This window comes from Bactrocera dorsalis, chromosome 4 (genome assembly GCF_023373825.1).
Source record: "Bactrocera dorsalis isolate Fly_Bdor chromosome 4, ASM2337382v1, whole genome shotgun sequence".
Classification (NCBI taxonomy): domain Eukaryota; kingdom Metazoa; phylum Arthropoda; class Insecta; order Diptera; family Tephritidae; genus Bactrocera; species Bactrocera dorsalis.
The window spans coordinates 26180660-26302555 of NC_064306.1; the positions used below are offsets into that span (position 1 = coordinate 26180660).

The following is a 121896-nucleotide window of genomic DNA, read 5'->3' on the forward strand; positions in this document are numbered from 1 at the left end:
TTGGAGCAATTGCGCGGCGAATACGATGCCAAATTGGCCGTCAAAACAACACAACTCGATGAACTTGAGAGTGAGCTGAGCGAGCAATTAGCGCAAATGAATAACGACAAGCGCGCCACCGCAGAAGCGCTGGAGCGTGCGCAGGATGAGTGTAATGCACAAAAAGATGAAATCGTTCGCTTGAAGGAGTCATTGAACGCCTTGGAACAGACTAAGCAGGAATTGGAGCGCGAGGCAACATGGCTGCGCTTGCAAAACGAGGGTAGCCAACAGGATCAGTACGAGTTGCAAGAGCTGCGCATGCAGGCGATGCAGGACAAAACGGAAATCGATAATTTGCGCCATCAAATCGAAACGCTAGCGGGCAATCACGAAGTGGAATTGCAGGCGTTGCGCACTCAAATCTCCGAATTGGATACGCTTCGCATGCAGGTGAGTGTTGACCGGAGCGTGAAGTGAAGTAAAAATGAAGGTTATGTTCTCCTTTCGCCTCTATACTTTTGCCAACATTATTCCGAGTTAGGCCAACTTCCAAGGTCCATTAACCATGAAAAATCATTACACACATTTTACACAGTTTCTCCAGGTCGAATCCCTACTGATCCTTGCATGAATGCGACAGTTTTCCTCAGCAGTGAATCCCTTTTGACATTAACAACTATTTTGCTTGACAGCCATATTTCAAAGGCTCGGTCCAATCCTTAGGTCTTTTCCTAAATGGCCTCGACGACTTTTAGTCTGCTGCAGCTGTTATTGTTGTTGTCGTTTTGGTTTAGCGGTTGTCTGGTCCAGCTTGGGTGGTGAGGTTCATTTTGGTTGATATCGAAGTCGTCTAAGGGTAAGCCCTGGAAACATGCTGTTTAGATGAGTGGGGTTCGCTGGGTATGTAAAGAAGTGGTTAGAGTCATGCGGGTGCTCGTTGCATGCTAGCTATATATTTAATATGTCGGAATTGATTCTGAATATGTAGGAGTTTAACCTGCTTCAGTATGCATAACTAAGTTGCCCAAGGATCACTCTCGATTTTCGCGCGACTCGAGCTCGCCGACTGCAATTGGTATACCATTCACTGAGAGTATCAAGTATCAAGAGGTCCTTGATACTTCTAGGAGGCGGTTCCGCTTCAGGTGACTCCTGGGATGGTTTCTACAAAACTGCTTGGAGAGGGCTCATTATGCCCCTTAACTGGGAGCATACGGGCCACACTGCATATGCACGGTGGGAGACATCAAGAGGCAGTGTTCTGACATGTCTGAAGCGTCTTCGTCTGCGTTTCACTGCATCCAGGCGAACATATTGGTGCGGCGTAGTTAAGGACCCTCCGGCCGATTGTCTTGTACGTTGCCAACAAAGTTTATTTCTCTTTCTCCCAAGTACTTTGACAATAATTGCGGTCGTGTGAGGAGTGAAGGAGCACAGGCTGCCGAGTGTTACACCTAAAATCTTGGGGTTATTGGCGGTCGGAGGTTTGACGCCATCGAAGCAATATTAAGGTCAAGTCTATTCACCTTCGTTCTCGCAATAATCGGTTGTTGCAAATGCTGTGTGGCACGTAGTCTCATTTCTTGGATCCTGATGTTGTCAAGATCAACTTCTTCCAGTTGCGGCCTTAAAAAGTTGGTTATCATCGATCTATACCGCTCTCCATTAACAGTAACGCTGTCACCAGCTTTATTTTGAAAGAAGTACGTACCGAAGATTCCACCAGACCAAAAACCACACCAAACTGTCAATTTAGCTGGATGTCAGTTTTGTTTAGTTACACCACCACTCAGATGGAAGTGAGCCTCATCGGAAAAGACGATTGTCTTAAAAAAATCGTTATCGTTTTCAAGTTGTTCCAAGCAAAATTAGCAAATTCACTAAGTTTATGGTGGTCCAATAGTTTCAGTTCTTAAAAGAGATAAATTGACAAATTGCGGTCTTCAGCAGAGCATGTCTGAACGGCAGCAGTATTGACTGACTTTTCCGGCATGTAAGATTTTTTTTTTTGCTAATCATTAATCTACTTTATGGCCCAATTCCATCAACAGAGCTTATTTTCTAAACCTACAACCTAAATCATCGACAAACTTATGATTTTGTAGCAATAAGAGCCAGAGTAAAGCTTCTGGTGTAGAAATTCGTGGAAAGACGTAATAGTATATCTAATTTTTATCAGATCCACCTAATTTGGATCTGGGATAAAGATACATATCCTGAAATGAGGTAGGGCGCGACCTAGACCGTTTAGCTATGGACTATAGGATCAGAACTCACTCTTAGTCGGCTTAAATAAAGAAAACTAGTCGGCCTTTGACAAGCAAACATTTTACTGGGGCGGCATACCTTGCAAAGGATAAATAAATGAAGAAATCCCTTTAGGGACAAACTTAGACTTACGTCTTTGTTCTACTCTAGAGGTATGTAAGACAAGTAGGACCTTTTGATGAGCATGACAACCGAAACATACTCCTTTCAAGCGTGAAAGTTCCTAAAGAGTTTAACACTCTGGAATGATGCAACTTTTCCTTATTAATTCATTTCAGGTTGGGCAAAACCAAACAGACGACCAGGTATTCATCGAAACGGAGAACAAACGTTTAACCGATTTACTTGCCGAAAAAGAAGCTATCATCGAGAACTATCAGCGTCAAAACTTACAGCTACAAATGGCAGCAGCTGCCGCCGCCCAACCACCAGCTGCCACACAGCACGATCCACTAGGACTTGCTTTCGGCGTGCCACCACTAGGACAATCATCCGCAAGTCACGCGGCGCCACAAGCCGATGAAAATGCGCGCTTGCAACGTGAATTGTTGGAAAAGAGTGAACAGCTTGCACGCCTTCAACATGAGCTAAATGCGCTACAGTCTGAGTTCCATAGTGCGCGCGATGGCAATCATGAGCTACAACGTCAGCTGGCAGCGAAACAACAAGAAATTGAAAGTCTACGAAACAACAGCTACAACAATACACCAACCGCAGCTGCGGTGTTTGGGCAACAACCCCAACAGGATGTCATACCGGCGCCACTTTTCTTCAGTACCGAACAGGCGACACCATCACCCTTCGACGAAATCGTGCAAGTGCGCACCATTGACAATCTAGGCAGCGGTGCACGCAGTCACAACGTGAACAACCCAGTAAACACTGCAATAGAGCAGCCCACAATTGAAGATCTCCAGCGCAACGTGTCCGATTTGGAGAAGCATGCACAAGAACTCGAAAACAAGTTGGCCACGCGTAATCAGCGCGAGTTGGAAATAGAAGAGCGCTTACGCGAGTCACAACAGTCGCTTAGCGAATGCGAACGCCAGCTGCGAGAACGCGCCGAAGAACTGAATGCAGCACGTGCTGAGCTACAGCAAGTCTTTGCGGCAAATGAAGCATTTAAAGCAGCGAACTCAGTAGCGCATCAAGAACTTGAACAGTTAAGAAGCACGTTAGCAGCCTCGCAAAGCGAATTGGCTCAGCGCGAACAGCAGCTGAAGCAGTTGGAAATGCGTTTGCAAGAGACGCGAGTGCACAGCGATAGTCAGGCGGCGACCGACTTGATGGGTCTTGGGCAGTTGCAAGGCAACTTAGAACAATTACAGACAATGCTGCAACAGCGCGACGACGAATTGAATCAGCTACGACGTGCGCTTGAAGACGAGAAAACACTGAAGGAGCGTACCTCGGCGCTTGAGAGTCAGATCATACCAGACACCCTAGCGAATTTGGGAATAGCAGACGCGCCGAATGCTGTGCCCACATTGGATATGTTCTTTGGCGGTGCTAACAGTGGTGCTAATGACTTTGAGAAACTCGTCATACCGCCGGTGTCAAACGTGCCCGTGGTGGAAGAAATGATTGTGCCCGAAAAGGCATACGTTTGTCACCCACAAGGCGGACCAACCGGGCAAAGCCAACAGGATGCGGTTGCATTTGATTTGGGTGATGACTTTGGTGACGTGTGGGGCGCACAGGAAGCTGCTGCCGAAGAAGAGCACTTCTCCAAGACAGCGGCAGGTAGGTTGGGTGCACCGGTGTCTCTGGTGCCGCGTGAGCAACAGTTGGAAATTCAATTGGCCGAACAGGCAGAACGCATTGCCGAGCTGCAGCTAACCGTAGAGCGTTGCGAACAGCAAAGGCAAGAGCTACAAGTAAAATCGGGCAAACTTATGAAGAAACTCAAGGAGTATAAGACAAAGATCGACGAATTGCAGAGCAGCGCAGGAAAGCCCGCCAAATCCGCAGATGCATCTGCGTCGTTCTTTGATCTAGACGCCGCTATACAAGATGAGCTTAAGGCACAAATTAAACAACTGGAAAACACTTTGCAGGAGGAGCGTAAGCAACACGAATTGCATGGAGCTGAGAAGGAGAAGTTGCTGAAACGCATCGATGTGCTAACCGCAGGCAGCGAGCGCATGACCGAAATGAAAGAGCGCCAAGATATGGAAGTGCAAATGTACCAAGCAAGAATAAAAGAATTGCAAACGAAGGTGAATCAGTTAGAAGATTGGGGACCGCATGCTGAGGCTGGTAAAGAAGCAACTTCAGAGGGACAACAGCTGCAGCAGCAGCATGAAGCGCAATCTACAGCAACTGTTGGTGAGTATTTTAGTTGTTTTCAAAACAGAGATTTCCGAGTAGTAACCACAAAAGTCGGTCAAACCATACATTGTCTATACGACGATCTGGACAGAAGCACGGTAAAGAAAATCAAAAGACAAAGTCATGTGCCAAACGGTAGATCGAAAAAACACGAAATCCCTATTGGTACTCGACAGAAGAGACTGTAAGAACATGACCGGAATACTAACTTGTCTCTGGAAGAGGTATCAATAGTGAGACCACGGAGTCTGTTAAATTCGCACCAGGCATCCTAAAGGATGACTACTCTTCATGGACCTAGTAACTGAACTCCATCTGAAATCGCAAAGGACCAAAACTGGTCTATGCGTGCCTAATTAGCCTACCATATTAACCTAACCTCAACTAACCTCTACGCCGGTCGCCGTCTATAGAAAAGAGATCCAAATTTCTTTTTCCTGAGATGTTGATGGACATTATATCGAGGTATTTATCGTAGCTCAAAGCTCTAAAACGCGCGAACTCTTAGCGTAGTGGCACACCGCATTCTAAAAGACTTTCATATAATACGAGAACCAGATGGTAGGTACTAGAAATTGGTTTCTGCAGCTCCGATATCTGCAGGTGGATGAACGCTTTCGAGGGAAAGCTGAAATGGAGAAATACTAATTTTTTCTAAAGTTGGGGAAAATAGTAGGTTAAATTTATTTGTACCTTTCTGCCAAACCAGTAGTTATTAATTAGGAAATCCTAGGTCTAGTGTTAATATCGGTCTGCCCAGATTATTTAGTTCCATGATAATGATCCATAACTGTTTCACACAGTAAGAGGCTGTTTGAAAGTTTTCACCATACCAGACAAAGTTAGTAAGCCTTGGTCAAATAAAACCGAGATTAATACTGGTATCTAGCCGAGGGTTACTCTTCCATGCTAGATGACGTGCTAGGGTAAATTATTATAAATTAACGTAAAATCTACGCTCCCTTCAACACTGAAGACGTGGACTACCTGAGTAGTCGATAATCATTCGTTTTGTTTCGAGGTAAAAACTCTAACTTGAAAAGAATTAAAAGCGGGTTCCGTAGAGTAATGTCACCTGTGCTTGCTGGGAGTATCAAGAGGGCATTCCTCAACTACGTCGACGGCATCAAACAATGCGCCGACCATACTTTGGACGGAACTAACTTCTGACAAGCACTCACTGCAATTCACAATGGAGCCATTAACCCCTTCACCGCCTTCCTCTCAGTGAATGGCATACTTGGAGTCAAACCACCGCCCATTGCAGGGGAAGAGCTCGAGTTGCCACGAGAAACGAACGTGACCCTTTCGAAGCTTCGCTCTGGATACTGTACCTAGCAGGTTAAACTCATACTTATCCAGAATATACCCTGGCATACAAGTATATGTCCAGCGTGCAATGAGGCTCTGCATAACACTAGCCACCTCTTTGCATGCCCTGCTAACCCTACTCATCTGACACTCTGCTCCCTCGTCGAAACAACACGTTTCCTGGGCCTACCGTTGGATGACAATTTATCTAAACTTGCAATCCTAACGGGGATTAGGTACCCGTTACAACAACCGCAACGGCAATATTCTGAAAATTCTCCTTTAAATCGTGAATAATTATAATACTATTCCACTCTCTCTTTTCCCACTACAGCCAGCACCCATGAGCATTACGCACCGCCCGCACCACCATCTACATGGGAAACAGAGAAGCAACAACTCAATCAACGCATTGCTGAGCTGACAGCCGAGATAGCGGACATCAATGTCGACCGACAAGAACTCCAAGCGGTGCTGGACGATGAAAAAGCAAATGTGCAACGCGCAGAGGACGCACAGAAACTATTACAACAACAACTAAGCGCACGTGACCTCGACTTTACAGCGAATGAGAGCGCAGAGAAGACGAAATACAATGAGCTGAAAGCGGAGCTCCATCAGCTACAAGAGAAGTACAATACGCTGCATGCGACGTGCGAAGAGCAAACTGGTGAATTGAATCGCTTGAAGGCATGCGAAGATCAGTTAAATGCGGCCTTACAGCAAGCTGAACAGAATTTGGCCGCAACTTCAGCGACCAGTGCGCAGGAGGAAACATTGAAAGCGGCGCTTTCGAAGGCCGAAGGCAACTTGGAGCAAGCGAATGCAGAGCTGGCGCGACTCGAGAGCGATTTGACAGAGGTACAGTCACAACTACTGGAGCTACAAACAAAGAATGCCGAGTTGTTGCAAGCGAATGAGGAACTGCGGCAGGCGAACACGTTGGCAGTGGCCACACAGCAAGCCGAAACATCGCAGTTAAGCACAGAGAATCAACAACTACGCGCGCAAAATGAAGCTTTGGAGCAGCGCGTACAAGTGTTGCAACAGGACTTCAGTAAACAAGCAAGCGCTGCAGTTTCGGTTGGCAGCTTGAGCGCCGCTGTCGATGTGGACGAGCTTAATGCGCAATTGCAAGAGAAGGAGTCGGAAATAATGCATTTGAAGCAGCGCATTGAGGATTTGATGCGCGAGGACCAAACGGAAAAGCTGGTGCTGGAAATACTAACCAAGAATCAAGAGATACATTTGCTGAAGATGCAAGTGAAAAACTTGGAAGACGACAAGCAAGAGCTGGAGCACAATCTCGCTGTGCAAATCACCAGCGAAATGCAGGCGAAGAAGAGCGACTTGGATGACGAAAGCGCGCAGCTGCGTGAGCGCACCACCCAACTGGAACAACAATTGCAAGCGCTGCAAAGCGAAAAGCACGACATGGAAGAAGAGCTGAAAGTGCTCAACAATCACGTCATGAGCAGCCTCGAAAACGAAGACAAGCTAAAAGCAGCCGCGCTGCAGCTCGACACGCAAAACATTGAAATCGCCGAGCTGCGACGCACAATCGAGGCGCTCAGAGCGAACGGTAGTGCTGCCGCCGGAGCGCCAGCTGCCACCACGCCGGCCGATTACGCCGCGTTGAATGCGCAATGGGAGGCGATTGTCGAGCAAAAATGCGGCGAAATCGCCAAGATGTGGCGCGAACATTTGGAACAGCGTGAAGCTGAGTTCAAAATGACCGAGGCGCGCCTGCGTGACGAAATCGCTGCCGCTGCACAGCGCCAAGCACAGTCGCACGAGCAAGGCGCACAGCCGGGCAACTCCGCTGAAACAACCGCAACGTCAACACCCGCCTCCGTATCGACCAGCCAATCGGGCACATCATCGGGCACCGCCTCCAAAGACGGCACGCCACTACGTCACCGTATCATCAACGAAGAGCATGAATCGGATGCTGACGCGATAATCGAGAAGATGCAAGCGGCGCTCGAGAGTCAAGAGATGGAAATCGTCACGCTGAAGGAGCAGCTGGCCATACGTTCGGCGGAGTATGCGCGCTTGGCGGCACAATATGATCCCTTCAAACTGCAAAACACCTCCTCACATAGCGGCATCAGTGGCGGCATGTCGTCCGAATCGCGACGCCCCGCCAATACGCCCACCGGCAACGACGCGACACTTGTGCCGAAATCGGAATTAGACTTCGCGCTCTATATGCTGCATCAGCGCGACATGCGCTGCGAGGAGATGACGGTGGAGCTGGTATCGCTGCTGGAGGAGCGTGACACACTGCAACTGAAACTGTCGAATACGCTGCGCCAAGTGGAGGCCATCAAAGCGGCAACGAATTACATCGAGCGTGAGTTTTATTTTTGTGTTTTTGTTTTCCGCTAACATTCCGTTAACCATATTTTTCGTTTAGCTCCCAACGCGCCCGCCGATAACGCCGCACTTGCGTCACCAACTGCAGCCGCGTCCAGTCAACCGCGCTCAGCTGCTGCCGCCGGTGACTCGGCCACTGAATTGAGCCAAAAGTAAGCGGATTATCAAGCCACACTAAACACAAGTCACATTGTATTATTAATTATTTCTATTCGCATAATCTCATTTAGATTGTCTCAGTTGCAAACTGTCAATCATTCCAAGGACAAGGTGATTAAAGAGGAACGCGATCAGCGCATACGGCAAATGGAAAAGATACAACAGGACGTGGCCAAAATGCCGCCGGCCGCTGTCTCCGAGCTAGTGGGCACCGATGCAGGTAACTGCAAGCTAATGCCAATCGCCTACGAGTGTCAATGTAATCAATTTATTTATTAATTTTTCTTTAATCAGCTCAAAGCGGCCAATCACCGTCATCTGTGCTGCTGAATTGGCTGTGGGGCAATAAGCCTGATGCTGGCGGTTCGGCGCCACATTAAAGCAATAAATATACAATTATAACAACAACACATACCAGTCGTGACAATATACGAATTTCAGCGAAAGCGTACCAAACACTGCTTCAAAACCGTTGTAATCATCACTCAGGCTGTATTGCGTTCAGCGGGTGTTCACCGCTATGCGCCGTTATGCATACAACAAGCGTACATCTGTTGTTGTTGCCTCCAATGTTATTCCACGATAATACGATAAAACGAAGTTTTATAAATGTACCTTATTTTCGTTCGATTTAATACATGTTTAACAAAACAGCAAAAAATTCTGTAAATAATGCAGCTGAATATATGAAAAAAGCTGTAGTTTTTTTTAAATATTTTGAAAGCTTATTTAATAACTGCGCAATTCAAAAAGTCAAGTATATACCTAAAACTAACTTTCATTCTGTAGTGTAAAATGTATGCATATGTAGTTGTAAAGAAGAATTAATTAAAAACTCTATTTAGAAAATTATTGGAATTATGTTGAATAATAGTGAAGAAATACAAATTGTAACCATAAGCTTTGTGTTTACTTAACTGTTTATTTTTTATTTACATAAGCTGGTTTTAACTAACATTTGTGTTGTTGATTAAAAATGGGACATTTACGTACATACATATGTATGTATATATACTTGTACTGTCTTACTTTCGAAAATGAAAAACTATTTAGGCTTAGGAAGTCGCGGGTAGCGCATTGTTCGCTTTTTTTGTTGTATATATGTATATATAGTCGCATATTCGCTGTTGGCTGCGAAACCCCTCATCCGACCCAAGCACCCCTGAACTAAGTATTGTGAAGTTCAAAAAATGTATTTTATTTTTTCATGGAGATCCCGGTGTTTACCGAATAAGGGATCTCAATTTGGAAATGCGGCGATTGGTAAACCAACATAAGCGGACGAGATGGATAGAGCACTTGAAGTCCTGCAACCTCTCCACCGGTGTGAGTAAGCTTTGGTCTACTGTCAAGGCTTGTCTAATCCGATGAGACATGATGACGGAGTTTAAGTTCAATTCAATGGCCATGCCTCTTCGAACCCGAAGAATTGCGCAATCTTTTTTTGCTGGTAATTTACACTGCACCCTTTGGCTGCCCGAAATGCCAAAAGACTGCGCACCACTTAATTTTACCGATGAGGAAGAATGTCATCAATAAGGCAAAATTATCTAAATTCATTGATCCTGATGGAATCAGCATGCTTATGCCAAAGTATCTAGGCTCGACGGGAGTAAGCTACCTCACCAAGGTCCTCAATCTGTCGTTGACCAATCTTCGAATACCCGATGTGTGGAAAGTCGAAAGAGTGGTCCCACTATTGAAACTTGCAAAATCCGCCAAAAAAGGTGAGTCATATCTTCCGATAACTCTCCTTTCCCCCCTAATGTGAGTGGCCTTGCTACTTTCGACTTTCACTCACCACCTGACCCAGCAAACCGACTATCTCTCCGACTTTTCTCGCTTCTCCTGTGTACGGAACTTAACACTCTCCCCACCAAATCCACAGAGCGACCATATTTACAAACTGGACGTTTTTTGTTGTTTTAATTTTATAGATTTTTTTCTTAATGTTATTGAATCTTTATACTCTTGCAACATGTCGCTACAGAGTATAATAGTTTTGTTCATCTAACGGTTGTACGTATCACCTAAAACTAATCGCGATAGATATAGGATTATTTATATAGAAATGATAAGGGGACCAGAAAAGAGGAAATCTAGTTAACTGTCTGTCTGTCTCTATGAAACTTGGTGTGCAGGTTTCTTAGTACAAAAAAAGTTTGAATTAGTATATGGCGTAATTGGACCACTGCCACTTCCAATTCTATATAGAGGGTCCAAGTAGCAAGGGGTATCTGTGTGCAAAATTTTCGAAAATGTTTGCGTGGCCACGCCCTCTAACAAGTTAAATATACTGACAAATTTGCTGGGTACAAGTATTAAAACTTCTACCGGGCAGTGTGAAATTCTTTAAGCACAATTTTAAATTCCACTTCATTCGTTCAGTTTCCAGTACACAATGAAAACTGTTCAAGCCTCTAGGTACCGAATATTTAGACCCCGGTACCTATAGTTGACTTTTAGTCGAAAACGTCGGCCAACGTGTTATATAACTGTCTTTACTTTAACTTTAAGGATAGTCTGATTTTATTGCCGCGCTTGTGGTAAACTTGTGACCTTGATTTGTGACCCTTTCTCATTTTCCGGCATCCCTCCTCTCTCCATTGATATATGCACCATCGCTCTAGCTTGTTTAGTTCGCCTGCTGCGTCAAGTTGAGTAGACGGGTGTTTGTAGTGTTCGTCACGAAAATGGAAAAACAAAATCAAGAGCTAGGCATCGCGATAAAATTTTGCACCAGATTGGGCGAAAATAAAATTGTAAGAGTGTATGATGATAGTGCTCTTAGTCGTGCCCAAAGCTCAATGGTTGTCTCCGCGCGCCCCCGCCCGAAAAAAGCTCGCATGAGCAAGTCGAAGGTGAAAACGATGATTATTGCTTTTGATAGCCGTGGATTCGTCCACAAAGAATTCGTTCCACCGGGGAAAACGGTAAATCAAGTCTACTATCGCCATGTACTCGAAAGTTTGCGAAAACGAGTCAACAGGGTGCGCCCAGACATCGCTTCTAACTGGATCCTTCATCACGACAACGCGCCGTGCCACACCGCCCTCAGCGTGTACCAGTATTTGGCCTCTAAAGCGATCGCCATGTTGCAACAGCCGCCTTATTCGCCCGACATGTCATCCTGTGGTTTTTTTTTTGTTTCCTAAAACAAAATCGGTGGTCAGAGTAATGCGACTTTTTTTTTTGAGATTTTGAGTCGATTACAGACATCCAGGCGGCCGTGACGAGGGTACTCGCGGACATCCCAGTCGAAGCGTTTCAGAAATGTTACGAAGCATGGAAAACGCGCTGGAATCGCTGTATAGCTGCCCAAGGGGACTACTTTGAAGGGGATGGCAGAGTTGTAGAATAATTTTCAAGTATACGGTTTTTATGGAATCAGTATCATTACTTAATTGTCATACCTCGTATAATGGTATGTCTGTATGTCAAAAATGGGCTGAATCGGGCCCTCCATATACTTAATACACAAATTTTCGAACTTTTGGGTGACTTTGTACCGCATACAGCTGTTGACAGCTAATTAAAACGCTCTCTTTTTGGTAGGTGGCTGATGAGTACATTGATACAAATTTTTGATATACCGTTATTTATATTCCTAAAAGTCTTGCATTGTTCGTGTCACTCTATTTATTACTAAATTCACTCTGTTTTGTAGTTGTAAATGCGTTTCGATATAGAAGGTGAATTAAGTGCTAGAGCTAATTAGAAACAGTTTTTTAAATAATTAAAATTCCTTCTGGTGCTAATTTTTATTAGCAATATTATTGATTTCTGGTAAGGATGTGTTTCAAAGTTGTGGTTTAAAGTATACTAAAATTTATTATTCAAGTTTTTTAATGAGGAAAAGCTGCAGCTGTACACCCACCCTTCCCAGCTACATTTTTGACCTTCGTCGGTCTGGAAAGAGGTGCAAAGAAATTTCGAATAAAGGAAACCACTTCTGACTAAAATTCATAGTAGAAAATGCGTAGACTTTTCCAACTTTTATTGATCTTTGAGAACAAGTAAATGGAAGTATGTTGTTTGGAGCGATGTAACCAAAATAAATCGCATAGACCCTGGTGGTCGAAGGTATGTTTGCCGACCAATCTATCAATATTTGATCCTTGTTATCCTTCACGCGTAGAATGGTGGAGGTTCAATCATAGTGTGGGATTTTTTTTCCTGGAATAGTGTAGGTCCGCTCCATATGATTGATGGAACTTTAAATAAGGAGAAATACGTCGACATCCAAAAAAATGTCATTCTGCCATGGACTAAGGACAATTTGCCTGTTATATGGAAATTCCAACAACATAACAATCCGAAGCACACGGCAAAGTCAACACAAAAAATTTGTGTTGAAAATTCCATGAATGTTTTGGAGTGATCTGAAGAGAACACATCTGGGTTGATGTCAAAAAAGGCTGTAGGTATCAATCCTTTTTGATGAAATTAGGACCGCATGGAAGCAACACTAGTGGTGCGCTGTCAGAGTCTTATAACGTCAATTTGCAGTGGATGTGAAGCAGTATTTAAGTGAAAGGGTTAAGCAACAAAATACTAACTGAAAGTAAGCAAGTTTTTGTAATATGATTATTTTTTGCCGATAAAAAATTTTCGTTTCTAATTAGTTGTCGTACTCAAATCGTTGATTCCACACATTTTTGTTAAAATCTCCAAAAAAAAAAACGGATTTTTAATTAAAATTTTTACTATTAGAGTTTAAGTTTAACGTAAGTTTCTATAAAATGAGTGAAAAAACCGTAAAAATAAGTAATTTATTCGAAAATAATTTCATTTACTTCAAAATAAGTCGCGTTTCTAATTCGCTGTCAACAGCTGTATATCGGCCAATATGTGATTTATCTCAATGGAAATAACCTAGCGTGCTTTATTCATAACAGTGTATCATTGTGCTTAAAATAAATAAATTTGAGCGAAAAATTGACGTGTAGTTATAACTAATATCAGGATATTTGAACATCCGGTTGACTTTGACTCTTGCAAGTTGCAAGAGTATAAAATGTTCGGTTGCTCTCGAACTTACGAACTTAGCTCTTCCTTACTTGTTTTTATTTTTGAAATTGAAAATCGTTCACCTTTCACACCGACTTCCGTAAAGCTCTCTCATACCATCCCACAGGTAAAATTTAATGTCTCTATTTAGCTATTTATTTATTGCGTTTTTAGCAGTTTTGAGCAGTACCGTTATATGGGGAGTGAGCGGGGTTATACTCCGATTTCATTCATTTCCAATGTAGGTAGAACTTTTGAAAATCGATTTTTTTTACATTATTACATTATCGGAATAATGTAATAATCATTCTCTCAAATTTTGAAATCGAAACTTATATATTAGGGTTGCTGCAGCCTTTCTTGTGGAAAGGGAAGAGAGTGGGAAACCTCCCACTCCAATCTTTAAGCGCGTTTTCCTCAGAATGGTGTTTTTCAAAACGGTTTCCATGCTCAAAGGAAGAGTTTTGATGATATCTAGTTATAATTTGGGGAGAACATTTTTAATGTTATAACATTTATCGCCCTATGGAAACTTTTTTTGAAATCTTCCTATTTTTTCTACGAAAAACTGTCGAAAAATGGCCAAATTTGCTACTTTTTGTTCAAACTGCTGCTATTTTGTCAAATTTCAAAAAAAAAACTTCCACAGTGCGATAACGACTTTTCTACAAATTAGTAATCTTTATGAAGCTTTTCTTTTAGATAAAAAAAATCATTTCGTATTATAAATTAATGTATTTATTTATAAAAAACCAGACTGATTAGTTAATTTCAATATTTAAAAAAAAAAAATTTGAAAATCAGTGAATTTTCACTTAATGGTGTTTTGTGGCCATTGCAGTGACCCGATTACGTCCATCTCGAACCTTTTTACTAAGGAATGCCCATACCAAGTTTCATCAAGATATCTAAATTTTTACTCAAGTAATAGCTTGTACCGACGGACAGACAAACAGTTACCCGAGTTTAAACTCGTCTCATTATCTTTATCAAAATTGACTCTTCAGAAATGAAAAGTGTCCCATTGCCGCATCATCTAATTTTGAAATAAAATCTATTAATAAAAAATAACTAAAGTATTTATGTGGAATATCGTTCCCAGCACCTCCTTGCCTACGACCTTTCATTTGCTTCGTTTTAATTGTTGAAAGCAAAAGTGGGGATTAAGAAATATTTTTTGCGAAATCGGTTTGGAGTTTATGAAGAACATATATGTAGTACATACATAATTTCTCTTTCTAATTAAATTCTATGTGAAAGTCGGTAAATCTACGACAGGGAGGTTTGATATGATTAAGCAGGCTTACCCATATATTTCTTTAGCAAGAAGTGGTGTGTTTCGGTGGCCCCAGACCATTTTGGAGAGCCGGGAAGAGGTCGCTGATGAAGATCATGCTGGGAGACCTGCGAGTTCGACAAACACCGACAATGTGACTAGTGTGCACAAAGTTTTGAATTCAGGCCGTTGACTAAGTATTCCGTTAATTGCCCAGATGTTAAATTTATCAAAATCTATGGTTCATGAGATTGTGATTATTAAGGTATGACACCACTCTCAATACAGTCCCGAATTGTGCATCGCAAGCGAACTTTGGTAATTTTTTGTTTGGCGAGCATCGACTACATGCTCCATCTTTTCAGTTTGGAAAAAAGGCTCAGAGTAAACATAGAAAAAAATGGTTGGTGTAAAGGTTTGTTTGCTGAGCGCAACACTCTAAACATTTATACGGATAGCGCGAAAGTGGAGGATGGAGTTGGTGCGAAGTTATACTGTTCGGAGTTAGGCACAAAGTAAACTTTTAAGTTGCCATAACACTGCAGTATATTTCAAGCTTAGGTCCTTGCTATTGCGAAAGCCGCGGAGCTGGTCTCTACAGCATCTACAATAACTTCACAGTCAACAGCTACGTAGACAGCCAGCAGCAATCAAGGCAGTAACCTTGGTTCGCATATCAGCTAAAAGCCACAAAGAAATGAATGGCAATGAAATAGTGGAGGAGATAGCCAAAAATGGTGTCATGCAATGTCTTTACGACGAGCTGGACAAGAGCATGAAAAGACAGGTTAAAATTCGATGGAATGATCTATCGGAATGTAAAACTGCAAAATTTATGTGCAAGCGGTAGAACAAAAACACACAAAGTTTTTTTTAATAGAAGAGACTGTAGAAACATGATTAGAATACTCACTGGTCACAGTTTAGTGGCGGCACACGCTTGCAGAATGAAGCTGGCAGATCGAGATAACTTCAGGAAACGTTAAGAGCAATGCATCAGGAAAGAATGGATCATCCCTTGTGCAAATGTCCTGCTATGAGAAACTGAAAGAGGCATCAATCTATCAAAATTCAAGTCAAGCGCAGGCATCCTCATGAATTAACTACTTAACGGTACTCCACCTATTACCACCACCAGAGCAACCTAATCTAACCTACGGTATAACACGGGTATTTTGTTGCTTGAACTTATTTTATTGTTCCAAGCTTTACCTTGTCATGTGAAAACATAAATATTATGATATGTTAAACCAGAATATCATTTCAAAATAATAATAACAGACTAACAATTAGAAGCACATAAACTATTTTTTTTTGGATATTCGTTTTTTATTAATTTTTCAAATCTTTAACTAAACACGTATGGTTTGTACTCGGCTCAGTTACGTCTTCTGTTGGGTCGTCTCCTAAATCGATTGCGCCTTCTATTTTGCTTATTTGAGGGCTTTCTAAGAGGTTTTGATTTTTTCGACTTCTTTTTGGAATTTGTTTTCTTATTTTTGTTGCCGCCTTTGTTCACTTTACGGTTAGTTTTAGGTGCGGATTTCTTTCGTTTGATTTGCACTTTTAACGGTTGTTTTTTTGGTTTGTTGTTGCGTTTTTTATTAGCGTTAACTTTATTGGCTTTGTTGTTGTTTTCTGACTTCTTCTTTTTGATATTCGCATTGACCTCTCCCTTGCCATTATTCGTACTTTGTTTGTTTTCCTTTCTGTTTTTCGTTCCTGACACTTCAGTGCCACTTTGCGCTGCTTCCGCGGGCTTTTCATTATCAACTTCCTGTTTTTTATTCTCTCTCAATTTAGCGGTCGATCCAGCGTGGTCCACAGCTGCTTCGCTCTTGTTGTTGTCGCTTACTGCAATGGTCACTTGCCGCTTCGGCGATTCGGTTGTGTTCTCAACTAATTCCAACTCATCATTATTTACAGTGTGCTGCGGCAAAACATTTGCATCCTCGGGCCTTTGCAAAAATTTACTATTCGCTCGAGTGCGTTGTTTTTCACCAAACCTGATTGGACTTTTTGTGGTGTGTGGTGGTTCCAATGTGGTTTCCAACGTATACGCAGCATTTACTTCACTCTTCAATGTTGCCACTAAAGCCTCAACCGGGTGTTCTTGCAAGTGTTTGTTGTTTCTATTGTTGTTGTTGTTTTGGTTTAATTGTGGGTGTTGCCGTTGCAGTGAGAGATCCTTTCGCACTGTGCGCGCATAAGCTGGTGCGGCGGTGAGGAGTAGGCCAACACCAGCCAAGCAGAATAGAATTAAGACTTTCATCTTGCACTTCTTGGCAATGAATGAAGAATACGGGATTGAGGAAAGCTCATTTAATTGCCGGATGTTTAGGCTATGCTTGTTAAATTGCTGTGTAAGCGCTTGCAGCGCACATGCAACAATATACATACGTACATATATGTATGTATGTATTGCTTTTGCTTCCGAGTTGCTGTTGGTGACACCAGTTGCTTTGATGTGGCATTTCATGCTCAAATAGTAATTAAGTCAATACAAATATTAAAGTGAACTTAGGAAAACAAATTTGAACTCAAATGCAGTGGCTTGGCGCAAAGCGTACAAAAGTTGCTTGTACACACATACATACATACATATGTATGTAAGTATGTATGCTTTTAATGCCAGCTTGCTTTATTATTAGTTTTCGTTTATGTGTTCTTCTGCCATATTTTATTTCATATTTTTTTTTGTGGGTCAGCTCTCATAGCCGCTGCAGTTCAATTTACTTTATACGAATTATTCCTAGAACTTCTTGTACTTTGGGCCCATGTAGAAAGATATTTATTTGACCGCAGTTTTGGCTTACGAAGTTTTCTCATGCCATTCGCTTGGTAGTATATGTGGCAGCATTATTATCAATAACAAGCTTACGTGTAGATAAATGGTTGTAAGTGAATATGCGCACATAGACATCTGCATAGACACACACACACAAACACGCTCACACACATGCACTTGCCTGCGCCAGTTAGTGTTTACTAACAAAGTTTGTGCTAAGCATACATTTAGAGACACTCTTTTAATATATTTTATCAGCGCACGCACACATGCACAAAACAGACACTTAGTATATATATAAACACATCTATTGACACATGAACTTGGGATACACTAAGTTTGCTAACTTACATACCCTCCTAGCTATATATTATAATTCAATATATTGCGCCATGTACACACACACCATTACATATTACAGCAGACCACATTTTTATTATGTATCTGCGCTTGTTTGCATGCTCTCATATGGAACATATGTAGCTGCAGTGAAAATATTTACATACAAGTGTATTCAAGATAAATTTGATACTTGCAGTTAAGACCCTGTAGGAAAAATGTTGCGCTATGAAAGTTGTTAAATGAAAAGGGAATATGGAGAGAGATAATACGGATAACTGTTAAAAATCTTACTGTTTCAGATCGATTTTGATCTCATCCTACATAGAGTCAATTCAACAGCGACCCTGTAGGAAAAAAATGATACTTTGTCGAAAAGATAATGTTAATAATGACATAGAGAGAAAGAGAGAGAGAAGCAAGAGGTAGATTCTTACATCAATATAATATTTACGTAGGAAAAGTAGGAAAATATGCTTCAGGATGGCAGTCCGTTGGAAAAATACTGTGAAAAGTGATATGGAGCGCAAGAATACAGATCTCTATAAGAAGTTTCTAATCAGGAAAAAGCAAGAAAGCATAGAAAATCGTCATGTTTTATGGTTAGAAAAGGTTATGGTTAGAAATCCCTACTTTGAACTGACCTCATATCTATATATTTTATAAGAACACCATTGCTAAGCGTTTTCGGGAAAAGACATTGTGTCGAATGGTATGGACAGTGATTCCAATATTTAGATGGTTATTTACAAATACGCATGTTTCTTTCCCAAAAATAAAACAGAGTAATAATAATGCTCCAGGAAAGATACAATTTTGATTTCAGAAAGAGGTATCATCGAGCGAATTGAAAACTTTCTGGTTTGACGTCTGTGCAACCAAGATATGTTCTACGAGTATTCCCATAAGGTGAAGTCTGAACCTGACGTCGCACATAGGTTTCTGCTAGTGCATACTGCGGCTAAAAATATAAGGAGTTGTCGCAGGATAATGACATTTGGTACATCATTGTTTTGGATTCCAATCAAGAAAAAAATGAAAAAATTTTTTTAAAAAATTTTATTTTACGCCCACCTCCCATATAAGGTGAAACTTAATTTTTGACCTACAGCACTGATTTTTGGTACATAGCATTTTTATGACTTTATATATGTTGGTGTTAAATTTCAATAATATTCGCCCACTTTTACGCCCACCTCCCATACAACTATATTCTCTTTTATTAAGTCTCTAATAGCAACTTTCTTACATCTTCGTGATATTCTGACATTGTTTTTTTCAAGGGAGGCAATTTGGGGCAGCTGAATTTTTTTTTATCGTTTAGCTGAGACTTCAGGCTTTAATTCGGTATATGTATGTCGACAGCGGTAGACAGCGCTAAAAAGATGCACCACTTTGAATTTGAAGAACATTGAAATTTTGACGTCCAAATTATGTTGTTCCACAAAATTTTTTATGCATTATTTTTTTCAATGGATTTTGATGCAAATTTTTTCTTTGATACATATTATAAATGAAAAATAATAACAAAGTTGAATTTCAATAGTTGTTTTATTGTATCAATGATTTGACTTTTGAGTAAATTTTTTGCTAATTTTGATGTTCTCTACATTCACCAACTTTGGGTATTTCTGAATAAAAAAACTAATGCAGATAGAATCCTAATACTTTGGGAAATAATGTATAGATAGTTGGTAACAAACTGTGAAATTTTCATTCAAATCAGACAACATGAAATTTTTGAATTTCGGCCACAGATATCCCAATGTGCGTCGCTGTATGAGCTCCCATACCTATATATTTTCGCCTGGCACCTTTGCAAAGTCATTAAGTCCCACATATGTGAATATATCTTGTTGTTATTCGACAAATAGGAACCTCCGAGCTCTAACCGTAAAACTGTAAATGCTTTTTAGGGGATTGTCGCATCCCTGATGGTGGGAGGCGGGAGCTTGATTGTGCTAATGAAAGCGCATAGTTTCCTGCAGCTCCCAAAATATATTTCTCTATAAAGTGTACGCTGTGTACCAACATCAAAAATTGGTGTTTGTATTATTGAGAGTCATATTTTCAGATATCCTTGAGTGCGGTTACTTGCTCTGTATCAGAACATTTTGTATCGTACAAACATATTTTAATTAAACGAATTTTGGAGGCCTTCTTTTTCTTTATTAGCATTGACAACGCTTACGCGGTTACGAGTATAGCCAAGTTTACAACATCGCGCCAGTCATTTCTCCTTTTCGTTGCTTGGCGAAAATTGGATTCTTCAAGTATAACTAGGTCCTTCTCCGCCTGGTCTTTCCAACGGAGTGCAGATTTTCCTCTTCCTCTGCTTTCCCAGGAGGGTACTGCGTCGCATACTTCCAGAGCTGGAGTATTTTCGTCCATTCGGACGATATGACCTAGTCTGTCTCTAAATTTGATGAACTATGTGAATGTCGTTGTATATCTCATACCGTTCTTCGTTCTATTCAATGCGATACTCGCCATTGCTTAAATCTTCCTCAGAACCTAGCTCTCGAAAACTCATAACATCGACTCATCAGATGTTATCATTGGCCGTGCCTCTACATCATATTGAAGGATGGGAATAATGAGTGACTTATAGAGTTTGGTTTTTGTTCGTTGAGAGAGGTCTTTACTTCTCAATTGCGTACTCAGTCGGAAGCAGCGTCTGTTGACAAGAGTTATTCTGCGTTGCATTTTTCATTTGTAGCTGTACGTAAGGAGCTTGAAATGCCGTACCACAGTTTTCTGCAAGTCGAGAAGAAAATTGTTCGGCTGTCTATTGTGCTTGCAGCTTCTCGACGTCGAATCTTCCTTGTGTTTGTTGCTGCACAGAGGCGTGTGCGTATCTTGGCTGCAACAAGATAGTGATCTGAGTCGCACGTCTAAAACAGTGGAGACGTGTCTTTCTTCTATCACAACATGATCGATATGATTGATGGCTTTTCGATCTGCAGACAGCCAGGTTGCTTGAGGAATTTCTTATGCTGGAATTTAGTACTACAGATAACCATATTTCGAGACTCGGCGAAGTCGATCAGCCTCAACTCATTTGGGGATGTTTTATCACGGAGGCTCTGCAATTATGGACCGTTGTTCCAAAGAAACATACTTTGCCCACTCTGTCGTTGACATCGTGGCGAAGGCAGCTCTCATAGGTGCGCTCCGAACGCTCATAGAAGATATCCATGGTGCGGATTGTGGATAGACGTTCATCCACAGGCGTGAATGTCGAATATCGGCGACAGAATCTCTCTCCCACCACGAATCCCATACCGAGGCTGTTGTTTCCTTTTTAAGGGGGGCAGTGCACAACCCCTTTTATAAAGACTTAATAATTTGAATTGTGTAGAATCATTCAGTGGGGATATTTTTGAATATCTAAACTATCGACAAAAGGAAAAAAAAAATCTTCTTTCTTTAAGTTTCCAGACTACAATACGTCCTAACAGAAGATAATTCTTTTAATCTAAAATTTAATAAATAAAGTCCCAACTGTCGGTCTTTCGAGTTAGAGACGCTACTATTATTTCCATACATACCCTATATCAGAAAATCACATTGTTAATCCTACAAGGCATCTCCACACTTGGAATCACAACAAATCTCACATCTAGAAATACTAACTCGCTTTTTCCCAGCACTTGTTTGTACTTAGGGTAAAATAAATAGAACAGAATCATTGGATCAGAATAGCGCCAGCGGTGGCGGTGTCAACATGTAAATATGTATATTTATATATAATATACATATATGTATATACGAATAAAATTTATTTAATAAAAATAATATAACATGGAGACAGATGTAGAGAAAGCACTCTTTCGTTTTTTATTTATTTTTTATTTATTGCAAAATGCTTTTATAGCTGTAAAGCTTTCGTGGAATTTGTAGTGAATGTTGTTCGACGAATTCCACCTCAAACTGAGCTTGAAAAAAAAAAAAAAAATACAAATAAAGCTAATGGCTGAATTTCCCTTTGTACGGCGTACAGATTTCAATATTGGACTTCTAGGAATATTGCACAATTTAAAATTCGTAAGAATTTCATTTTAATTGTTTGAAGGATACCACTTTAATTAGTTGAATGGCGACAACAGAGAGCAGAAGGTGATGGACCCAGACGAAATATTAATCTCGAAAACAAAAAGTAAGAAACGAAGAAAGCAAAATAGAATATCAATCAAGCTCTTAAGACTTGGAAGCCAGGTACTTGTACGAGGTGTACGGCTATTTAAGACTTTCAGATCTTTCTTAAAAGAAAGAGAATATATGAACAAAAATTAATGTCTGTAGTAGTAGTGATTAGAGGTTGCCTTCATAATTAGCCTTAATCTTACTGGAGAATATATAGGGACCACAAATGAAATCCACCGACGCCTTGTAATTAAATTAAGTTAAATTTAAAAAATCTTTGCATATGTTCCAGTAACGAAACATATTTGGATGGTAAGAAAAAGAGATACTTAGTATAGTAGAAGTAAGAAGTTCGTAGAAGTAAGAAGTCCGATCATGGATTATAATAGGTTATACAATGTACAACATAAAGTTAAATATAAATGACATGTAAGTTGGTTCCCCATGTGATAAAGTTAGGAACTTGAATTTGGAAAATATTTCTAAGGAATATATTTCAAAAAGTAATGGAACCTATTTGGTAGCTAATTGGAATTTGTTAAAACTACAAGATTATTCCACAAAAAGAGTTAGAAATCCGATTGAATTACAAAGGTTCTACAAGAAACAAAAACCCTTTAGAAATTTAGTAAAAATTTTAAGCTTATTCTAAATAATAAGAGTAAGAAATCCGTTCATGGAATAATATAGGTTGCACAAAGTGAAAAATTAGGTTCCACAATTCAATTAAGCTTAGCAAGATAAAGTTAAATTTAAGTGACTTGAAGTTCGCCAAATAAAAAAGTAAAATTTGGTAAATATTTCTACAGAATACGTTACACAAAGTAATGGAACCTATTTACATACTTAATAATTGGGTTTTGTCAAAAATGAAAAATGGAAATCCTCTAGAAATTTACATATGTAAATTGGACAACTGTATAAAATGCATGTTCACTTCCCACATAAAGTTAATAGGTTGAAAGCTACATAATTTCGATAATGTCTACTGCAAATGAGTTCCACAAAGCGATTGCACCCCACAGGAAAAAGCGAAGTTAGCGTAACATATACAATAGTAACGGGTGATTTTTTTGAGGTTAGGATTTTCATGCATTAGTATTTGACAGATCACGTGGGATTTCAGACATGGTGTCAAAGAGAAAGATGCTCAGTATGCTTTGACATTTCATCATGAATGGACTTACTAACGAGCAACGCTTGCAAATCATTGAATTTTATTACCAAAATCAGTGTTCGGTTCGAAATGTGTTTATCGACAAATTTTGTTCAGCGATGAGGCTCATTTCTGGTTGAATGGCTACGTAAATAAGCAAAATTGCCGCATTTGGGGTGAAGAGCAACCAGAAGCCGTTCAAGAACTGCCCATGCATCCCGAAAAATGCACTGTTTGGTGTGGTTTGTACGCTGGTGGAATCATTGGACCGTATTTTTTCAAAGATGCTGTTGGACGCAACGTTACGGTGAATGGCGATCGCTATCGTTCGATGCTAACAAACTTTTTGTTGCCAAAAATGGAAGAACTGAACTTGGTTGACATGTGGTTTCAACAAGATGGCGCTACATGCCACACAGCTCGCGATTCTATGGCCATTTTGAGGGAAAACTTCGGACAACAATTCATCTCAAGAAATGGACCCGTAAGTTGGCCACCAAGATCATGCGATTTAACGCCTTTAGACTATTTTTTGTGGGGCTACGTCAAGTCTAAAGTCTACAGAAATAAGCCAGCAACTATTCCAGCTTTGGAAGACAACATTTCCGAAGAAATTCGGGCTATTCCGGCCGAAATGCTCGAAAAAGTTGCCCAAAATTGGACTTTCCGAATGGACCACCTAAGACGCAGCCGCGGTCAACATTTAAATGAAATTATCTTCAAAAAGTAAATGTCATGAACCAATCTAACGTTTCAAATAAAGAACCGATGAGATTTTGCAAATTTTATGCGTTTTTTTTAAAAAAAAAAGTTATCAAGCTCTTAAAAAATCACCCTATACAATTTAATTTATACAAACAAAGTTAGAAAGCAAAATTCGGAAAAGATATTCAGGGAATGAGTTCCACAAAGCAATCTCCAGGAAAAAACGGAAGCTGGCAAAAATATATGTATTGATTCATGCCAACAAATTTAGAAAGTTAAAAATCTAATAATACAAAGCAATGGAATCCACTAGAAAGCCAAAATTTAGAAAATATATTCAGGAAATGAGTTCCACAATGAGATATCCCGAAAAAAAGGAATCTGGAGTAAAATATATATATTTAATATATGCTAATTTATACTAATAACGTTACAAAGTTAAAAATGTAACAATATCAACAGAAAATGAGTTCCACAAAGCAATGGAATCCACTAGGAAACTGAAAAAAAAAATTCAAATTATTCTTTTAGAAATATCAATGAATTTAAAAAAAGGTTATAAGATTACCAAGCTACAAAACTCTTAAATGTAATGTAATTAGAGCTTTAAAGCTTAGAAGGACACTTTCATTTCGTTTCAACTTTTGCCGCCGTGTGCCAAAAGCTTTGCAAAAAAACGCAGTAAAGTCTGAACTTCCACTACAAGTAACTTAATTAATTCCATAAGTAACTTCACTTTTTCCGTATATTCTCCCATTTGCATGCCAATTGATGCTTGTTTTCAACTTTAATAGTATTCACTCAGTCCATTATACATATTTTCACAATTTACACAATATCTGTGTGCCGGCACTTCTTAAAATTCAGAATCAAACCATTATTATTATTCTCTCTGATTTTTCACATCAATATGGGAAGCTTATTCACTCACATATTTCCATTTCTATTAACATACTTATACATTGTTTTTTATAGTTATTGTTATTGGTTTTTGCCAGAGCTATAAATAGTTATCAGCAAATCCTCCAACCAATATTTTTACAACCGCTTTTTACGCATCTCTATTATACTGTGCGACGGTGCGTAGCCACCCGATGGGTTTACAATTTCCTTGTATGTACGCATACAAACGCATGTACATGTGTAGCAGCCATGTGTAAAGTTACGTCTACACTAATCGGTTTGTGTGTAGATATGTACATACTACAAATGTATATATATGAATATGTATATATGTAAGTAACTGTGCGCTTAATTTATGTACAAAGAAATTTGAGCTTCACAATAACTCCAATCAACCGGTGCCGTAAACATACCGCTACACCATACGGTATTTTATACATATGTGCGCGCAGGAGCTTAAATGTGAATATGTGTGTAATACTAAATATCGTATAGATATTTAGAGCAGCTCCTTGAAAACCACACTTGAGCTTAATAAGATGAAGTAAACCTATGAGCGGAAATCAAATAAATTGGAATTTCAGATTATGTGGGTAAAACCGAAAACAAAAAAAATATATATATAATAATACAACCTAGGTATTTATAGATATACATACATATGTATGTATGTAAAAATACATGTACATATATGAGTGTCTTATATATAAAGTAAAAAGTTACATGACCAAGCATACATGACTATGTTTTTAAAGGTCGTAAGAAATTGAAAGTGAAATAATATCATGTATAATTAAGGTCTCAAAATTTTCATTTCGGGTTATCCCTAGAGAAATTTACCATGCACAGCAAAGTGAAATTTTGCATATTTTGATAACATCATTCGTAGTGTTCTTACGTGAGTACCTGCCGACGTAGGCCTTACCCCACGTTGCTTAAAAGCACATAGATTAAAACAGTCGTGTTCGAGGTCGACCTTAAACCTATGCCGTGATGTGGGTCCGGCGCTCGGCGGCAGTGCGATTCTATACTGAACTGAATTTTAAATTCTATCTGTCTTTAGGTTTAAATCACTCCCCAAAGAGCCAAACCCAATGAGTAGATTGGTGCGAATTCCATGGGCTCACAGACCTTGTAGCTTTTGCTACTACCAGTTGAGCACCCATCAAACTCAATGACTAGTGACAATTGTCGCTTGAAGCTCAAATGCCTTTTTAATTTCATTCAAAGTCGATAATGTCAGTTCGAGCTGAGTATTATAGCAGTATATCTCATACAGCTCATCATTCCATAGAATGCGATATTCACCGTGTCCAACGCGCACATCTTTCGCAGAACTTTTCTCTTGAAAACTCTCAACGCTGACTCATCAGATGTTGTCATTGTCCATGCCTCTGTACCATATAGTAGGAGAGGAATAATGTGTGACTTATAGATTTTTATTTTTGTTTGTCGAGAGTTACTTCTCAATAACCTACTTAGTCCGAAGTAGCACCTGTTGGCAAGAGATATCCTGCGTTTGATTTCGAGGCTGACTTTGTTGGTGGTGTTGATGCTGGTTCCAAGATAGACGAAATTCGAACAATAATACAATATACATGCAACTTCGAAGTTATGACCGTTAATAGTGACGTGGGAGCCTAGTAGCGGGTACGACGACTGTTTGCTTGATGACAGGAGATATAACGGCGCGGGTGTTCAGGCCAATGTACACTCTTATAGAATATTGTACCTGCTCGATTAAGTTCTGCATCTCGAATTATTTTCTCCTAAGGTAATTGAAGAAGTCGCACGAAAGGGAGATACCTTGTTTGGTATCAAACGGCTCGGAGATGTCCTTACCGATCCTGACGGAGCTTTTGATATCGGATAGTTTAATGGGGATACTAAATTACGACACCGCGGCATAAAGAGAGCTTCTTTTCGTTCTGTCAAAAGCAGCTTTGAAATCGACGAGGAGGAGGTGTGTGTCGATCCCCTTTTCATGGGTTTTTCCAAGATTGAGCGAATGGTGAATATCTGGTCGGTTGTTGATTTTCCAGGCCCAAAGCCAAACTGATAAGGTCCAACCAGTTTGGGGGGCGATGGGATTAAATCTTTTACACAATACGCTCGACAGAACCTTATATGCGATATTGAGGAGGTTTATCCCATCGTAGATAGCGTAGATTATGCGGTCCTCTTTTTGTGACAGGATGCAGCCATGTGTAGAAGTTCGCGCAAATTAAGAAAGTTCTCTGAGTGCCATTTACTTAGAAGGGGCCAGAAACGATTTTTTACATATGGCTCAAGCAGCTCACGACTTTCGGTCTTAGATCAATTACTCTCTGGGTAGTTAAAAAACATCCGTTTGAAGCGAGCTAAAGTGAGAAGGCGAATCATCCCTCCCCAGGGTTGTGCGCTGTGTTTGGGACCCGCCACATGAAGAAAACATCTCCAATGAAAAGTTATACTAACAGAACCACATATACTGTTCCCTTTTCCGCCACCTGTTTTGCCTTAATCGAAGGTTAACTGTTAATGAAGACGAATTTTGTTTTTGATCGTGCTCATCTTTTCCGCGTTTCAAAAAATACTGAGCCAAGCCATCACAAAACTGCCTGAGAAGTTATTTCCAACGCACTTTTAACGCGAAACCAAACAAGGCGAGATACAATTTACTAAAGCCAATCATTGAAAAATAATGTATGGTATTTATTTTTATTAGACCTTATGTGTAACTGTTAATCTAGCCTCAGCGAAATTGTACTTGCAACCACAACTATTACCGGCTCTGCAGGATGGGATGCTACACACACGACTACAGCCATTGTTATTAAGTACAAAGGGATGTGAATAACGTACAATTCATATATGTACATACATTTGTGCGGGCTTCTTTATTCACTGCATGAATTGAGGCTTCAACCATAAAAGGATTCTTCGTGTAGAATTAATGTGTGTGAGTGTGAGTTTTGAAAAATATAATTTCAACTAACACAACAGCTATGCACACAATAGAGCAAAATTAATGTATTAATATTTAATGCAAGCATATTTGTGGCAGACAACTCTTACCACTCTCACCACTCTCGCCTTTTCTTCGCTGGCATAATAAAGCGCAATAAAACTTTCGGATCGCTGTCATTCAGCATGTCATGCCATAATCATCCAACAAAACATATTGCTCAATTTTCCCGCAAACACAATGTGGCCATGATGATAAACATGTTTTTGTTGTTATTACTATTGTTGTTGTAGTTGTTGTTTTTCATGTTAGGTAAAGAACGTTTGCCACTGACGGAGCAGCAACCAAGCGCCACACCACGCACAGCAACGATGACATGCCACAATCTACAAATGCGCATATCTGCCGCACACACACCCTCACATGCACGCAGTATGTTCGTGTGTTGATATGTCACAATTAGTAAACAAAATAAATATGAAAATATGCGCCAATATGACAACAATGACCATCAAATCGCAAACAAACCGAAATGCTGTGGTGTAACGCGGCAAGGTGATGCAGCCAAGCGCCACTGCCGACATACATACATACCCACGCTTTACGGAGTAAGCACTTACATCTACTGTATGTATATGTGTGTCTGTCTGACTTTGGGTGCCATTAGCCGCACTCACGACGCTTCATTGCATGGCACCAGCAGCAATTGCGGCGGCAGCACCTAATCATCATTTACAATGTCTCTGCTAAACACCTACAAATTCGTAATCACACGCACACTCACACACACACCCACTTGCATGCGCTTGCGGCAGACATACTCAATCACTCAGAAATTACGTGTACACACGCAAATATTTTCCTCTATTAGTTTATTTGTTTACCTTTAAAGTGTCTGTATGTGTTTATGTATATTCGCTTGTATGTGTGTGTGCGTGTGCAAATTTGCTTCATACGCCAGTGTTGTGATTACTTTTATGCGCCACTGTAGCCCAGTTGAGCAATTGGTAGTAGTAAAGTGTTTGGGGGAAGACAAGCGTGTATCAGTTGATTTGGAAACACTCATACGCCCTGTACGCCCTGTACGCCGTCACCCCAAAACACTTTCGCTTCGTTACGCGCACATTTTGTCATTACTGTGTTACAATTGCATTTGTTGTTGTGCTTGGTGTTGTTCAAAGCGATTTCCCGTTATTTTCTCTAACAAATTTTCTGCGCTCTCACTCAGCGCATGCCAAATGCTCGGCTGTCAAAGGCATTTTACGCGCTTACTCTTCACTTTTGCGGTCTTTGACGTTGCTCTCTGCGCTTGTCTGGCTCTCTTTGGTGTTTTCATTTAATTTTTTGTTGCTTTGGTTTTTGGACAGCATCCGCTTTACAAGCGTCACAGCGCGAAAAGCGCTGACTTTTCCGTCACACTCCGACACACGTTGTTAGCCTAATAACCCGATTTTTGTGACTTCGTTGAACTAGAATTTTAAGGAGCTTGTAATGGTTTCGGGTTCGTGTTTTATTGTCACGCATGATTAATTCGTTTACCCTTTGATGGCCATTTTATTTATTACATATGTGAGAAAAATTACTGCCGGGCATCAGCTGTCGGTCGGTTGCCTTAGCTGCCAGCCGCAAGCCAACAACTACAAACTCAAGGGATACGTAGCTACCTCGTAATATTTAGAATCTATAAACTACAAAATACGTTCGATGCGGAGTCAACTGGCGATTTATGGTTGTACCGTTGCGAAACCAAATATATATGCACTCCTCTTCAGTTATGCATTCACTAGCTTGCACATACATACATACTTATGTGCATACTATACCTTATTTATGCTGTCCGTTTGGTATGTAGACATTTTTGAGAAGTAAAAAGTCTGTAATTGCAAATAGCATTGAAGAACTGGTTGGTGGTTTAATTTAGTGTATTCCCTTTCATTCCACGAAACCGGCTTAATCACTTCTTGTTCGATAAGAGGCGGCACATTTTTATTATTTCTTTTGCTGCTTTAGGAGAAATTCTGCTTCTTTAAGCGCATAAAATTCATAATTGCAAAACTGGTACTGAAACGGTTATAAATTATTTAGTAAGTCTGTCACTAAGGCACTGAGTTAAGCAGCAGAAAGCTCAGAACCGGCTTATCAACTAATTAACATTTTTTTAAATTCTAAATGCAAATATTCCATAATACATATATACAGATGGTAAAGTCAACTAGTCGACTATTTGATATGGATTTAAGGCTTCAGCAACGGTAGATTTCGAAATCTATTTCGTACGAGTATGATTACATGTTGCTACAAAGTATAAGAGTTGTGTTCACCTAATCGTTATATGTATCACATAAAACTAAGCGAGAGAAATATAGGGTTACAAATATATAGATGATCAGGATGACGAAATGGGTTCCTGCTCAGCTACATTTCATTTCATTACGTATCTGGCCAAGCCAACCGTGAAACTCCTATATTCACTTTTTCGAGCTATAAACAAACTTAATTCTTATTACTATTTATTTTGCTTGCAATTTTATTGTTGGAAAGCATGATATATTTAATACAAAATATTACTTACTTATTTAGCTCGGTGGCATGGCGCAAATTAGTCTTGTAAAATTGCCTTCGAAGTATAAGAAAGATGCTCTTTGAGATCCGGAAATTCTTCATAACATGCCCATACATTTGAGCATTCATTGTGCCACATAAAAAGTGTAAAGAACCACGAATGTAATAGGGAAAGCACCCCCAGATCATCTGACTTTGAGAGAACTTAAGGGGGTATTCTACTCTAGAAATAAAATTTGAATTTTATTTAAAAAAAAAAAACCAAAAATATTTTTACTATCCATTTTTTATGGTGTTTTTATTGATTTCTTAAGAATACAGAAAAAAAAATTTACAAAAAAATATTAAAAATTAAAATAATTAGAGGGGTGGGAGAGACAGATTTAAAAAAATGGCGCATCCTGGTGACATTGATCCTGATTCTCCTGGTGGTCTGAAAAAAAAATCAAAAGAAATTCTTAATCAGTAAGGATGCTGTTATAGTCCCTACCTCAGAGAACACGAAAATATTTTTTTTTTGAAAAATGGCAACTGCCTGAAAATAAAAATCATACGCTTTTTTTGAAATTCCTGAATTTTTTTTTAAATATTAAGGATTATATAAAAATAAAAGATAAAGGATTATATAAAGAACGTTCATACAAAATTTCAAGTAAATCGGTTGTATAGAACTTGAGATAATGCTGGTACCGTGTGGAAAAAAGTAGTTTCGAGAAAAGCGCGTTTTAAAAAGTGAGTCTACCTACCTACCGGGCTAGGTACTGCGTCACTAAAGCAACTGTAGCTCTTAAAATAATTTTAATTTTTAAAAATCCTTTGGAGGATATGTTCTTAAGGGTCTAAACTTTATATATGAAAAAAAATTGAATTTTTCAAAATTCTAGAGTAGAATAACCCCTTAATGACTTTGCCAATACATTTTTCTTTATATCGTTCTCTATCAAAACAGTGCATATAGGGCAAGTTGTCGACGCATTGCAGGTTGAACTTGTTATCGTCTGACCACAAAACGTTTCGCCATTGCTTCAGTGTCCACTACTTGTAATTGTTTCATCACTCTAGACGCGATTTTTTTGGGTAAGAATTGGCACTTTTGTTGGACGTCTTCCGAACAAACCGGCTTCTCGCAACCTTCTTCGTACTATTTTCACACTTACAAGTATTTTCATTTCATAATATGTTTTCGACTCTGCCCGTGTAGAAACAGCACTTTTGAATCGATCTTTAACACTTATAAACTTTATTATGCTATCAATCTTTTTGTTGGTCGTTTGGATCCTTTACTGAATCCTTTTTTCACAAGAAACGTATCACATTTAAATGTGAATAGCCCTCTTAGCAATGATCCCATAGGAAAGATTTTCCTTCCCCAACGCATAGCTTATAATTTGCACCGATTTTCCTCTAATTTTAAACACAACTCAATTATGACAAAAGGTTACATACACGCGTATGACTTACATTAAAAAGCCTGAAGTGTTTGAAAGTGCTTCCCTGGCTATTATAGCAAGTTGCATGAGCATAAAAAAGCATAAAATGTTTGGTTATACCCGAACTTAGCACTTCCTTACTTGTTTGTGTTCATTGAATTGAAATTAAATTTTTGGTATTATTTGAATTTGGATCATTTATTCGATCTGCTTATTAATGTATAGTATATCCTGATTGAAAGCAAACCTGTGACCTGCCTCGAAGTTATCCCCAATTTCTTTTCACAGTTGTAGAGATACCAACTGGTTATTGTCCAATTTTTGTTAACGCCTTAAATTGACAAATCTTACCTGATGCCACTTGTGGAAACAACTTTTGAAAATCGTGCAAATGTACTACGCTGCGCCCAGTAATCGATCAGCATAAGCGAATAGCAACCATGGATCGGTTTTGCACCACATTTACTCTAGCGTGTACTGGGCAATTTCAGAGAGAGTCGTCTTGTTTTAAATATGTTCCATTTAATGGATTTTTTATATTTTTGGGAAGTCTATTGACATTTGGTTGTTTACGTTTTTTTCTCTTAGTAGTGTTAAAATGCGATAAATTTCCTTACCGACAAGTACATGGCGCTAAATCAGAGTCGCACAGGGTGATTTTGAGTAGATTTACTTCAAATCTTCCACCCTGAGTTTAGCATGTGAAATTTTTGTATTGTGAAATCTTTCTAAGATTGGTGAGATAATCTACTCAACGGCGTAAATGTCGGTCGGACATACACCCTCAAAAAATCACTGTTTGGTGAACTCTATGTGCTGAGGAAATCATTTTTTTATTAGTATTCATCTTAATTTACAATATGTCGTAAGACAATAAGTAAATGTAATTGATTAATGTGATTCACATTAATGCATTACGTGCAATTTGGCCTTAATATAAGGTTATTTAGTAACTAGTATTTATTAAGCTAAATCAATATACAATGTGTATTATTTTATACTTAGATAGTTCTTACGATCTAAATGGCAGGTCTAGAGGATGTATTCCTTTCTTTCGTCGTATGGCACCGCTGTTGTCTAATAAGTTTATAGCGTATGGGTTAGGGTGCCAATTTAATCTTGTTATGTACCTTGAGCTGTATCCTTTTATTTCATCAATCGCCATAGGCATTCTCAGATCAGAGAGGTAAATATTTTCAATGTAACACGGAGCGTTAGCGAGAAGTCTAAGGGTTTTTGACTGGCACCTTTGAATTTTATCTATGTTGGATCTACTTGCTGTACCCCAGATATGAATGCCATAAGACCATATGGGTTTCAACACAGTTTTATAGAGAAGAATTTTGTTTTGTAAACTAAGTTTAGACTTAAGGCCAAGCAACCAATACATTTTTCTACTTTTAATTTTAAGCTGCGTTCTCTTGGCTCTAATATGTTCACACCAAGTAAGCCATTTATCTAAATGTAATCCAAGATATTTTACACAATTCGACTTTGGAATTAAAGCATTATTAAGACTCACACCGAGGCACTCTTCCTTCCTCAATGTGAAAGGTATGTGAGATTTTCCAGCATTTACAGAGATGTTCCAGTTGCAAAGCCAAGATTGTATTTCATTTAGCAGTTTCCGCAGCTTCGCTAGCCGAGTAGGCAGATGAGAGTACAGCAGTGTCGTCTGCATAGGTGGCAACTGTTAAATTACCATTTTCCAATATTGGCATGTCTACTGTAAAAATTGTATATAGTATAAAGAAATGTCTTTGACTCAGATAAGATCTGAGGAAGAGTGGAGTAGATAGCGTCTTTTTAGTTTTATACAGTAGGCCCGAGTGTCAGACTCTGTCAAATGCCTGCTGAACATCTAGGAAAATTGCACAACAATACTTCTTCTCCTCCAAGCTACTAAGTATAGTTTTCACAACGCGATGACATTATTCCGGTGTGCCGTGCATTTGTCTGAAACCAAACTGATGATCTGGAATATTTGATTGCTTTTCCAGCTCTGGCAGTAGTAAGGAAATCATTGATTCATATTTCTTCTAAAACGAAGCAGGTCATAATTTTAAAGTCAATGAGTAACGCTACAGAACTAAGATAAATGGCTTAGTCCCTGAATATAAGGATGTTAATGTGGACGGCTTTTGATTCCAACAAAACGGCCATACATGCCACACAGGCAAGGAAACAATGCATTTATTTAAGGAAATTTTTTTATCGCGTCTTGGGCCTGTGTCGTAGCCTCGAAATTGTACCATTTAAGACCGTTGGATTATTTCTTGTGAGCCTCAGACGATTGACGCTTTGAAAAAGAACATTCGCTGCGGTATTGGTGAAATACAGCTCCAATTGCTATAAAAAGTGGCCAAATATTGGGCGCGTCTCGGATAGAAATTATTCGAGCTAGCCGCGGTGGTCCTCTGACAGAAATCATTTTTAATCTATTTTAATGAAACCTCCATTAGATACAATAAAGTCTCAAGAAAAGCACCCTTTATATATAAAAATTTCCTGGCTTCATATCTATCATCTAAATAGTGCCATCTCTGGAAATGTCTATAAAGTTTTCGCACATTTACTTTACTCTCTGTACATCCCTCTTTTACTTTAAAATTGTTTGATAACAAAATTATTTTTCTATCATTAAGGAAATATCAAGTAACCAACTAAGTACCAGACTAACAAGGAGAATGTGAGTAGATAATATTGTATCATATATATTATAAAAAGTACATGACATTTTTTCCATAGCAGGAAGTAGTCTTTACCAAAAGAAACGATAAAACTGCTGTTATAAATGATTCTACCGGCATTATGAAAGGAACACAGAATAATAAACGGCTATTCCAGTGGTTAAGAAATATCTACACACTCTCCTGTATTTTATTCAAAATGCAATGATGCACTTATCCTCATTACCATTACTGCAAGGATAAACACGTTGTAATCTTCATTGCGGAATCAAATTGCAAATTTTAGGTATTTGTTATTATAAAGACATTTAAGCGTTTGGGAAGAGAGAGCAGGTAGTGACTAATAAGCCACGAGGATAAGACTAAATATTACTCTCAAAATATTTTTGCACTATTTATTTATTATTCTAAGGCAGCATAAGTTGTAATATCTATGAAAAAACATAAAAAAATAAAGTCATTATTTATTTTATTATAAAGTTGCTTTTATTTCTACTTAAGCACACTCGTTCAATGTATCTAATCCATACTAAAAACAGTATTCGTTTCAGAGTCACATCTTTCAATTGGGTATATGGTCACGAAGCTTATAAAAAATTCACATGCCAGACCATTTAGGATACATATCGCTCATTTGCTGCAAGACCGGCATAATTCAAAAAACGTGATTTTGGAGTTAATGCTGCAGAATTGTTCGTTATATCATACTTCATGTTGAGTGAAAAATTCATATGAATACCTCTTAAATGCTCCGCTTGAGAAGAGGTGTAAGGTTGGAGTTACCGTGTAAGGTTGTAGTAAGTTGAAAACTTTAAACGCGTTTTCTGGCGAATCGATTTTTTTGACTTATGCCGGTCTTGCAGCAAATGAGCGATATGTTACGAAGTAAATGGTATTCAAATAAATAAACAACCACTTTCGATTCTAAGATACATTTCTGAATTGTTTAACTAATTAGTCTTATGATCTGAAAGTAATAGATAGTAAGCGGAATATCGTAGCAAAAAAGTATACCACTCATCTAATAATTAAACAGAATTGCAATTTGGAAATTTTTTAGTTTTTAGTTAACACTCAATCACTTAAAGACTGAGTCATTGGCTTCAATTCCGTAAATTGAAATTAAATTTAAGAAGAAAATAGAATTTAAATTTGCATACAATCAAAGGTATATCTTATTTGCGGCGAAAACCGCAATTTAGTAATTTATTTAGTAAACCTTGGTTACCATGTATGCAAAGAAATGTATATATGTATGTACATATAAGCATATATGTAGTTTTCTTAGCAATTATATGACTAATTTAATGTCATGGATATGTAGAGATCAAGCCTTCTGCTTCCACTGAAGACATCAAACAGATTTCAACAAGCGCTCTTCATTTCTACAATTAAGAATAAATAAATTCGAATTAATTAACCGCAAATATTTTTAGCGCTAAATTCATAGACTTCAAAACAAGAATTTGGCGTTAATACAATCTTGAAACACTTACACATATGTACACTATAAACATATAAACACACACCTATGAAATATATGACAATAATAAAAAAATAATAAGTTAATTATAGCTGCTAGCATTGTTTTTGGCTTTTAAGTCTACACCCGCCCACATTTACTTACACTTACACTTACTTATATTTAAAAATACCTATTCACATTCCACAAATTGTAATAATATGTATCAGAAATATTTCGTCTGTACATTTAATTTTAAATAATTTTAGCTTAAATTGTATGACATAACTTTGCAGAATGCTTCAAATGTTTCTACCCAGCAGTTAATCGGATTATTCGGATCATTCGGATCATGTATTGTTTCATTCCGTTACTTTTTGCACGCTGTAAGCGCTTTTTAATACTTAAGTATACTAAGTCGGTATAAATTCTCTAAAGTTATGTAATTCAAGTAAACTTTGTGTAAATTTTGCTTGTTGTGTTGGGTTTTTAGAGAAAAAATATTGTGCATTTGGTTCAAATTCTGGTAAAATGTGAAACTACATACAATATTTAACTCTCATAGTAGTCGATTTCACATCATACACTATACGGCAAAAAGGAGAATTTGAGTGAAAAAGTTAATTATCCGCTCACAGAAGTTAGCGTCCAATATATTTTTATAGAATAGATATATTTTTTAGAATATCCGCCATTGAATTAAAGGTTTTAACGGATTAGAATATTTGAATTATATGTAAAAGATGATGGTTCATTTTTCTTTAGCATTTATTTTTTGAAGACTGTCTCTTTCAAATGTTGCCGTCTCAGATGGTTCTTCCATTGAGCCCAATGTTCGATGACTCGTTCGAGCATTTCGACTGGTAACTGACTAATGACACGCGTTATGTTTTGCTCCAAAACCTGAACCGAACCGTGATTGTCCACATCGATCTTAGACTTTACATATCCTTACAGTAAAAAGTCTACCGTTGTGAAATCACACGATCTTGGAATCCAATCGACTAACCCAAAACGGGAGCTTATCTGCTCACCGAAGTGTTCTCTCAGTAAATTCACTGATTGATGCGATGTGTGGAAGTTGTTGAAACTAAATGTCGCCGAGATCACGAGTTCCAATTTCAGACATCTAATGGTCGGTTATCATGGCGCGATAACGGTCGCCATTGTCTTCGGTCACACTTTCAGCTTCGGCAGCTTAATTTTTTTTTTCACCGCGTGCTGGACGTGATCTATTTGTTCGAATATCTTCAAATAATGAATGCTGGGTCTCAAGAGGCATGTTGGTGTTACGAATAGTGAGCTCAATAGGTCGATTATGTTGACCTTAATTTGAGTGAAGCTCGCGAAACATATTCTTTATAGAACGTGTTTTTTCGTAATAAAGTTGAACGATTTGTAAACGTTGCTCAGGCATAAGCTTTTCATGATAAATGCACAGTACTGAACAAAAATAGTTGGTATGTATTAAAAAATATATGGCAATTGCATACAGCCTTACTTAAAAAGTTGAATAATTCGAGAAGTATTAATGATAGCGATTTTGATATCAGATCTTTTTTATAGCAAATAAAATTTCCTACAAATTTGTCCCGCACATTTTTTCTATAGCTCCTGTCATTTACGAGATATATAGAAAAAAATGCGAAATTCTTGGAAAAATCGGGTTTAGAGCCTCGTACTACCTCGCTGGTGTGAGTTATGACTTTGTTGCATTGGGCACTTTTGTAGAGTGAACTATTCTGAGAAATATGCGTATAAAGTCAAAGCGATGCCAATAAATAGGAATTTAAAGATAAAAACTCACGATTGTAGTGTATTTTCTATGGAGAATTTTTACAGGCCTTGGTCCAGTTCTTAATGTCAATATTAAGGGCTAAAATTTTCAGGAAATTTTTTTAGGATATTTCCAAGGAAATTTCGTGACGGGACTGAAAAAAATTATTAGTTCAATAAAAAAACACCCTAATGTACATATATGCTTTTGAACTTCCGTTTGACTTTATACTGTTCCTACCGGTTTGTTAGATATACCTCGTTAAGTGCCAAAAATAGATGATTTACGATATTCTAACTGCCGAAGTTATTTTTACAAAAAGGAGTGGATATTTTTTCGAGCACATTCTCGTTTAATAGCAAAATAAGGGATATCACTCCAAACATTTCTCCAGCCACCATAACCTGTTCGCTTGCCCCCGAACTTAGTCCTTGCTTAGTTGTTATTATTTTTCCTTGTTTCCTTGTATTAAACATTTTGAATTGCATATTTCTTAAATTCAACTCTAAACTGCAGTTAATCTTATTACTAAAGTCTTGGGCGATGTATTAGCTTACTACACCTTACATACATATATTTATGCAGATGTATCTCTTTATAAGAACGAATAATGGAGTAGACCCGCTTATAAAATCGCAGTAAATGCAACACAGACCATCACGCGACTCTTTCAACTTCTATAAATTATGCCAATACAACTAAGCAGAGATACATATATACATACAAATCACTTTTATCTGCTTACGTTTTCGCTTACGTGCAGCCACCTCTTCATGTGATCATAAGCACTCTTGCACAAGTTACACAAGTAAGTGGCACGTTGCGAGTAGCGTGGCGGGTATTCATAAAACCGCAAGTGAGGCCATGAAAAGTTCACACACACACACACACACATACACCAACGCATTCGGATATTTCACTACCGCAAATGATATTCCCAAAATCTCGAATTTGCTCACAAATTGCCAAAGTTGAACTCGCAATACATTTGCTCTAGTATATTTCCTCTGCATTTGCGTGCGAGTGTGCAGGTGTGCGTGTGACTGTGTGCAAAGGTAGTTTAGCCAATATCCGTATGCATTACTCGGAACACCTGAGGTTGTCACTTGCATTCAACATTAATTTCATGCACTGGCTGCTTTTTTCGTTGACTCTGCTTCGATTTGGCATCGAAGTAGTCACTGGAATCCCGCTCACTCGCTTTATAAACAACTATATTGCAATACATAACTACCTGTATGTGTGTGTAAATGTGCGAGTGCATGTGTGTGCTTTGGACCAATTACCGGTAATCCAAGCGCGCGCTGGTGCTGAGCAAAAGTGGGACAGCGCACAGGCAATTACACCCAACAGCGGAGGAGGTAGCGGCAACCCTGTTCCATTACCCAATTTCGTGATCTTCACAACAAAACAACAAGAAAAAACGTTAAGTTCGGCTGCACTGAAGCCATTATACCCTTCACAGGTACATTTCATATAGAATAAAAGTGTACAAAAAGATCTATGCCTTGATTTTTCGTAGCCATATGCTGAGGTGGTCCGATCTGAACAGTCAGTTTGGAGCTTACAGCATTGTCTTAGACAATAATCCATGCCAGATGTTGTGAAGCTATCTTACGGAATAGCTTAATGTTTTCCATTCACGGATTTGATTTGGAATGATCGGTTTGTATCACAGCTGTACGTTATAGTGATCCGATATCGCCGGTTTCGACAAATGAGCAGCTTCTTTGGGCTTCATTATGATATCTAAAAAACTGAGAGACTGGTTCGCATATAACGGCTTTTTCAAGAAGAGCGTACAAAAGTCTTTTTAAATAAAACCTGTTTGGAATATCAATGAAATTCTTTACTCCGTTGAAAGTATATTCGAAGCCATTATGTATGGAACTCGACCATAGACTTCCTTTTGGAATCACATATTGTCCAAGTCCATATCATTCAATTCGATTCCATTCATAGTATCGTTTCGGTCTTGATCATTACGAAACCGCACCAAACCCTAATGTTTCGGGATGCAATGGTGACTCATGGAGTTCGGGTAGGTTGCTGCTTGATCAGTAACGCATATTTTGCTTATTGACGAAGCCATTCAGTCAGAAATGAACCTCATCGCTGAAGATGATTTTTCAATGACAATCCGGATCATTTTCTAGTTGTTGCTCAGCCCAATTCACGAGCATACGACGATTCTGATGGCGACTTCAGTTCTTGATCTTGTAAGGATGTAGGTCAGGATCTTTTCGTAAAATTCACCACAACGACGTCCCAGAGATTCTCAACGCTTGAGCACGACGTGTAAGACACTGATTAGGGTCTTCCTCACTTGATGCGCCAGCGGCAGCAATATTCCCGACACTACGGGGACTTCTTTGTCTCACTGGCATTTTGTACTCTGCCTTGGATTCAAACATTTCCACTAGATGCTCAATTGTTGATCTAACGGGATGATTATGCTGACCGTAAATTGGACACAATACTCTTAATGTTGAGGCCACTGACTCCGAATTTCGTTATAATTGATATACCGACAGACGACAACAAAATTTAACCTTCGTCACGCTGATCATTTATATAGACTTTATAGGGTCTCCACATTTCCTGCTGATTATTCCAAACTTCGTGGCAAACTTAATATACCCTGTTTAGCGTGTAAAAATTCCTCTAAGCGGGTTCGAGTCTGCAAATATGTAAATTTCCGCCGACACTTTCATCTTCTTTTGCTGGCTGCTTGACTGGTTGGCTGCGCGCGGTGCTGGCTGGCTGCCTGTCTAGCGCCCGTTAGCTGGCTGACAAGCAATTTGTTGCTGTGCCACCACGCACCAATCACACACACACACACATGCATATGTACATGTATGCGGGTATCAGGTCTTTACTTGCACATCCACCTACCGATTGTTTATGCAATTTTATCGCGTTGTACTAGTAAATTTATGTGCTATTTAGTTGTTGTTGTAATTACTTTGTATGCTATTTTTTCTTACGTTATTTCTGCCTTCGTTCACCACACATGCACACACACACGCGCGTATAATCGATTTTAATGAATTGCAGAAATTAAAATAACTGGTTGTGGAAATGAGTGGCGAGAAAGAAAACAACAACAACAAACAAACAACCTAAGAAATACCGTATAAAAGCAAAAATATATCAAAAACAACAGCAACAACAAGAAATTATAGTCCACACCGCAACCGAAATCTTGGCCAGAAGCAAAACCAGCAAAACAACAGTCGCTACAACAACAGCAATAGACAACAACCGTAGTAGCGGTATGCAGCAACAGCAGCAGCAAAAGCTTAACAACAACAACAACGCTGAAAACCAAAAATACTCGCTTGAAAAGCATTCAACGAAAACAACAAGAAAAAGTACTAATGAAATTAAGAGTGTAAAACAAATAAAATGGAAATGAATACACTTTTCGGGTGTTATGTCATAATTTTTTTTTCTTTTCTTGGCTTTTGATACTTTTCGGTATTTGGGTCTCGCGGCTGGTGAATTGTGTCGCCGCTGGCCGGTTATGTGTGCTGTGCTGCCGGCCGCGGCTGCTGCGCTGAGCGACGTGGAGCTGGACCGCCGTACACAACACACACTCACATACACACAAATGTCCATTTATTTATTTATATGTGTTAGCGCCGGTGTTGTTGCCGTGCCAATGACAGCTACGATGTCGGTGCGGAGCGCAGAAGTGGTAAGTGGTACTCGCATAGCTGGTTTGTGGCTCTGATGAGGTTATAACGGCAGCCAGCACCGGCTACTGCCAACGACTGCTGGCTGCTGGTTGCCTGCCTACCTTGCTGACAACGTTGACTGCCTTGCGGCTGCTTTAAAGCTGATTTACTGCTGCCGTTAGCTTATGCGCTGCATCGTCATTGGATCTTTCGTTGTTGTTGTTGTTCTTCGTCTGATTTTGTAATTTAGCTGCTTGGCGATTCTACTTCTTAGACGCATTTGCACTTTAGCGCACACGCTTGCCTGAGTCTCATCTTTCATCCAAAAAAAAAGTGCAATTTTTTCAGTTTCTTTGTTTTGTTGTTGTTGCAGTTCAAATGTTTGCTCTTTCTGTAAAGTGCAGCAAAAAGCCACGAAATGCAATACATTCTACTTGTGTTTTGCAACAAACTCGTATCGCGGTTGGGAATTCCAAAAGGCAAATGAAGCTTAGGCGTAATCGCAAAAAATTTTCATTGCGGTTTACGTATTTGTATGTATGCATGGAGGTGTATGTAAATATGTATGTATGCGAGATTTTAATAAATTGGCGAGTAGCGTAATTAGCCGCTTTTTAGCTAATGTGTTCATTAATAAAAATAATATAAATTCATTTTTGGGAGTGCCATCAATTGAGAACAAGTGTTGTAGGTCTTTTATAATGTCATCTACAACTGTTAATATTTCTAAATACGCTTTGTTTTATTCGCAATCATTTTTTTCATTTTGAAATATCAACTGTTTTTTGAAATTTGTATCTAAATGCGTTCTCTACCATTGAAAAGTGTGTAGAAAAACTATAAAATATTTAAAAAACCATTCTAGACAAAATCGGGTGGCCTTTACATTTAACGTATTCTGTATATTATTCGTTTATTGATAAACGTTCTTTGTAGTCCATAGGACTTCAGTAATAGGCGCAAAAACGTGAAATGAAACCTGAGTTTTCATGCAGAAGGAGCAAAATTCTCGGATTCCAAAATCTTCGGAGGTAGCGCAACTCTTGAAATTATTTATCCGTGGTGGGAGAGGAACTCTGTCGACGAGTTTTGGCATTCACCCCGGTGGATGAACGTCTAGCCGCTATCCATATCAAAGCGAAGTTCTTCAATATATCGCTGACTAGCGTCTACGCCCCGATGGAAGAGAAGGACTATCTGAACAAAGATATCTTTTATGAACGCTTTGAGCGCATCTAGAAGAACTCCCCTCGTCATGATGCCATGATGCTTGGCGACTTAAACGCCAGAGTGTACAAGGAATATTTCTTTGGCACAACGGTCCGTAAATTCAGCTTCTATGATGAAACATCCCTAAATGGGTTGAAAGTTTTTGCCTCTGCCGATGCCCGAAATATGGTTATCTGTGGTATTAGAATTCAGCGTAGGAAAATTCATCAAGCAATCTGGCTGTCTCCGGATCGAAAAGTCACCAACCAGATCGAACATGTCCTGATAGACGGAAGACATGTTTCCGGTGTTTTAGATGTGTGTACGCTCCGAGGTCCTAGCATTGACTCGAACCACTTCTTGTTGTAGCGAAGATACTCACCCGCCCCTGTGCAGCAGAACACGAACGTCAACAAGCATAAGGAAGGTTCGACTTCGAGAAGCTGCAATCACAACAGATAGCTGAACGATTTTCTACTCGACTTGCACTCCTATATTTGTGAGCACTCATTAGCAACTCAGTATAAGGGAATGTGAGATGGCATTTCAAGCTCTTTACGTACAGCTGCAATCGAAACCATTGGTTTTCGGAAAAGGCAAAAGAAGGAAGGAGTGCCGTGTCATGGTACAGAGAAAACAGAAATCTACTTCGCAACGTTACAATCGACCACAACCCGTGCGGAATGGGATAGATACTTAGAGTTGAAAAGGGAAGGTAGACGCATTTGCAGTCAAAAAAAAAGAGAGAGGCCGAGATGGGTGTGTACGATGAGTTTGACAAGTTGGCCGACACGGGTAATGCTTGAAAATTTTACGAAATAATGCTGGACAGACAGAAGGCTTCAAGACCGGAGTATGCTCTTGTAGAATCACCAGAGGTGGTATAGTGACAGACGACTGAGTTTCGAATAATAATTACCCGACTGAAGAACAACAAAGCGGCGGAGGCCGATAGACTACCGGCTGAACTATTAAATGCGTGCCCGACAATTGAAATTTAAATCTGCTCTGCCCAATTCAAAAGAAGGGAGACCCCACAATCTGTGCCAACTACCATGGGATAAACCGCCTCAATATCGCATTTAAGTTTCTATCGAACATACTGTATGTAAGATTAAAGCCCATACTGATGCGACCTTATCAGTGCAGTTTTAGACCTGGAAAATCAACAACCGATCAGATTGCGCAAAATCTTGGAAAAGACCCGTGAAAAGAGGATTGGCACACATCAACTCATCGTCACTTTCAAAGCTGCTTTTGACAGCAGTAAAAAGAGCTGTTTTTATGCCGCCATGTCTGAATTTGGTATGCCCGCAAAATTAATATGGTTGTGTAAACTGAGGTTGAGAATACCAGAAGTTCTGTCAGGATCGCGAAGGACCATCCGAACCGTTCAATACCAAATGATGTTTCAGACAAGGCGACACCCTTTCGTGCGACTTCTTCAACATACTTTTGTAGAAAATAATTGGAGCCGCAGAGCTAAATAGAGAAGGTGTGATCCTCTATAAAAGTGTACATAGGCCTCAACAACCGCGTCCGTACATACATCTGCTTTCTACAGACTGACAAACAGCGGAAAGGAAAAACGACTGACGCGCTGTTGTGAACTCGGCTATAACGGCGTAAGCGCTCATCGCTTGAAGAAGAAAGGCTGAGTGTCAATACATACAATCTCATTTGAAGGTCATTTTAATATAGTTTTCGCCGATGGGAAGTAAATAATAGAAAAAAAACTAAGTGGATCTATTACCTTCAAAACAAGTATGAAAGGTATATATGGTATACACTTCCAGCTACCTTATCAGAGCACTGGCCATTTGTAGAACTTGCCCTACAATAGCACTTGCCGTAGCTGCAAACTCAAAAGGAGCAAATAAACGGTTATTTAATTCCTCTGTGAGTGCCACACAAATACAACAATGGCACGTTGTTTCAAGATAAGGTCTTGCGATTGTGTATCACAACGGTGTTACCAGCGTTAATTGGGCCCGAAGGGCAGCACTCTTGCATACCGACCTATCTATACAAAATTGAAGTTATTCCTCAACTCATTATGCAGTCTTATTTAATATCATCATTCGCTGAGCAAAGTTTTATTTATTGTGAAAAGTGAAATTTGTGCAGAATATTCAAATAACGGTGCATGTTAAGTACGCCGAAATTTAGAGTAGTCAATTTCAAATTACTAAATGTTTCCCTGCAATTTCACTGCAATTAGGAGAAAGTTTTTGGCGCAAGCATCAGGCAGGGTTGCTTGGCTACCAAGTAGTCACATATATACGTATGTATGTGTATAGTAAGTGTGTGTATATGTGTCGCATGTGTGCCATGTTGATGGCTCTGCACCGATGCTATGAGTAATTAAATATTTACCATCCATGCAACAAGTGGTGTGCTATGAATTTTGCCAACGGCGGACTGCCTAAAAAACATTTATAGAGCTGTATAAATATGCTATGCATGTGTGAGTGTATGTTGCCATATGCTCACTTAAATACATATGCATAAGTCTGGACTTATATTTCGAAGCTTCTTTTTGCATATTAAACGCCGAAACTGACATTTTCTGCCAAAACGCCGCGCATGCACTGGCACACATTTACATATTTACGTGCAAATATGAAATATTATAGCCCTTCGTATGTTTGCAGCCAAGTGCGCACACATACACATACATGTGTATGCACAGCTGGCTGTTTAGCTGAATGAAGGTAAAGCTGAGGCGCCGAAAGAGTTCAATTTGCCACCCCCAAACAAAAACAAGATGCTGTATGTGGAATGTTTACATACTGCACTGTTGTTGTTGTAATTGTTGACGTCCATGAGTACACACGCACACATACACTCAAACAAAAATCACTTCATATGCCAAAAAGCATATATTTACTATATTTCGCATGTCCGTGTAAGCAAAACAATTTGGCGTATTAGTAAGTACAGATGCAAATGTATGTGTGTGCGTGTGTTTGTAAGCCCAGAAAAGTGTTGCTACATATAGCTCACTCAAACGCTTTGACTGCAAACTATTCAAGAGCTTTTGTACTCAATTGTGTGTGCACAAGATTTATGCATATATGTATGAGCAACCACTCGCATACCCCCAACATGCACACACACACGTCATGCTGGCTGGCGCGCTGCACCTTTTTGGGGTAAACGAGCGAGGGAAGTGCTTTCAAGAAAATCGCACTCGCACTCACACTTAAGCGCTAGCGCTCCATGTAAAAGGTCTGCGAAATGAACTTTAATTTGCAATTGACTCCTGCAAGTGAATGTACCGTATAGTCGGCAAAAGAGCATACCGATGTGTGCGTGTGGAAACTTCGAAATGCCAATGAGTGGCAGCACTGCAACATTTGGCTTTGCTTTTGTTCACTTTGGCATTTCAACCTACAGTGTGTACGAAGTGTGATTTACGTTGATAAAACAACAAATTATTTTTAGTTTTTATAGAAATAAAGGCATCAGGGATTATCGAGGAGAATACGTGGTCAAAATGGTTTTTATTACAGGATAGATGGCGTTGGATTAATTCTATAAATGGATAATTCGAAATATATATTGAGGTGTTAAGAATTAATTTTCTTCGTCTGTATTTCGAATATACATAGAAATGCGTATTAGAGATTATTCACCGAAAATTCCAAGTTTTTCCTTAAAATAGTCATAGAGTTTATTAACCTGGTGTAATCGGCTCCCAAACTTTAAACGAGCTTTTCTCCAAACGCTGTTTTCAGTGGCGTTGAGGAATATTTTTCGGTAACGGCTGGATCGATCGATATAAAAACTGCACTACCACTGCACTTTCTTGAAGATATCTGACAGGTAAAACCGTAGGAAAAAATAATTTCGATTTTTAATCCACTCTGGAACTTAATTGTGTTACAAAAACACGATTTTTGTATTTAAAATGACGCCATATTGCCAAAAAAAACAAATTTTTCACCAGTCCTTCGGTCATTATCTGTAGTAATACTATTTTATACTCTTGCAACTAGTTGCTGCAGGGTATTATAGTTTTGTTCATCTAACGGTTGTACTTATCACATAAAATTAATCGCGGAAGATATAGGGTTATGTATTTACTTATTATATAAATGATCAGGATGCAGAGAAAAGTTGATATCTGGGTGACTGTCTGTCTGTCCGTCCGTCCGTCCGTGTCTTGAGTAAAAATTGAGATATCTTGATGAAACTTGGTATTCAGGTTCCTTAGTACAAAAGGCGAGTTCGTAGATAGGCAATAGGTATTTTTGAGCATTACCCCTGTTGGCCAGCTTGTCAAGCTCTTCCTACTCACGCTTTTGTCTGTAAATGCGCTGCGTTTCCCTTTTCAACTCTCGGTATCTTTCCCATTCCGCAGGTGTTGTGGTCGATTGTAATGTTGAGAGAAATGCAGTCTGTTTTCCCTCCTCTGCGACACGCCAATCTTCTTCTAGTGTTCTCAGTTAATGCTATGACTTCGGAACGTACGAACGTCTAAAACACTGAAGTCGTGTCTTCCGTCTATCACAACATGATCTATCTGGTTGGTGACTTTTCGATCCGGATACAGCTAGGTAGCTAGAGAATTTTTCTGTGCTGAATCTAGTACTACACATAACCATATTTCCGGCCCCGGCGAAGTCGATCAGCTTTAACCCATTTAGTTATGTTTCATCGTGAAGGCCGACCGTTGTGCCAAAGAAACCTTCTTTGCTCATCCTGTCGTTAAAGTCGCATGAGGCGGGGCAGCGCTCATAGGTGCCTTCCAAGCACTCATAGAAGTCATCTTTGGTCACAGTGTTCTTCCATCATGAAACCCATACGGAAAGTGCGCTCATTTATATGGCCACTGCAGAAAATGCTACAAGGACCTACTCGTGTCAGCCAATCAAACGTTAATCGCACTTCTTAGACGGCGGTGATGTCAGCCTTAACGATTACGAGGACAGCGACACCTTCCCGGCATTTCCAGGTGCATGCACTTAAATGCTAAGCCTTAAGCAGTCGTCGTCAAAAACTTAGTCACTTATGCGAAGCTGTTTTCTTAGGGTTTTTTACTTGGTTACTTGGCTCCTAAACCCAACGCAGAACCTTGGAGAAAGGATGTTTCGCCTTCTAACTTTAGCTCTCCTTCAAACGGATGATTTTTGGCTGGCCAGAGGATATGTAGTGTAAGACCGGAAGTCGTGAGCTGCTTGAGCCATATGTAAAAGAATCGTTACTGGCAACTCCGAAGAGAAAGGCGCTCAGAAAACTTTCCTCACTTGCATGAACTTCAACACATTGCTTCATCCACCATGTATGTCCTGTATGTTCTGTATGTTCTTACCGTTAAATTTAATGTTTCAAAACTGTTCTATGGATAGTGAGTATGTTATAATTCGATTTCACTTAATTTCACGCCATGCTAGGGTGAAATGCTTTTCGTAAATTCGGTTGATATATGTAAGTAACTAGTTTGTGTAAGTAAGTAGAGCCATGTTCATTTTTCGAAACATTTTTGAATAATATTCGATACACTTTTTTAGTTTTCATCATTTTTATAAAATTTCAAGTTTAGTCAACCGAAACGTCCCACTAGTAAGCACATACACATACACATATATACGATTTTCCACCGCGCAGCTGAAAGATGCCTCATCCGACATTTCCCGAGCGTTGCAAGTTGCCAAGTTGCCAGCTCAATTGAATGCGGCAAATGCACACAATGGCAGCTAACAGCTTGAGTATGCCGAGCAGGCGGCGCAAGTACACAAGTTGTCAGCGAGTGAGACTATTATTGGTATGCCGTATGGATATGCGCATATGTGGCGCTGTATGTGGGTGTGGTGGTGCGTGTGCGGCGCAGAACGTATTAACGATTCGAGACAATTGAATTGAAGCAATTGGCCGCAATCAAGCAGCGTTTTCATACGCACGTGAGCGCACAAGCTGCCACTAGTGCTGACACAGTTGTTCTTGTTGTTGTCGTTGTTGTTGCTATTATTGGCGTTACGTTTGCGACAGCAGTCACAACACGGCGCGACGCTTTCAACATTTATCGATATATTTGTGCACAGGTGTGTGCGGCAGGTAAAATAATGTTTACCACATTTCAAACAGTGGCGCGACCAAATACACACATACGATATATGCATGTGTGTATGTGTGCGTGTGTGTCATTAAAGAAAATTTGATATTGCTCAATGTTGTTGTCATTGAAGGCGTTTGAGTTGAGATTGCCGCTGTTGCTGCCACCACTGCCGCTGACATTCGCTGGTGGCACGGCGTGTGCGGTGAAATGAGCGCGGCAAGGCGTTCGGTGGTTGGGACAGCAAACGATCGAACACCATCATACCAACTGTTTCGCTGGCTGTCCGTCTGTCTGGGTGCCTGTCTGAGTGATTGCTGCGCGCGCACTGCTGCCTACGTGCCCGCTGCTGCCTCGAACTCGGCTATTATTTTCAGCATTTGCTTGATTGGTGGCAACATACGCACACTTGCACATACATACTATATTAATACCAGCACACATACTATACACACGCGAACATATGTAGACAGTCAATAAGACGTTGGCAGCCATAATTGGACGGATCAGTGTTGGCGCTTTCGCGGTCGATGACAAACTCCACTCCACGCTTAGCGCGCCAATATAGCCTGCGTGCCTGCCAAGAAACACTCGTAAATAGTCGGAGCAGCTTGTAGTTATAGTTAGATTGGCGCTCAAAGACGTTGTCAGTTTTCACAGTGAAATAGACGGCACCGATACCGTAAATACGCCGCTTTATTGTAGTAATTTTGTTGTTGTATTTTGTTTTTGGAATGAAAGTGGTTGTGTGTTTAGTTGTTGCTTTTCTTTTCGATTATTTTTGCTTATGGACTTGGCAATGATCGACTAGACCGCCTATTAGTTGGCGAAATGGACGAGGCGGGGTGAAGAGGGGGCGACACAAAAGAGTGCAGTAAACGCGTCGAACTGAATGGAATCAATTGCTTCTTGCTGGCTTCGTTGAAATAGTGAAATTTCGTAAACAACAAAAAAATAAATATATAAAAAAAATTGAAGAGAAAAACTGAGAAACCTCGCACGAATCGAACGCTCACCATTGTTAAAAAGTGATAGTCGTAAATAAAGAACAACAAATCGCTGTGCCAAAGAAAATACCGAGAAAATTAAGAAGAAAAAAAAAACAAAAAATTAACTGGCAAAAGGTCGCACTGTCATTGCCGGCGTGTAAAAAGTTTCGCGAAGAATCTTAAGGAAATTGACATCAATTTTCGAAAAAACCAAAACAATAATAAAGTAGAAACACGAAAGTGACAGTGCCAAAATAACTGTGTGCTCTCCGTTGCCAAAAATGTGTAAACATGTGCGCATGAACTTTACAAATTGAGAAAGTAAAAAACATACAAAAATAATTACATAAAGAATATAAATGTGAAATATAAAATTAATTATAATAATAAAATAAAAATATATAATATAGAAGTACAATGAAAAGTATAACAACAATAATAAAAATAAAATTTAAAAAATAATAAATATTTAAATTTTTTTTGTAATTAATTATAAATTAAAAATTTTTTTACATAAATAACGATAACAACTTAAGTTTCAGTATTTTTTTAAGCAAGCAATATTCAAAAATTTGAAAAATTATTAATGTTCTACATTACTGTAATAAATGAAAATAAAATAGTAATAAAAAAATTAAAATAAAATAATTCAAAAAATAATAAATGGAAATAAAATAATAATTAAAAACTAAAGTTTTTAAAATAGTTTTTTTATAAACCAAATCATGCAAGAATTATGTAACAAATTATATTTAAAAAAACAAAATTACTTATGAAAGAAGCTTTTAAGTAAGTTTTTAAAAAAGTTTTTGAAAGTTGGTTGTAATAAATCTGAATTTAGATAAAAAAAAAAATAAAAAAAAATCTTCATTATTGTTGTTATGTTTTTTTTTATATAACAGCTTAATAATTGAGTTATATAATAATAATAATTAGTTTATTATTAAATTAAAATTAACCAATTAAAATAATAAAATAAAATTGTATTGTAATAAAATGAAAAAATGAATAATTAAAGTAAAAAAATTTAAAAATATGCAGTTTTAAAATTATAAAACTTAAAAAATATTTAAAAATCATTACACATTTTTTTTATTTATTAATTTTTTTTTTATAAAAAATATTATTTCTTTTGATTAAAATTATTATCTTTATATAGTGACATTTAAAATATTTTTAAAATTTGAATGTCTAACGATAAGAAATCAAAAGCACAAAGATTAACTCATTTTATTTTTTACATTTATACTATAACTATATATAATATATACTATTTATAATTATTTTAAGAATACTCAAAATTTGTGAAGAAAAATTAAATATTTTTCGATTAAGTCGCAAACAAAACAAAAACAAAAAAAATTGTTTACTTGAAGATAAGGAAAATATTAAAAATAGTCAAAAAGGTGGCTTTAAAAAAAAGCTGAATTTAGCTCAAAATTTTGGTCACTCTTGACCTGTCAAAATTCGTTTTTTCATCAAATCGGAAGTATTTGTGTGAAGAACTTTGCATTTATAAAACATTTAGAAAAAATTTGATAGTGACCGAATCATTTACACTACACTTTATAAGGAAGTAACTTAAACTGCTTCAAAAATGAATTAAAATTTATAATATAATATTTTTAAAAGTAAAATGTGGTCAATTTCGAGGTTTTCTACGTTTTTAAAGAAGAAACACTGACTTTTCAAATTTATCATTCGAAAGAACACTCTTTGGCGTTTATTTTTTGAACGTTATCCTTTCCTTTGAGTACAATATTCGATGACTCGTTTGAGCATTTTGACTAATAAATGGCGAATGATGGACGAGATGTTTTGCTCCAAGGCCTGAATCATAGTAGGATTGTCTGCATAGACTTAGGACTTTACATATCCTTATAGGAAAAAGTCGAACAGCATAATATCACACGATTTTGATGGACAGTCCACCGGCCCAAACTTCAAATTATCTGCTCACCGAAGTGTTTTCTCAATCCAAACGTCGGCGAGATCACGAACTTCAATTTCAGGCATCAAATAGTCGGTTATCATGGCCCGACAACGGTCGCCATTGTCGGTTATGTTCTCACCGGTATCATTTTTGAAGAAATATGGGAAAACCTCACCAATCCCTTGTTTTTTTTCTATATGAAATGATAGCTCTGGAACCACTTCAGATTGCCCTTCTACGCAAATGCAAAAATTAGGCTTGTTTACATACGCATTGAGCTAAAAATGGACCTCATCGGTGAACAAAATTTGGCTCGAAAACATCAGATCTTTTTGAAATTTTTCAAGAGCTTATAGGGCAAAGCGATGTCTTTGGGAATGTCGAGCGGCTTCAGATCTTGCAAAAAGTGTATTTTGTATGCTTTCAATTTAAGATCTCGAAATAAAGTGCGCAAAACGTTCCATACGACAGTCCATGTTGCTGCGAATGGCGCCGAAACGACTCTCCACGGTCTTTGTGTATAATTTCAGCAACGACTGCTATATATTCTCTTAACTGCTAGGCGCGCGAAATGTATTCTTTACAGAACGTGGTAATAAAGTTGAACGATTTGTAAAAGTTTTTCTGGCGTAAGTCCTCCGAAATGCCAAGAAATACTGAACAAAAATATCATGACAGCTTGATCTGTACAGGTAGTACAGTCAATCACCCATTACGCTGACCAAGACCTAAGCTTTATCATAAATATGGGTGGGCCATATACAATTTTAAATTTCGAAGATAGGGCGTAAAAGATTGAGTGTAGCGTTTGCTGTATGGGACGTAGCGCCGTCCTGCTGGAAGCAAATGTTGTCCAAGTCTTCCTCTTCAATTTGCTTGAAGAAAAATTTGGTTCGGTTCACGATATCGTTCACCATTGATGGTTACAGTTCCTTCTTCATTTTTGAAGAAAAATGGACCGATGATTCCACCAGACCAAAATCCGCACCATACAGTGATTCGTGCTGGGTGCATTGGCTTCTCGACGATTACGTGCGAGTTTTCTGTGCCCTAAATGCGACAATTCTGCTTGTTAACGTAACCATCGCGGTGGAAATGAGCCTCGTCCGAAAAGATGATTTTTCGGTAAAATTGACTATTTTCGGTCAAACGATCTTCTGCCCAATCTGCGAACTGTAGAATAGTGAATAGCGAGCCATTTTATAAATTTTAGACTTTTTACTGAATATCTCTCACTTTCTGAATGGTATTTGACGTTTCCAATGTCGAAGTATAGATAATTCAAATTTAAAACGTTAGATGGCCCACCCTTTATAAGGATTTTCCATTATGTTTTAAAAATGATTTCAGGCAAGTTACCACCCCTGCCGATTTGAATAAATTCCAGCCGAAAGTTGCAATTTTCGCCCCCATTTGCAGCTATTGAGGCTGTTGTATTTGACAATAACGTGCCAAATATTTATTTCCAAGGCGTCATTTGTCTCGAGCTTATTTACGTAGACTTTATATAACCTCACAAGGGTGTTAAATGACATGATCTTATAGGCCAACGATGCGAGGCAATACGCTCACCAAAAGTTTCCCTAAATTTTCGTTTTGTTTAAAAAAGTCATTAATCATGGATCTGTAGCGTTTCCCATTGACTATAACACTGTGGTCAACTTCATTTTTGAAAAATTATAATTCCCTCTGCCCATAGAATACACCAAACACACAGTGACTTTTGGAGGATGTCATGGCGTTGCAACTTTGGCTTGGGGACTATCATAAAAATTTAACCTAATTTTTTTGTGAGGGTCCATTCATCGAACGTCCATTTTGTTAGCTCACAAATCAAAATTCTTCCGCAGAATCCAAAAAGTGGATGGACTCCGTTCCAATCCTTACGTCCGCTGGCGGATGAATTCATTTGGGTCTTCTTCGATATTCTGATGCTTTGAGGAAGCGCATTATCCACAAGAGTAAACGTGTCACAAAAGCGATCCATTCGACTTACCGACTCTGCTGGGCGTTTATGACGACCGCAATGCAAAACTCTAATCGAACCATTATTTTGGGTAATAATTTTGAACGATTTGTAAACATTGTTCTGGAATGAGTCTCTTCACAATGAAATGGTAAACCAAACAGAGTATAAATCAAGTAGCAATTATTGCAAGGAAAAGCAAAAACCGATATAACAAGTAACTAAAAGCATCAAAAGTTAGTTTATAATCAAAGTAAAATAAATAATTTTTAATTAAACAAATTATATTAATTAATTACTAATAAATTATATTATTTGAAATATATTTCCACTGTAAGATGTCAATACCGGAGCCTTTAGTAGCCGTTGCACAATCATTTTTGTAAATTAATTACTTTTAAAGAATTTCACTTTTATTCAATTAATTCAATAAAAATATCTTATTGATATGGCAATTATTGCTATTTCCGTTGTAAGCCACTACACAGCACACTTTAAGAATAATTTATGGCAATCAAAGCGAGTATTAATAATAATTTTCGCACATATGTATGTACATATGTACTCATTTTATATACATATGTAGTATGCATTTGTTTGAATGTATGCATATAAATTATATGCAAAACAACTTAAACATCTTCATGGCTTCATTGCCTCGTCTTCGATGCGATTTATTATGGGCTTAACAAGAAATATTGTGAGCTCAATTTTTGCAACGCTTGCATTGAGGCGACACACACGCATACATACACAAACAAACGCATGCCAACAGAAGCACATAAAAGTTGACAAAGCCATATGCAAATGCAACGCTGCAATTGTTTTTCGTATTTTTTGTCACCAGACCTGTTCTACATCAGCATCATCAGCGCCATCAAAATCACATCACTAACACACCAACGCGCCAACCACTCCGCTGTTGTGGCTGTTGCTGTTGCTGTTGCTCTTGCTGACGAAATAAATTACGAAATTAAAAACTTTTTACGCCTTTAAATTATTCAAAAACTAGATTTGCTGTGTGATAAGCTCATTATTGGCCAATAAAAGCCGTGCCATAGTTATTCATTTGCGTTTGAGCGTTCGCTTGACGCAGAATTTGATCTTGACGAAGCTGTTTTCGATTCAGTTCTCTTTTATTGCTAATATTTTTAGCATGACGATAAACCTTTGCAGTTGCTTCTTTGGTGTGATTTTCCTTCGATCTGTACGTATTGATTTTATTGGCGTGTGTGTGCGTGTGTTGTGAGTTCCAAGGTTGAAATAAAAATTAAAAACTCTTTACACATGACACACATACAGGTGTATAGGCCATTTTTAACTTGCGTAAGCGTGTCGTTAATGGTTTAAGACGCTCCGCTGAAATTATTTGCGCCAAAATATGGCACGAATTTCCTTGGGGACAGTTCCAGAGCAAATAAATATTTTAGATTTCAGCTTGTATCTGTCAATGTTTTATTAAATTCAATAAGTTACTAGTAAAGCATGTAGTTTTATCACATGCTTAGTTGAAGTCATGTACTTTAAACTACAAATGAAAATTTAAATTTAATCAAAAACAAGAAAAACAACGTTAGCTTCAGTTGAATTGAAACTAAATATCCTTCACAATACAAAAGGGTCTTTACAAGAACTTGATTGTGATCGTTCAGTTTCTATGGCAGCTTTATGCTATAGTGATCTGATATGGATGATTCCGACAAATGAGCAGCTCTTCTGAAGAAAAAGACGGGTACAAACATCTGAATTGATATCTCGGAAACTGAGCTACTATACTTATGCATATGTATACGGGCAGATAGACAGAAATGGCTAAATCGACTTAACTCATTATCTCGATCATATATTTTATAGTGTCTCTGACGTTTCCTTCTGGGTACTACAAACCAACGTTTTGTCCAATCTTCAAAACAGTTGTTAAAGACAATTTTCGGAATAGCCATAAATTCACGTAGCGATTCACGTTTACTGACTCCAATTGACTCAGAACGGTTTCCCCGGAGCGGTCGTTTGAGTTTGTTTGAAGTCACGTGGAGTTAAATCAGGCGAATATCGTGGTTGCGGCACGATATTGGTTGAAAATTCGGCGAAAACCTCACGAAGAATCAAGGCAATAAGCGACGATGCACGTTATCGTGGTGCAAAAAATACGGGTTATCGGCCCATAATACCGCCCTTTTTTTATGAATAACTTCCGCAAACGACGCATAACACTCAAATAGTAATCCCTGTTGACAGTTTGGCCGGTCGGAAGGAGTTCGGACACCTCGATAATCGAAGAAAACTGTTAACATAACGTGATTTTTTACTTGCTTTGACATGATTTTTCCCGCTTCGGCTCATCTTTGTACGATATTCGGCCGATTGATCATCTGTTTCCCGTTCATAAGGATAGATCCAAGAATCATCGCCAATAATAATACGTTTCATGACAGCCTTGTAGTTGTTTCACAAAGGTTGACGCGACACTATTTTTCGATTTGTTTAGACTTATTTTCTTAGGTCCAAATGAACTTTCGAAATGGTTTTCACTGATTTTTCCGATATTCCAATGATGCCAGTAAGATTTTTGACTGTTCATCGTCCTTTCTCAAGCACCAATTCCTATATTTTTATGACGTGCTGATCATCAGTTGATGTTGATGGCCGTTCAGTACCAGTGTACCAGTCAAAGCATTTAAAATCACTTGCTCACGACAAATAGTTATTACCTAAGGCCTTTTCCAAGATTCTAAACGTTTCGGCACCAGAAATTTGATTTCAGATGCAAAATTTCATGGAACATCTTTGTTAAATCATTTCACTCATCGTAAAAATCGCCGAATACACTTTATGTACTTAAGAAGATCAATCGCATATTAAACACTGAAGATTATTTTGATGTGACATTTGACAGTGACAGTCATATCAACCTTGAAAAAAAAAAAAATATTTATAATATTTATATAATATAATAGGTTTTCGCGCGAATTTTAAATAAAAAGTCTTACTTGGCCTACAGCAGGAAAATAGTTCAGTAAAATTCGATTTTCGAAAATGAAATGAACTTCAATAGGCAATTATTAACAGTATTCACTGTAAACTCATTCTATATGTTAAAGTGATGAACATAAGTATTTACCAACGCCAACATATGAAAATACTTCATAAATACCAAAACGACAAATGTGTTGTATATGTAAGTTTATGTGCATACGCATGGAAGCTTGGCTGGTATTAACCGCCATGATTTAAGGTGCATGCATCAATTTTAGTGAATGATATTATTTTATTGCGTTGCTACTAATCCCCGATACGTGTGCATGCTGCTTTCATTTTCAAATACACACATACAAAATATACTATACATATACATATATAGTATATGAATATTTAACCTTGGCATTGGACCATGAGCTCTATAATAGAGCAATTACTCTAATAAAACACACATACATACATACGCAAATTTTATGCGAAGCACTAAGAAGAGTATTGACTTTCATTACGTAAATGGCAGCGTTTACTGTCACTGCACGAATTCACGGCTAATTTTGAAATTATACGCAACGTGACGAATTCATTTCAAATAATCGCTCATAAAAATTCATACTCGTTTTGTATGATACTTAAAAGAGCGCTACACTGTAGACATGCATATGTATATCTAGACTAAGTAGGCGTACAAGAACTTGAGTTTATGTGGGTATACCGGTTCTATGCATAATTGGCAATTTATATTATGAAACATCAAATAATTATCAGCGCAATCTGAGCAATTCGAAAATTGGAATACATACGTTGTATACATATTAAATAATAACAATTATTGAAGCTTTATACTTCAGAACCAGGAGATTTTCATCGAAGATTATAGTGTACCATTTTATATAAATATACATATATATTATAATAATTCACGCAAAATTTCGCGACGATAAAAAAAATTTCCATACAACAATTGGATTTTGATCGAAAAGTTTGTATGATAGTTATAAGCTATAGTAGTTTGATTTAAATAATTTTTTGGAGATTGTATCGTTGTTTTCGACATCGTTCGAGTATATGCAGATAGACAGAAAGACGGATCATTTCCACATATATATTTTTTGGAACATATGTAAATCATTGGAAACTTTTCTCACAGCGATTACGGCTCAAAATTCAAAATTTGAGGACTGACCGCTGACCTCGCAACTAAGTTTTGACCGGTGAAAATAGAAAAAAATTCAATAAATATTGAGAAAGCAATGCACAACGGATATTTGGATTATGAAAGAAAAAACTAATTAAATTGATATTTTCGATTATTATTGATCATCATTTATTATATCAACTGAAGCTGAACTGAAAGTTTTTGACGGTCTTGATTTATAAAATCAGTTGTTGTTTGGTTTCAGGTCGCAGGTCGTTGGTCACGATTTTATTAAATCATTGCAAGCGCTTTTTTGGCAGCAAATCAGATTTCACAAAGTCTTCGATGCTCATAATACGATGCACGGTCTTCAGATCTCCACAAATACAGAGCATTAGCTTGTCATGAGGTAGATTCGGCTTGGTCATTACTTTGACTTTTTTGCGTTTAGGGTTGTCGTAATAGATCACAATCTCTTGGTTTTAAACGGTTTGAAATGACAGCTTGCGTGATTCCCAAAGATTCTGCGTACCGTTCTTTAATAATGCTTCCAGTTTCTAATCTTCAGACTTTTTGGAGGCCCGGACAAAAGTGGTTCTATTCAAGAAGACGCGTTAAGTTGAATTTTAGAAGAAAAATATTAACATCAAGAGGGCTCTGCAACCAAAGTTTTGCCAATTATTTCCTTATAGCGTGCACAAGGGCAGAGGTTCGATGGAAGTCTTCACTAATAGTTGGATGAATGTAATGATAATAACGTAAATATAAATTAAGATAGTTTCGTCTTAACATCAACAACAATGTCAGCCTCGAAATCCCATGCAAAATAAGTCTTGCCAACAGGTGATAATTCGAACTGAGGAGATAATTGAGACAAAGGCCAAACTCTATAAGACCCTCATTATTCCCGTCCTGCTATATGGTGCAGAGACTTGGACGGTGACAACAACTGAAGAGTCGACGTTGCGAGTTTTCGAGAGAAAGGTTCTGCGAAAGATTATAGTCCTTTGCGCGTTGACCACATCGAATATCGCATTCGATGGAACGATGAGCTGTTCGAGATATACGACGTCATTGGCATATCTGTAGTTCAGCGAATTAAGAGATACGCTGGCAAGCCACGTCGTTCGAATAAATAAAAACACGCCAGCTCTGAGAGTATTCGACGCAGAAGCAGAGGAAGAGAAAAACGTCCACTCCGTTGGAACGACCGAGTGGAGAAGGAGTTGGCTATACTTGGAATCTCCAAATTGCGAAAAGGAAGAACGACTGGCGCGCTGTCTATCTCAATAAAGAAGAAGAATAAGTTAATTTGTTAAATTGCGTCCAAATTACCAATGCGTATTCGAACATCGGGCTAACTAATGTTGTAAAAACAAATTTCGTAAATGAGACACTAAACTTTTGTCCACAATTTAACTTACATAGGATTTTTTAAAACCCTTTTAGAGTTGAAACATATTTTTATAACGAGTCAGTACAAAACTTCAAAGTCACACCCTTTACTCGCAAGTTTCTCGACAGCTACAATATATGTACGTATATGAGCAAAGTCGGTTCAGGGGCCTCGTGTGTATGAGATGCAGACACCTCGTTATATTTCTATCTGTATATAGTATGTATGTTTAACATCTTTCGAATTAAATTTCCCAATATTAACGCATTCATCATTTATCACAACTGCATTCTTGAGTGATAAAACTGAAAACTTAATTGGCCGAGTATTGGATAATTGCCAACCACTATTTGATGAATTGTCAACGTGATTTTAATGACAAACTTGACAGTAGATAATTTTTCAAAAATCGGCTTTACACACGCACACACTCTAGGACATATACTAGACATACATTTGCACGCGGTGCGGCAAAAATGCAACAGTGGCGGCAATTTTGAGTTCAAACGAGTATGGTGGCCAAAAGGTGGCACCAACAATAAAAACAACAGCAACAACCAAGACCACGACTGACACCGCGGAGAAAATGTTGTTCACCTTTAGGCAACACCGGTTGGGCCGGTCGCCTGTGAAGGGGCTGACGAAACAAACAAGCGGTTTTTACACGCCAAACACACACGCACCTACATTTAGTTTCAATTACATATTGTTGTTTGTATATATGTATGCATGCATGTATGTATGTTTGCGCATGCATAATATCAGCTAAATGCGTGTGTGCATAATGTGATTATGCTAATAAGCGCGAGTGTATAAACATTTGCATTTTTTAGTAGCACCATGCTCACACGCACACACACACACACACACATATGAACGTGACTAATTATACTTTAATGTTGCTGTATGAGTGTGTGTGTGTGTGTATGTAAGTAAGTGAGTTGTAGGCTTTCAGTTGGATTTGATTGCGATAGACATATGGTTTGTCGATAATTGATTGGCAGCACGGCATCGTCGGTTACCTGTTTGGGCGCGCATCCACCCATTTGGCCGGCTGGTCGTCTGTCTGCCGCTATGTCGCTGCCATGTTTTGCATTAATTTCATTGTTTCCCGTTAAATTCGATGGTGTAGCATAAATGCCATTTAAATTAATCAGAAAATGTGCATTAAGCGCTGGCATTTTTTGTCCATTTCTCTGAAATAATTTCCGTTAATTGTTGTTGCACTTGGGTATTAAGCATGTACTTGTGGTTAAATGAAAACAAAGCACACAATTCAAATGGCAATAAACTACAAAAAACTAAACGTTTGTTCATTTAATGCATTTTCATTAAACTTTCAACTCTCGTCTCGTCATAATTGAGCAGCGAGCGCGGCATATTGATGGCGCTTCGTACAAAAATCTATCAAAACCTTAAAAAACTTTAAAAACTCCAAAATAGATACGAAAATATTGCTGTGTTTTAAATAATTGCTCATCAAGTGTGAATAAATTTCTATGTGACGACACGCTTGAACATTTATTGCACAACTTCCTGAAGTTGAATGCCGAAAAAATGAGGTCCCTGGCCGCCAAACATCCAAAACCAAATGACTTAATCTGAAAAAAAAACAATAAAACAACAAAAAGTGCTGGCACTCTACATAAATAAATATCAAATTAAAAATATAAATTACAAAATTACATAAACAAAAGTGAAGTACCACGAAGCAAAATATTTACCAATAAATACCACATTAAATTAAACTAAAATTAAATCAGAAAGATAGTTTTTTGTTACTGCGAAAGTACAAACATAAATAAATAAGTTAAGTAAATTTCATTAAGATTAAATTAAATTAAACGTAAACATAATAAATAAATTTAAAATTGCTAATATGAAATGCAATAAACCTGTTAAAAGCCATAAAAACAACACAAGGAAAACTAATTAATAGGATAAAATAATAAATGACGCGGCAAAAAGAGTAAATCGCTTACGCGGTTATAGCCAAGTTAACAAAAGCGCGCCAGTCGTTCATCCTTTTCGCTGTTTGGCGCTAATTAGAGATTCCAAGTGTAGCCAGCTCCTTCTCCTCCTGGCCTTTCCAACGAAGTGGAGGTCTTTCTCTTCCTCTGACCGGCTGGTACTGCGTCGAATACTCTCAGAGCAGGAGTATTTTCATCCATATAGACGACATGACCTAGTCGGCGCAGCCGCTATCTTTTAATTCGCTGAACTACATATGCCAATGTCATCGTAAATCTCGCACAGCTCATCGTTCAATCGACTGCCGTAGTATTCGCCGTTGCCAATGCGCAAAGTACTATAAATCTTTAGAACCTTTGCTCGAAAAATCGTAACGACAACTCATCAGATGCTGTCATCGTCCATGCCTATGTCATGAAGCAGGACGGGGATGATGAGTGTCTTGTAGAATTTGGTCTTTGTTCGTCGAGAGAGGACCTTACTTTTACTATATCGGCGTACGACAGCTGTTGTACACTACTGTAGAAGATTGTACCTTTTTCTATTCAGTTCTGTAGCTCGAATTATTTTCTCCAGCGATAGGGCGGATGGTGAATATATGGCCAGTTGTTGATATTTCAGATCTTAAGCCACAATAATAAGGTCCAATAAGTTTCTTGACGGTTTGCTTTAATCTTTCACACAATACGCTAGATAGAACATTATATGAGGCGTTGATAAGGCTTATCCCACCGTAGTTGGCGCCTATTGTGGGGTCTCCTTTTTTATGGATTGGGCATAGCACACTTGAATTCCAATCGTTGAACATGCTTTCGTCCGACCATATTCTAAAGGGTGATTTTTTAAGAGCTTGATAACTTTTTAAAAAAAAAAAACGCATAAAACGCTCATCGGTTCTTTATTTGAAACGTTAGATTGGTTCATGACATTTACTTTTTGAAGATAATTTCATTTAAATGTTGACCGCGGCTGCGTCTTAGGTGATCCATTCGGAAAGTCCAATTTTGGGCAACTTTTTCGAGCATTTCGGCCGGAATAGCCCGAATTTCTTCGGAAATGTTGTCTTCCAAAGCTGGAATAGTTGCTGGCTTATTTCTGTAGACTTTAGACTTGACGTAGCCCCACAAAAAATAGTCTAAAGGCGTTAAATCGCATGATCTTGGTGGCCAACTTACGGGTCCATTTCTTGAGATGAATTGTTGTCCGAAGTTTTCCCTCAAAATGGCCATAGAATCGCGAGCTGTGTGGCATGTAGCGCCATCTTGTTGAAACCACATGTCAACCAAGTTCAGTTCTTCCATTTTTGGCAACAAAAAGTTTGTTAGCATCGAACGATAGCGATCGCCATTCACCGTAACGTTGCGTCCAACAGCATCTTTGAAAAAATACGGTCCAATGATTCCACCAGCGTACAAACCACACCAAACAGTGCATTTTTCGGGATGCATGGGCAGTTATTGAACGGCTTCTGGTTGCTCTTCACCCCAAATGCGGCAATTTTGCTTATTTACGTAGCCATTCAACCAGAAATGAGCCTCATCGCTGAACAAAATTAAAGCGCGAAACACATTTCGAACCGAACACTGATTTTGGTAATAAAATTCAATGATTTGCAAGCGTTGCTCGTTAGTAAGTCTATTCATGATGAAATGTCAAAGCATACTGAGCATCTTTCTCTTTGACACCATGTCTGAAATCCCACGTGATCTGTCAAATACTAATGCATGAAAATCCTAACCTCAAAAAAATCACCCGTTACAAAGAAGCTAATGCATGCTTCTTATCAGCTCTTTGCCGCCGTATTTGAATAGCTCGGTCGCAACCCATCAACCTCCACCGCTTTGTTGTTCGTCGTTTTTTTTTGAAATTAAAACATAAAAAAAACAAGTGAAGAAAGCTAATTTCGGATATAACCGAACATTTAACATTATCGAAGGTATCGTAGTCGAGAAAATACTTCCAGGTGCTGGTATTTTACTTTATATCCGAGATATTTTCAGTGAAACGGAAGCTCTTGCATTAAGGATAAGGGGTTTAGATCACAGTCTATACTGATTAAATTCGAAAACCACATTATGCTTATAAAAATATTGAAATATCACATACATATATTGATCAACGAAGACGGTTTAAAGTTAGCTAGGGAGGCGAGAATTATTATATCCGGCGTATATAGGGTAGCCGAAGTATTTACCAGATTTGATTCATTTTTATACTCTTGCAACATGTGCTACAGAGTGTAATTGCTTTGTTCATCTGACGGTTATACTAATCACTTATACTAGATGTTAGGTTATGTATGTATATATGTACATATGTAAAAATGATCAGGATGGTGAGACGAGTTGAATTCCGTGCGACTGTCTGCCCGCCCTCCTAGAGGTTTAATGTACATATCTCCTGAATTACTAAAGTTATAACAACTAAATTTACTTCAAGAAAATGTTATAAAAACACCTTCCGACGGTGTGAAAATGGGTGAAAGAAAAAACACGCTTATTTCGCATTTATACACTCGTTACCTTACCACTCAAAATTTTCAATTATTGTGCATATTTGACTACACTTTATTTTTTATTTAGAAATAAGTTAATGACATGTTATTAATTAAAAATATAAAAAATTAGAAACAAAACACATTCAGCTATAGATAAAATATATAGATATAGTTCAAAGATAAAAACGTTGATAGCGATGACAAAAAGTATATTTTTTATTTTTTGAATTTAATTTCATTTATACTATAATTGAAATTAATAATTAACTTTATTTTTTTTATTGAAACACGAGGTTTAGTCGGTGTGTCACTTTAAAAACAAAAAATTGGCCGCTTGTGTATAAGCACAGAAAAGCTAATATGTGCATCATTCATTCAACGTAATAAATTAAAAACTATTATTCTAATTATATAATATAATTTAGTTTACTTATGCTTACTAAAAACATGAAAAAAAAAACAAAATTGAAAAAAATCCCGAACGAACGAAAAAGTGCGAAAAAAATTTAGGAATGTACAGTGGTAAGGTTTGCGTGGCCACGAGTGTTATTTAGTTTCAGATGATAAAAACAAACAATGGTACGACAAAATGGTTATTTTTTGCAAGAGTATAAAAATACATAATGTAAAGGAAATAATAAAATTACAAGCACAAAAATTAAATAAATTTATTAGAATGAAAAAATTTAAATATAAATAGTTAAATCAAGTATTAAAACACACAAACTATACAAATTAAAGTTTTGAGAAATAATTATAAAATAATAGCCTTAGAAATAAAATAATATAAAACTACATAAAAGCGCTTTGAAAAATGAAAAAAAGCTTTAAACAATAATCTGACAACAACATGTATAACATATGTATGATAGAGTCATAAATTCCAATTACTCCACCTACTCAATTACCATTACGCAGCTTAAGTTGTAAGCTTGTACATGACTTATGTACTTCTTTCAGTGTACACTTGACTTAAAAGTCTTTGATTTTTTTTTGTGGTTTTTTCTATTTTATTTTAAATTTTTTATTTCTTAATTGTTATTATTTCCTTCATATCTTCGTTGTGGCGGCGGCCAATGGCTGGCTGAACGTACGTGTACGGTGTGCTTAAAGTTGCTTATTCCACGAATTGCCAAGCTTAACTCTTGCATAATAATTGGGAGCGATAAATTTCATTTGTATTGCTCGCACCGTGTAATCAAGATGATTCTTTGCCTTTCCAACTGCGTCAAAACGCCACCAAAACTATGGTGGAACAGCAAAGTTACCAACGCGACAGTCGTCACCGACTTCCACTCTGCTGCGGCTGAAGTGCGCACGTTTGGCACAACAACACAAAGGCAATGTACTCGTACTTGTTAAAAGCATTGTCAATAAAAGTGTACAACAACTTTTTTTAATTTCTTGTCTTTTGTTTTATTTTCGTATTCAAGTGCGTTGCGTAGTGCTTTTACCCTTTCTTTTATTGTACTTATTGACTGTTTTTTAATTGTAAATTGCTTACAACAAACGTTGCCGGTGCCGAGCGTTGTTGGCTTTAAAGTATTCGCGTTATGCGCCGCTGTGGCAGCCACACCTTTTTAACAAATATTTGAAAAATAAAAAAAAAAATTAAAATCACTGACGAATTTGTCATTTATTTGAATTACGTAAGAGGCATATTATTATAGTAAAGCTATATGTATGATATTTGTATATACATACTTGTACATATGTAGGTATGAACATGGACAATAAATTCCTGGTTGGGGAAGTTCTTTCGCATATACCTGTATTAGGTCTAGTAAGAAGGTCCATTAGTAATCTATATCTCATATTTTCTAAGAGCGACCGGTTAACTCTATATAAAGTTAGAATTATTATGGTTTTTACCAAAAACACTTTTCAGATAGTTTTGACTCAGCATTGTTTTACTTCGAGGGAATAAAAAGTAACCACAGCGTACAGTTTTTTCTTCGACCAGTTAGCAAAACGCTTCCCTAAGAACTAAGCGTCTAAATAAATTCTAACCGAAATCTACAATCCGAAAATTGGCGTAGTTAAAAACAGCATTTCATTGGAGATCTTTTAAAAAATGTTTTGAGTTAAGATTTAAAATTAAAGCTTTAGTTCCGCACTGCACTTGCTCCGTGTTAGCAAGGAAACGGTTCAAGCATTTAGACATTGTAATGGGTATCGCTAGTTGGGCCGCAGAATCTATTGAAATAAGGGCCAAGCGCTGGCATCCTGAAATATGTCTACTTCTCATGAACTACATAACGGCACACCATTTGGTATCGCTTAGGACTAAAACCGGTCTATGCATGGTTCATTAGCCAACCAGACTAACCCAACCTATAGAACCCGAAAATTTGTTTGAAAATAAGGAATCTGCATGCATAATATCATTTTTTTTGCAGTTGTATCGGCTTAAAATACCCCCAAATAGTTTTGGGCAATGTTACTGTAGATCTAGCATTTCAAATTCAAACGTTCCCATTCGATAGACCCTATCAATGTGGGAACAGTTTTTGTTAACGCATGTTTTCGTGTGTGTTTCAAGTATTCCAAATAAATAAATTGACTTTAGGGAAATGGAAGAATCAATTCTGACTTATTTCATTCTCCAATAGTTTCAATTGGCTGGCAAAGTCTTAATATTTTTGAAACTTTTGTGTTCTATCTACGTGTTTCTTTAAGAAAAAGCTGTTTTTTGATGAACTTTTCAAAATTTCAAAAGTATTAAGAATTTTATTTCATAACCAACGTTTATTGATGAACAATATAAGGTTCAATTTTCCTTTTCTTTGGCTAAATTCGCTTAAGCGACGTATCGCGAGTTTAGCAAACCAATAAAAACATTTAGTGGAACTAAGACTCTTTTTATCTGGTGTGCTTATACTCGTATACCACACGCCCTCAGTAAGGCTAGCTTTCCCTAGTTGTGGGTCTTTTTTTACAGGCTAGCCATTGCCTTTTGGCGTACATGCTTTAAGACGTCAAAACCAGACGTCATCTGCTGAAGCTATATGGAAGAAGATGAGGGATAAACAACTCAACACTTCCTTCTTGACTGTCGCCTGTGCAAATTTGTTTTAGCTACTAAGCGTTTTGCTAATTTATAAGTTCGAACACAAGAGTTCTTCTTTTCTATGGCTTCTTGAAAGAACTACATATTGAAGTCCACGTGTGATATCACTAGATCAGCCATCTAACCTAACCTAAACTTAGATACTTCACGCAATAAATGATAATAATAATATAGTATAGTAAAAATAGATCCATTATTTTTACATTAAATTCATGGTTATATAGTTATAATAGTCCCATTGAAGTCATATATTTACCGATTAATTCAACAACGTCTTGCTATTTGGAAGGGGCTTGATAATGCCACTGTCATAGAAACCCTCGTCTTATTAGCAAAAAAATTTCTTGAGGCACCTTTTTCAACATCAAAATTATTCGCAATAGACAGAAACAGGTAATAATCACTTGGTGCCAGGTCCGGATTATGCGGTAGATGAATACTCGTACAAGGTCAACCAAGCTCCTGGTGCTTCTAGAGAATCACTATCGATGTACGTATCCTGGCGTTGCCTTTTGGAAGATAATTAGTCTCCTATTGGTTGATTTGGGTGATTATTTTCTTTAGACACCTTTATAATAGACGACTCTCTGCCACACAAAACACAAACACATAGCAAAACCTACCAGACTGTCAATCCTGGTTTGGCAACCATTTCCGCCAGCTCATTCCGATTCGATCACGACCAAGTTTCTTTGACTTTGTCGTAAAAGACTCACTTTTCATCAGTAGCACCCGTCATCTTTAGAAATGAAGTGATTTGGCTTCCATTCAGTAGCCACTCGCAGATAGAAACTCGGTCCATAGAGTTTAATTGCGTTAATTTTTATGACACCCACATACAGAGCTTCGTTTCGGTTATATCCATGCTTATTTAAATAATTCCGAACGTTTTTTTTCCAATGTAAAGCTTATGGGAAATCGAAACAAAATAGATTATCATATCGATGATTGGACTTCATAACTTCCATTATTTAAACGATATTTTCGATAATTAGCCCTCCAGAGTTTGGTGCATCTTTGACTTCAAAATTACCGAAATAGAATGTATTAAACCAAAATTTCGCGTAATAAGCACCATAAATACTATTTATATTTTCAGCAGCTTAGTTTGCGGTTTCGCTTCTTCAAAAAAAATAAATAAATAAAATATGGTGTGCTTTCCCTTTGCGAGTGTTCCTTTTTGACGAGCGTTCTGACAATAATGGACTAAGTGAAACCATCAGAGAACTGTCTTCAAGATTTCTTAGTAAGACTCTTATCTCTCTAATGCCATATAGCGTAACCCAATCGCACTTATATGACCCGAGATACAGATTTCAAAAGCGATCTATTGGATTAATGGATTTACTTTTACTGGACCTTATATTTTCTCTCAACACCCTGAGAGCTTTTTCATGTAGTTTACCACCAAACAAAAATAAAATTAACTACTAAAATTGAATGTTTCTGGATAATGTGATTACCATGCATTACCGAAACTATGTATAAGTCATTGAAGATTTACAAGCTGCGTTCCAAAGTACACAGGACTTTTTGAATCTAGCGCCCCCTGGTGGCGCCATCTATATGTTCACTGGTGCGTTGGAATCTGCTATCTTTATCGATTGTCCAGTGAGAACTCCATGACATTTCATAGATTGGAAGTGAAGTTATTGAGTTCTAAGGGTCAGTATGTTTGTGTTATCGGTGCGAAAACGAGCTTCGAACAATGAGCCAACATTAAATATTGTTTTAAAATTGGTTAAACTTTTACCGAAACGTTTCAATTGATGAAACTGGTTTATGGCGATCATTGCCTATCCCATAGCAGAAGGCTTGCACCAGCATACTGGCGGCCATACCGGCCAACGCGCTAAAACACTCGTTCGACATGCTTTCGGACGGTGCAAAAAGCTGTATTGAAGCAGGAGTTTATTTTGAATCAAATAAAATAATTTTGTCGAAAAAAACCATTTGTTCTGTTTTTTAAGTACTGTCTACTTTGGAAAGCTCCTGGTATATTTGAATGTAATTATTCCAACGGTCACTTAGGCATAACCAATTATTAGCACCAAATGTGGTCTTCATTAGGGTACTATTTTCATAATTTGTGTTTTAGTGCAAAAATAAATGTGTTAATTAATTATCTCCGCGCATCGTAAAATCATAAAAAAGCACGAAAATTTTATTAACAATTTTTGTTCGGTTTCATGGTCATTATGTTTTGTGTGCGAACCAATTTTTTTTTTTGTGTTAAAAGTGGCTTGTTTGTCGTTCACAATTCACTTTACGATCTTCAACTTTGCTCCAAATTTTATGCTAACCGAATAATCCCGTTTTTTACCACGATATATTTTGTCAAATCACTCGATATCCATACAAAGTGGTTGTTCCAACAAGTCACCAAAACATTAACTGGCTTAAATATTGCCACTTGTGTATAAGGCGATGTGCATTAGGGTGCAACGTTTTATGCGGAATTGATTTGTTTTTATCAAATCGAGAAATTTAAAAATTACAAATATGTTTCTAAGTTTAAATAAATAAAAAAAAATATTAAAAAAACTCGGCCGACTCCGGGATTAGCAGGGATAGTTGCCAAATTAATTGAAGCTTTTTTTGGGGTGAAAAAAAAATAAAAAAAAAATGGCGAACTTCACTTTTTTAAGTAAAATCGTTTTTTTTTTTTGGAAGTTCGCCATTTTTTTTATTTATTTTTTTTCACCCCAAAAAAAGCTTCAATTAATTTGGCAACTATCCCTGCTAATCCCGGAGTCGGCCGAGTTTTTTTAATATTTTTTTTTATTTATTTAAAAATTTTTTTCATTTTTTAAATAAAAAAAATATAAAAAAAAATCGGCCCACTCCGAGATTAGCAGGGATAGTTGTCAAATTAATTGAAGTTTTTTTTGAGAAAAAAAAAAACAAAAAACAAAAATGGCGAAATTTCAAAAAAATAAAAATTAAGATTTTACTTAAAAAAAACGATTATTTTATATAATTGATCGTGTTAAATTTTTTTCGAGTATTTTTTCGAAAAGTTCATTCAAAAACAAAAATCAAAAAAAAAAATGGTCCCCAAAAGTCAATTTCTACAAAAGTTATGGCTATTTGAATATAAAAAAGCCATTTTTTTAGCAAAAAATAGAAAAATTCATAACTTTTTTGAAGTAGGACAAAAAATTTTGAAAAAATTCTCAAAAATGTTTTTCAAAGAGTAGAAAAGGATGGATAAGTTTCAGCAAAATCTAAAGGGGTCGGGTTCAAAAGTGGTCGATTTGGTATGGAATACCCCATATATTTTTATATAATACAAAATCCTTATTTTGTTTGTGATTTTAGAACCCTTTTCGAGACACACTCGATGTCTTAAGTCATATTGCTGGTTTTTTCGGATATATTAGGAGAGAGAAGAAAGAATTATTTCAGCTTTGTCAGTTCTTCCGTGTTAAACTTCATATATTTTCTGATCAGAATTAAATTCTTCTTCTTCTTCTTATTCTTTTAAATTTAAGTGCAGTGAAAAACATCGACTGTTAAATTTGGGAAGTCTAACGGACTACAAATTTAATGGAAAAATGTCAGAGATGTGCTTGAAGACGATGGCAGGCCTGCCAAGAAAGAACTCCAACTCGAAAAAAGCTGTTTGCGGTTGGAGGGAATTGTAATTATGGTCAAATCTTCCATAAGAGAGAATAAGACACTCTGTTAACAATAACACCAAGTAAAATTGGCAGAGATGCCAATTGAGAAAAATTTAACCATCTGTGACGAATATTTGTATATTTATAAGATTAATCAATACAGATTATGTGTTTCAGCTCTTTTAGAAAACTCGGAAGTATTTACAGGTTTTGTTTGAAGTTGACAACACTATAATTTTCCAAAAAAATTAAATTTGCCTGTATAAAATTCACAAAATTTAAACTATACATATATGCTGATTATTTAGAGATCACCAAACGGTTGTACGTATCACCTAAAACTAAACGAGATAGATATAGGGTTATATTATATACATATGTATATATAAATGATCTGGATGACGTGTAAAGTTGAAATCAGTGTGATTGTCAGTCTGTCCGTCAGTACAAGCTGTAACTTGAGTAAAAATTGAGATATCTTGATGAAACTTGGTATGCGGGTTTCTTAGTACAAACAAGAAAAAACGTTAACTTCGGTTGCACCGAAGCTAAATACCCTTCACACGTGCATTTCTGTTAGTAACTATGTGTTCAGTTTGGAAGCTATATGCTATAGTAATCCGTTCTGAACAATTTTTTTGAAGATTATATTGTTGGCTTAAAAAATAATCTATACCAAATTTCGTGAATATATCTTGTCAAATGTGAAAGTTTTCCATACGAGAACTTGATTCCGATTGTTAAGTTTGTATAGCAGCTATATGTTACAGATATCCGATCAGAACAATTTTTTCGGAGATTACTCTTTTGTCTTAGAAAATAATCTCTACCAAATTTCGTGCTTATATCTTGTTAAATGAGTGAAAGTTTTCCATACAAGAACTTGATTCCGATCGTTCAGTAGGTATGGCAGCTATATGTTATAGTGGTCCGATATCGGCAGCTTCTTGACGAGAAAATGATGTTTTCAAAATTTCAAAACGATATCTTAAAAACTGAGGGACTAGTTCGTATATATAAAGACGGACAGACAAACGGACATGGCTAAATCGGCTCAGCTCAACATACTGATCATTTATATATACACTTTATAGGGTCTCCGACGCTTCCTTCTGGGTGTTACAAACTTCGTGACAAACTTAATATAAAAATGAAGATATCTCCTAAGCTACTAGAGCTACAAAGCTATCCAATTTCGCTCAGCGCAAATAATATAAGAACTTCTATCCACTGTGTGAAAACGTATGAAATATATAATGATTTTCGTTTTCTAACAATCCCTTGCTTAGATTCCAAAATAATTATAATTATAATAAATAAACCTTTCGTTCAATAAATTGATTGTTTCGTTAACTGAATACCATGTAGCGCCGCCTTGTTGGTACCAAAGGCCATCCACATCAACATCCTTCCATTCAGTCCTGAAAAGATGGACCAAAGATTCTTTCTGCCTATAGAGCACACCAAACAGTCACTTCTTGTGGATGTAACGGCGTCTCAACAATGGCTTGTGGATTAACATCTATAATATCCTATCTGTACTCTAGAGTAAACGTAAATGGAAACTGATTTATAGTTGTTCAAATAACCGATTCAGCTGTGCGGTTACGATGGTTACGTTAACCAAACCTTGTCTATTTATTAAATTAGAGATTTTGCAAACACTTTTCCGAAGTTATTCTGTTCACTACAAACTGAAGTAAAATTCACACAACAACTGTCATTTTTGACTTATTCCGAAAAAAAATGCGGATTGAAAATCGTACGTATAAAAAGCACCAGTTAGATAAATACTCGTAGCTACAGTAAAAGCACAATTTCTAATCACAAATTAAAAAATCTATATTTTGGTCGAAGAAAAATTCGCAACACCCTAATGCGCATGCAATTCGACTGCTCACCGACTGCTCGCATTACCATCAAAACCGAACTTGTTTACTTCCCTAACAGCTAATGGTGCAAGCGATGGCTTATTGTTGTCGCCTTATTATTATTATATTGTTTTTGCTTTGTATTTTATTTAACTGTCTTTGTTTTTGATATCCATTTTTTCGCCTTAATTTATGTATGTCTTATTTGTTGCTATTGGCTGTGTCATTAACAGTTTCGCGGCTGTTGGGTTTACATTTACGGAACCGGATTCGTTTGTATAAGCCGTTTGTTTTAAATGAAACAACAAAATATATACAAAAAATGCCATAAAACTGCAATAATGTAACTAATCTTACCTCATTTGTGATTGTCACTAGGCGCGAGCGGATGTGTGTGTGGTTGTATGAGTGTGTGTATGTGAGTCGTCTTTGTTTATAAATAACTCGGCAAAGGAATGTGGTTGCACATACTAAATAGCCAAAGCGTTGTTGCATCTTACTCCACATACACACACACACTCTGGGTAGCATTGCAATTAATTTCGCGTGAAAAAAGCTCACGCTTCAGCCCATGCAAACGCAGCTGATTTAAAAGCATGGAAATTCGAATGAAAAATTAATCAGCGTACAGCAAGCGAGTTGCGAGCGTTTAACCTATATTGTTGTTATTGTTGTTGTTGACACATAAAGGTGTGTAGATTAATAAATGTGTTGGCCAGCTTGCCTCTTCACAGCTGAGTGACCAGTTAAATCAACTAAACTAATTACAAGAAATCAGGGTATGACCAATCACGCTTCAAGCAGTCATAATGCAACATTTTGGCTTTTATACCCCACACAGGGTATTTAAGTTTGGCCGAAAAGTTGCAACAACCAGAAGGAATCGTCAGAGACCCTATGAAATTTACATATAGTATACTCGTAAATGATCACAGAGACGATCTGAGTTGCTTTAATCATGTTTGACTGCCCTTCTGTCTTCCCCCAGCGGACAGGGGTAGAATTTGCCTGCGGTAAGGTATGCCTGTTGTAAGAGGCAACTATAATCCAATATGTACTATGGCTGTATTTTTTGGCTTGCCTCGAAAATTCAGCATGATCTTGTCAGAATTGGTGCTATAAAACTCAGCTTGATCTGACATTATAGACTTTGAATTAAGTTCCTACTACTGAAAAGACATTTGAAGTTCAAGCGACAAATGTCACCAGTCATTGAGTTTGATGGGTGTTCAATGGGTAGTTGCAAAAGCTACAAGGTCTGAAAACTTAAATCTGGTACCACGGGGAACAGTTAGCCCTTGTAGTTCGTTCTAGTCTGCTCATTAGGTTTGGGCCTTCGGGGATACTCGTGGTGGCTATGGTTTAAGCCTAAAGGCAGGTAAAATTCAATTCAGTGTGGAGTCGAACCCATAGGACGGCAGAGGCTTTAAATCGGCCTCTAATCCGCCTAAGGTGGAAAAGATGCAAAGGCATGTTGAAGTGCTGATTAACGCATTGTTTTGACCTATGTATTTTTAAGCACTGTGAGGTTAGGCCGTCGACGGCAGGTACTTACGTATATCACAACGATTTTGGTCCTTCTTCTCACTTTAACTCACCTTCAAACGGACGCTCTTTGCCTACACAGAGGTTACTTGGTCTAAAACGAGAAGTCATGAGCTGTTTGGGCCTTATGTATGTAAAAGAATCGTTTCTGAGCACTTCCAAGTAAATGGCGCTCAGTGAACTTTCCTCACTTGCGTGAACTTGGCTCCATCTTCCTGCTATAAAATATTGTAAAGGGTATTTATGCTTTGGTGCAACCAACGTTTAAATTAACGTTTTTCCACATTTTTTGGTCGTTTTTTTTGGTTGTCATATTTTTGCTCTAATAAATTCGGCGCGCTTGTAAATGCGACAGAAAAATAAATTATCACAACAACTAATAATTACAAATGCGGGAAAGCAATTATCGCTTAGTTGCATTTTTTGCTTTTGTTTTGCTTATTTTCCGTTTTTTGTTGCTTTTTTTTGACGGATGAGTAAAAGTAGTTTGCACCATAAACGCTGACCCAAAAACAAATTAGCCGCCACCAAGCCAACTGCTTGGTAAATTAGCTAATCACGATGCGGCACCTCAACGTTTGTAAATTCCATTTATGCAATGATTTCACGCTATGATTTAACACACACACGCACACATGCGCACGCTTAGCGATGTTAACTAGCTGGCAAAGGCACTTTGGTTATCACATCTTCTCTCAAATAGTTTTAACAGTTAGATAACTAATTATAGTGGGTGATTTATTATACAATCGAGGGCGACGCAAGAATGTGGAAGTCCAAAAAGCGTAAGTGTTGTTGTTGTACATTTGATAAATTGTATCGATGCTTGCGCCGTTTTGACAACAATGTTGTATTTGTTGTTGTACCAGCATAATATACGCCTCCAATAGTTGGAGAACTTTATCTTGAGATAGTCAACGGTTAATGTAGACCACTCTTGCAGAAATTCTCACCACAGGCTGGAGCTGTTGAGAAAATGTTTTAGCATTTATTTATGCTTTTAGAAGCCGACCTCTTGTGCATGACTTCTCGAAGCTGCAGAATTTTATACTAACCCATTCAGCACTCAATAGAAACGAGAATTATAGTACTTCCGAAGTCATTCTCTAATTACCATCGGTCTTCCTTGTAGACCCTGTTAGTGCCGTTATTAGAATTTGTTGGTACTATACCGATCAAGGAACACCAGTGAATGCTGGTTGGTTTCTACTACCGCTCAGTCCTTCCGCTCGTGACGAGGTCTTGTAAACCATTTTTGGGTAAAACATAAAATGAAGTGTTTACTAAATGGTTGGACCCCAAGCCCTAGACCCCTGTATGTTTTGAAGATCAAAATATTTTGGATCTGCAGTCTTTACCGAGCAAATATTATAACTTTTGTTCCTTTGAGCCTAACTATTGGTTTTACATTCTCACTGCTTATGACCTCATACATTCATATTGTTGATAGAATAAGATTCACTGCTGTATTACGGCGACCACTTAATGTGAAGGGTTCTGTTTCTGCGTCGAAATTGACAAAGCGGCTTGGAGTTCTCTCTCGTCTCCTCTGGATTCTGGTCGTTAACCACCTGTTTAGCCTGAAATATGTAGGGCTCATCCTGGATAGGAAGCTTTCATGGAAACAGATTATCGACGAGAGAAAAAAAAGTATCGATTGCTTTATAATGCTGTAGAGAAGCCATTGGCAAAAGGTGGGGCTTTCACCGAATATGGTCCTTCGGCTCTACGACACCATATGCAAGCCCATTATATTCAATGCAGTATTTATGTGGTGGAAGGCTAAAGAAAAACCAGCAGCCTCTCCATAGTTGTGGGGCTTTTAACAGGCCATTGTCCTATTGACGTCCTTGTTATAAAGTTGGGAATCTTACCAGACGCCATTTGAAGAAGTCGGATGACGAATATGAGGTGGAAACAACTCGACACTTCCTTCGTGGCTGTCCCGCGTTTGTGAGGTCAAGACTTAGACACATGACCTTCTAACATGCCACCGAGCTGGCAGGAGTGAACATTTGTATTGGCTACAAAGCGTACTGCTATTTTATAATTTCAAACACGGGAGTTCTTCTTTGCTAAGATTTCACAAAGGACTGCATATAGCAATGTACGTGCAATCTTTGATCAGCCATCTAACATACCTTAACCAAATCTAACAAACTTGAGTGATTCGCAATTCTCTTATTTGTCGTAAATAACAGAAATCTGCCTGTTCTACCCTAAGAAGAATATTTCTTCGCATTTAAGAGGGATTTCAGAGAATCTCAAAAACATCATCAAAAGTCGTCATGTTTGCTTCAAAGTCTTTAACAGCAAATGGCTATCAGACCCAATCTATGCAAAAACTGAAACAGGTCGGTCTTACGTGACCGCTGCTCTTCTTAATCGTTAATAAGCGAACATAGAGTATTTTTAGAAAAATTATTCGCTAAAAATTTCAATATTAAACCTTAAGTTAAAACATATAAGCAATAAACTTCTTTAAACAATCTTTAGACAAAATTAAACCAAAATGAAGTTTACGGATTTGTGTGTTGGCACATTTTATACCAACAAAAATTAGTTAAAAGCTGTTGAATGATTCATTTTCTGGTTCAAAACCATTTTATTTAAACTCAAAAAGTAATCTAGCCGCTTCACTTTCAATTTTATTGCACAGATATCATTTTATGGCCAGATTTAATTTTCAATTTCGCAAAGCGGCTCCTGCAACCGGTCGTTAACTGCCACTCCAGCGGTTCGGATACAACGCTGCATGATCTCCTTGACATTTTCAAGTTGATTGACAGTTCAGAATTCAAATTGGAGAATAAACAAGTTGAAAAAATATTTCATGTTTTGCTGCATTTAAACGAATGCATTTGCTGTTGTTGGTATGCACAGCGGCACTGCAATGCGGCTGCGGAAGCAAATGGCACAGAGGGAGCCACTTTTCATTTCAATAAGCCGCGCTCGGCAAACACACGGTGACATAGATATTTAGCATATTTGTGAATATAGGCATTTAGTATATTTGCCACCACATGTTGTGTGTGTAAACAATAAATTTTATCCTATTACGTTGTTTTGTCAATTGATTTGCATAATTACCCAGTGGGAAAAGTTTGGCCGCCGAGATATTTTTCGAAGAGTTTTGTTGTGAAAACACAAATAACTTTCATACAAGATGCTCACGCGGTTTCCACTTTGAAGTGCTTGATAATGATACAAAAAATGACCCGGAGTTTGCAAATAAAACGCAAAATATTTAATTATATACTACACTTACGCCATTGCTTTTTTCTGTCCTCGAAATACTTTTCATAAGCACTTTTTGGGATGGATTTCAGCTCCTTTAGCGAATATTGATATATCTCTTCGATCGACTGAAAACAGTTTCCACGGAACGGCAGTTTCAGTTTGGATAAAAGGAAAAGTCACACTGAGCCAAATCCAAAATAATCTGGTGAATACGGTGGTTAATTGATGGTATTCATTGCGTTTTTGGCTCGATGACGATGGTGTATTATCATCCTGTAAAACCCTTGAATTATTCTTCCATGATTTCGGCCAGTTTCTACGGATATTTTCGTGCAAACGCCTCACTTCTCAAATAGAAGTACTTATTGACCGTTGGTCCCTCCGAAACAAATTCATAATGCATGAAGCAACATATATCAAAAAAAAAAAATAATGAGCATCGCCTTGATTTTTGAGCGGTTTTGGAGTGACTCTTTTGGTTTTCGCTCGTTTTTTCCCTCTATTTCGATGACTGTTGACTTGTTTGCACGTTAAACTTATAAAACTATATCTCATTGGTAGTTTTAATCCTCTCCACGTATATGGGATAGGAATTCACACGACCAAGCATGTCCAAAGGGACCTGTTTATTAAAAAATTCAGCTTTATCGGGACAACTCGAACAAGAACGCATTTGATACCCAAAATATTCACCAAAATCCTTCGAACGGACCCGCTAGAGATGTCAAACTCTCTTGCCATTTGTTTAACACTTGTTTGACGATTTTCAAGCACCAAATCCTTCACTTTTTTAATAATTTCGGTAGTTGAAGAGGTCGAAGGTCGTCCAGAACGAGGCATGTCTTGCTTTTATGTTTGACAAACTGAATCACCGTAAGCCTTTTTTCGTTGTAATAAAACTTGCAACTGGTACCCTTAGTAAAATGAAATACATGGTGACGAAAAGAACACCTTAGCACTTGATGTTTGTGAGACTAAATAGTGCCTTTGGCAGATGGTCATACAAGTTGTATGAGTAATTTTTAAGCAATTTTATATTTTCAATAAAAAATGATAAATAGTTGGTACCAAATAGCAGGAAGCCACTACTATCTATAACCATATATTTTGGGCATTCCTTATTATTATCCTCTACAGACCGCAGGTTGAGTAGAATGAGCCACTTATGATCTGCAGTTATAATGCTTTGCGTGAATGTTGAATCCGAATTCGTACGAACAAGCATGTTCAATAAGACCGGTTTACGCTACTCTTTTTGAAAAAATTCAGCTTTACGGGACGAGTCGAGTAAGAACGTATTTCATACCCAAAATTTCCTCTTGCCATCTCTCTAACACTTGTCTGCTGATTTTCAAACACCATATTCTTAACCTTTTTTTTAAATTTTCATCAGTTGAAGAGATCGAAGGTCGTCCAGAACGAGGCATGTCTTCAACAATCTCTCGACCATCTTTGAAGACTTTGTACCACTCGTAGGACTGTGTTTTTTATGTGTTTCTTTATTAAGTAGTGATCAATTATGACCCGGACTGACAAAAAAAGTAAATTTTCACGTATTTTAATACAAGTCTTTATTGTGGCTTTTGAAATTGGCTCATTTTTGGAACCACTCGCTGGATTCTGGAACAGTTAGGCTGTCATATTTATAAACTCAAGTCTCGTTACCTACAGTATCGGACAAAACATTTGCAACTGAAATATGATAATCAAAATACTGTCGTCAAACAGAAAATAATTGCCGTAGACCTACTCTTTCAATTTTATTTTAAATATTGGATGTTAATTAAGGTAAACAAAGCAAATTTATTAACATTTTTCAGTTTATTTGTTTAATGTATATAAAAAAACGATATAACATCTATATTCAATAAGACAAAACAATTGCAACTCAAAGAAAACGGTGCTCTATTTTTGATAAAATAAAAGAAAAACTTAGTATTTTGTAGCAAACTCATTGCTCTCAATAACTGCTTTGCATCAAAGTGGTATTGAAGCTATAAGATTATCCACTATGGTTTGAGGTATAATTCTCCATGCCTCCAGGGCTCTTTGAAAAATTGATCAGTATTTGGCACATTACTGCGATTCAATTCTTTTTGTTTACAATTTCCCACAAACCTTAAGGCCTGGGGACTGTGGAGGCCAATCTATTACATCCACTTTATTCCTCTGTAGCCACGATTTTAGGACCTATGCCTTATGCTACCGGTCCTTGCCCTGGTGGAAGACCCACTTAAGTGGCATTTCCCATTCAACATGTTGCAACATTACAGATTCCATAATATCTCTTTAACGTACCGATCCATACTACCATTAATACGATGAAGTGGCCCCAAACCAGAAGCAGAAAAGCATCCCCAGACCACAACATAGAAACTATGATTGACTTTTTTTAGACAATAGAAGTTTTTAAGACGTTTGTTTCGTAGGCGTCAAACGAATCTTACGCCATCACTTCCAATCAAATTAAATTTCGACTCATCACTAAAAAGAACAGTTTTCCACTTGCTTATTGGTTATTCTAGATGATTTTTAGCGAACACAATCGTTTTAGTTGGTTACGTTTGCCAATAAGCGATTTCTTCGCTGGTCGGTAACTGTGTAATTCAGCGTTATTTAGGCGATGAGCCTAGTAAATTGGTAACCCAAGCTTCTTTACTAGTTGCGGAGCGCTTTAAAATGGATATTTTTTTACCTCTCTTACAATTGAGCTGTCAGTTTTTTCATCAGTTTTTCTTGATCGGTGTCCACGGTGTACTACTTCGACGGTTTAGTCCTTAATAAAGTTCGAAATTATTCATGAGATTGATGACTTGTGAATTCTGTACTTTATAGAAATTCCTTTTTGAGAAATTCCTTTATTATAATAATCAATAACACATGCTCGGAGTGCTTCACCGAAGTTATTTAGAACCATCACTTTTTTGTAAAAAAATTGAAAATAAAAACGTGTTTTCGCAAAAATTAAGAGCAGAAATAATGCTCAGTAAATGTTCTAATTAATTCAAACTCAATACCGTTAGAAAAAGAAACGAACAAAATAGAGTTGCAATTGTTTTGTCGCGGCAGATTGGCGGCGGTTTTCAAATATAACCGGCAAAATAAAAAAAGCGATAAACATAGCAAAATATGTGACTTCAATGCTGCAAATTTAAAAACAAGAAAAAGGAATTCGAAGGAAAAATGGCATTGTAAGAAAAAAAAATCTGAAACTTCACTCTAGTTGCAAATGTTTTGTCCGATACTGTATAATGATTTGAAGATTGTAGGCTGCTCAACTACTTTGTCCAGCATCACTTTTGCGACATCAACTCTAACTCTTTCTAAAACACTTCTGTAGCATTCTCAATGATGCCGCAGCAGTAATTCCATAGGAAACAGAAACTTTCAAGCAAAGTCGTTGTTAAATATTTTCGTAGCAAAAATCACCTGACAAACTTTGCGCCTTGAAAATTAACAGCTGACAAATGGAGCACTCAGAGTAAAATTTGATATTAAACTTTATTCAAAACTTAAGCGATTTCTTAAATTCAAGACTTCTCGAAAAACGACCTTCGCTTGCATGGTTCAAACATACATACGTTGTTGTATACGCTTTATTTTTTAGAGCTGGAAACTTTATTCACAACAATGTCTGAATAAAAGACTTACCGTATACTTTCTGGGAGATTTTCATATATTCCAAAAAAAGACCGAATTAAAAAGTACAGCAAAAAACTCAAAATATGAGCATGAACTGTTGATATTATTGACTTGTTTCAGTTGAGAATAGTCTAATATAAGCCACATAAACAACGTTTTAATTTGTATTTTGGACAACAAATGTATGAAATATGGATGAAAGATGATTTTCTACCTATAAATATTTAGAAGTATGTATGTATTTCTTCTATTTTCTAGTTTCTGTAAATTAATGACATGCACTCAGTTGCATAGCAGATAGGGTACGGAAGAGGACTTAATTAGTTATGAAACCTTATTCCGGCAGTGTATTTCCACCATATTTATTGTCCCAACTAATTAGCAGCGATTATTCAAATTACAGCACTTTTAGTGCGCATAACTCTGCTCATCTCACTGTTCAGCTATGCCACTAACGGTTATTGATAATTTTGCACACATACAAATTAAATAACAACAAAAGCCTCTGTTGATTTTGCTGCATTTTACGCTAACAAAACCACAAACTAATCGCAGAGCTTCGACAAACAGTTAGATCAATAAAAACAACATATTTAAGTATTAATAATTTACGAATATTTGTTTGTAGTATGTAAAAATATATATATATAAATAAGTTTGTATGTGTCTTTATATTACGGCGCTTCAATAAAAAGGAGGTTCCCAAAGGACTGACGTCTGCATATCAAAATTGCGAAGTTCAGTTTCAACTCTCAGCCAAAAACACGCTTAGCAACGTGAGGAATGCAAGTACACATACATATTTATATAAATGTAGTTATACATATTTACATATACATATATACATGTAGCGTCCTCATATTGCACCAACTTGCATGCACAAATATCTGCAAGTCTTCAAAAGTTGCATTCGCGCTCTTTCAGTCAACCTCACGGCTTGGCGCTGCGGTCGACGCCAGCTGCGCCGCTGACAACCTTTGTTAAATTCAGTCTGAAGCTGCACAAAGTTGAAAATAAAAGTGAGCAGCTTTAATTTGTATTTTATTTTTTTTACTTTACCTTCTGATGTGAGTTTTTTGTTTTTGTTTTTGCTTTGTCTTTTTGCTCGACTGCCATTAAAGAGTTTGTTGGCTTACCACTTACCGAAGCCGACGATCAAGTGGTGGAGATGACATCGACTGCTGCCTGAAAAATTCCAGTGTTAAATGCCACTTGAAGTACTTAAAAGTATTCGAAAAAGCAAAAACAAAAACAACAATAAAAAAAATACCAAAAACTAAAGACAAGGGTGCGCACTTACATATCTAGTATACAGATTCGCATATGCATCTGTATCTGGGAAGCGTGCCGGTAGAAAATTCTCGACCTTCGAGTGTTTCTCGTGCAAGCTTGGAAATTTTGTTCCTTTGTACAAACAATAGAGCATAGAAAGCTTCGGTTTGAGAATATTTTTAAAAACTATTTAAAATAGGCTTCTTCTGTGTCACAGAAGGAAATCTCCGGAATAGCTTTGAGAGCCGAGGTGCATGCTGCTCGGATTCCATTTCATCGGCTTTTTCAGGCAAGTAAACAAAATAAGTTCGGTAGGCCCACTTTTGGGCTGTGGGGCGACTGCGGAAGTGTTGGGATGCCGGCATCGATTATGTAGCTGTTCACACGAAGGCGGTGGTACAACTTTCAATCGGCTCCGATGTCTTATCGGCCCGATTAACTCTTCGTTTGAATAGCTTAAGGACTACCACGTAAAACTTTGCGTTGACAGTTTGTCCAGAAGGAACAAGTTCATGGTGAACGATGCCTTTGATGTCAAAAAAGACAATGAGCATCGTTTTCACTTTGGATTTGCTCATTAATCAGCGACCTCTTCCCGGTCCTCCAAAAAAGCCTGGTTCCATCGAAAGCCACAGCTGGGTAAGCCTTCCCAAACAGAATCCAGTCGGTGCGCGTACGCTCCAAAGTACAGTCGCGATGGAAGAAAATCAGTCCTATTACTTTCTGGAAAAACCCTGTATGCCAATCTCATGGCATATCTCGTACAACTCATTGTTCCATCAAATGCAATACTCGCTCTTGGCAATGCGCAAAGCCGCTGAACCTTTCTATCGAAAACTGGTAACGCCGACTCTGGAGAAAGCGAAAAGCGGTTTTTGATGCCAAGTGATGTTAATATTGGCATACGCTTTCTTATAGAATATTATACCTTCTCTATGCAGTTCGATGTGTTTTCTCCAGAAATACATAGATTAAAGAAGTCGCGCGATGGAGAGTCGTTATCGAACGACTAGGAGAGGTCCTTCTGGATCCTGATGGAGCTTTTGGTATCGCTCAACGCCAACTTACACAGCCGTATTAGTTTTGCGGGGATACGAAATTTAGACATCGCGGCATAAAGGCAGCTCCTTTTCGTGCTGTCGAAAGCAGCTTTGAAATCGACGAAGTGGAGGTGTGTGTCTATTCTCCCTTCACGGGTGTTTTGCATGATTTGGCGCATGGTGAAAACCTGGTCGATAGTAGATTTTCCAGGCCTATAGCAACACTGATCAGTGAAATCAGTTTGTTGACGGTTTGCTTTAATCTTTCACACAATACGTTCGATAGAACCTTATATACGATGTTAAGTAGACTTATCCCATGGTAGTTGGTACATATTGTGGATTGGATAGAGCACACTTAAATTACAATCGTCAGACATGCTTTTGTTCGACCATATTCTACGAAACAGCTGATGCTTACTCCTTATCAATTCTTCGTTGACGTATTTGAATAGCTCGCCCACAATCCATCTGCCCCCGAAAATGTGAAAAAAATTATGAAGACAAATGTACATAATTGCCACTATGTCCATTAGTATGGGATTCTACAAAGTAATTATATCTTCTAATTACCAGCACTAGTGTATTTTAATTAAGTTTTATTATTTAATGGCTCATAAATAACATAACCTTATATAAATGACTCATATTACGTTTTTAATCACTTTTTCGATATTCCTTGCAAAATAACCTCAAATTTTCGGCCCACAAAGACTTCTAGGCCGACGAGATACCTGAAATTAAAGTCTTGGATCAATACTGAGGTTAGGTCTCCTTCTGATTCCCTTAAACAGATCGCGGAGAGTGAAGAGTGTTTAGTACTCTGTAACTAGAACCAATGTTGGCATAATGAAAACGGTCTATCTAATTTTCAATTATTTAAGTTAAGCATTTACGAGACGTCGAACACGCGCGGTATTGTAGAAGAACAATTCATGGATTTTACATGATGATAATGCACTATTGCATCAATCCACTATTGTGACCAAATTTAAAGCCAAAATGCAATGAATAACATGATTAACCACCGTATTTACCAGATTTGGATCCGTGTGAATTTTTCTTATTCCTCAAACTTAAACTGGCACTCCGTGGAACCCGTTTTCAGTCGATCGAAATGAAAAAAACAAAATTCGCTGAAAGAGCTGAAGGTCAACCCAAAAAGTGCTTATAAAAAGTGTTTTCGAGGACTGGATTATAATCGTTGGCATAATTGTATTGCATCTGGTGGGGATTACTTTGAAGTTGAAAAAGAATAAATATTGATGAATATTTAAGGTGTATTTAGCTTTCAGGTTCACCAGTTATTGAATGTTTACTGCGGGGCTTAGTACCATACCTCAATTCATCACCAATTTATTCGATTATTTAATTTTTTTTTTTTTTTTTATTGAATTAGCGAAAAGCACAAATTTTTATGTTTCATGTACATTCAAATATAATTTTACTTATTTATTTAGCAAAAATACACTTAATACCAAATAGTGACTTCACATAAGCACTTGTATATGATTTTGATATAAAACGCAAGAGTTATTTGATTACTTATATAAAAGGGGCCGGAAAATGCCAAAAATGCAAAAATTCAAAAGTTCAAAAATTGGTTTTTTAAAAAAGACGGTGCGGGCGCGTGTGTATCGGCGAACGTGACTTCTAGAATTGTGTAGAACCAAAAACGGCACAGCGTCACCTTCTCGTTGGGATAAGATGAAAAATGGAACAAAAACAGTTTGGTGTGGAGATGATCAATGATGCCCTCTTTGTTTTTCTAATTAACGCGTTGATGTGGAGAGTGTTGTATTCACTGGTCAGTGATGCCCTGCTGTTTTTTCCTAATAAACATGTCGATGTGGAGAGTGTTGTATTAGTTCGGGCGACAGGAGCTCATCTCAACATCCTGCCCCCCCTAGGCGAGTACTAGCCTAGTAGACGCTGTAGTGCCTGTAACGTAGCTACAACGCCGCTCAGGCCGGTGGGGCGGTGAGGTTGTGGCCTTACTTGGCTGCGCGTGGAAGTCGTATTGAGGGGGCGCCAGGACCATCCCGCTTCTGGTTGCCGTGCCACACGGTTAGGCTGCGATCGTCGGGGGGCCGTACGGCGGCGGAGTACAGTTGGTGAGCCAGGATGTCCGGCGTTCCGGTGGAGTAACGTATGATGTGGTCTTTCACATAACCGGCACAAAGTAGCAGATTCGCATTCAAGCGTGGCGTGTGACTGGGCCAAGCAGTTTAAACAATGGCCATGTGCCTGTGCCACCTTCTGGCGTTGTACGGGTAACATTCCCTTGAAAATAGAGCAATGCTGCAGCCTGTGAGCACGGCAACAGAGCGGACATCTGGTGCGTTGCGGTTTCGGAGGCGCCGGCGTCGGTGATGCGCGTGTTGAGCTACGTGCCACGGTTGTCGCCCTTGCTGCCGTGATGGTTCGGGGCGCTGCCACTGGAACAGGTCCGGAGCGAGGCACAGTAACAGCCGACCGGAGAGTTGGCGTGGGGGTTACCGGTGTATCCATATCGATCTGTGGAAAGAGAAAATCGTAATGATTATAAGTTGAATCCCTGTAAGCGTGCATGAACAGGATGCCACGTGAGGGCGCATGACTAAAGGATCGTCCGTCTATGGGGTTGCGATATATATGTAGGTCTACGTTGGTCTTACGGCTTGAAGCTTATTGTAATCATTTTTTTTTTTTTTGGTTTTTCTGAATGATATTATTAATTTATTTGCTTTTTCCCGAACTTTCGGATCAGTTTAGGCAGGGTTATTATTTGCGTTTTCGTAAGTGGCGGCCGTTGGTAAGAAACATAATTTTACAAGCGGCCGGGTTAGCGTTCCGTTTTGCGTACGGAGATCAACCACCCGGATGTGCCCGTCAGAACCGTAGTGAAGTTTCTCTATGCGGCCAAGCCGCCATTCTGTGGGGGGAAGACAATCGTCGTGAATTAGGACACAATCTCCAAGCATTGGAGCCTGTTCTGGGATTTTCCATTTATACCTCTTGTGAAGGTCTTTTAAATACTCTTCTTTCCATCGTCGGCTAAAATTATGATGGAGAATTTTAATTCGTTCCCATCGGTTTAGTAAGGACGGCGACTCCATGCCTGGCTCAGGTGTGGCCAGAATGGGTGCTCCTTTAAGAAAATGCCCTGGGGTAAGGGCAGCAAAGTCGGAGGGGTCTTGCGAGAGTACAGCGAGAGGCCGTGAGTTGAGAACGGCTTCGATTCTGGTTAACAATGTCGTGAATTCTTCATAATTGAATTTGAGGTTGCCAGCGAGCTTCTTGAAATGAGATTTAAAGCTCTTTACCGCTGATTCCCATAAACCACCCATATGAGGAGCGCTTGGGGGGATGAATTGCCAGTTTATACCTTGAGGGGCGTATTTTTGAACAATGTCAGGTGAGACTTGTTTCATGAACTCCACAAACTGTTTCTCGGTAGCTCTTTGGGCTCCAATAAATGTTTTGCCATTATCGCTCATGATTTTTGAAGGAAAACCACGTCTTGCGACGAAGCGAGCAAATGCGGCAAGAAAAGCCTCCCTGGTCAGATTAGTACATAGCTCCAGGTGTACTGCTTTTGTTGTGAAACAGACAAAAACAGCCACATAGCCTTTCATGAGGGTAGGAGATCTTAGCATGGAAGCCTTTATCTGAAAAGGACCAGCAAAATCTACACCTGTAGTGGTAAAAGGCGGAGCAAAGTTGCAGCGTTCCGGTGGAAGTGCTGCCATAATCTGTGTTCGCATTTTCTGTTTATGCATAGTGCAGATCTTGCACCTGAAAATGCATTTCTTGATTTGGGGCTTCAAACGTGGAATGTAATATTCCTGTCGTACCACATGCTGCATGAGACGGTTTTCGGCGTGCAACATTAATATGTGGATGTAATGTAGGAATAATGTGGCAAATGGAGATTTCTCAGGTATTATTATGGGGTGGCGCTCATTGTATGTTAGGCTTGAATTGGCAAGCCGACCATTGGCCCGAAGCAGCCCTTTCGTGTCTAGGAACGGGGTTAGCACTAAGAGGGAGCTTTTTTTATCAATCGGCTTCGATTCTCTTAGTGATGCTATGTCGCGGCTGAAGTAGCGCGTTTGAGTTGATGCGATAAGAGCGACCTTTGCCTTTTGTAAGGCTTGGTGCGTCAATGTATCGCATTGGGGGTAAGTTGCTCCTTTCAGTTTATGTTTCAGTCGCTCTATGAACTGGAGCATATAGGCGACGACTCTGAGGGCTCGGGGAAACGATGAAAATCGTTCAAGGATGTCATTATCCTCCAATATTGTGTGGTAGGTGTTGATTTTTCGACTCTCGGGCGCAATTATGTTGCGCAGCGGCGATTGTGGCCAAGAATCGGAAGATTCTACTAGCCATCGAGGGCCATTCCACCAGAGCGTGGAGGTGGCCAGGTGCAGGGGTTTGCACCCTCTTGTACCTAGATCGGCAGGATTGTCAGCACTGGCTACGTGTCGCCAAGTGGCTGCTCCTACTAGGTCAAGTATTTGAGACGTTCTGTTGGAAATATATGTTTTCCACGCATGTGGGGGTTTTTCCAACCAGGCTAGGACTATTTCGGAATCAGACCAGAGATATAGCTTGTATTTTGCCATGTCTAAGTGGGTCTGCACCATGGAAACTAGTTTTGCTAGTAGGAGGGCGCCGCATAGTTCAAGTCGTGGTAGACTTACCGTTTTTAGAGGCGCAACTTTTGCTTTTGCCACTAATAAGTGGCTTGTGGTTGCGGTATCGCTTTGTGTGCGCACATATATGGTGGCACAATATGCCTTTTCAGAGGCGTCACAGAAGCCGTGTAGTTCCACTTTGTATTCGGGAGAATAGTTCACCCACCGTGGAATTTGTATCTGCGAGATGTCGTTCAGATTACTCGCGAACTGGGACCACTTTTCTAGACGAAGTGGTTTTACTTGCTCGTCCCAGTCGGTACCATCTAGCCATAGTTCTTGTATCAGGATTTTGGCTTGTATCATAATTGGCGAAAGCCATCCTGCGGGGTCAAAAAGTTTTGCCACAGAAGAGAGAATTTGGCGTTTTGTAACGGCGGATAATGCGGATATGGACTCGGTCGTATAGGAGAACTGGTCCGATACCGCATTCCATTGGATGCCTAGAGTTTTTGTGGTACTTTCCTCTTCGAATATGAGGAAATTAGTATCCAACAAATTTTCTTTTGGTATGTCTTTTAATATATTTGGGTGATTTGCCGTAATCTTTTTTAGGGGGAACCCTGCTGTGTTGAGGGCCTTTGTCACTTGTGATAAGGACTCGTATGCTTGTGAGAGGCTGTGGCTCCCAGACAGAATATCGTCTACATACGTTTGTGTTTTTAAGATTTTTGTTGCCAGAGGAAATTCTGACTTTGTGTCTTCTGCCAGTTCGTGGAGTGTACGGATGGCTAGATATGGGGCACAGTTCACGCCAAAGGTAACTGTTTTTAACTTGAAGTCGCGAAGTGGACCATTGGGGGATTTTCGGAAAATAATGCGCTGAAAATCTTGATCGTCTTTATGTACGACTATTTGTCTATACATTTTTTCGACGTCCCCGTTGAATACGTATTTGAAACTACGCCAGTTTAGAATAAGCAGCATTAAATCAGGTTGGAGCGTGGGTCCCGTAAACAGGATATCGTTTAGGGAGTTCCCCGAGCTAGTGGTTCTTGAGGCATTGAAGACAACTCGAACTTTGGTTGTTTTTTTCTCGGGCTTTACTACTGCATGATGTGGCAAGTAGAAAGAGTAATATTTGCCTCTTATGATTTTTTCACATGGGCTTACTTCCTCCATGTGATTTAAATGAAGATATTCTTCCAAGACCCCATCATAATCTTGTTTTAGCTCACCTTTTCTAAGTAGGTTTTTTTCCATACTTAGAAACTGCTGCATTGCAGAGGTGCGAGAGTGACCTAAGGCGAGTGTGTCTGGAAATTGTTGTCTTAGTGGTAGTCGGACGACATACCGACCATTAGCTGATCGAGTAGTTGTGGCTTTGTAAAAGTCTTCACAATACTGATCTTCTGGTGTTGTAATTGAAATGGAGGGGAGTTCTTCTAACTCCCAAAACTTTCTCAGTTGTGAATTGAGGTACTCGTTTGAGATTTCCTCAACTTGAGTTGTCATTGCTGTGACTGGTTCCGCAACTAGTCCACTTAGGACCCATCCGAAAATGGTATTTTGCGCCAGTAGTGTTTTAGAAATTTTCTCAACACCCTCTAGTATAATTTGCGATATGAGATCGCTGCCTAATAGAAGGTCTATTTGAGCGGGGGTATTGCAGTTGGGGTCTGCTAGCTTTAGGTGTGTAACCTTGTGCCATTGCTTGCTATTTATGTGATAGCTTGGTAACATATTGGTTAGTTGCGGTAAGACTATTGCATCTGCTTGAATGCGCTTATCCGCTTGGGGGGAAATTAGGGTAATGGGACAGATTTTACTTGAGTTTTGTACCACTCGTCCGCCCATTCCCGTAATTTCAAAGTTGGCTTGTTTTGTTGGCAGTTTTAGCCTATTTTGTGCCCTAGACGCTATGAAAGATCGTTGTGATCCTTGGTCTATTAGGGCTCTGAGCTTAAACAGTTCTCCTCGATGTTCGATGGAGACAACTGCTGTGGGTAGTAGTACCCTACTTTGATTTTCGCTGTGTAGCGTTTGAGTTTTTACAGCCTTTGAGCAGCAAGGGGTTTCTTGGCATATTTCGGAATTTTGAGATTCGGGAGTTGCGGTTGCAACTAAACCCGTTGCTCTTTTTGGGAAAGCGCTAGTTTGGGGTGTTTTGGAGAAATTATTGAAGTGCAACATTGAGTGATGCCTTTTGTGGCAATATACGCAATTGAATTTGCTTTCGCAATTATTTAGATTGTGAGAATGGGACAAACAATTTGTGCAGAGTCTTTTTGATCTGACAAAGGTGTTCCTTTCATTAATATTCAATTTTTTAAACTTATCGCAAGATTTGAGTTTATGCCCTCCTGTGCATAGTTCGCATGACGTATGATTGTTTTGTTCGGAAGTGAACGATTGCGTTTTGAAAAAACTACGATTTAAATTGTTGTTGTTATTAGCTTGGGGTCGCATGAAGCTGCGATTTAGGTCATGTTGAACGTTTTTAGTTCTGACCATTTTTTTATCTACCCGTTCCGCGATTTCATATTGGGTAGTTAGGAAATCTTTCATCTGTTGCCACGTTGGGCACTTTCTTCGCGAAGAGAGCGATTGCTCCCACAAAAGCAACGATTTTTCGGGTAATGCCGCGGAGCATATGTTTACCAGTATGGGGTCCCAATTGTCAGTGGGAATATTTTGGGTCGTTAGAACCGACAAACAATTCGAAACAGTGGATTGAAGCTTTATGAATTCTTCACTTGTTTCTCTCTGAATTTTTGGTAAATTCATTAATATGGTCACTTGTTTGTCGACCAGTATTCTTTCATTCTCGTATCGTTCTTTTAAAGCTTCCCAAGCTAAATTGAAATTGTTGTCATTAAGGGCGAACTGTTTTACTATGACGCCTGCTTGACCTTTTGTTTTGTATCGGAGGTGATACAATTTTTGTGCATTAGACAACTTTGGGTGGTTTATGTAAACGGCGGTGAACATGTCCCGGAAGGACGGCCATTGTTCATAACCCCCATGAAAAATTTCTGTGTCACATGCTGGCACTTTGAGGTGAATACCTGAACTTGCCTCTTGGGCCTGTGTTTGTGGTAACTCTACTCTCAGTTGTGGATTTGGTGCGATTGACCTTGTTAATTTTAATTGATCAGAGATCATGGCTTTTGTCTCTTCATATTGGTCAAGACAATTTTCATATTTGGAGTAAGCCGAGGTTTTGAAATTTTCCGGAAGATCCGAATCATCCGTTTCTACAATGGCGTCATAGGCCGCTTGGAGACGTGTCCAAAAATTGTCAAGGTTTTGATTCTTGATTTCTAGTACCGATTCAGAATTATCTAGAATCGGCGAAGATGAGAATCGAGTGCAGTATCGTATTAAGCTGTCACTCTCTGATAAAAATTTAGCGTACGAAACGTCTTTACCCCGTTTTTGTTTTGTAGCACCTTGCTTCGAGCGTGTAGCTTCTGCCGGTGTACATGGACTTTTTTCATCCGAAATCATTTTTGGTATTTTTAGAAATTGATGAGACTTAGATTCCTTTGAATCTGTGTTCATTTAGATGAAAAATGGTAATATATGTGTATATATACAATTTTCTGATTTAAAGCAAACGAATAAATTTAGAGAACCGTAAAGCGCTTTCGCGTCGATAAGAGCTTTAATTTCTGTTGAAAGTAATAAAATACGCGTATTTCAGATTTAGCGTTTAAGCGGTTGTATGTAGTTTGGTTGTAAACTTTATATATTATATATATGCGGACTTTTCTGACTGTCCCTGTTTGTGTACGCGTTAAAGCGGTCACTTTGAATAAAAGTACGTACTATGTGAGCATGTACAGATTAGTACGTATGAAAATATTTATTTATTTATCTATGTATGTATATATATATATAATTGTATGTACGTATAGATTTCTAAAATTTTTAGTATCGATAATTAGGGTTTTCACAAGTCTTCCAAAGTTATAGGTTATAATGATTCGAAAACATATCATCGAGAATTGTAAATGTGTGAACTCATTTTGGTATGAAACCCAACAAAATTTTTTTTTTTTTTTTAAACCAGTGTAAAACTGTATAATTTTACGATTTTTCGATGCTTTACGACGGGTTGTGAGTACCCCAAATATATGTTAATATAAATATATATATATATATATTTTTTTTTTTTGTAAACCAGTGTAACTGTATAAATTCACGATTTTCCGATGCTTTACGACGGGTTGTGAGTACCCCAAATATATGTTATTATAAATTTTTATTTATATTTTGAGCTGTTAAATATATGTACTTGTAATATATGGTAAGGTATGTATGTATATAGAATAACTATGTATGTTTGATTTTATTTTGTGTATTTAGTCAGTATGTATACATCTGTGTATCTCGTTTTTTTTTTTTTGTTTTTTACACAACCGCTTTGAAATACTTTGAACTAGATGAACCAATATGGGCTTCAAACATACATATACATACATACATATATAAAGTGCTAAGATACTAGTAGGAATCGATACGACTCACTTTGGGGGGTGTAAATGTTTCCATATAGGGGTTGATGTCCTCCTCCTGTCTTCGCAGTGTATTTCAGGTCACAGGTCCCGGTGTATTTGTTGTTTGATGTATTTAATTACTTTTATTATTTATTTTTATTTTTATTTTATTTATTTTTTTTCTTTCCGCGCCCGTTTAGATTGAGTTTCTTTCCATTATATGTTAGTTGCACGCCCGTTTGTTTTTTGATTGTATAGTATCAATATTTATTTCACATTAATATCGATAATTATTTTCCAACACCAATAATAGGTAAGGGGGCAGAAAACATTGGAGAAACTAGTCACATACAAAATCTTCACTGCTTTTGCTTTGTTGCTTTTTGTTATTCTTTCACTTCACATTTACACCATTTCCATTTGCTTGGGAATTTATTAAAAAAATGTTGTTGTAATCTGTATGCACGGTATATGTGACTCTTTATGTTTCCACTTCGTAAAATAAAAATTTGTTGCAATATGTTTTCGTTTTCTACGTAATACACAAATTTATGTGGAAATCTGCTACACGCCGCGCTATCAACCGAATCACTTGTCGGTTTTTTTTTTTTTTTTACGATTGCATAATATATGTGTATATGTGTTCACTTTGTCACTGCACCTTTCCGAAAATCTTTATCTTCTGTGTAAAAGTTGTAACTGTTTTTTTTTTTTTGTTTTAAGCGCATGTATATATATACATGGATGCTTCTGTGTTATTGGCCGTAACTGTATATATCTATGTATATGTATGTATTTCCACTATTCACTTTTTAACCGTTTTGGTTTTAATTTGTTTTACCGCACGCCAAGAATTTCCACTATTCACTCTTTAAACGTTTTTATTTTAATTTGTTTTACCGCACGCCAAGAATTTCCACTATTCACTTTTGAACCGCTTTGATTTTAATTTGCTTTACCGCACGCCAAGAATTTCCACTATTCACTTTTGAACCGCTTTGATTTTAATTTGCTTTACCGCACGCCAAGAATTTCCACTATTCACTTTTGAACGTTTTTATTTTAATTTTCCGCCATAGTGCCGTTCTTTTTTCCTCGAAGGACCATATTTAGCTTTCAGGTTCACCAGTTATTGAATGTTTACTGCGGGGCTTAGTACCATACCTCAATTCATCACCAATTTATTCGATTATTTAATTTTTTTTTTTTTTTTTATTGAATTAGCGAAAAGCACAAATTTTTATGTTTCATGTACATTCAAATATAATTTTACTTATTTATTTAGCAAAAATACACTTAATACCAAATAGTGACTTCACATAAGCACTTGTATATGATTTTGATATAAAACGCAAGAGTTATTTGATTACTTATATAAAAAAAGGGCCGGAAAAAATACACTTAATACCAAATAGTGACTTCACGTAAGCACTTGTATATGATTTTGATATAAAACGCAAGAGTTATTTGATTACTTATACAAAAGGGGCCGGAAAATGCCAAAAATGCAAAAATTCAAAAGTTCAAAAATTGGTTTTTAAAAAGGACGGTGCGGGCGCGTGTGTATCGGCGAACGTGACTTCTAGAATTGTGTAGAACCAAAAACGGCACAGCGTCACCTTCTCGTTGGGATAAGATGAAAAATGGAACAAAAACAGTTTGGTGTGGAGATGATCAATGATGCCCTCTTTGTTTTTCTAATTAACGCGTTGATGTGGAGAGTGTTGTATTCACTGGTCAGTGATGCCCTGCTGTTTTTTCCTAATAAACATGTCGATGTGGAGAGTGTTGTATTCGTTCGGGCGACAGGAGCTCATCTCAACAAGGTGTTTGTGGTTTGTATGTACTTTTTTGCCACAATGTATAAACAATGGCGCCCTTCTTACCTAATTTGCTTATATGGACGGACACCATAATATCACAATAATACTTGCATAAATACACAATATATTTCCCGAACAGTTTTGACGATTTTAGACTAAATTTTTACAATATGAAGTCTCATCAAAAGTAGCCATAAAAACTATTAAGTGGGGAATAGGAAAAATCTGTTTGGTATTGTTATAGCTGCTGTGATTCTGCTATATATATTCCTGGCCTAATAATGAAAATAGGAATATTTATCAACGAAAATGTTTTTTTTTTGTTTTTTTTTTTTCGTTGGATTTGGCTCGTCTTGGAAGACCCACACGGTCGATTGCTGTTTTGTTTCGGGCTCATACGCATAGATCCATGATTCGTCACCTGTGACGATTTTATAAACGTCTTTTGAAGCACCGCGATCGTATTTTTTCAGCATTTCTTTACACCAATCCAACGAGAACAAACCTTTTTCACGGCCAGGTGTTCATGCAATATCGAATGTATGCTGGTGGGAGAAATGCATAGGCATGCCTCTATCTGAAGGTATGTTACATGACGGTCTTGCATTATCAGTTCACGTACGGCATCGATGTTTTCTGGCACAACGGCTGTTTTTGGACGACCTTCACGGAATTCGTCTTTGAGCGAGCGTCGGCCACGATTGAATTCGTTGTACCAGTTTTTCACAGTGCTATAGGATGGTGCTTCATAGAGATTTTAGTTCATCGATGCACTCTTGTCATGATAATCCACGTCGAAAGTTGTGAAAAATGATCGCACGAAAATGTTCACGAGTTAATTCCATTTTTTGGCCGAGATGAATTTTTTAATTCCCTGTAAATAAAACAATTCACGATTAAATGACAAAACGTTCTGAGTGATGTTATGCTAAAAAATGTCAAACTTTCCAATGGAAATGTCAGATTGCACCTGGCAACACTTAGTGTTGCCTAGTCCAGAAATATATATAGCAGCCTATGTATTGCTGCTTAAATTAAATTTTCTGAAAAAACTTCCATTTTTTGGTTTATTGGCAGCTGTCACTGCAGAAGCTGTGTATATTTTAAAAATTTTATTGATAAAAAACTGCAAGCAACTACTTGAAAATAACCAATAATTATGAATAATCGAATATAATTTAAGAGCATTTGAATATTGGCTTTTTAAACCAAGGATTTAAGTCAGCTTAGGCGCTGCACAAGTCACAGATGCCGTTCATGAAATTTTGGTTTGCAAAAACTTAGCGCGCTAAGACTTTACTTTCCACTGCCGAGTAGTCGCCAACGTTGCCGTTGCTGCTGCCGCGGCTGTACAATGTTAAAGTGCCACAATAGTAATTAAACTTTGGCATTTTTGAACTGAAATGCAGACAAGATAGCAGCCAGCAGCCAGCAGTGCGTGGCCTTAGACTCCAGCCATGCATGTTTGCACATAAAAATCTACACATATATAATATATATTTAGGTATATGCATGTAGTGCAGATGTTGACATGAAAACGTATGAACTAAAGCGCACTCGTGCCGCTGTTGCAATACGCTCTTGTTTACATATTTTATTTACATTTTCTTTGCAATGGGCTTCAGCTTCAATTTCTGCTGTTTCTACTGCGTCTTTTTCTTCGTCCTCTTCTTCTTCTTCTACGGCTTACCGCTGCTATTTTCGCGCACTCGTGGTGTTTGCTTTCATTTAAGTTGATAAATATTGGCTGAGCGCATGCGGTCTGCATGAAATGCTGCAATCCACATACATATGTATGAGTGTATGTGTGTGTTTGCTTGCCGCTATTTGTTTGCGTTTTTCATCTTTCATGGCTTGCCATTAAATTCCCTTTCCTTATATATAAATTTGCGCGCACGAGAGCGCTGCTTGCAACAGCTGCTGCAAGTGCTTATGTGTGTGTGTGTTGGCAATGCAAGTTTGCTGCTTAAGTCTTTTGTTGTGCGCAAATGGGCATTTGTCGCGTTCGGTCGAGCGCGGTCGCCTGTCATTCGCGCTTGATTGCAATTTGGCGAGTTCGCTGCTTAAGTCTTTTGTACGCCAAGCGCTGAGCACTTCCACCTGGCACAGGCCAAGGCGCGCACATATGTTTTGAAGTGTGCAAAAGTTATAAAGCTTCTATTTTAAGTACACACGGGAATTTCCAAGCGAATTTTGTGATTTACTCTTACTACCATCCATCATATATGTATATGTGCCTGTATGTATGTATGCATGTATGTGCGCATGTTTTTGACAGCACATAAAGCACACTAATTCAATATCAAACAGACAATCGGTGGCAAACTCCGATGACATTGTTGCCTGCTTCTTTTATGACCACATAGCCAACAGCGTCGACCGCAGGCGCAGCCACTGCCGCCGCCGCAGCAATTGCAGTCAGTTGAAAATAGTAAACAGCTTCGAGCTAAAAGCCATTAAGGTGTGTGTAGTAGGTAATTGGCGCGCCTTAAATCGCTTGCAGTCAGCGTTGGCGCTCGTTTGCGCTCGCGCAGCGCACGAAGCTGCTTGGTTGCTGCGCTCATTGGCGCTCATTAACGGCAACTTCCTTCTTCTGCGCGCACACAAATATACACACAAACGCATAAATAAAGCGCACTCTTGTCGCTTAAGCTCTTGGCCAACAGCCAACAGCCAACAACAAGTTGCGCACCTCTCACACTGTGCGGCGACTGCGCAGCTCGCTGCTGCCGCCGACTTAACAGCTGTGCACTGGTTATTGGCACCAACAGGCAGACAGACAGACAAACAAGCTGGCAGCCTAGCAGCCTACAACCTACAGTTCGCTCGAGACATTTTAGTCTTCAAACTTCAGTACGCCAGTTCACCAGTCGCTAGCCACTGTGCGCCGCCGTAGTAAGTCTTCATTCTACAATTAAGACGATAGTCTATAATTTTTTTGTGTTGTTTGCTGATATCCATTGTCTAGTCGTGTTGGCTAGCTGCGGCTCGTGATAGTCTTTGCGAGTCTTCAGCGCTTGGTGCGCTCATCATTTTGCCATTTCTTGCTCGGCTGGCAACGAAACCAAAAGTGATTGTTAAGTGCGCGCATTACCGTGAAGTGTGCCAGTGCCTGTTTGTCTGCCAATTCGCTAGTCAGTCATTCTGCCAATACAGCGTACGATCTGTTTGCCGTTAGTTGGTTATTATTATTTTTTTTCTGCTTTTTACTTGTGCTTAAAACGATTTTTTTGAGACTTTATTGAGTGTGTGTTACCTTGGAATGCATCGTCCAGTGGCGGCGAAGGCAACAACAGCAGCCGCACGCAGTTACACCCAAAGCGATCGTGTTGTGATTTTGGTGCTTTTTGTTTGCAATTGCAAAATTTTTTTACGTGTGTTGCAAGTTTGAAAATTTGCGCTGAATACGCGATATTTTAATATACACATGAAGCAGTTTTTGTGATTTTTTTTTTGATAAACTTTAATAATAGTTTTTGTGAAAATTTTCTTGAAGCAACAAATTTTTTGAGTTCAAGCTATTTTTTTTCCTGCTTAAGTTATTTTCTATATGTTACATATACAATTTTTTTTATTAAAATTTTTTGAGTGCAATAAAAAAATATTATTTCGAGGTCTTCAATTTTTTTTTACTTATTTTTTTTTGGTTTTTATGTATGCTGTATCAAATTTTTTTAGTTTTTTTTATGTGCAAAAATTTTTTTTTAATATAAGATCTTTACAATATTTTTTTGAAGCTTTTTTTTAAATACTTGGTTTTCTTCAATTTTTTGAAAATTTTAAAGTTTTTCTTTGTAAATTAATATTTATTTTTCGTTTGTTTCTGAAATGGAGATGTGAAATATATGACACCTCCTTTAGTGCTTATAAAAAACATATTCTTGATTAACTTTTTTTTATTTTTACTCCTAAAAAGTGTTATTTTGGGAGAAAATTTAAATATTTGTTTGAAGTAACTAAAATTAATGCGAATTTTGTAAAAAATTGATAAAGTAATTTTAAGAAAGAGCAATAAATCAATTTTATGCGATAATTAAAATTACCTTTAAATTAATATAAATATAAAAGTAAATGTAAATTTAAGAATTTATTTTTTTATTTTTTTTTGCTTACTTAAATTTTATTTTCTTCCTTTTTTATTGAAATTCTATATTCGGATTCGGAAATAAATAAGTTTCATTATTTAAAATATTAATAATAAAAATTCTTTGCTTCTAGAAATTAATTTTTTCTTTAATAAAAAATTGTGTTTTAATTAATATTCAATACATAATTTTTTAAATTTATTTTTAATATAAATTTTTTATAGTTTTTTTAAGTTTATTGTAATGTCTTTTAATATAAATGCACAATTAAATTTAAATAAAAGAAATTTATTATAAATTTTATTTTTCTTGAAACTTAAATTTTAATATATTTTTAATACACTTTTTAGTTTTTTCTTTGTATATTGAAATTGTCTATTTGAATGTTTCATTTTATGGGCAAATTTTTTAAAAAAACTTTTAAGTTTTATTATTTTCAATTTTATTAATATAAAACTTTTTGCTTTTAGCAACTTGTAACCATTTTTTTATGTTTTTCTATAATAAAAAAATTATTTTAATTATAAATTTTTTAAAATATATTTTCATTTCATTTTAATACATATTTTTATAGTTTTTTATAAAAGTTTATTATATTTTTTTTAATTTAAATAAAAAATAAATTTAAAATCAAAAAATGCTTCTAAATTATATTTTTGTTTTTAATTAAATTTTAATATATTTTAATACACTTTTTTATTTTTATTTATGTATATATTTTTGTAAGAAATTATTAAGTTTCATTAATTCAAATCTTAATCATTTAAAATTTTTTGGTTTTTGAAATTTTTCCCAATTTTTTTCTAATTATTTCTAGAATTTATTTTTAAATAATTTTTAATTTAAACTTATAAACATTTTATTTAATATAAGGTGAAAATTATTTAATTTATATTTAAATTAATTAAAACTTTTATTTTTTATAATAGTAATAGTAAAAATTTTAACAAAAATAGATTATAATTAACTTCTTACATAAATGAATTGTATTTTAAATTTAAATTTATACAAAAATCAATTAATTTGCATTAAAAGTTAATTAAAAATAATTTGTTTATAGTTTTTTAAAATTTGTTTATTAATAGTAATCGTTAAAAATTTAATTTTTAATTAATTAATTAATTTTTTTAAGTTTTATGTTTAATTAATTAATTTTTTAAAAACGTGTTTTTACAAAATTTTTTTCTTAAATTTAAATTTTATTCACAATATTTTTATAAATTTGATTTATTAAGAATTTTTTATAAATTTATATTTTTTTCTTATGCTTAATTTTAATTTATTTTAAAAAGTTGGATCAAAAAAATGTTATTATTTATTCGACATTTGGGTAATTTTATTTATTTTATTAAAATGTTGTTATTAGAAATATATTTCCTCACACTTTTTTCTTAAAATTAATGCCTGATATTTTTTTTAAATTATCGATTATTGTTTTTTAATTTTTTTTATTAATATTTCCATTTGTTTTTTTTATTTTTTTTATTTTAAAAGTTTTTTTTTTATTATGTTTTAAATTCCATTATTAATCTATAATTTAAAATCGCCTCCTCACTCTTTACTTTCCTTCAAAAAATACACGCGCGACACCAAATAAACAGTTATTGCACGGCATTTAGTAATAAAATTACTCGGCAATTACAACAACAACATATGTGGCGTGTGCACAACAAATTTAAAATGCAAACTACACCAAGACACAACAAATTTTTCGCAAATTTTATAACAGTAATTAAAATAGCGCGCTGCCTGCAAAAAAATCGGTCGATCGGACTAAAAAATAAAATTGCATATTTTCGAATAAAAAATAAATGAAATGCAAAGCATTTTTTGCATTTATAATTTAATATATTTTTGTTGTTGTTATTTTGAGTGAAAAGTGAAAGTCGCAAAACTGTTGAACAAAATATTTGACGGCCAAACAATACATTCAGCGGACAAATAGACATTTCGCAAGCAAAAACTCTAAATACCGTACTGTGTGCATGAACTCTGTGTGTTGTTGCTTGACATGTTTTGTTTGCAACAAAATACATGAGGAAAAAATCAATAAAAATAAAATAAAATTTTCTATTTAATTTTACTTGCAACTGCAGGTGTACATTTAATTGCGGCCCGCATTCAAACGAATATTGAATATTGAGCAGCGAAAGGAGTTGATAATCAAATATTCAGTGCACAAAATTTACAACAATAATAACAAGAAACTACAACAACAAAGGCAAATATGTTGCTGAAAATGTAAGTATGAATTGAAAATTTTAAAACTGTTATTGCATCACTGTTAACGGTAAATTACATAATCGTGCGAGAAGGATTTCATGCGGATTATCGCTGGCGCATATTTATTTTTTCGAGACTGGCCTCACTGACCTTTAAAATAGTTCGACATTTGTTGGTGAGCCAACAAATTTCTTTGGAACAAAAATTAAAATTTAAATAGAGATTTAAATGATGATAGATAATTTTTTTTTTTTTTGATAAAAAATCTTTAAGAAAATAAAATTCAATTTATTTAGAAAAATTAAAAAAATTAAAAAATATTTAAAATTTCAAAAAATTTAATTTTTTATTAAAAGAATATCTAAAAAAGTAAAATTTAATTTAATTAAAAAAATTAAAACCTGGCTAAAAAAATTTTATTTTGAAAAAAAAAATCTTTAAGAAAAATAAAATTGAATTTTCCTTGTTTATGAAATAGAAATTTTTCGTTCCTACAAAAACAAATGTGTATAAGCATTAATGCATAGAATTTCTTTGAAGCAAATTCGGATTTCCTATTGAAATACATAAGGCGCTTGAGACATAAGGAAAGTCTAAATAGCTCACAGTTCGACACTGTTACTTTTATCAAAATAGAAGTTAATCTTAATTTATTCAATCTTAAAGGTATAATGTTAAGCTTAAGAAAGTGAAAACGATTACAGCAAACGAGCATAGATTTAACTTCGAAGGAATGAGGGACGGCTTATTCGACCATTTTTTAAACAGCTTCTATAATGTCGACCCTCTTATGAAACTATCTTGTTTTAATATAAATACTTCGCTAAATATTATTTTTGAGTCTAATATTGCATGTCAACATTAATATCGGAAATTGGTATAGGAATGTATAGAGCGGATTAAAAGTCTATCAGGTCTTAGCCAAGTGCACCTTTTCTGGAAGCCCGGCCACAAAGGTATAGCCGGGAATGAACTGTCTGATGGCTCGCCCACTCCGCAGCGTACACCAACATGGTAGGTCCCAAATTCTCATTGCGGTTAGTCCCCTTACCATAAAGGAGCTGCTTCGCAAGGATGAAGGAATGATAGGGAAGGGTATTGGCAACAACTTCAAAGCATGCGCCATGCCAAGTTGCTCCCAAGAGACAAACTCAGGCTACTTGTCTCCTTCTGCACTGGCCAATGTAAGTTCAAGAGGCACTTATTTAACAATTGTTTCTTGTGCGAATTGCCGCTTCTGTGACATGGAACCTGAAACTGCAGAACACCTGCTAATTGACTGCTAGCAGTCTGTAGGTGGAAAATAAAGACCCTTGGATCCATGTTTCCAAGTTTCGATAGCACCTAGCAATATATTGGAATTTATCATTATGCTGGGGCTAAGAGAGGCGTTTTGATCTGGGAGAGGGCAAAATAGATCTAAGTCGCGGTGCAAACCTCATTTATTTATCTAATCTAATCTAAATAAAATCATCTTTATGGTCTCAAATTTTGTGGCGGACCAATCACAACAACAGAAGCATTCTAAAGATGACGTACTTTGTTTATACATATGTTCTTTAAAACATCTGTTTTTTGGGCGGTTATTGGAGAGATATGCAAGCATAATGTTATCTGCAAGAACTTCAAACATAATGCCTTTAATTTTTCCATAATTTTTTTAAGAACTAACGACAACCATTCAAAGCTTTATAGCACACGAGTGCTTGTGGTCCCTTCAAAAAAGTCTTCTAAAACAATTTTTCGTACAGAAAAATCGCTACAGCTTAAGTAATTTTTTTGTAAATAATATAATAATTTCCCTGATGAAGACATCTAGATGACTCGTGTGACAAGGGAACTGCATTTTACTGTTGCGCAAGCAAAGATTTTTTCTTCAGGCATGACTGCGGAATAGTCAGCATATGCACTAATCGTCACCTAAAATGCAAAATAACTTAAAATAACTTTTCATAAGTTTACAGGCGATTTGAGTTTTGGTTATAAAATGGTTATATATTAGTTATATATGGGTTATATATTGGTTATATATGGGTTATATATTGGTTATATATTAGTTATATATGGGTTATATATTAGTTATTATATCTGACAGGGATATTCGATTTTTTTTCTGATGCGCGGTTTTGCATTTTAAGTGATATTTAACCAGAATTCACATAAAATCAGCCTCCTCTGCAAAATTTTTCAGTTGAAAAGGATACTTTTTTCTAAGTCTAAGCGCAATCTATAACATTTTACTAAAATCATCCATTTTCGTTCCACTTGCATACAATTTATTTTATGTTTTAAATCTGAGCAAAATGTTTATAACTAAAGTCCATTCGTATAATATTATGTAAGCATGCTTAGTGAATAAAGTATCGCTAGCGAGCACAAGGTGTCTATAAATTCTCGTGTTAAACAAGAAAATTAAATTAATATTAATATTTTAAGCACAAAGCAAATGTTGCATATGAAATCAATATACCGTTATGTACTAGCTGGTATGTAAATGCATGCATACCTTTCAAAGCAACTATTTTGTAGTCATCAAGAATGCATTTCATTTTTCCATCAAGTTTGCCTTCAACACCATCGCTCAGTGTCTTTCTCAGTGCATTTCTTGTCGCTGACGCTGCGAAGAAACTCGTTTTGCAGCCAAACACACGGGCAACGGTGCACGTACGTGCGAAGCACACATATATGTTTGTGTGTGTGGGGAAGGCAATGGTGTGCGCATTGAAGCGCGGGTGTTTGGCCCGGGTGAAAAATGCATGAATTATGGGCGCGTTCATTCCCACATAATTGTGAGTTTTCGCGTCACTCACACAGACACCACACAGCCGAATGTGCCTAACAATGACTGTTATGTGTTTAACTGCAAGCTTTTATCTGCATATATGTATGCATATGTATGGGCGTGTGTGTGCATGTCTGTCTGCTGAATCATAAATTACGACTGCATTGGTTAATTTTGTGCAAATTACTTGTTTAACTGAGCATGAATGTTATATTAACCGTTTGGCTTGCCAAAAGAAAACGGTAAACATGCGTATGTGCAGATTAAAGCAACAAATTTCTAATGCTCATCAGGCAGCCAGCCGACTTATGTACATAAATATGTGCGCTTATGCTGCCATCATGCTTATTGAGTAATAAACTGCACTGCCAAGCACCCACACACACACACAGCTTCGGAAAAAAAAACAGACACATACATACACGTAAATGTATAATTTATTATAATCCGCTCACGCTCAGCTTCCCGCCAACTCGCCCATTTACATGTATTACAAATATAAATATTATGTGTAATGAAACTTCCGAATTTTCAATTTGTGTTGATGCGCAACTCTACCAACAACAACAGCAACAACAGCAACTAAACATGGCCAAAGCATGTTATGAAAAACAATTTAACAGCAAAAATAAACAAAGCACAAAGCACATCAAAGAGATTATGTGTGCAATTAAAAAATAAAGATAACAAAAAACATCAAAAATAACAAAAACAAGAAAGGCCGTGAATTGCGGTTACACCGAAGTTATAATACCCTTAACAGGTGTATCATTTCTGGCATGGTTTAAGTTGATCAGTTGCTTGGAAGTTATATGCTAAAGGGTGATTCATTTCGAGGTTCCTTACTTTTTTGATGAAAAAACACAGCAATAACATTCTTAAGAATACTCTTTGGCATTTATTTTTCGAAGATTATCTCCTTCAAATGTTGGCCGCGTCTATGTCTTGGATGGTCCATCCTTTGAGTCCAATTTTCGATGAGTCGTTCGAGCATTTCGACCTGGTAAGTTTCGAATGACACTCGTGATGTTGTTCTCCAAGGCTTAAATAGAAGTGGGATTGTCCATATAGACTTTTGACTTTACATATCCCCAGAGGAAAAAGTCTAGCTGTGTGATATCATAATATCTTGATGACCAATCGATCGTCACACAACGTGGAATTATTTGCTTACCGAAGTGTTCTTCCAAGAAATCCAATCATTGATGCGGAGTGAGGGAAGTGACGCCGTCTTGTTAAAACCAAATGTCGTCGAGATCACGAGCTCCAATTTTAGGCATGAAATGTCGGTTATTTTTGAAGAAATATGAGTATATGATGATTCCACCAGCCAACAAACCTGGATGAAATGTGTCAAATTTGCTTGTTTAGATATCCATTAAGCCAGAGCCAGAAATGGGCCTTATCGCTAAACATAATTTGTTTCAAAAACGTCGGATCTCCTTGGAACTTTTCAAGAGCCTAAAGAGCGAATTAGTTAGGATTAGTTTGCGTATACACAGACACACAGACCGAGATAGGTAAATCGACTTAGCTCGACACACTGTTCATTTATATGTATAAATGTTTTTAGTGTCTCCGATGCTTCTTTTTGAGTAAATCAAACTTCGTGGCAAACTAAATATGCCCTGTTCGGGGTATAAAAGCAACACTAATAATAAAAAATAACATAACTAATGAAAAAACAAAAATTCAGCTAAAAAAAATAGACGTCAATTAACGAGCGCTAAAAGGAAAATGTTTATGATTACAAATATTTGTTGTTGCAGTGAGTGTGTTTTTTTACTGTTGTTTTTTCACATTTTGCTTTTAACCGCAATGTGCAGCTTATAAGCTCATACTCAAATATTATGATTGCACTTTGCAGTAGTTTACAAATCACCTTTTTTATTTGAGGGTTTTTCACACATTTTCATAGAGCGGGAATTTTGTGGTAATAGTTTGAAAGCTCGAAAGAAATAGCTTTATTCTGGCATGAAATTAAAATTTTGCAATAGAAAATCAATGTAACTGTATTTGCATTTTTAAATGTGAAATTAAAATCGAATTTCTGTATATACTATATATACTTAGAAGATTGTGTATATTTGAGATTAAACTCATTTATTTATTTATAAAAAAAAAACTTTTAAAATATTACAAGTGTATTTGTTTTGGTAAAAATAAATGTTAAGTGGAATTTTTTTTCCAAAAGTTCACAAAGTAACTCGTTTTGGTAAAAAAAATGCTTATGAGTAGATAAATTTGTTGTCTGCCTCCGACCCGAATAATATTTTGAATATACATATATACATAAATTTTAGTCTCATAATTTATTCAATGAAATTTTATCGCACTCCAAACTGTGGAAGCTATCTGCTTCAAGCAACTAACAGAAAATGCATTTTTGACAATCCATTTTCCGACCGCTGCGCCAAAGATAGCTTCTTTTCTGGCGTTAAAGTCGCCAAGCACGATTTTGACACAGTGCAGCTTTCATAGGTGGGATCCAAGCGCTCATATTCATTAGATATTATTAGTCACCTTGCCCTTCTCTTCCATCGGGTCGTCCCGATATGTTGAAGAAATTCGCTTTGATGCGGATGACGTTCATCCACCGTCCTGAATGCCAGGATTCGATGACAGAGTCTCTCTCTCGAATTCGCGCACCTTTATACAAATGCCACAAGCCACCTCGCACTTCATGGACGTTGGTGATGTTACTTTTACTCTAATGAGGACATCAATCAGCGCACCTTCTCAATTAAAGGACGAGACATTCCAGGTGCAGGCCCTTAAATCGTAATGCTCAACACATTTGCAGTGGTCGTCAGTAAAAGAGAGTCATGCGAGGATGTTGTGATCTTTTCATTGTGGGTGTTTTTTTAAATACTGGTGCTATATGTAAAAAAAAATCGTTTCTGAACGCTCAAAGAACTTTTCTCACTTGAGTGAACTTCTATACATGGCTTTATCCTCGAAATATACTAAGTGTAAATTAAACCCAGATAGGTTTTCCTGGTGCGGTGCGAACTACACCTATAAAAGCACTTAAGTTAATTTTTCACAAGTTTTCTATAAGGAGCTCCCCGTCAATCTTAGTTTTAGGCAACCGGACTACTGTAAAGTTTTTAGGCAGAAATGGTTGCTATTAAGGTAGCGGTAGACATACTGCTCCGAAATGTTAAGGGGCGTCTGTCCTCAGTGTTTGTCATCACAAATAACATCAAGCTGCTTCACCATCAGACTCGGTTGAGTGCCTGCTCATTGCGGAATAGCTGGCAACAAAGCCGCCGAGCTACTCAGAGGGCCTTGCTCCGCCCACATTGGAATGGGACCGCCTTAGATCTCCATTGATGTTTTGAGTTCTATCTCTGTGCGGCTGCAGTGCGACTGCAGATCCTTTTGGCCTAGAGTGGGTAACAAGTCAAAGTTGGAATTATTCAGGTATTATTTCTTCCGTTGACCGACCTTAGCAAGACTTTATACCGCGAGCCAGGATACATAGCCGAAACTGACGACAGACGTTTATCGATTATCACTGCGATCTCGCATAGACTTGAGATTATTTCTCTTAACCATTGATTGTGAATTCTGGCAGCGTCAATATAAGATTGTGTATAGTGTTGGGGATAAGGGAAAACGTCACGGACAATTTTAAGTCAGTTTGATCAGCTCTCACTCAACTGGTCATCTGTTCATTACGCCAGTGAATTAAAGCCGAATCTCTAATAACCTCTAAGAAAGTGGGTGATAAAGCCATATTCGATTGTATGAAACTCATGTCTACAACTAGTAAAAATAATATGAAATTATTACTTGGCTTTGGGTACTATTATCTTAAACTAAAATCTCCATTAGAAAATGTATATTCTCCTTAATGGAATTGTACCATAAGATACAATATGAAAAGTACACAATGGGCTTCTACAGTTCAAAAAACAAAATATTGACCACTTTTATGCGAACAAAGTAATGTTATTGGAAATGTGTAACTAAAATACGCAACTCGATCGCAGGAAATTATTGTTTTAACCGCTTGAGCTGATTTCAAGTAACATTTCAAATTTTCATTTTCATTTAAAACTTTTTCTAATTTAGTTCATTGCAATATATTGAAACAGCGAAAGTCCTTAAAGACGAAGCGTTTAAATATGACTAAGGGGGTATTATAGTCTAGAAATCAAATTTTGGGCAGGTTTTTGAATTTTATTTAAAAAAAAAAAATTAATATTTTTACCATCCATTTTTTATGATGTTTTTATTGATATCTCAAGAATACAGAAAAAAATTTTACAAAAAAATATTAAAAATTAAAATAATTAGAGGGGGGAGAGACAGATGTAAAAAAAATTACGCGTTTAAAAAATTCGATACGGCCGAACCGGGCTAGGTACTGCGTCACTAAAGTAACTGTAGCTCTTAAAATAATTTTAATTTTTAAAAATCCTTTGGAGGATATGTTCTTAAGGGTCTAAACTTTAAATATATGAAAAAGAAAATCGATTTTTTCAAAATTCTAGAGTATAATACCCCCTAAAGCATACAAATATCTCAAAACATGCATTGTTGGAATAATTTTGAAAAGCACTGTGTTAAACATCGCACTAAAGTCGCACAAAAACTAAAAACAGCTTACTTCTAATGTTTTTTCTTCATGAGCGCCTTGACTTATTAACCGCGCAAATTAAAGCATTTTCCATTGCTACAATTGTAGCTCGGCACGCGTTCAACGCTATTTTAAGTTGCCACAAATAAATCAAGGTGTTGCCAAATTTAGCATGCGCGCCTTTGTAGCTTCGACAATTGGCCAAAATTAAAATGCATTAAATAAAGCAAAAAAATAAAAGAAAATTATCGTAAAAAAATCGTTAGTCACTGACATTAATTTAATCATTTAATTTCTGCACAGACACACATACACACCATTTAAGCACGCATACACGCTCGCACGCGCAGTCGGAGCGGTCAAATGAAATAAGCGCAAAAACCTCGAAGGTTAAGTGGCCTCTTTTATTTTATTTGCTTTTTTCTTATTCATGATTCTCTTGTTTTTCCAATTATAAACTGAATCAGTTGCATGCTGCTTACAGCAACTCAAATTTACCCTTCAACTATGAATAAACTGCTTAACTATGCAGCGGCATAAACGCCACACACACAAGCGCGCTTGTAGTTTTGTGGCGAAACCCTTCTTCAGGCCAACACACACCTTTGCAGAAATGAAAATAAATATTAATAACAGGCAGCAACAACAAACACCGCGGAATGCAGCGCAAAAACGTGTCTGCGCACTTATGCAGCAATGGAAAATATTTAAATTCACATTTTATACAACTTGTTTTGTTGTTGTTATATTACTTATAATTCACATTCACATCTTTTTGTGCTCGCCAACTAAACACAGCGGCGCGTGAGTGAGTGAGTGACTGTCAAACGCATCCACGAGGCGCAGCAGCAAACATACCTTCACGTACATATGTACATACACACATATATATGTATATATAATATATATATATATATATATATATATATACAGGTACATATATATTATACATATATGAATGTGAATGCCGACGGCTTTGTTTATTCCGCAGTCACTTGCACTTTCAGTCTTTCCAACAGCAACTACCGCTGCAACAACAACAACATTAATAAACAAGAAAATACGTTAATTTGGGTTGTACCGCCACTATAATACCCCTCACACATAACATAAGTAAAGAACTTGTTTTCGCTTCTTCAGCTTGTATGGCAGCTTATGCTACAATAATCTTACCTTTGGAGACGGCGAAGGCTTCTTACACAATAATCTATGCCAAATTTCGTGAATATGAAAGAATTTTCCTTAAGAAACCTTGATTTTGATCGGCCAATTGTCCCGAGTTGAACAACATATTCGGAGATTTTAAACTTGCCTTGGACATTAGGTTAGGTTAGATAGCTGATCGTAGATCGCACATGGACTGCTATATATAGTCCTTTGTTAAGCCATAGAAAAGAAGAAATCCAGTGTTCAAACTTATAAATTGGCAGTACGCTTAGTAGCCAATACAAATATCCACTCCCGCCAGCTCGGTGGAATGTTTGAAGGTATGCGCTCTCAAGTGTTTAAGTCTTGACTACCCAAACGTGGGAAACTCAAGAAGGAAGTGTTGAGTTGTTTTCACCTCAAATTCTTCCATGTTGCTTCTGCAGATGGCGTCTGGTAAAATTCATCTTACAGCATGGACGCCAATAGGGCAAAGACCTGTTAAAAGCCCCAAAACAAGGAACAAGCTTGGCTTACTGATGGTAAAGAGATCACTAGACTCCTGCGGTCGATCTTGGGCAAGCTTCCGCGAAGCCCAGCTAACTAGTAGTAGAACACAAGAGGATACGGGAGCGCCAACCCGCTCCCATTCTGCCGTTAGCGATTCTAGGATGCCTTTCTTTGCTAACTCATCAGCTTTGCAATGTTCTGCGATTCCGCTATGGCCCAGTTCTCACCCCGTCTTATCATATAGACACTCGAAGCTATTGATAGCGAGTTTAGACATTCTTCGGCCAAGCTTGAACCCATTATAACTGAGTTCAAGGCTAGTATCGCCGATCTACTCTCAGTGAATGGTCACTTCTCTGAAGGAGGCTACACTCCGGAGCAGCAGATCTACTGCTACCTCAATGGCTACGACTTTGGCTTAGAAGACACTGTAATAGTCAGGAAATCAGAAGCTGGAGTTGATAGAGAGCTTCTGACAGTAAACTTTTCAACCAATTTCCCCCCCAAGCTTTGACTCATCCCTAAAGAAGCTCACTACCCCTCTGCTCCAATGTTTTCTTCCCACCCACAACTCCCTCTACGGTATATGGACAGGGAAGGAGCCACTTGAGTTCGGTTTGGAGACTTCATGATCCAAGTAATCCAGTATGAAATAAAAGTGTGTGAGGATTTTCGAGTGTTCAGAGACGTGATTTTTGAGGAACCTAGATTCTCTATCCGATAGCGTTAAGTGCCATAGTTGAAGTGGACTTTAGCGCACGACACATGCTGATGAACGCCACCCTTTGAACGCTCTTGAGTTTCTTTGCCAGTGTGGTCTTTTCTGGAGACCTCCACCACATAAAGATTCCATCGAGAATAGCGGTCTTTACTATGGTGTTTTGGCAATCCATGCCTGTTTTGCTCTTTCTTCGGTATTCTTTGGACATTTGTGTCGAATTTTTTGAAGATAAGTGTATATCATAACATATCAGCTAGGCACGCTGATAACTTATACGATATGTATATGTACATATGTGGTACATCTTATAGGGTCTCCGGCGTTTTCCTCCGGCTGCTACAAATGTCGTGACAAACTCAACATAACCTGTTCAGGGTATAAAACTATCATGCTCGCTGATTATATTTGCATTTTGCTGCAAAACGCTCGCAACGACTGCTCAACATATTGTATGTTGTTGTAGGTCTGAAAGTTTTTTTTGTACTTTATATTTGCTTTTTTCTCCCGACCACGAGTTGCCTCAGAAAGTTGAAGTTGTCTACCTTTGCAGTGTTTTTTCCACCACAGAAATGTTAATACATAGTTGTAATAAAAAAAAATTACGACAATATAAAGCAAAACAACAAAAACAATAGCAACATCTACGGCAAAATATTTATTGTACAGGGAAAAGACTGCCCGAATGACAAACAGAAATAAAAGGCCATAAATATCAATACGATTGCGATTACGTTCGCGCCGCACACACACACGTACACACAGCTACTACAACAACTGTGTACGGGTGCAACCGAGTAATAACTCTGCCTGGGCTAAGGCACTCAGCATTCACCACTCGGCGCACAACTTGCGTTTTCCAATCCAATCGCTTGTCACCTGCCTTCACACCCCTCCCACCCGCGCGCTGCAGAGTCTAACGTTACGGCTACGCTCCATTGCGTCGCGCAGCACTGCACTGCCCCATTTTCCTGCCGATATTCCATAATATCGAGTAATAACCAGTAACCAGTGTGCGATAACAACCATAACCGGAGTAAAGCGCTTGCCTGCTTCTTGCCTTTGGCTTTCGGCGCTGCCGCTGCCGCTGCCGCGCTCGCTCTTGTGTTGTGGCCACCAGCGCGCCGCTGTTGAACTCGTAAAAACAACTGCACATTGAAATGGGTTAATTTCGTGAGACTCTTTTGCTCCTTTTATTATTATATGTACAGTTTGTATGAGTAACTATACCAGTTATTGTTGTTGTTTTTTATCATAGCGAAAGGGTGCACTGGTGCTTTGCCACGCAGAGTGTTACCCAGCAAACATTTGATCGATCAGTTTGTATGGCAGCTTCATATATGCTATAGTGATTCGATATCGGCGTTTCCGACAAAATTGCATATCTCAAGACAGAGGAGGATTTCTGCAAAGTTTTAGTTTAAATACTGACAAACAGTCGTGCAGACATTGCTACATCAACTCAGCTCGTTACGATTATCTTTTATGAATATATTTTGTAGGGTATCCGGTCTTTTTTAACATAAACATATATTAAGTGGATACTGTTTGTAAAGCTGTCACTTTTCAAGCAATATCAGCAGTCATGTATGGTAGTTCCATATATTACGAAAGTCCTGGAATTTTTAACTATTATACAAGATCATTTGGGCTTCATCCCTACAGCTGTTTGTAGTTCTTCTTTTTTTTATTGGCCTAGACACCGCTAATGAGGTTATGGCCGACTTTAAAGCAGTTTGCCACTCATTCTTCCCTTTCGCTGTTTGGCGCTAATTGAAGATTCCAAGTGCAGCTAGATCCTTCTGCACTCGGACTCTCATATGGAAATGAGGTCTTCTTCTTCTTCTGCTTCCCCCAGACGGGTACGTCGAATACGCTCAGAGCTGTAATATTTTCATCCTTTTGGACGACATGACCTAGCCAGCGTAGCCACTGTCTCTTAATTCGCCAAGCTATGTCAATATCGTTGCATATTTCGTACAGCTCATCGTTCCATCGACTGCAGTATTCACCGCAAAAGATCATAAATCTTCCGCAGAACTTTTCTCTCGAAAACTCGTAACGTCGACTCATCAGATATTGCCATCGTTCATGCCTCTGCACCATATAGCAGGACGGGGATGATGAGTCACTTAAAGAGTTGGTCTTTGCTCGTCTAGAGAGGACTTTACCTCTCAGTTACCTACTCAGTCCGAAGTAGCACCTGAGGCAAGTCGTGAGTGCGACGTATGTTTTTGCTTCGCTTCCTTATTCACTTTGGAGAAAGCAAAACTAACGGCGCAATTGATAAGACAAATGATGTCAAGAAGGTAATTGAAAAATCGTTGAATATTAAACATTTAAATTTTTTCGATTTCGGTGCAGGCTTAATACAACATATGATATGTTCGAGACCATGTTAAAACACCTCGTCCTCGCTAGTGATAAATGAGACTTCTAATTACTTTCGTGGAACTCGGTTGGTTAACGAATATGACGCGACTTTGAAGCTTATACCTGATCATATTGACTGTTCATTTGACATAATGTGTTAAGTTGAATTGCGGGTTTGATTCCACATCACCTCATAGGTGATAGCAGTTTTGTCACTCCTTAGATGTTTGATTTCGCATCATGTGAACATAATTCCATAGTTTTCGCTGAGTTTGACACCAAATAATGGCCGACGGTAAGTCAATGTCTTTCTTGTAAATTATGATATGTGACGTTCTTCGACGTTTCCTATAGAGATCTACTTTCCGCCAGTTATCACCAGCTATCAAAATATTCCTTCAACGTATTAAGCGAACCCTTTATGATCCAGGTTTTGGTTCCAGTTCCCCAACAGCGGCTTAATTAAGCTTTATATATATTTTATCCCCAAAATGCTGACTGCATCCCAGCTACTGCTGTTACATTGTTACACACCTACAAATTGTAGCTATTGCTGCCACATTTCAAGTATCTGCGTGGTTGCAGCAGCGGCAACGGCGGTAAAAATAGTTGACAACTAAATGAACGACTAACCGGTTTACCAGTTTACCACACTTGGCTGCCGTTTTGACAACAAAGATGCGGGTGTGTGTGTCAATATATACATATGTGTGTATGTGTAGATATACCGCAATATTGAAAATAGATTGCTATTGCCTGTTGTTGCCGTCTTTGGTCGCATAATGAGAAATAGAGTATTTGAAACAAGTTCCCGGTCTGTTTTACTCACTTCACTTTTCAGCGCACTTTCGCTGCGATTTTGAGCGCTCAATAAAGCTTTACCTACGAACTGGTCCACGCACACACGGACATACATTACATGCGATTTACATCTCTACAACACACACACATACATACATATGGCAGAAAAATAAGTAAATTGTGCTGACTTGGCTCGAACCGCTTAAGCATCTTGGCAGTTTGCCTTGAGCTTTGCTTTGTTGCCATCTATATACATCAACGGCATACCTTTGGTATTTCAATCAGCAACAACATAAAAATAAGAAAAAATATATGAAAAAATAAGAAAAAACACCTTACAAAAAATGCATGCAAAAGCAACATATGTATGTCTACATGCAGACACACACACATACTTATGTGTGGCTTTATTTATTTCTTGAGATTTGCGACATATTCGCTGGCATATCGCATCAGCCAAGCGTTCGACCTCAGCGATTCGCATCGGTTCGCCTTATTGGCGCATTGTTCGATATGCCTGATTATCTCTGGCGTGTCTGTCCGCTATATCGCCTGTTATATTCGCTGTTATTTGGGCTTGGCAAGCATCTGCTTCGCATTGCACTAAGCGGTGCATGTGCAGAAATCACCTTTTATACGCCCAAGTACATTCGTATGCATGTGTATGTGTAGTGTGCATGTAATGTGGCTAGGTAACTGTATCGCGGCACATTTGCGCATGCGCGTCGCACTGTTGCTGGCATGAACCGGTAGGTGGTCACTGCAGCGCTGTGGCAGAGCAAGTCGATTGTGATTTATTCGCGCACGTATGTACATACATATTTACATCCTCAATATATTATTATAAATCCAAGTTATCAACCAGGTAGGACATATAGTGTGTTCCATCTGAAGCGACGATTAATTTTTCTAAATGATAAAATGAATAGTTTTCAGCAGTAATCTAATAAGTTATGTTAAGTTAAGTCGAGGTAAGTTTGTTAAGCTATGTTAAGATAAGTTAAGTTATGTTCTGTTAAGTTAAGTAAAGTTAAATTATGTTAAATTAAGTTAAGTTAAATTAAGTTAAGTTAAGTTAAGTTAAATTAAGTTAAATTAAATTATGTTAAGTTAAGCTAAGTTAAATTAAGTAAAGTTAAATTATGTTAAATTAAGTTAAGTTAAATTAAGTTAAGTTAAGTTAAGTTAAATTAAGTTAAATTAAATTATGTTAAGTTAAGCTAAGTTAAATTAAGTTAAGTTAAGTTAAGTTAAGTTAAGTTAAATTAAATTAACTTATGTTAAGTTAAGCTAAGTTAAATTAAGTTAAGTTAAGTTAAATTAAGTTAAGTTAAATTAAGTTAAGTTAAGTTAAGTTAAATTAAATTAAGTTAAGATAGATGACATCTCAATTTATAGTTTGATTCCATTTCTTTTATCGACGTTAAGTCTTCCTATGTCACGTTTGACGGGTCCGCAACGAATGAATCGCTAATTGAAAGCAATAATTTAAGCCAAGTTCTTCTTCAGTTGGTACTTCAAATACAGAGAATACATCATTCACTCTCCATAGTCAATGCACAAAGGTTCTTAAATATTCAAACAAGTTTTTCTCTTTCGACCATCCTAGGATCCTAGGATAGGTCAGTATTTTCTTCTTTCCTATTTTTCCTATAAAAATTGGAATTTAGGATAAATCTGGTCTGTAAAATAGTATCAAATTCTTTGTTTAATATCTCTTTTTATATATCAGATCGGCAGGAGGCTTCGTATGATTTCAAGTTTAGCACAGTTATATTGAATCTACACGCCTTCACAATATATGGTAGTTGGAATAAAAAAAGCCTTATACATTAATTCTTACCGTCGACAGTTTATCTTCTTAATTCATGACATAGAATCCAGAAGCCTTCACAATATATGGTAGTTGGAATAAAAAAAGCCTTATACATTAATTCTTACCGTCGACAGTTTATCTTCTTAATTCATGACATAGAACGCCATTACCATTTCTCATACCTGGGTACAGTATCAACATACTCACTAAACTCTAAACCCCGCTTGGAACCCTGCGTGATAATCTCTAAATAGAGAAACCATAAAAAGATTGATTATCAATAAATCAACTTGACGGGTTTTGAGCTGAAGCGTTCGGCTTTTCATTGACGATCCGCTCATCAATCAAAAATGCTTCTGAATCACACTTATTGCTGGAAACAGAAAATTCTTCAGAGTACCAAGTTTTTCGCATGTTTTGTATCAAGGGGCCAATCGAAATGAAATACCTTATGAGCCATAAAGAAGGAATTCAATAAAGAAAGAAAAAACATATATTTCTTTATGAACTTGTAAAAAGAAGCCATTTTATCATTGTCCCTCGAAATTAATAACAACACTTAATTTCTTGCTGGGTTACCGTCGTACACCTTCACTTTCTGTTGTTAATAACTCGTATTCTCTTATGCAAAGCTATAATGAAATGGCAACCAGTCATGCGACAGACGACTTACGGCATTCTTTAGTCGCATTAACCAATAATAATTACAGTTTGATGTACAAGCCTGCATACATACTGACATACATAAAAAGATACAAGTATTATTATGTGCCTAACCGGTTTACCCATTAGCCCCATCACTTATTGGCACTTATTTTACCATCACCAGCGTCGTCGCCATTACTTCGACTAATTTATTCGTCCTTCTACGCGATTATGCAAATTTACACATTTTTTATGCCGTCTGGCCAAGTGAAATATTTAATTACAGCCATTTCCTTTGTCCTTGCAGTCAATTAATATGCTGTCTGGCGCTGCTGGCCAAGGCGCAGAACTCCATCGAACAGCTGCCGGGCGAAATTCAATTCGAAACTTCACATAAGCGACCGGACGAAAATGACTTCCAGACATCACATAAAATACCAAGACATTCTTTCTTGCCAGAAACAGATTTGGACTTACTGCAGGGCACCATGAATTTATTGCCGACCAAGGAACGCCCCGAATTGAATCCCGTTTTGAGTGCGCTCATCAATGAGGATGTAATGAAGAGCATCGAGGCGAAACGTGCCATTGAGAAGGAGGAGTTGGAACAGATTAAAGCCGAAATCGAAGCGGAGCGCAAGCAAAAGGAAGAAGAGGAACGTAGGGTAGCCGAGACCAGAAATGCGGTATTGACTACAGCGGCGCCGATAACCGAACTCGATTCCAATATCGGCCTTGTCGATCAGGATTTTAACTTTGTAGCTGCCGGTACGGATAATAAGAAATCCCGCATTGAAATCAAAAAGGGACCAAATGGACAAGACTATGAATACGAATATGTCTACTATTATGAAGATGAAGAAGATGCCAAGCCATCGGAAGCGCCAGCTAAGGCCGACTCAAGTGAACGCGGCAAATCACGTTACAGCAATATTGAACGCACCACAGCGGCGCCAGCTAGTAACAGTCTGGTCAGCAACAAGGCCAAGGGACGTTCATCGAGTTTAAGCGACAGCAGTGCTGACGATGTCGAAGCCGAACGTCTGCCAGCCAATACACGTTTCCCCAGTCGTGGCAAGAATGTGGATGCACAGCCAACGCCCGCTATAGATTCGCTTGAAAACGCCGCCGAGAAAAAGAAGATCAGCGTTAAGCGACCCAGCTTGGAACTGGTTGATAGCGCAACCTTCAACACGGACGAGAAACAGGTGAAGGGCATCCGTAATAGCGATACTGAAACAAAATCGGCAATCGCCATTGAACAAGAGCAAGCAGCTGCAGCAGCGGCGGCTGAAAAGAAAGAGGCCGAGGAGAAGAAACGCCGTCAGCCAACCATTGGCAGTGATGAAGAGAATGTGACCGTTAAAGATGCAGCAGATGAGGAAGTGGAACAAACCACTTTGTCGATGGAGAAGGCCGCATTAGACTTATATGCGATATTACAAAACGAGAACTTCAACATGGATATGACTACCGATGCTGATACCGAGGTAACCACTGTGCTGCCAGATACCACAAACCCCGATGACGAAGGTCTGACCACAATTGTGGATGAAGCACCTAGCTCAACCACGTCTACTACCACAACAACTACCACAGAGGCAACTACAACGACAACAACGACTACAACAACCACAGCAGCGCCTTCATTGTTTGGTGGCAAACGTCCCGGCTTGAACTCAGCCCGTCCTAATCGTTTCAAGTTGAACAAGGGTGGCAAGAGCGAAGCAAGCACAACAACGACAACAGAAGCGCCCGCGTCGGAGGCAACGAAAACGGGCAAGAGTAAGTGTTGCACTTTCAATGGAATTCAAAAATTGGTTTCACATAAAAAAACTTTTTTGTTATGATAGATCGTTTCTCACGTCCTTCGATTGGCGGTCGTGCACGTCCGGGCGCACGCACCACCACCGCCGCACCGGCGCCAGCAGCCGAAGAGGAGGAAGAAGTAGCAGCCCCCAAAGAAGTGAAGCCTGTGAGCTCTGGTTTTGGACGTGGCCGTCGTAAGTTGTTGTCATAGTTGTTGCCTATTAACCGAACTTTCTATTAACTCACGATATATATTTCCAATGCAGCACGCAATCGTTTCAATTTACGCAGCACAACAACCACCGAGAAACCAGCCGGCGCTGACGCTGAGGAGGCAAACGAGGAAGCATCCGTATCCAGCACGACGGCACGAACGCTGCGCGGAGGACGTCCGCAATTGAGCCTGCGTGGTCGCAGCCGCACCACCACAGCCAAACCTGCCGCCGAAGAGGAGCACAAGGATGAGGAGACAGCCGCCAGCGCCGCCGAAGAGAAACCAGCACCGGCACCAGCGAAACCTGCATCACGTTTCGCACGACCAGGTGGCAATCGTTTGTTGCCACGCGGCAAGCTAGCACGCACCACTGAAGCACCAGCAGCTGATGACTCAGCCGCGGATAGTAGTCATCACAATGACGTCAAGGGTGACGAAAATGGCGAGGAGGGCGCTGAGAAGGCGGCCGAGGCGGAAGCAAAGCCCGCAGCACATCATGGACTGAATCGTCTGAAGACGCGTCCACAATTGCATAAGACTGAGAACGCCAAACCAAAGGCGGCACCAGCGCCAGTGGCGCCACGCAAAGTCAATCCACTGTTGGCCAAGCGACGTCTACAGCTCGGACACTCCACCACGGGTGAGTCTTGGAATTGTTGAGTTTGTTATGGATCTCGGCATAGATTGTGTAGGTATTATAGTGGTGAAGAGATTTTAGTACAAATTAGAGTTTGTGGTCACAAAGTTCAGACCTCTAATAGGTCTTATAAACAACTAACGTTATCATAACATACTTTGTGGAAATGTTATATTTTATTTGCTAATGAGAAGAACTGGTAAATCGGGTTATAACCGCCCTCCACCAGCTATGATATCCCTATAAAGCTCTAAGTAACATAGCCAGGTACACAAAATTCTCTCTGACCGTTAAATATAGTCCCCACAAGTGGACCAGTTGAAAACTTTGGAAATGGGTTTTTCCCATTCTCCTTTCCATGAAACTCCATATCGTCCGAACTACACGATCGACTCGGACAGAAATTTATTTAATTATGTTCGAAAAACGACTTTGTTGTATGAGTAGTTTGAAGATGACTAAATTCTAAACACAACCAGAGCTTCCCAGATAATGCCTTTATTGGAAGAGTTTGACCTTCTTTGGCATTATAGCATATAACTCAAACATCAGCAAAAGTATTTAAATAGAACAAGCTCCAAACTAAGACAATGCTCTTCCATAATTGGTCGAAAACGGTTCTCTACTTCGTTTATTGCGGACATTGTCCAATATGTGCAATACTCTTTAAAGTAAGTGGAATTGGTTACTGAAAGTAAATGAGTTCGGTCCGTTTTTATATCTACCTATCATATCTTCGATTACCTTAATACCATATATACTATATTTTTAAACTCATTTTGACTTTAATTCCCATTGTAAGTATTGACCAATTGCATATCTTTCTCCTCCCCCCACCCACCGTAGAAGCGCCCGCTGAAGAGGACAACGCCACCGCTGCCGAAGAATCGAAAACGGAAGAGGAAAGTGCACCAGCAGCCGCTTCCGCCGATGCGCCTGCCGCCGAAAATGCTGACAGCGCCAAGGATGAAGCCGCCGATGAAGCCGAAACGACAACAAAACAACAAGCACGCGGCTTGGGACTACTAACACAAAGAAGGCGTCTGCCGCTGCGCAAACCCGGCACCATACTATAAAAGCTGTGAGCGTCCGTATGTGATGAAATAAATCCCGATGTGTGTGAGCGATAACCATAAGAAAGAGCATTGATAACGGAGGGTAGGAAGCAAAAGCGGGACACAACTGTTAACCTCACTGCAATTAGATGCTCCACGCTTGGATTGATTTAAGACAAAAACAAAAATGAAACAAAAAAAATGAAAACAAGAAAAAGAAGACAAGAAAAATCATCGGAAAAGATTTTAATTTGTATGATTTAATACTTTAACTATTTGTTTGTTGTAGTTTGACTTGAAGACAAAAGCAAGAATACTCGTTAGAAAACCTATTTGGCTTTATTTCGGCCACAGTCGATTTTTATTAATTATTTTAATATTATATATATATGTATACATATTCTTTTTTGTTTTGTAAATGCCCACTCGCTTCGCGGCCTAAACCGAGAGCGAGCTGTAAGCCCCCTTTTTAGTACTCCACTGCCAGTGTTGAGTGTAGTATCTACATATGTACGCGTAGTTTAAGTGTGTGCCTTTTATTGTATAATTTTGTAAGCATTTATAATTACATACATATAAACAAACAAACATACATACATACATGACGAAATGTATACACAAAACGAAAGCGAAGAAAATTTCCAAATTATTCGATTATTTTTATTATTATTTTTGAGTAAAGTTATAATTTTTATATTACATATGACACACATAAACGCCAAACATACACACACACACATATACACTTACATATTCACACACACGCCAACACAAGTAATGTAGTTATGTACGATTTTAATGTACTGTACAAGTACTATTTGCCCAATAATGTGTGAAGTTAAATTGAAAATTTGTAAGAGAGAAAGACAAATAAAAGAAAATTTATCTTAAAATATAAATACTGCACGAGCTATAAACTTTGCCGCGAAGACAAAGCCTACATTCAGGCGTCAGGCGGCGCTGCATTGCTGCATGCGGCGTGGTGCTTCGCAGTTATCTCACGGTCATAACGCACACAGGCAAATGGCGCACCAAACACTTTGAATAGCACGAATGTGCATGTGTGCGTGTGAGTGTGAGCGAGTGCATGTGTGCAAAGCTCATTGAGGCTAGCTCATAAACTGTGTTTACAGCTTCGTTATTCCACTCGTAAAAATCATGAGCAATAACAGTTTTTTATTATATGAGTGTGTGTGTATGTATGTGTCCTCATAGCCATATAAACATATGTGTACGTATGAATGCATGTATGAGTGTGTGTGTGCCTGTTGGTTATTCTGCTGCGGTTGTTATGGTTAGCTGGTTGTTGTCGTTGTAGGCTGGCAACTTGGCTGGTGTGTCGTTTGTTTTGTCTTCACCTCGTTACGTTTCGTTTGGTTTCGTCTTTTAATGGTCTAGTGCCAAGGAAATGTCACAAAATTACCTGAATGCCTGCGGTAATGTGAATAGAATCACATTTCCAAGTCGCTGCATTCGAACTTTGACTTACTTGCGGCCTGCGGCGTGGCGTACTGAAGCATGCAAGGGTAAATGGCCACACACTGTACAAACATATGAACAGCAAGATGTAAAAATGTGCTTCAAATTTTTTGCAATTTTTGGTTATCTTCTTTGAAATTTCTTTATGATTGGCCAAGATAGACAAGTTGGAAGTTATACTGTTATCCGAATACTTTTCGGTTGGTTGAGGACAAAACTGTCGTTGTCGTCATTTGGTTTTAATATATCTTGGAAATTCGAAAACCAAATTCGTAATTAAAAACTAAAAAGAAACAAGTAAGGCAGAACTCAGTTCGGGTATAACCCAGCATTTCATACTCTTTCAACATTCACGTATTAAAGCCAGGGAAGTACCTTCAGGCTTGTTGGTTTTATAGGGTCTGCGCGAGCTTTCACCCGATTTTATTCCTTCTAAGCACAAATATGCACCGTTATAACAAAAATACTTTCTCTCAATTTTTTTAAAATAATTCAGATGTTGGCCGATAAATGCGGTATATTCACCCAGAATCTTTATATTAGGTATATGGGGGCTAAGGTAAATATTGACCCAATTTTTCCAATTTCGATGACAATAATCGATAATGTATCACTTTCTATCGATAAAAATCGATATTTTATTTTCAAAATTGATGACATCTATTTATCGATAACAATACTCGATAATTTGTAGTTTTCCACTTTAAAAATGTTTAAATTATTTATCTTTAGAAAACAATTTTATCGATATTATACCATCTTTTTCATGTCGATATCAATACTCTTTGTTGTTAAGTTTAAATTTTATCTGAAATGTATATTTGCTGAAAATTCCATTTCATAATTAAAACGGCTTGTAATTTTGCTATTTTACCGAAAACAATTTTTGTTACACTAAAATTATTTTGATTTTTGCCAATTTATCGATAAAACTGAAATTTTTTTGCATTTATGCCAATTTATCGATAACGTTAAAACTATTTCGTTTTTTGGCAGGTTATCGATAATATAAAAATTATTTGAACTTTTGTCAGTTTATCGATAACATTAAAATTGTTTGTACTCTTGCCAATTCATCGATATTATAGAATTATTTGGAATTTCACCACTTCATCGATAACATTTTTTGGTACATTGAAATTATTTGTGTTTTTCCAAATTATCGATAACATAATAGTTTTTTGAATTTTTGACAATTTATCGATAACGTTAAAACTATTTATATGTTTGGCAGTTTATCGATAATATCAAAATAATTTTAGTTTTTCTCAATTTATCGATAACATTAAAATTGTTTGGATTCTTGTTAATTTATCGATATTATAGAATTA

General features: G+C 37.6%; 3 protein-coding genes across 10 annotated transcripts in view; 2 read left to right on the forward strand and 1 right to left on the reverse strand.

The window, feature by feature from the left end:
- Positions 1-9438, forward strand: part of LOC105223245 (protein lava lamp) — a 16189-nt gene extending 6751 nt beyond the window's left edge. For all 3 annotated transcript variants that reach the window (XM_049455964.1, XM_049455966.1, XM_049455965.1), the window contains exons 5-10: positions 1-432; positions 2529-4578; positions 6227-8248; positions 8312-8423; positions 8502-8650; positions 8725-9438. The exon at positions 1-432 is cut by the window's left edge and continues 2342 nt beyond it. In XM_049455964.1, coding sequence (XP_049311921.1) covers positions 1-432; positions 2529-4578; positions 6227-8248; positions 8312-8423; positions 8502-8650; positions 8725-8810 — 4851 coding nt within the window. In that variant the 3' untranslated portion in view covers positions 8811-9438. The remainder of the gene's footprint in view (positions 433-2528; positions 4579-6226; positions 8249-8311; positions 8424-8501; positions 8651-8724) is intronic.
- Positions 9439-49167: 39729 nt separating this feature from the next.
- On the forward strand, positions 49168-119985 carry LOC105223247 (mucin-19). 6 transcript variants are annotated; one of them, XM_029549081.2, is made up of 6 exons: positions 49168-49250; positions 99866-100010; positions 115679-117156; positions 117225-117374; positions 117447-118034; positions 118878-119985. In XM_029549081.2, exons 2-6 carry the CDS (start codon positions 99997-99999, stop codon positions 119105-119107), a joined length of 2460 nt encoding a protein of 819 aa, XP_029404941.2. In that variant the 5' UTR covers positions 49168-49250; positions 99866-99996; the 3' UTR covers positions 119108-119985. The 6 variants fall into 6 exon arrangements, with proteins under 6 accessions (XP_029404941.2, XP_011199209.2, XP_011199206.2 ...); XM_011200907.4 differs by lacking the exon at positions 49168-49250 and adding an exon at positions 96433-96579; XM_011200904.4 differs by lacking the exon at positions 49168-49250 and adding an exon at positions 96531-96857.
- Positions 84421-92904, reverse strand: LOC125778438 (uncharacterized). The gene is made up of 2 exons (XM_049456005.1): positions 91893-92904; positions 84421-85254 (listed from the first exon to the last, which is right to left on the reverse strand). Exons 1-2 carry the CDS (start codon positions 91914-91916, stop codon positions 84655-84657), a joined length of 624 nt encoding a protein of 207 aa, XP_049311962.1. The 5' UTR covers positions 91917-92904; the 3' UTR covers positions 84421-84654.
- Positions 119986-121896: the final 1911 nt, after the last annotated feature.

What these genes read in the sequence shown, in the direction of transcription:
- LOC125778438 (XM_049456005.1), bottom strand. Translation starts at nt 91,916, where the DNA reads ATGGAAACATTTACACCCCCCAAA. An exon ending in AAACATTTACACCCCCCAAA is followed by an intron (nt 85,255 to 91,892) that starts GTGAGTCGTATC and finishes CTCTTTCCACAG; the next exon opens with ATCGATATGGATACACCGGT.
- LOC105223247 (XM_029549081.2), top strand. An exon ending in GGCAACGAAAACGGGCAAGA is followed by an intron (nt 117,157 to 117,224) that starts GTAAGTGTTGCA and finishes TTGTTATGATAG; the next exon opens with ATCGTTTCTCACGTCCTTCG. An exon ending in GCTCGGACACTCCACCACGG is followed by an intron (nt 118,035 to 118,877) that starts GTGAGTCTTGGA and finishes CACCCACCGTAG; the next exon opens with AAGCGCCCGCTGAAGAGGAC.